Source organism: Atractosteus spatula, chromosome 3, assembly GCF_055471065.1.
Source record: "Atractosteus spatula isolate fAtrSpa1 chromosome 3, fAtrSpa1.hap1, whole genome shotgun sequence".
NCBI classification, from domain to species: Eukaryota; Metazoa; Chordata; class Actinopteri; order Semionotiformes; family Lepisosteidae; genus Atractosteus; species Atractosteus spatula.
The window spans coordinates 1511838-1651938 of record NC_142708.1 but is presented as its reverse complement, the minus strand read 5'-3'; the positions used below and the strand labels follow the sequence as shown (position 1 = coordinate 1651938).

Genomic DNA, 140101 nt, shown 5'->3' with positions numbered 1-140101 from the left:
GGTCAGGTAAAGTATCCCCTTATCGCATTCACATATCAATACTTTCAGCCTGGCAGATGCATTAAGTATCAAAGGGTGTGTTTGACAAGACGCGCATTCATCTTATTGCCATTACAGTTTAATAAAAAATAAAGTCTTAATGATTACTTAAAATCTATTCCAGCCCCTCAAAAATCATTACAGCGCAACAGTCACCATTCATATGGCGATCTTTCATACGTGTTTAAATCGCAGAAACGACGGAGAATTGGCGAAACCGAAACCGGGTAGCGTCTCTTCCCTTGACTGTTCGTGCCTGGGAAGTTTGAGAAATCGCCCGTGGCTGGCTTGGTATCACCGCGATGCCTGAGCTGTCGTGAAGGCTGGTGCGCGGAGACGCACGGAGACGCCGGCGAGGTGTTTCAGCACCGCGGAGGCGGACAGCTCCCGGGCGCGTCGCCTGCCCCGTTCGCGCCGGTCCCTCCACTGTGCTGCAGATAGCTTCTCTTTGACCGGCCTGCTCTATAACACAGCAGAAATCCGCCCATAGCCGCGCTTCCTCTCATCTCTAGAAAGCTCTACGGGAAATAACCCGGGAGAGTCGTACTCTTTGGTAGGGAATTTTATTAATACTCGAAACGCACGATTAAACATCAGATTTCTCTCCTCGTGACAAGGAAAGGGGAAACTCTTCATCCCCGAGCCTCTGTCTTGTTATTACGTAACAGAGAAAACATCAGGGATTACGCCCTCGGGAGTTCATGAACATTTATTGTGCTTTTAGAGGGAGATAAAAGTACGAGATAACGCAAGCTTGTATTAAAGCATTTGACAGACTTGCGTTTACTACAGCATTAGAGATACGTGTTTTTCACGGCTCAGTACATGGTGCTTAATGACATCGCTCAGCAGTGTAATATTCTCACGCTTCGATCTCTCAGGAACCACGTCATTGGTCACCCGAGACTGTGAAAACAGAATTATGTTCTCTCAGACAGACGTCTATGAGTATTCGTAATTCATTCGGACCTGTTCACATAACTAGTTTCACTAGTTATAATAATGCCAATGTTTTGTTTTTCTATTTCTGTCAAACTACCAGAACCCTTTGTTTAAAGAGCGTCTCCTGTTCTTTTAATAATAATCATAATAATACAATTCATGCCCCTTCAATGTTGAAAGTTGGTAACAAATACATCTGCAGTTTTGTTTCTCGGCTCTTCTCACTTGAAACAATGTACAGCACAACACAGAGCCCCGACCATAAGAAAAATGAAAGGGAAACACAAAAGGTATGGACATCCTCAAGCCAAGAGAAAGACTAGATTACAAACTAAAAAACGTTGCTACAACGACTTTGGGTGAATCTTAAAAAATGTGATTTTTACCGAGCTTTTAATTGATTTGAATGACAAAGCACAAAAGTTCTTTTTAACCTCAATGTTTGAGGTCTGGTCTTCAGCACAGTGAGAAGACTCTGTCTCCCAGTGTGTGGAGTCTGGTCTTCAGCAGAGTGAGAAGACTCTGTCTCCCAGTGTGTGGAGTCTGGTCTTCAGCACAGTGAGAAGACTCTGTCTCCCAGTGTGTGGAGTCTGGTCTTCAGCACAGTAAGAAGACTCTGTCTCCCAGTGTGTGGAGTCTGGTCTTCAGCAGAGTGAGAAGACTCTGTCTCCCAGTGTGTGGAGTCTGGTCCTCAATAGAGGGAGAATTGCCCATTGTGAAGAAACGTTTTTGGCACAGTGACAGAGCTTTGTCACTCGATGTGCAAAACCTTTTCTTTTGCTAAATAAGAAAACCAGAATGAGCTAAGGTGAAGCGTTGGACTGTAGTAATACAGTAAGAGTTTAAGGTAATCTGGGGTTAGACTATTCAGTGCCTTACAGTATATGGGAGCAGGAGAACTTTAAAGTCCACTTTGAATTTCACAGGAAGACAGTGCTGTGCACACAGCATGGGTTATGGAGCTGATGGAGAGCAGTTTCAGTACATAAGCCCCTGCATGTTGGACATACCTAAACCCCTTAGAAGACACCCCAGCAAGTAAAACATGGCATGTATCAATATTTCAGTAACAGACAGGAAGGTAAGGATCTTGGGCAAGCAGTGTTACAGAGATGTAAATTGATGTAGATGTATATTGGGAGCTAGCAAGCAGAACCTCAACTCTGGTCTCGTTGAAGCTGAGGGAAGTTCCCCTAGCAACTGACTGATAGATGAAAATGTATGTGGATCATTAATGATGAGCTAATTGGATCAATTAGCCAGGGTTCTGGGCTCAACCATATGGCTGGCCAGCTTGTTACAGACTCCCACAACCCTTAGAGTAAAGATGAACATTGTGTTCTCAGTTTTCAATCAAATTGTCCTTTGTTAGAAGTCATGTTGAAGAGGGACTAGCTGTACTGTGCCAGTCCTGAGTCAGAGCACAGAGAGAGTGGCAGGTTGCTCTCAAGTTTGCCTGATACTTTATTTTCCCACATTGTGTCTATGTGTGTGCAGTACTCTGGCAACATAGCTATGTAGTGCATTCACTCACCAAGGACAGGCAGTCACCTTGGCACTTTCCAGATAGGGGCCTGTAGCCTTGGCAACGTTTGTGCCTCCTTGTTGCCGCGGTGGTCCTTGGATCTCTGAAGAAAAGATGAATAAGTTTCTGTTCTCGAGGGGCCGCGCGCCTCCCGCCGCCTTCAGCAGGAGCAGATGCAGACCTGCCCCTCCTGTGGATGAGCATGAGTCAGAGCTGTGTTTTATAAGCCTGCACACTCCCCGCAGAAGCTCTCTGCAGTATCGGCTGATCTAAGACAACTCAAATCAGGCTTCACGAGAAAACGCATGCTTACAGTGCACAAGCATAACTCACGAGGCATAAAATCCGTGCTTCAAGACAATCACATATTACAAACCTTGGAGAAAAAACACAACGCATGATGGTGTTTCCGGTACGCATTTGTTGAATTTTAATGCCATTCAGTATGTCTCCTGAGACTTCATTGAGAAGGATCTATCTCAGACTGGCAAACAGACAGCCCTGTTCTCAGCAGCTAGAGGCCTTTCCTGCCTGCTCACACTCACACTGGAGCAAACAAGCACTGCGGTGTGGCTTGCACTGCCACTGCTGGGAGTGACACAAGTTAAACCCCTCCTGAGTGCTGGAGAAGGTCAGGCAAAGATCTTGATCAGGACTGGATATACCATTCATTTGCTTAAAGCGGTTCAAATTAATTGCTAACAATTGCACTCATGTCTGAAAATTATGTACAGCACCCCCTTCCTACAAAAGGCAATAGCAGACTGTAAAAGTTGATCAGGCTAAAACGACTTTGGATTGTGGACTGAGGTCCTTTTCATCTGAGTTGCAACAAAAGATTGAACTGTGATCCCTGACTGCGCTGAACCCTAGCAATGCTCCTGGGCTGACATGGGGATGTGCATTAGACTCCAGAATCATACACAGCCAGCAGCCTGCCAGCACCCCCACCCTTCAGACTGCAGGCAAAACCCCAGGACTGTGGACTGCCTGCACCAGTATCAGCTGCACTGGAGAGTTGTAGGGTACACTGTGGGGACTCTCTGGGGGAGAGTGGAAAGTTTCTGCACTGACTCCCTACAAAGCACCAGATTTCAACATAATTTAACAACCAACTCAACAGTTTTATGTTAAAGGACCTGATTCTAAAAAGTGAATATCAGGAGTGCTATTGGAGCCCTTCCCACAGTTGCAGGCTGGGTGTTCTATTCTCACATCATGGTTTAATGGGGAGAAGGATCCTGTCAGACTAAACCTCTGTGTCTCTGAATGCATAAGTCTTAACAAGAAAAATAGATAACCTGATAGTTCACGAACAGTGAAGTGCCGGTGAATAAAAAGAAAATCATGGAGACGCTTTTCCAGGACTTTCAGGTTTCAGCTGTCTCAGATTAGAGCACGGCTTTGTCTTTGCAAATCGCCGGTAATGTCTTTTACAGCTGTTCAAGCTCTTTCTTGGGTTCATGCGAATGGTGTTGCCCTTTCACAGAGCTTGCACTCCTCCAGCTCTTAGGTTTGCTTCAATTAGCCAGCAGAGCGTGAGCCCAGGTGTTTGTACTTAGACTCTCAATAACAATCATAAATCACTCCAGCATGAAAGCAGCTCCATATCCATTCTTACAGCCTGGTACCATATTTGGAAAGAACATGTTGATTTGATTGCCTTATTAGTCACCGTCTCGTTACCACGCATGTTACAGGCAGTCTGTTACATTTTGGGCAAGGGCTTATGTACAAATATATAGCAATTAAATGTGTCTAATAATATCTTAATCAACCAAGGACTGTCAGCCTGTGTACACAGCACCGATTGAGGAAATGGAATCATTCAGATTTTTCTTTTTCTAGCTAAGCTTAAGAAAAGGACTGTTATCTACTTCAAAATTTGTGTGATCTGTTGTAGTTAGCATTGGCTTTAGAAACTTTAGTCATGCATTTTGCAGAAATGTGTGGGCTGAAGGAGAAAAATTGACCATGCAACTTTCCCATTAACTTATTTTAAATTATTAAATTATTTTTGCATGCTTATATTGTTGTTTCTTTCTTGATTAAAATGACAGATTACTCAGAGTTCAACAGTTCAGTTGCGGTACCATGATGCACTGTTTAAGGTTGGTTACTCCAGTGAAGTAGCCAATCCAAATGGTTATCTGGTATAAACAGACACTAACCTGGCAAAACTACCAGCAGACAGCATGAACAACGACATTCTCAACAGAAGAACATCTCAGATGTAGGAAAACCTTAGGACACCTTCACACAGGGTACAACTGAGAGTCTGTGAGATGAAGCACAAAGAGGTTTGTACCTCTGAATGCTGCCCAGAATCATAAAAAAGATGACAAGACTGCCCTGCCTGAAGTCTCTGCTTCTTCTACAACATAACACAGGAGAGCTGAAAGACATCCAGTTACCGGATTCAGCTGTTTCTTGAAAGGACGCAGGGTATCGGCTTATCCCAGACACACTAGTTACAGTCATCCCAGGCTCGTCCACAAGTGCTGAAATGGTGGACAGGGAGCAACTGGGATATTCTGGCACAGGACAGTAAATACACGACAGAGATACAAGAACTGCATGTTCTAGTTCTTGACATGTTAAAAGTTTGCATTTCATTTAGACCTCATCTTAGCACTTTCATTCCATTCTCAGACAGCAAAGGCAAGGGACACTCCGTTTTCCGACAGTGACCTGCGTAGACCTTATAATGTCAATTCACATCACAATGAGACTTTCTACCTTACAAAGCACAGGAAGTCTCACTCCACAAATACACTGCATGAAAAAACAATAATAATCACACAATTAAACATGATAGCAGTGTGGATATTAAGCTCTGTTACAAACCAAATGCAAACAACATACAGCTGAAGGCAAAACTCCATTCTCCCTCTGCCTAGCAACCCGAGCAGGTCTGTTTACTGAGCGGTGCCCAGTCAGTAAGAGCAGGGCAGCGCACAGGAAAGCTTTGACTAAAACCCGCAAACACTGCTCAATGCGGAGCAGGTGGGACACAGCGGTCTTGGAGATCTGGAACAACTGGTGGCCATGGAGCCGAGACGGAATCCTCACATTATCGCACTGTGAATTCTGGAGCAAGGCACCATAAAGAGGTGTGTTTAAACACAAAATTGATGTTTAATTAGCATTTGTCTTGTTTTGAAGAACACCAGGGTCATTCAATGGATATTTTCAAGATATACCATTTTTTTCACCAAATTCAAAAGGCAAAAAACATGCGCCAGCAATGATAATATGTAATGAATGTAAAGAAAAATAAAGTATTGATACATTCAGACTCCAATGACTTTGCAGTGATGACATGGAATTCCATAACCAAGCCCTCCAAACGCTCTCTTTTTTCATCAGCAGAGGATACCCCACCCATGTTATTGACAGGGCCCTCTCCAGAGCCAAAAACAACCTTCAGATCATCAACTCAATTACTTACTCCCGGCCTCACAACTACATTCCATTGGTGCTGCCCTACCACCCTAACGCCCTTTCTATCCCCAGGATTAGAGCTCAGGATGCTGAGAGCTTCCTGACTCTGCCCTGTATACCTCACACACCTGCGGGCACTGCTGAGAGCTTCCTGACCCTGCCCTGTATACCTCACACACCTGCGGGCACTGCTGAGAGCTTCCTGACCCTGCCCTACACACCCCGCACACCTGCGGGCACTGCTGAGAGCTTCCTGACCCTGCCCTGTATACCTCACACACCTGCGGGCACTGCTGAGAGCTTCCTGACCCTGCCCTACACACCCCGCACACCTGCGGGCACTGCTGAGAGCTTCCTGACCCTGCCCTGTATACCTCACACACCTGCGGGCACTGCTGAGAGCTTCCTGACCCTGCCCTGTATACCTCACACACCTGCGGGCACTGCTGAGAGCTTCCTGACCCTGCCCTGTATACCTCACACACCTGCGGGCACTGCTGAGAGCTTCCTGACCCTGCCCTACACACCCCGCACACCTGCGGGCACTGCTGAGAGCTTCCTGACCCTGCCCTGTACAACCCAGACACAACCGCTGTCTTCTTAAACATGGTGAAACACTGCATTCACTCTGCCTGCAAACAGGAAAGAGCCAAGGATTTCATTGCCAGTGAAGGCATGGCTCATGAAAGGAAAACCATTAAAGTGAGTAATTGTGAATTCAAAATAGCTCGGGAGAGCACGAATGTGGTCGGTGCAGGCTGCTGTGCGTGGCCACTATGACTCACTCTGGGACAGGTCTCCTGATGGGCCACAGTGAGGGGAGTTGGGATATATATATGTTTACTCTGCCTGCTGGCTTTTTTCCCTGTTACAGATAAAAGCACGCTTATTATTGGAAGATCAGACGTTGAAATGATAGGTTTTCCTATTTTGAAAGAAATTTTGATTTCCTTTGAAATCAACGCTACTGGGTTGCCCAGAAATGTTTCCATGCTTTCACTTCAATTAGACAAATGCTGCCTTATAGTAACAGAACTGTGAAAGACTGGCGAAACACTCAACCTTTGACGTGCAACATTTCTTTCATCTCAATTAGTCCCTGGTTTCCTTGTTCTCTAACTGTCATTCCTGAGCCTGTTATTGAGATGAACAAATCTATTGGTTTAATTAGTGCAGATGAAGGCGATCATCAGCCGATGATGGAAGATGATAAACAGAAAATGTAGGCTTTTACACCCACATTAAAGAATTAAGTAAATTTGACCCCCCAGACAGTCTAAAGAAACAGACTGAAGCATCTGGTAAAATCTGAGAGATGGTGCTGTTTGCTCAGATGGGCCAGCAGAACAGCTGTGTTTCAGCAATGTCTGGTAATTGTTATAGTAAACAATTGATCCTTCTTGTATTTATAAAGCTATCCATGTGAAACACTTTTTTTGTCATTCTTCCTTTGTCTAAACAGAACAAGCACATCCGACATCCCTTCAGCCCCAAAATCAGTGACAAACCCCTCCAGGTTTCTGTGAACAATCAACCAAATGATGAAAGAACACCAGGACAGGAAATTATATCTGGTAACCAGTATAACTAATAGACACTCCTGGACCACAGTTTCCCCATTTACTGTACATCAGAGTATCGTATACCTTACACTGGGCACAAACACCCTCACAGCAAAGACACAATCATGCCGAAGACCCAGAGCCCTGAGGCAGACTCGTCTGGGGGGAGACTGGTCTGCCTCTCCCTCATCTTCCTCACACAATCTCCTGCTGCACTCTGCATGACGCAGCGGCCAGCTCTGGGGAGTCCTGTGTGAGCCCCCAGACTCCAAGCTGGGTATCCAGTTTAGTTCAATCAACTCCCAGGGCATCCATGTGAGCGTCACAGGAATCTTCTCATCCCACGTGTGGACAGCGCAGTGTGAGCAGCTTGTACTCCGCAAGCTCGTCTGTAGACACATCGCATTATGCACCTGTGGAGGGTTTCCATTAGCAAGTACAGGGCAAAGGAAGATGGGACAGTCACTCACATCGCACAGCAGTCTGGACCAGCGGTCTCCCAAGCAGCCGCAGTGCTTCACTGGGCAGCGCCACACTCATTAAAGGGGAGGAAATCCAGCTCAATAAAAAGTGTTTTCAGTGTCTCGTTTCAGAAGCCAGATGCTCGTCATGGTCTGACAGCTGATCTCAAAACAACTCTTTTATCTGACGGTATTTTCACTGTTCCTCATTATCAAACTATTCTGTAAAATCCCAGCACAAGATAGAGTTTGGGAGAAGCAGTATTCGGTACTTTTTAAACATGTGATTGCAATCTTAGAACATAATAGTGGTTAAAGTGGTCAGCATTGCTGCCGCAGGGGAGCCCTGTGTTCAGTTCCTGGGGTACTGTCTGTGTGGAGTTTGCATGTTCTCCTCCTGCTCATGTGGGTTTCCTCTGGGTGCCCCCGGCTTGCTTGCTGGAATAGGCCCCAGCTCCCCCACGACCCCAAACTGGTTAAAGCAATTAGAAAATGGAGGGATGGAAGGTCAAGGCAAGGAAAAACAACAGAAAGGGGCTACTGCCCTGTTCTACATTTATCACACGATCAGTTAAGAGCCATATTACTGTGCTGTTCACACAGTCTTGACCGTTAACGCTGATAGCGTGGCCATGTGCTGAAGAACAAAATTACCACTGTGGGATGTTTGCAGACATTCAGAAGTCCCTACTTCAAGAGGCGCTGGCACTTACCTGATAATTACTTTCCATACCAAGTAATTAGAGACTGTAGAAGACCTAATATATAAACAGCAACTAAATTATAATTATCTAATTATCTAATTCTAATGGTATAAACAGTAACTAAAACCACTTCATACATTCTGTTGCTGGGAACCTCTGGATGCCAGTGGAATTAAATGCCTGCACCTACGTGCTCATGCCGCATCTGTTTCCATGGTTTGTAAACACTGTTGCTGTGGTGCATCCTTCCTCAGTCCGGCAGCAACACCCGCTGCATGATCGCAGAGTTGTTCTGTAAGAATGAAACCAGCGCAGGCAGAGATCTACATGGATGTCAGCAGGGGTAGGTGCTGATCTTCATGCAGTCTAGCACAGGTTCGTGTGTGTGCATTTTGTGCTGACTTTGGAATTCCCCTTGAAACTGTAATAAAAAGAGAGAGATTATCTCCATAGGGATGGAGAAACATCTTTCATCGGGAGACTCTTTGATAGATAAGATGCTTAGTTCCTGTGAAAGGTGAGTCCAGGTAGTCTGTAAAATCCCTGGAATACAATGTACACAGTACTGGAACTGTACTGTACTGTATCCCAGGATACTAAGATAGTACAATCACCCACAGAGTACTGGAACTGCAAAATGCTGGTTCTTTATTCATTTTATTTGCTTGTCCTGTTACTAACTATACTACTTAATGGAATTCCATCTTGGAACATTTTTTTCTGGGCAGCTCAGGGAAAAGTAGATCTTAGCTGTCTTGTTGTTCTACACAAACACAGAAGAAAAGGTTGGTTGCTGTTAAAAAGGGTGATTCTGCCATTCAGCAGCCAAACACAGAGGCTAATAGCTACCCAAATGAAAAACAGTATCAGCACAATTAGAATTAACAACAGGTCTAGGAGGTAAAACAACCCATTCCTCACGTGTAGAATAGCTGCTACAGTATTAAACACTCGCAACTGGAAGTTATAACTCATATAGTGTGTGTAGCCTTTACTTATGTTCCAGGAATAAACCAGGGTGATAAACAGTGCAGAATTCACATTTTGTTTTCAAATAAGCCTATTTTGTGATCCCTCAATTGATCACACTGAGAAATACCAGTAGAAGCAATCAAATGCAAGGGGCCCACTGGACTAAGTGTCCATTTGTGGACAGAGGCTATTTGTGTGTGAGTGAAAATATTTGCTCTGCAGAATTGTTATTTCAGGCTAACACAAGTCACTCCACAGGCCAGCCGCAGGAATGAAACAAAGGCAGGGCAATCACAGGCAGATCATTAAGATGTTCTCGATTCCAGCTCCTCTTGTTATCTCTGACTCATTTATCATCCAGACCCTCTCGCTTGCCAAGGATGCGTGGTCGCCATGGCGACCCCCGCACTGATGCAGACATGAGGCAGAATTCCATTGATACCACCTAGAGACCAGCAGCAGAGCCTCTTTCTTCGGGCTCTGTCACGAAGGGTTAGAGGCAGATGAGCCCCACGGGTCAGAGCAGCCGGAGTGAGAAGGCGCCAGGGCCGATGACCCTGCAGGCGTGGGCAGAGGGCTTGGTCACTGCGGGCAGGGGGAACTTCATTCCCATTCCAGCGGAAGGCACCTCATCCTCCCTGCGCCAGGTGTCTGGTGGCCGGGACAGGGTGGCAGGCCGTCCCCTTGGCCTGGGCTCCGGGGAAGAGGAAACTCGGACTTGTTGCAGGAGGTGAAGGAAATACTGAAGAGCAGACTCTGGTCACAGAGCCCTGCACCACTGCACCACAGACAGGGATGAACCCCTCTTCAAACCGCCTGGCGATGCAGACAGCAGCACTAATACAACAGCATTGATCAGGCATTCTCTCTGGGACATACTGTAGGACACAGGTTCTCCCCTGAATCCTTAAACCAATGGAGTTAAAGAGCTAGGGGGTGGCTGTTCCAAATCAGCATTTCACTAAGCTGCTAACAAGCACCGATTACAGCATCAGGCACAGAATCTCTATATGATCACAGTCCCTTCACTGGCATGTTGCTCACTGGTTATTGCTTCAACAATTATTTCTACTGCATAGGTATTTGCAGCATTTTCTCCATGACTGTATGTCGACTATCCAAGCAGCACAGCAGGATGACATTTTTTTACTGCTTCATTTCCAAGTAACCAATGTGGATCCAGAAGAGGAAAGTACTGTTTCAATACTATTTCTGCTCTTTTTCTGTTGTTTTGCAACCACCTTCTGTGAGGTTAAACCCTGACACTCCTGTATCCTGTGCACTTGAGGAAACACTTGTCACTCTACATAGACATTATCATTTAATTCTCACTAGACACTATAGATTGTTCTTTGGCCTCATAAGTACAGCTTGGCAATGATATTCATGAAGTACCCCAAGATGTGGCACTCCTATTTGCCCACTTGCCATAATTGTAAACTCCTCTTTCTCGTCTCCACCTGGACAAAATAAATGGATTCATTTACATTATTGAAAATATATTTTCCATGGCAATGAAAATTTGCCTGTTCTTGGGCTTCCAGTCTCACTGCAAGCTGCTTTGCTCTTTTCTCTTTCTTTACAGAGATCTCTGTTCAGGAAAGTGTTTCTATGGCGCCCCCTGGGGGACAAGGCTGCCTACACACCACACGCCTGGTCTGCAGGGTGTCTGCTTCTGCTTACCTGGTTTATGTTTTCTGATAGAGGGTTTATGCAGACCTCTAGCAGCTGTTACTATTCAGGTTTTTGGAAATAAATTCTGTACATGAAGAAAATTTCTGGGACCATATAAATTCATCTTCCACAAATTCCACTTCATCACATGATTGACTGAAAGATTCTTCAGAGGGTGTACTTGGCCCCTTGTGGACTGGGTCCTGTTCTGTGGTAGTCTGGCACCTTACGTGTTTTAGGAGTGTTGAGGTGTAGTGACGTTTAGGAAAGAGGCCTCCTCTTGCTGTACAGTGTTTTTGACGCTGTACTGAACAAGGACATCCTGCACTCTGGCGAAACGAAGACTCCCATCATGGCAGCGGAAATAGATCCGTCCGGCCGGTCTGACAGAAAAGCTGCGGGTGCTACTGGCAGGAGGTCAGCTCTCCCTGCCCCTGCCAGGGCTCGGTCCCGGTCACTTGCGGGCACCATGCTCCAGACAGGATGGCTCCAGGCCCCTGAAGTCGAGATGGCGTCGCTGCCGGATCTGGCTCGGTGCGCCGAGCCCTGCGAGACTGCCACCCCTCCCCTGCCATCGCTGGATCCATGGGCCCGCGGGGCTGGTGTGGTCAAAGCCCGGTCCAGCAGAACTCAGCGGAGGGGCTCGGGAGGGGGTCCTGCTGACAGCAGAGGGGAGGTGGCATCGTCTTTTCACAGACAGAGCAATTTTAAATAATGCTTTGTGGACCAAACACGAAAACCAAAAGGGAACAAACCAAGCATATAACTTGATTTGTCAGATTGTAGAGATCCTGAAAAAAACTCATTTCTAATCCGGTCCAGGCAGATTTGTCGACTCCTCTCCTTCAGCACGTACCCCGGAGGGTCCCTGCTCACCACCGACTGCAGCCGAGCGACTGAAGTTTGATGACAAAAGCACAAACTGTCACGGTAACAAAAATGAGAAATACTGAGCAAGGTGGAGGCAGCCTAAAAGAGGAACATTGTTTCATTTTTCAGTTCATCTAAAACATTAAGACTTAGTCTAACAAAAGGCTGGGATAGATAATCAAACTGAATGCAAAGCTGAACCAGTACAATTCCCAGGTGTGGTGTTCTTTCCTAGTCTCAAGTGACTGGGGGAGAATAAAGCCCTATTTGATGAAATTGACAGTAACAAAAGATATCCAGTGAGGCTAATTAACTTTCTTTTGCCTTTCAATGAGTGTGCTTTCTCTGTGTAAGCGTGGCCCGGAGTCAACAGTGTTATCTTTGTTCCCACAGTCACAGATGAGTCAGGGCCTGGTGGATGTGTCACTGCGCCGGAGGAGCTGCTAACAGCTCCCTGCCGTACGAAATGTAATGTGGAAGTTGAGTATGGAGGGCATGGTGCCTCTCCAAACGCTGAAATATCTGATGCAGTTTCAAGTGCGTCTCTTTCCCGAGTCCCTTGTGTGCACATTGAGAGTCGCAGTCCTCCACAGAGAGCGTGAACTGTTTGGCAGGTGTATGCACACCAGTGTATTTAAAGCCCATCTCCTCCCACTGGCTGCGATACAGGACGTCCACACAAACCTCACAAGACGAAGGGAGAGCCGTGATGCTGCACTGCCGAGATCATGGCACCTGGGGGTCGGAAGGGTCTGCTCTCATCTTGCCTCATTTCGAGCTGCTTATCTCAAGGACCAAACGAGACCGATCCTTACAATCCTCCCGTCTCACAGGGAGAGCTGAAAAGCTGGATGAGGCAGCTGGGAACCAGCTCCAGTTTCCTTCATTTCTTCATTTCTTTAGGGGAAAAATGAACTAATTTTAAGAGGCAGACCTTGTTCGTCCACACCAATACCCAGTGGGACTCTGTGAAGTTTAACGGCAGCGTGAATATTTTTCAGTTTTATGAAGATATGTGTGGCAGGGGTGTCACAATGGGGGGTTGTGTGTAATATAGCCTGGGATGAACCTTCTTCCTGACTCAGCTGCACTGAGCCAGGAGAAGGAGGAGCACAGACTCTCTCTGCTGGCACAGCTCTTTCCTCTCTGTTGTCAGGGGTCGATACGAGCTGCTTCCGCAGAGCTTCATCAGAAGGTGCGCGAGGGCGATGTGTGTAAACCAGATGCTTCTTTCTCCTCGGCTCCGCCAGCATGTCCACCCCAGTTCACGCTGCCTGAAGTCCAGGCTGTGTTTAGCACAGGCTTGTGCTTTGTGTGTCACGGTCAGGCTGAGGCGCGTGTTTCCATGACTCCATGACTGTTGTCCCTCCCTGCATGGTGATCTCCATCCTGCAGAAGGGCTGTGATGGGGTGCGTTGGATTTACTGGCAGAATCAGGAATTGGAACAGGAAACTGCGAGAGAGAGCTTTTATGGCCACTCGGAAGTGGACAAAACAAGAAGCAATACTGGCACACAGACTCAAGCATGCAGTTGTATTAAGCAACCACAAACCAATACAAGCGTAAACGTATATATGAATCAATCTGCTGCAGTACGAATGGCTGCTTGCTCTCTCAGGGATTTATTCCATGCATGCATGCATGCTGAAAAGAAAACACAACTTTTCAGCCGTGGAGCCTTCTTCAGGTGTGAGCCAGCATGGAATAAACCTATTTCCTGTTCCTTTGTAGCCCACACATGCTAACACGGGTACCCCCTGAACTACTTCTGCTCATACTGTCCAAGACAAGTACACATTAACTGGTTTGAAATAAATATCATCAAAGAGTGTTTGGAATAATAGTTTATTTCTCAAGGTTTATGATCTGAATGTTGAGCTTCTAGCTGTCCAAAGCATCACGCAGGCCAGGCTGTTTCTGGACTCCTTGCCTCCGCCGCCGTCGAAGTCACACACAGGTCTGACTGGGGTCCGGCCCGGTGAAACCTCCGCCAGCTCGCTCGCCCTGGCTGGAGCTGCCGTCACGGGGCGCACGCCGATATTCCAGCATGTCGACAAAAGTCAGTTTCTCCTTGATCAGGAAAAATTACTGTCGGAGGAGCTTGGAGTCTCTTATTGCAGGGAAGTCAGGGGTATAATTCTGCTTCGCATGTGAACTCATTCTCCCAGCCTAGTGGTGTAAGGAGCCGGTCCAGGCTCCCGCGAGGTATAGTTCAGGACTCTATGCAGACGGTATAATCCGGAAGTAAGTGGAGAAGGACATCAGGGGAAGGTACAGCAGGATAGGACAGGCTGACAGACAGGGGGGCGTGATGACGGTGAGCCGGTGCTCGGGGGGCGTGGCGCAGGCAACCAAGGGGAAAATCCGGGACACAGTCCAAAGTCCAAAACCAGGGGATCCATCCAAGACGAAACAAACAAGGTTAAAATCCGGAACGGGATCCGGAACAGGGACAGGGAATAAAACCAGGGTAATGAGGCCAGGCACTCTGAGCCCCGGACTCAGACGGTCAGGATGCCGTGATGAAGCCTGGACTCGCTGGTCGGCGGGCTTCCGGGCGTCCATCTCCCACTGCTGAGCCAGGAATAGCGAGAGCACCAGGCTTAAACAAGGAGACAAAACTGGGGGCAGGTGCACACAATCAACTAAAATACGAAAGGGTCAGAGCGCCCTTAGGAGGAGGGATGACAGTCGTGACAGGTGGCTCTGGAGCTTGGACAGCAGTCACGGTCATGAAGTGGATTAGCTCGTCAGGTTTTCATGGTTGCGCAGGACCTCCCCAGTTACTGTCAGCAGGGGTGGCGTCCTGCCACCCATGAGCAGGATTCTCACTGGGTGGTCGTCTTTGACAGGCACCCTCCAGCAAGTGCCCTGAGCCCAGAGGTCTCTCTTTGAGCAGGAGCCCAGGGGACACCAGTGTCGGGCACTTTATCACCGGAGCTGATAAACATTCTGTTCATTTAATGCATTTAATGGATCACAACAACAAATCTTTCCCAAATCACCAAAGTCTATCTGAACTGTCGTACCCTTACAGACAAGGGGGTGAGTTATACATATGTTTGAGAACTCGTATGTGTCTGCAGATTTCAGATTGAAACTCTACCTGTATTCAGAGTGAACTGGTTTAGCAGCCTAAATTCCAAGTAATTTTTTTTCATTGCACTATGTATTTTATAGTCACCTGTGATTGACTCTGTCTTACAAGTGGAATGGAACCCAGGCCAAATTTCTCCCTAAGGCAAAGTCAAGCTGTCATTTTTATCCCTTTAAATAAATACATTTGAAATTGGGTGATTCCAATTTTGAAAAGACATTCTGCCAGTCCAAACATGCAGCAGTTTACCACTCCATGTTTCCAGAGGAGTCCCAACAGAAATTTGCCGTTACAAGTGCAGACGGTGGGACGCGGCCCCCTGTGATCACGAAGCCTCGCGGACCAGAGCGACTCGAGGGGAGTCTGGGCTTCACGTGCTGGGCCTGGCACCGGGCTTCGTTTAATCAGAGAGCTTCTCACAGGGGCCGTGGGAGATGAGCCGAGCTGCTGATTCATTCATACTTGCTGTCTTTTCTCGTTTATAAAGCTTAACGGCTTGGTTTTTTTTTAAACCTCTGTGCAAAAATAGCTCTGTGCTGCAGGTCTCGCCTGGAGTGTGTTGACAGTGAAGACGCTGGCAGCTGCAGGAGTCGTCAAGCGCTCCTGAACCCTCGGAGGTCTCAGGTGTGCTCTTCTAATCGCCTTTGTAGTTCCAATCAGTGAAATCTGGGATTGCGGAACACTAGCATGACGTCATCTGTGCCCTTTTGTATAAAAGTAAATAGAAAGCCAGGCACAGATATGTGAGTTTTTCCACTGTGATTAATTTCCTCTGTGTCCTTTGAAGGTGACGGTAAGATCCTAAGACAACGGCAGTCTTCCGATAAGCCCCTTTCCACTTTAATTTCTTTTGCACAATTTAGCAAGGTGAATCTGAAATTGCTAACAGTCCAGGCAGAGGGCAGACATCGGCAGTGAGAGATGTGGCCTCAGCAGTTCTCACAGTTAATGAAGTTAACACTTCAGAGTCCAGGGGCTGCTCTTACCACTCACACTGTTAATAATAGTCATTCAGTAAGAATAAAACAAAGGAATGCATTTTAATAATACCTCCCAGTTCCTGTAAGATTCCACTGAGTTCTGTTTGGCATTTTACAGCAGTTTCATGTCCATGATTACAGACTTAGCATTAATAAAGCATTGAATGTGCCGCACTCCTACAGCGACCGATCTCAGCGAGGGACACTCTGCAGTGAGAGCGGGGCGATCTGAGCACCACACCAGTAGCCACCATGGGGAATAAGAACATACAGTAAGCAAGGTTACAAAAGAGAGGGGGTTTAACATCCCGGCTGAGCAGCTTGTTCCACACTCCCACCACTCTGTGTGTGAAGAAGTGCCTCCTGTTCCCTGTTCCCCGTGGGACCTGCGTTGAAAAGACACACAGTCTGTCCACACTGAGAGGAGAGAAACTATTTTTTGTGCATCTCTTAATGATGATGCTCTGTATTCAGAGTGACTAGGGTGGTTTTCTAGAAGAACTGTTGCTCAGTTTATATTCACCGGTACATCTGCATGTTTAGGACCAGATTGGAACCTCCTCTGTCCCTTATCTTGTGGATTGTTTTCATAAAACGTTAGTGAGTTCAGAGACTGTTTTCCTGCCTTGTCCTACACCTGTATCACAGTTGGCAAATATTTCATACCTGAATGGTTGTATTTTCCCCGCAAAATAAATGTTATTATAATAAAATTACACATCCCTCTCAGTTTCAAAAGCTTTCATAGGGACAGGAGGTTGTGCTGCTGCTATAATAGTCCAACATCCTAACTGAAGTAGGACACACTTCCCCGTCGTAATCCAAGTGCCCTAGAAATATCTTAGCCACACCAGCTCCGCGCTGTTTACAGCAGGACTATTTTTTGCGGTCAGCCTTGAAAACCATACTATACAAAGATCAAATAAACTGTTCCCAAGGAAATCATTTTTAAACATATTGCTTCTGTACACCTGCATTCATCATGAAATGTTACCCAGCACATCTATCACACACGCAGAGCTCATTGTGAAGAAATGCTACCCCAAGCAAAAATCAACATTGATTGAACTGCACACCGCAGTCTGGCTGATTCCAGAATCCAGAAACCTGGTGCAGGTTTGTCCACAAGGGAAATGTAAGAGCCCTCCTGGAGTGTAGAGATTGTACACTCACTCCCCGACCCTGCACAGAGCTCAGAGCTGCTCAGCCATGTGACGGAGGGCAGTACTGCAAACCAGGTCTTGGGCTCTGCATGTAGGAAGGACACAAACTACAGACAGGACACACCGAGCTGGAAGAGACTACTGACAAGACCGGGTGTTGATGTGGACATCAGTCCCGTCTTCTACACAATGTGGGGAAGCAATGTAAAAGGTGAACAAAATGTTAGGATTCATACTGTATTTAAAAGCACATCATTAAACCAAGGGAAGCATGTAAAGAAATTGTATCTGTAAGATCTCCTTTAGAATACTGCGTATGATTCTGGCAATGGTATAGACAAGCTATTGGTGCTCAGGAATCAGTCCAGAGAAGAGCAACCAGATGCATTCAGGAGTGTCCCACACTGACAGGATTAAGCAGCCATAAAGAGTTTCAAAGGCATACTGTACAAATATTCACAATCCTTAAAGGCACTGACAGAGTCAACCCAGAAGGCGCAAGTGGAAACTCCATTAAAACCTGAAGACAGGGGGAGCGTTTTACACAGAGCACTGCTGGGGTACTGAATAAGCTGTCCAGCCATGTTGTTGAAGCCCATGCTTGGGCACCTTTCAAGAAAATTGACAAATGAAACGTTCAGATTAATTAGCTTCTAGCTATCAAATGAGGTAGTAATAACTTCTAATTGTCAGTCAATTTCAATAATTATCTGGCTTACACAGAAATAACCCGAGTGACAATTTAAAGACAAATCTAGTCTGTGTGTGTTGCAACACAGCACAGTCAGCTATTATTGCTTTCTGCTATGTTCATTCTCCTTGAAATGCGTCATCTAGGATCTGCATTATTTACAGTCTGTAATGAGGTATTGAGAATAATCATAACAGCACTTTCTGCTTGATTATTTTCTAGCTCCATAACAAAGCTTTTTCAGTAACTCTTACAGGTCTTTGTTTTACTGTACAAGGGTAATATTGATCGCATTAATCATAATAGCTTTCTCAGCAAACAGATGAAGTAATGTATGCTTACCAACTGCCCTTTAGGCACTGCAGTACAGAACATATCTGGCTTGATTCCAGGCTCACCATCCATTACCTTTATAAAGACACATTATAATACCATTAAACTACTCTTAGTGTAAAGCACATCACAAGTATAAATTATGTGTGTAGATGTGTGCTTACCATACTGAATGCAACTCTCAGACATTTCCCGTACTCTGGAGATTCAGCAACACAACAAAACGCCTACTTTCTTTCTGCCTTTACAGTATCCTGCGGCTCCTTCTGTTCAATGTTATCAACCACTCTTGTCAAGCACATTGCAGAACTATACAATGCAAGAAACAACAGGAGACCATTCCACCCATCGGGCCAGTTTGGTTGTTAGCAGCTAATCAAAGTCGCGATCTCATAGTCATTTCTTGAGAGAAGCCAGGGTATCGGCCTAAACAACATGGCAGGGTAACCTGTTCCACTCTCCCACCACCCTCTGTGTAAATGTGCCTCCTGTCCCCGGATTTAACCACCTCCATGTAGCTCCCCCTTGTGTCCTCCGGTTCCTGTTTCACTGTTCTTCCAATCCAGCGTGTTCAGGATGCACTGTTTCCAGCAGAACATCATTCAAGTTATTTTGTAAAGATTCACATCCAAATGTTATAATTACAAACAATGTGTTCAAAGTCAGCACTGCAGAATTTTAATAGAACTAGAGTCACTTTTAATGAATAATTTAATATGGTGCCTCTATGAGGCAATGAGATGCAAACTGAACTTGTCTGAAAAGAATCTTCAGCACCTAATTAGAAAAAAGTAGTTTTTCTAACTTTCCCCAAAGCAGAAGCTGCAGTGGTGGACATGGTTACTGACTCCTTTCCTCCCCAGTCTGTCAGAGCCCCTACAAGAGGAAAGATCTGGTACAGATCTCGTCTTTTCAAAGCGTTACAACACAGAGTGAGGCAGACAGAGGTGAGAGAGCCGTCAGGGAACTGTGACAGGTTTGGTTTTCATTACTTTGAAATGGCACAGGCAGATCCGAGAACAAAGACCTGAACTTCCAGGAGCACAAACTGCACAGGAGTGAGACAGAGCTCAGGAGACGCAGGCAAGGACAGGAGGAGGATGGACAGGGACAGGTTCGACAGAGTCTGCCCTGAAGACAAGAGCAAATCGAAGCCTAAAAGAGAGCGGCTGTTTTGTTTATGGTATAACAAAACGATTTTGACCATGGGAGGGAAAAGAAAGCACTTTTTAAAATAATATCCAGTTAAAGAAAACCAGAGTAATAAAGTGAAAGAGGATGTTAAAACAACTACAAACAAGACATGAATACTGCAGTGCAGGCTTAAGTGTATAACAAAAGATTCTTCCAGTCCTACTACAGCAAAGAACTGTAAAATATTAAATCAAAGGTATCCAGGATACATTTAGATAATGAACAGAAAATGGGTGATTTATTAAACAAGCATGTATTGTTAGAGTTCTTTGATCAAGTAACAACAGTAATGGACACTCAGAGCATACAGCATAGAACGATTTTCAGAAAAGATTAATTCTCAAATTACAGGAGGTAGACATTTGGATAAATGGAACAAGTAATACGTTTATTCCATTCCATGCTCTTTTCAAACTTGTTCCTTTGCAGCCTACGCATGCTGACGCAGCTCCCCACCTGAACTATTTGGATAAATGTATGTGTTTGGATTGAGAATTAGTTAGAAACAGAAAACTAAGAATTAATAAGGGGTAAATACTCAAATTGGGGTAATTGTTGGAGTACCACAGGGGTCTGTACTAGGACCACTACTCTTTCTAGATCAATGGTGTAGTTATAAACTATGGGATAGTTAATAAACTAGTCAAGTGTGCAGAAACAGGAAGATAATATTTATAGTACTTCTCAAAAAGGAAGATGTTCTGTAAAAGCAACAAATGAAACAAAAAATATTCAAACGGGATTGAACCTACTCAACCAAACGAATCTGGGCTCAGGCAGCCAAGCGCCAGACTGCAGATTCATCATGCAGCTGCCCTGGAGGTTGGGACAGCAGCCTTCCAACATTCATCCGTCCAAGTTCTATCCTATATGGGCTTTATCCGATACACGGCCGCAGGAGCTGGAGCCTGTCCCGGCAAGCAACAGGCACACGGCAGGACACCTCCTGGACAGGACGCCAAGTCATCACAGGGCGTGCACAGACAGGCACGCGGCAGGACACCTCCTGGACAGGACGCCAAGTCATCACAGGGCGTGCACAGACAGGCACGCGGCAGGACACCAAGTCATCGCAGGGCGTGCACAGACAGGCACAGACACACACACACTCACACCAGAGCCAGTTTTCTCAGCGGTCTAGGCTTCATGCTAATATTAATTAACATCAAAGTAACATTTCATCAGAGTCTTACAGGTCATGAAATAATACTTAAGGGAGGCTCCAGAGCTCACTGGGTAAAGCACTAACATGTACTGTAGCTGGATATATCCTGCAGATAGATCAAAATATTCCTTTATTCCAGGTTCCGATCCTGACTGGACACTTCCTGCGCTGTCATATTCCAGGGACACGCCACCACTGCACATCCACCTTAAATGTTAAATTGATCCTGTAAATTGCCTATTAACTAATCAAGCAGCAGGCTTGAATCAAAAGGACTGGACTGGAAGGTCCACCAGTTGAGTAACAACTATTGAAGTCAACTGGATTCAATACAACAGTTTACAAATGTACATGTAGAAATCAGGAAAGTCAAATTGCTTTTGATGAACCCAGAGGCTCGTTAAGTGAGGTTTACAATGAAACTCCGCAAGAGCAGCACGGCTGATTCCCATCTCCACTCAGTCCTGGACCTGCCCCAGAGAAAGTGGCGATGTGAGCTAACCGGTGTCATTTCTCAGGCGTGTGGGCGGATGTCAGCTCACGGCCAGAATGAGAGCATCACGCTGACTTCACTTGTGACGTCAGATCTGTTTTCACCCCATCTGTCAGGGGTAAGAGGCTATAAAGGCTAATTACCTTCCTGTGGTAGCTCCTCACCTCTCACGGTCTAATCATCACACACGGCATTCTCGCCCGATGAGCAGAGTGCAGATTCACAAGGGGCCAGAGAGCGAATTCACGGACTCACGCACACCGGAAAGATCAGCATCCTGCTGCTCGGAGTGAAACAGAATCCTCAGCACATGAGAGAAGAGTCACCATCATTAATTACTTAAAACCACGTTTCTTCATTTGCTACAGAAGTGTTCCTGCAAGGACCGAGACCTATCAGCAACATGATTTTACATAAGAAATATATATTCTGTATAGAGCCTGATGCACCTGGGTGCCCGGCTGGTACAGGTGTAGGACTGCTGAAGCAGAGCTCATGTGGACGAGTTTATCAGTCCACTCAGCTTCTCGAAATTCTAACTGGAAACACGTCTCTTGGCTCTTGGCTTATGGCTCTTCCTTTGGGGAGTACTGTAAGGAACTGGGAAAGATGGGGGTGTCCAGTATGAGCCCCGGAGTAACAGGAGGGCCAGGAGCAGGTCATGCTGCCCTGCTGCATTCTGGGGTACTTGTGTCTCCAGACGCCCCGTTTCCCCCGGAGTTTCCCAGCGCTCTGCTCCCTGACCCCGGGGAGGTGTGCAGCCAGGAGCGAGTCGATTTCAGACGGCCACGACGCTCTGCGCCCCTGCGCGGGGACTGGGGTGGGAAAGCACGCTCTCGCTCTCTGCTCCAAGTACTGGCGCCGATCTGGACGGCTGTTTCATATGCAGGGATTCATGAAAAACCACTCACCCCTGGAGCATGTCGTTGAGAAAGATCATCACTTCCTGCTGGAAGCTCACAATGCGCTCTTGTTCGCTGTGCTGTAAATGTTATCTCCACCACAGCATTCAGAGCTCAGCGCCGTCTCTCAATCTCCCATCTTTCAATTGCTTTTCCCTTGGCCGTTTAGAGGTCTGCGTGTAAATTGCTTTTTGCTTTCCTTCCAATAAAAGAGGGACAAGTATATTTTTTAACATATTATGGTACTATACTATACATTTTCGGGACCGAAATCTTAACACAAGCAAAATTGATTGACAAGAGCTTTAATTTAAATAACTAAGCCTTTTGACAATGAAGTACTAACAAGATTATAGTTAGTTCCAACTTCCTACTCATCAAGAACACACTTCAATCATGATAAGCCTATTCCAAATTACAGCAGTTACTTCCATCAATGCTGTGCTTATATTTCTTGCAGGACTGTAATATTGCACAAAACAACTTTAACTTAGTAACGGGTCCTTACATTCATACAGAGTTGTTGATTGCCCAGAGGATCCCAGATTACGACGTACTGTAGGTGCTGAGAAACCAGCTGAAATAGGTGATCATTTGAATGTAAACATAACATGGGGTAAACGGGGTAAGACAGAAAACCCTTCTCAGCACTACACAGCTGGAATTCTGGAATCACACATCTGTCTTATTCCTGCATCAAGACCAAACACTTCAACTCGTTTCCGAATTAAACCTTCACAGTCAAACAAACTTCTTAATTGCAAGCATCTTCCACATGCACAAGGAAAACCGCGGTGTGTAAATTATTTTGTTATTCAGGCACAGACCCATGAAAAGACACAGGCCGTGATTCATTAAAGACAATAAGAGGAGCCCCCAAAACTCACACTGCACCTCAAAAAAAGACATTTAACTCAAGAACCACTTCAAAATTAGTTTTAGAAACATTTGAGGACATTTGAAGAAAATATTTTTACATAGCAATTGAAAAAAAAGACTTCAACTTTTGCTTAAGTGTAGTAACAGCACCATCTACTGAACCTACCGAACAATTGGTTTTATAGTTTCCCCTCTGCTCAGACAACGCACTTACTTCCTCCTGTAATCCGAGAGGAGAGTGCACAGTATCTATACACCGATGAAAATCCGAAAGGCTTCTGTTCTGTGTTCTCACATACTGCAAACACTTCTACAGCAAATGGCTGAAACACCACCACCTGTAATTAACAGTGTCAACTCACCTCACCTCCCACCTGAAGGCCCTCGAGTGGCAGAACAGAAGTCCGTGCAGGAGGCAGCGATGTCAGGGCAAGATGATTAAAATGTCAAGGAAAGCACAGAAAACAAATACTCAAAAAGTTGAGGTACATGTGAGAAAAACAGACAAGAATATCACCATTTAAACAAAATCCACTCCACTCAGAAATATAACCTCTACTGCACTGGTCTCCAAATCCCAGTCCAGGCCATCTTACAGGTCTCCCTGAATCACCTGCTTCATTTAACTACTTCTGGGTTTTGCTCCAGCTGATTTCCTAATCATAGGCTACTTTATGTTAATTTGCAATGTGTTCACTTTTTAAAAGCTTGCTTTTAGTTCCGATAAAAGCTGGATGACATTGGTAAATGGCAGGAGTCCTGTAACCCCATGCTAGTGGGTGGGTTTCAGGTCTGCCCTCATACAGGTGTGCGAGCTGAGCTCCAGTATCACCAGCTGGACTAGAATAAACACTGACTCACAGCGGAAGGGTCTGATACAGGCCCATTCCCACCTGTGTCAGTTCACCGTCAATTCATAACCCGTTAAGAGCTGTTTAGGCCGAAGTAAATGAGACAATTCTTAATTAGCCAGTGAGGAGAGGCTGTAAAGTCCTAATTGTGAAGCTGTTGAAAATAATGCACTTTAACTGGGGCATTTTTTTAAACTAAGGTCTGAGTGCAGAAATCAAATTCTAATCCAATAAGCAAATCAGTTACTGGCCCCAATGAGGACCGGCGATTAAGGGTGCATTCAGAACTAAATACAGGAGACACAGGATTGAGAACCACTGATTTAAACTCATTACAGTAAATTTGGTTCTTTAGAAATGTGCAAATCCCTGCTGGATTTATAGGGACTCTCCAGGACCAGAGATTCTGATCCCAGCTACACAGGATTAACCAGGGGATCCTGGCTCAACTCCGCACTTGGCTTGTACAGTCTGACCTCCCTACAGTTTCCCCTTGATCCATCTGGTGCTGCAGCTTCTGTCTCCTCCTGATGTTTGTGCAGTGAGGCTGCTGGTGCAGAATGGCCGCTGTGCGTCTCCCAGGTGGGGCTGCTGGTGCAGAACGGCCTCTGTGTGTCTCCCAGGTGGGGCTGCTGGTGCAGAACGGCCTCTGTGTGTCTCCCAGGTGGGGCTGCTGGTGCAGAACGGCCGCTGTGCGTCTCCCAGGTGGGGCTGCTCGTGCAGAATGGCCACTGTGTGTCTCCCAGGTGGGGCTGCTGGTGCAGAATGCAGAAAAGTCTAATTTCCACAGCTTCCTTTTTATAATATGTCGAAAGGTCTACATAAGGTTGCTAAGGGACTGGTTTACTGGCCCGTCACAGAAATTGATTTTTGCATATTCTCCCTGCTCTTGCAAACCTGCCGTGCCCTGCCATATCTTGATAAACTTAGCTCCTGCTATCAATTTCTTTTGTCCGAATTAGCATATTGATTCACTGTGACATGTGTGACTCAGATCTGTTGCTATGCACTGATATGCCTTCAGGTATGCCTAGCTCGCCAGCCGGGCCGTGTCCCATCAGATGCAGCTTCCTGAATTCTAATTTCCTCCAGCCTATAAAGCAGTGCCTCTATTCCCACTCACTGCCTGACTGCACACTCCCCCTCCTTCTTCCTACATTCTTCCTAATGAGCCTGTCAGCGAGGACAGAGGTGTCACTTCTGATTGGTAATTAACCTTCAAAGCTGGTGTCAGCAGCACTGAAAGATTTATCACCGGAAAATAAAGTGGGTGCTGGCAGCAGATGGAGACTGATCAGTGTCGGCTCCACTTGAGAGTCCATCCCCACTGCAAGACCTCCCCCTTCCTGCTTCCCAGCACCCCGCTGTTGTCTGGCGTTTGTTCCAGCTGAGCTCCCAATTATCTAAATCAGCCCTTAATTGCACTAATTACATACTCAGCCTAGCATTTGTTCAGCAATTAACCAACTTGATCTAATTGCGTGGGCAAACAGAAATGCAGGTATGCTTTCCAGATCATTTGCTTTTAAATAGTTTCTAAAGATTTACTTGATTTAAGGAGCAGTCACCTCTAAAATGTCAAGGCCTGTCCCATCGATTCATTAATTACAGCAAAATGCTTAGGCCTGGGCCATGTTCTGTAATAGCTTAGGTTGCACACTAACTTTAACATTCAAGCTATGTCATGCCATCACCTTTAAGAAGAATAGAGGGGTGCTTCCCCTTTAATATCTCACACTGCGGCCAAACTTTATTTGGAGCAAAGACACACCCCCTGTGGTTATATAAAGGCCACTAGAGGATGAGGATTCAATCCATAACCATCTCAGGTGAGCAGATTGCTTACATGTAGTAATTGCTAATGGTTTATTGTAGTTATTGCTGCTGAGTGGTTTCATGTTACATTTAGTTTAAACTCCTGTCTTTTAACCTGGATTTCCTTTGCAGTTTGAGGGAAGAGGTGCCATGTTGTTTGACCTTTTCCTGAAAAGACTACTTCCAAGTGCAGGGAAAGAGGCAATATAATTCTGAACTGCAAGGCCCATTGAAGACTTGTAGAATGCTATCATGCATATATTTCAGCATCTTGCTGACCTTGATCTGTCCTAGGGCTCTTCTTCCTTCCTACTCCCTGGGTGTGTCTTGCTTAATCTTTGATCTTCTTTAAGGTGTGTCCACGAAGATCTGAGGAGCTGGCTGGAGATCCTCGAAGCCCCTGCCTGTAGCGATGGTAAGGGCTTGTGCTCCAGCTCTGGGCTATAGCTGCTCCCTGGGTAGGGGGAGCTCTGTCTGTATGTTCCATTGGTGGTTAATGCTTCACTTGTATAATAAACAGCAAATATTCCAATTATCCTGACCACTGCTTTAAATCAAATTGCACTGTACTGCTGGATGTGAAATGCTTAATTCCTTCTGTTGAATCATGCATTGAGGAAATGCACAGAATTTATGTAGGCTGTGTGTGGCTGAAGGTAAAACCAATGCTATTGTGATCAAAGAATGAGTGGGAACCCTGATGCATCTCTTCAATGATGCATTTCCCCCCCCTGCAGAGGGAGTGCATTTCTGTCCACATAGGCCAAGCGGGTGTGCAGATGGGAAATGCATGCTGGGAGCTCTACTGCCTGGAACATGGAATCACTCCTGATGGGACCATGTGCACTGTGAGCCAGGCTGATCTGGTGGACTCCTCCTTCGGGACCTTCTTCAGCGAGACGGGAGCTGGGAAGCACGTGCCCAGAGCCGCCTTCATTGACCTGGAGCCAACAGTTGTGGGTAATGTGGGGGGGGTTTGGTTGAACTGGGTTTTGCAAATCCAGGAAGAGCTCTCCTGAGAGAGCCCCCTCAGTTGGTTTACTTTCCTTATAAAAGTAAGGAAGGACTCGATCTTCTGAGCTCTTGCGTTCAGCTATGACTTTGAACTGCCCACAAGGAGTTTCCAACTCCAGTTTAAAAACTGGCTGGAGGGGCTGAAGATTGCAAACGGGTCACTGTTGATGCCTAAAAGCACTAAAGTTCTATGAATTTTAGAACAAATACGATGATGGATTCTCAAAACTCCCTATCCAGAATCCACAGTCTCAAATAGAATTTACAACTGATGCCAATTGCTTATCTGTAAAGCTTGACTGTTAAAGTGAGGTTATACAGTAAATACAGGATTTTTTTAAAAAGTTAAATTAATGTCTGCTGAAGGGACTCCATCAGGATATGTCTGATTACAATTTAAAATCTGTATGGTTAATTAGGCTCTAGTGGAGGCTCAGTAAGTGTTTTCAAAGGTGGGTAACAATGTTCCTTAAAAATCCAGATCCACAACGATGAGCAAACAGGTTGAAATAGTCTTTGGTGTTCAATGGTGGAATTGCGAGGAAGGAAAGGTCCGCCTGTTTAAACGACCTGGGCCCTGGTCCTCTCTTGGCAGATGAGATCCGAATAGGAAAGTACCGCCAGCTGTACCACCCTGAGCAGCTCATCAGTGGGAAGGAAGATGCTGCCAACAACTATGCCCGCGGCCACTACACCATCGGCAAGGAGATCATCGATTCAGTCCTGGACCGCATTCGGAAAATGGCAAGTGCTCTTTCCTGGGTGAAGATGAGATGTCACTTGGCTCCCAGCTTCCTATTTAATGCACTTGGTTAACCCAGTAAGTGAGCACCTTGGCTCAGTCTGAGGTGGATCCAAGTCGTGGTTAAATTTGGGTCTAGGTTCTGTGCATGTTATTGTAGTACAATGCTAGTGCCCCTCTTTGAAGAAACCTACTGAAATTCTGTCTTCTTTCCTAGGCTGACCAGTGCACAGGTCTGCAGGGCTTCCTGGTGTTCCACAGCTTTGGAGGTGGAACTGGCTCAGGATTCACATCCCTGCTGATGGAGCGCCTCTCTGTGGATTATGGCAAGAAATCCAAGCTGGAGTTCTCGGTTTACCCAGCTCCACGGGTCTCCACTGCTGTGGTGGAGCCGTACAACTCCATCCTGACCACCCACACCACCTTGGAGCACTCGGACTGCTCCTTCATGGTGGACAACGAGGCCATCTTTGACATCTGCAACCGCAATCTCGATGTGGAGCGTCCATCTTACACCAACTTGAATAGGCTAATTGCACAGATTGTCTCTTCCATTACTGCTTCTCTGCGCTTTGACGGGGCCTTGAATGTTGACCTCACGGAGTTCCAGACCAACTTGGTGCCATATCCCAGAATTCACTTCCCCCTGGTCACGTATGCTCCCATCATTTCTGCAGAGAAAGCCTACCATGAGCAGCTGTCTGTGTCGGAGATCACCAATGCCTGTTTTGATCCTGCCAACCAGATGGTGAAGTGTGATCCCAGGCGTGGAAAATACATGGCCTGCTGTCTGCTGTATCGTGGGGATGTGGTGCCCAAGGATGTGAATGCAGCCATTGCCAGTATTAAAACCAGGCGCTCGATCCAGTTTGTGGACTGGTGCCCTACTGGTTTCAAGGTTGGCATTAACTACCAGCCTCCTACTGTGGTGCCTGGAGGAGATCTGGCAAAACTTGCCCGGGCTGTGTGCATGCTGAGCAACACCACTGCCATCGCTGAAGCCTGGAGCCGCCTGGACCACAAGTTTGACCTGATGTATGCCAAGAGAGCCTTCGTCCACTGGTATGTGGGAGAGGGGATGGAGGAGGGCGAGTTCTCTGAAGCCAGAGAGGACTTGGCTGCCTTGGAGAAGGACTATGAGGAAGTAGGAGCTGATTCTCCAGAAGGCTTGTGTGAAGAAGATGAGGATGAGTACTAAACCCTGTCAGATTTCAGGAGTATGTAAATTTGTGCAGATCAGGCTGTTTTCAAATGCTTCTGCACGTGGAGCACTTTATTTGTACTTAATAAATGGATTCACAGCATAGATTCTCTCATTATTTTCTTGGAGATGGGGAGCTATAAGGATGATTTCAGATCTGGGTTTTAGGCCAAAGACAAACATCCAGACTGTGTCTAACTTACTCGGCTGGAAAGACTAAACTGATATTCCTTCATCTAGGTTATGAAGGTCTTTTTCTATAGCTCGATGAATAAGCTAATTTAAATTTTATTTGAAGTATTTTTTCCCCTCTACCCTAGCCCTGTACTTGAATATTTTAAGTTGAGGAAGCAATGAAGCTTGTTTTTTAGTTTTGAGCTGTGGTTAACATCTTCTCCTGCCACTGGAATATGGCAGCAATGTGAAGAACAGCGATGCTGTGGTCTCTTGGCACTCTTTCCCAGTGGGGCTAGATAACCAGTTTAGGCTGGGTGAACAGAGCCCTTGACAGCTTACTGCATCAACAGCCTTCAACCTGCTGTTCAAGGTCACTGTTCATCCACCAAATGGGGGTCTGTACTATTCAGAACTATACCTGACAACATTTCACCCAGTCTCTACCTTGTGATGCCATGCAGCACTTTAAAAGCTAGAATGCAGCTCAGTTTAGTGGTTAATTCAATTCCCTTCTCTCCCACTAAACTGGCAATTGGCCTTCTTGTATTTGAGTCATTTTTGTCTGACCAGAAATATTAGACAGTTGGACTAGTTCTTTTTGACAATTAATATCTGAGCAATTTCAGTACCCTACTCTAGCCAGGATGAACTAGGTTCCCCTTGGTCTACCTTGCAACTGGACCCTAAGAAAATAGATTGTGCATAGTAGTTCAGGTGGGTAGCTGCTACAATGGAACAGGTAAAAGGTTTATTCCATGCTGGGGGAAAAAAAAGAAGAAAGGAAATGGTTTCAGCTGTGGAACCTTCTTCGGGTGTGAGAGGTGCTCTCACTCTTGGACCTGGAGAAGGCTCCACAGCTGAAACGCGTTTCCTTTTTTTTTTTTCAGCCTGGAATATCCCTTTACTTGTTCCTTTACAGACTATGCATAGACTGGTTTTAAAGTGCAAAGATGAGCAAGAGAAACTTTGGCAGAGCTGCCTGCAGGCCAATGCAAGGCCCAACTCTGCTACTCCTCTCCCTGCAGCCAGAGCCCTCCGGGCACAGAACAGCTGCCAAGGACAGGCCAAGCTCCCTCTGGCCAGGGGGGAGTTTAACACCACAGTGGCGTCTGCCAAATGGGTCTTTGAGAATTATTCACATAATTCTCAAGAGGTAAACAATTATCCCCAACAAGGATGTGATGTTTAGTTCATGTTAGTGAATGCAGTACTGTGTTTACTTTTATCTGAGAATATTAATGATTTCATTATACAAGAGAACCTATGATCTTGACTCTACTACACATTTATTCAATGCATTTTAACTCTGAAGTTATGAGATCTGATATTTGTAAATACCTCATGATCATATTTTGTATCGCAGCAAATCTCTGACTGTTCCCATTGACAGCCAGGATCCTCGTGCTGCGATGGTCGAGTTCTTGGTGTGCGTCTGGAAAGGGATCTAGACTAGTACACGTGTGGATTGACCCACTGACCACTAGAGGCCGCTGTAGGATGTGATGGAGAGTACAAATGCAGTAGTGTGGGGAGCTGAACTGGATGTTTGGCGATTTTACAAAATAAAGCCCGATTTGTTTTTTCTTCACAACACAACTCCTAGTCTGAATACAAGTGCTGCCTGGCAGACAATGAGGCGTTGTGTACTGTAGCTTTCCAACCCTAATGTTGGACTGCCTCCTGCCCTACCTGTGACCGTACATACTTAATCCTATCTGTACGGAGGGGTGGATGTCACCTGTCCCTCTCTTACCCTGTTCTCTGCCTCACTCCCCCCTGCAATCAACAAGGTAAATAAACCCTAGTGAACCAACAGGTAATTCTCCTGTCTCTTCTTCCACTCTCTGCAGTACTGTAACCTTTTTATTTTATTTAATAATTCCTTACATTTATTTAGCTCTTTTCTGGACACTCTACTCAAAGCTCTTCACAGGTAATGGGGATCCCCTCCACCACCACCACCAGTCTGCAGCCCCACCTGGATCATGCACCGGTACACTCCCCACACACCAGCTCTCAGTGGGGAGGAGAGCAGAGTGATGAAGCCAGTTCAGAGATGGAATTATAAGGAGGCGAAGACTGGTAAAGGCCAGGGTGAAATTTGGCCTGGGTCACACCCCTACTCTTTTCGAGAAACGCCCTGGGACTGTTAATGACCGCACAGAGTCAGGACCTTGATTTTATGTCTCATCTGAAAGTCAGCGCCTTTCTACAGTATAGTGTCCCTGTCACAGATGGCAAGGTGAGCACCCCCTACTGCCCCCACTGACACCTCTTCCAGCAGCAGCCTCAGCTTTCCCAGGAGTCTCCCCTCCAGGTACTGGCCAGGCTCACACCTGCTGATTGTCAGTGGATTGCTAGCTGTGAGATGCAGGGTGATAGAGCTGCTATATCATTGTCTCTGAGGACCTTGTTCAAAGGCCCGACGATGCCTTTCCATCGCTGAAGTATTTGCCTGTAAATGTTGGGCGAAGTGTTACTGCTGAGGAAACACTGCTATTCATTGATCACATCAGTACAGCTGTCAATTTAAAAAACATTTTCTTTAAACTAGCAAAAGAGATTGCTTTGGATTCATGTTTGTTTAATAGTATTACTGTTTTAAGAAGCAAATTTGCTAAAAGCAAACTTTCTTTAGTGGTTTAAAATAGAATGGGATGGATTAATAGAGTGTGATTCCACTAGATGTTAGTTATCACATCCAAAATATGAAAATAAGACCATTCTAAAGAGTTTTCAGAGATATGTTGTTCACATTGTTGGTGTTACATTATCAAAATATTAAGCTGGGCAGAACATAAAGCACATTTCATATCATATTGGTAGGTTTATAATGTTTGTGTGTTTTGTCACTGTATTTAGACAAATACATAACTGCTAATTGATTTCACTCAAAAATTAAGTCAGGTTTGTATCTGTGATGTATCTGTTACTCCTGCACAGTTGCTTCCTGTGTTGTCCCCATGGCTCTGTATGTATAGTCAAAACCCACTGTTAAATTCCTTGTATTCATGAGTGAGCAGAAAAGGAAATATTCCACTGAACCCTTGACATCAATTCCTGAGCTGGCTAATAAGAAAACCCTACTGCTCTTCGCCACCCAGAATCTCACACACAGTCCTCTCAGTCTCGCTGGTCTGGTCAGGCTTGCTTCGCAGCTCACAATCTGGCTCGAACATTTTTGACATGCCTGCACAAACAAAATCACCACCCACCTGGCTAGCGAAAGCCTTAGAAATGAACATCAATCAACAAATTGGATCGTTATACAGCAACGCTCAATACAGAGCCTCCCCAAGGCACTTCACAGAGCTGCTGTCGTCTAGAGACAATCCCAGTGTGACAGCCTGGGATTGCGATCTGGGATATGAGCTATACACTACAGTACATATACTGAGCCCCAAAAGACGCTCATCACTATTCATGCATGCATTTTCATAGAAAAATACAGTATAAACGGTTTAACAAACTTTGCTTTAACAGACTTTGGATTTAATGGACAAAATCTGCTAGAGGGGAATTTTGTCTGTAAAAAACAAAAATACCAGACTTCCCCCCCAGTAACGGACGATGTACAAGGCAGTTGAAACAGGGGTAGGTAAGTTGCTTATGATGGGTGTTATGTTTGTTTTGTACAGTATGCTGTAACATTTTTTAAAAATTATATGAAGTTCAATAAAATGTAAAAAAAAAATCAGGGTAAAAATACACAGGTTTAAAGTCCAGGAATATCAAGGATGCCCTATAAGGGTAGGTCAGGTGCTGGTGCCGTCCACGTTTCATAAACCTACTGTATAAAATGTGCTAAAGCTTAAGACGCATGAAATGGAGAGCTTGTATATTTATTGAAGACATTTGAGGAGGGAGCCGTGGCAGCATAGGCTGCAAAGAAACAGGTCAAGGTTAAATCCTTGCTGAAAGGAAGAGAGACATTTCAGCTGCAGAGCCCATCTCCCAGCTTCATTTCCTTAAAATAAACTTCACTTCAACCGATTTTAAGTTTCCCCCAAGGGCAGCAGAACCATCGATCAGTGACTGTAGTTGTCGCATTAAAGGACTAGCAGCATGTCTGCTGAATCCTGGAGGATTCTAGCCATCGTGCTAATTCCTCACACTTAGACAGCACTTTTCTGGATGCTCCACTCAAAACACTTTACAGGTCATGGTGCAGCCCCACACCAGCTCTCAGTGGGGAGGAGAGCAGAGTGGAGCCAGTTCAGAGATGGGGTTATTAGGGGGCCATGATGGGTAGAAGACAATAGGAAATAGGACACCAGGGTAACACCCCTACTCTTTGAGAAACACTGAGATTTTTAATGACCACCCAGTCAGAACCTCAGTTTGTCTCATTTGAAAGATGGTGCCCCCCCCCCTTTTTTTTTTTAATAGTATAGTTTCCCCATTATACTATGGCATCAGGACCTACAGACTACTGTAGTGTGCTCCCTACTGATCCCACTAACACCTCTTTTGGCAGCAGCCTTGGCTTTTCCCCCAGGAGTCTCCCATCCAGGTACTGACCAGACTCCCACCTGCTGAGCTTCAGTGGGCTGCCAGTTGCCATTTTCTACATGATCTACAGGTACTGTAGGTATTGACCTAATGAGACCTTGATGCAGAAGATGCAGGGTGTCAGCAGCTGCTACTGCTTTGATTCAGTCTTGGAGACCAGCTCTGAACTTGGAAATGTTCAGATCAATGCCAGCAGTAGAGGGATTAGTGAACGGATGAATGCTGCATATGCAATGTCAAGAACACATATGACCTGAACACAGACCAACCCACAGCTTGCCTCCATCCCCATTTTAAAAGTTCAGGGAACTGCTGAACATCCAGCGATGGGTGTCAAGAGGTCTGCCTGAGCTCCAGTCATGAGCAGAAGAGCTCCTGCTTCTGGAGGGGAAAGACTGAACAGCCTGTCCATGGAGGTTTATGTAACTCTTAACCAAATCCCCCAGACTGGAATTTCAGGACTGGACACCAGGGTGATCTGTCAAATGTTGCTGCTACAGTAGTAGGTCAAGAATGACTTGCATAACCGATTTTAGGAATCACTTGTGTAACCAGCGATTAAGTGAACCAATTATAAAGGCTACAATACAAAATCATTTCGAAAGTAGATTGGAACATGTCATCTTTGATGGTGCTTATAAACAGAAGAAATCTTTCAAATTACACAAAGTAGTTATGCAGTGCCTTTTATTAGGAAAATAAGTGCCACTGTGTGCAAGGTCACATATCATTCAAGTATTTTATAAGAATTAACCTTTCCACACTTGAAAGATGAAGGGTCAGATTGGAGCAGTCTACTTGTCATACCATTATAAAAAAAGCTAATTATGGCATTAATGTAGGCGACAAACATGCACAAGATTTGAAACTCTCAAGATGCAAACCACAGCTAATGCATAATTTGACAAGATTCAATACTCGTCTTCCTCTTCAGACAAACCATCTTCAGAATTGGCACCAACCTCCTCGTAGTCCTTCTCCAAGGCAGCCATATCTTCTCTGGCTTCAGAGAACTCGCCCTCCTCCATCCCCTCTCCCACGTACCAGTGGACGAAGGCTCTCTTGGCGTACATCAGGTCAAACTTGTGGTCCAGGCGGCTCCAGGCTTCAGCGATGGCAGTGGTGTTGCTCAGCATGCACACAGCCCGGGCAACCTTTGCCAGATCTCCTCCAGGCACCACAGTAGGAGGCTGGTAGTTAATGCCAACCTTGAAACCAGTAGGGCACCAGTCCACAAACTGGATCGAGCGCCTGGTTTTAATACTGGCAATGGCTGCATTCACATCCTTGGGCACCACATCCCCACGATACAGCAGACAGCAGGCCATGTATTTTCCACGCCTGGGATCACACTTCACCATCTGGTTGGCAGGATCAAAACAGGCGTTGGTGATCTCTGGCACAGACAGCTGCTCATGGTAGGCTCTCTCTGCAGAAATGATGGGAGCGTACGTGACCAGGGGGAAGTGAATTCTGGGATATGGCACCAAGTTGGTCTGGAACTCCGTGAGGTCAACATTCATGGCCCCATCAAAGCGCAGAGAGGCTGTGGTCGAGGAGACAATCTGTGCAATTAGCCTATTCAAGTTGGTGTAAGATGGACGCTCCACACCTAGATTGCGGTTGCAGATGTCAAAGATGGCCTCGTTGTCCACCATGAAGGAGCAGTCCGAGTGCTCCAGGGTGGTGTGGGTGGTCAGGATGGAGTTGTACGGCTCCACCACAGCAGTGGAGACCCGTGGAGCAGGGTAGACCGAGAACTCCAGCTTGGACTTCTTGCCATAATCCACAGAGAGGCGCTCCATCAGCAGGGACGTGAATCCTGAGCCAGTTCCACCTCCAAAGCTGTGGAACACCAGGAAGCCCTGCAGACCTGTGCACTGGTCAGCCTAGGAAAGAAAATATTGCAAATATCGAATGCTTCACTGGAATAAGTAGTGTTGCAAGACCATGAAGTTGATACATATGGAGAACTTGATTGTTGTATCTAAATGAGCAAATAGGTACACATCCACCTATGGGAGTTACTCCTGGTACAAGTTCTCCAGGTTTCCATGAGCAACCTGGAAGCACAGGACACAAGGTGGAACTGCAGCCCAGACTAGACCAGTCCATTTTGGAGACTGGAGCTGAACTACCCTCTGGGGGGTACAGTAACACTGACGGCAGAGACAAGGAACCCCAGGACTGAACAATGATGCCACTGTAGTGACCCCCACACCAGCTGATGTGGCATCGTTTCCCCTTCACCAGTCCAAATCCCGATTTCAACCAAGAGACATGGAATGGAATTTGCATGATGGCCTTATAGCTACAACACTACAATGAAATTCTACCTTTGCCCATGTCATCTGTTCACAGCTCAACTTTCCACGCAAGAGGAGTTTGGTCAGAATTGCACTAACCAAACCAGAGCAGAAAACTGAGGTGATCCGACAACTTCCGTTAAGACTTCCAGTACCAGCTGCTTACCATTTTCCGGATTCTCTCCATGACGGGATCGATCATCTCCTTGCCGATGGTGTAGTGGCCGCGGGCGTAGTTGTTGGCAGCGTCTTCTTTCCCGCTGATGAGCTGCTCAGGGTGGTACAGCTGGCGGTACTGCCCATTTCTCACCTCATCTGTAAAGGACAGATCCAGCTCGGACAGACGCCAAGGAAACTGGCATTCAAGACAGTTTCACTTCATACATGGACTCGCATTGAAGAAAAGCAGCCATGAGCTTGGAAGAGCAACGACTCCAGTTAGTCATTTCCCTTTCAGCTCATGGGCTCTCCAAGCACTTCTATACACAGAGGTGCCTTTCAGCCACTGAGTAAAGTTCACTGCAACTTGATACTCCGCCTGAAGCTGCAGGTCTCCTTGTGACATCGCTATATGATCCAGTTTCAATGGCTACAGCCAACTGGGCCAACCTGTGGCTCCTTCCACCTCCTCCTGGCTTCACCTCAGCTAGGCTCTCACCTTGCTTGCCATTGCAGGTTAGTCTTTTTACAGGCATTTAAGCATGAAGGGCAAGTTCCTCACATTTACAGGGCTGTACAGTACAGCAGTCCAGGACCAAGAATGAGCACTGGCTATGAGCATTAAGGCAACAAGGGCTGTGCCAAAAACACTCCAGGGATAGTACAGTGATTGGTACCAGCAAGAAACCTACAAACAATAACGAGGACTGTGAATGAGCTCTTAATCTGAAATGCTTTCAGTCTGTTCCCCCCCTTTGACCGGCGTTAAAATAGACCTTTTTGTTCAGAAAGAAATTTAACAAATGCGAGAAACAGACCATTAACCTGGAACTTGTCATTGCACGAATTAACAGTTAAGAGGGACGCGTTTTACTAGCAGACTAAAAGATGCAAATCTATAAAAAAACGCAGAAAAGTACTAAAAAACACTCCCACCGTTCCGGAGTGCGTGGAGTCTGTTCCCCGGGATACATTACCAATGACTGTGGGCTCCAGGTCCACAAACACGGCCCGCGGGACCTGCTTCCCCGAGCCGGTCTCGCTGAAGAACGTGGAGAAGGACGAGTCCACGACGGAGGGGCTGTTCGGGTCCGAGACGGTGCCGTCGGGCCTGATCTCGTGCTCCAGGCAGAACAGCTCCCAGCAGCCATTGCCGATCTGCACCCCCGCCTGGCCGACATGGACCGAGATACACTCCCTCTGTGGGGATGAGCGAGCACACGCAGCGGGTCACGCAGCGGTACCGAACCGCGGCGCTGAGCCCACCCGAGACGGTCACATTCGTTATCGGAAGTGGATGAACTGGGGTATTCTTTGAAGGGGTTATTTCTTATTAGGAGATCAATATCAAACTCTGCGCCAAGAAACTGAAGTAATACAGCCACGCTGTAATAATAGGCATCTCGGTTTGATTTTGTGTATATTCGTGTCGCGATTCCCCCCCTTGCATAACACTTTTGTTTACCGTATACGAAATTTTAGAAAGCGTTTCATCGTTTATCGGGGCTCTTAAGGATACGCGGATAAACTAGAGGTTTGGCCCTTACCATCTTCCTCACTGCTGCGTCGATATTCCAAAACGACCGCCGTGCGCCTCCCTCTGATTTATACGTCTTTACACCTGCAGGTCGTTGGCGGTGCACCTGAGTGCCCAATCACGGGTACCGCGGGACATTAACCCCTCAGCCGCTTCTCTGCGGACAAACGTGCTCTTTTTTCAACTGTTAAGAGATTTCCGATACCGTTCGTATATGTACTGCTGTTTGTTTACTGTCGCTCTACAAGAGTCGTGTTAATCCGGGAAAGATACTGTACTACTGTTTTTATAAATGAGGAGAAAACGATTGTCTCCGAGTAGATATACTTTTTCTAGCATAGGTATTGGGGTTTAATTGTATATTTGAACAGATAAGTGAGGAAGTCTTCGATCTTTAACAGATGGAGTAATGAGTGAGTATTATACAAGTATTCATCCCAAAACTCGCTGACGGCATCAGCCTGGTGGATGAACGTGTGCACAGCAGCAAGCGAGCATCGGGACGTGACCAGGAGTTTAGAGGAACCGTGTTTAAGGCTGACACCCAGAGGTATGTGTTCACTCAAAGAGTAGTGGGAAACGAGAAAAAACTGTAAACCACACTTGTTTGACTTTCCGTACAACACTAAGAAACAAATGTGCAAGATGGGTCAATGAGCCCAATCTGGTTTGGCCTTCGATTTGCATGTTCTTGACTGTTTTATGATCATTGTAAAGGCATGTGCTTTGTTCTATATAAACAACACTACCAGTGACAAAAGGGGCTCCCAGCCCTGGTCCCGGGGCGCCCCTGTGTCTGCTTGTTTTTGTGCCACCAGATCTCTTGCTTATTTTGGACTGGGTGTTTCTGCACTCAGTCCTTGGTTTCAAACAAACTCCAGCTCAGCACACAGCGCTCAGTACAGTCTGTGCTCAGCTTGTTCAGTAAGAGTTTCCCCTCCTGCTTCTCTCTGCAGTACTCCCAGCAGGTGATCAATGTGTGAACAGACACAGGCACGAATTACACTGCATGAGACATGCCCCCAGGTCACACAGGTGAGTGAAGGCAGGTCTGAAACCCCCAAGTTGGTACGTTTGATACTGTTTACAAATCGCCTTTGTAAAACTCAGAAGTGAATGTAAAAATGTGCTGGGTAGAAAACTGAAATGTATTGGCCTGCAATTAAGATCTTGGCTGGAACAGAATAAAAACTATTATTAGTTCAAGTAATAGGTTTATTCCATGCTGAAAAGAGAAGAAAGAGAACACAACGTTACCTGTTCCTTTGCAGCCTGCTGACGCAGCTACACACCTGAACTATTATTAGTTCATTTGCCTGACAGTGTTTTCCAAAGCGACTTGCAGCTGTACCCCTTTAGACCGCTGGTCATCTTACTGCAGCAGTCTGAGGGCGCTGCCCAGGTCAGGGGTACTACTCAGAGTCCTGCTCAGGGTGTGAACCCACAACCTCCCAGTTCTAAGATCTGCACCTCTAAGGACAACTCCACACTAGAGAAGACACGCCCTCCCAGGGATTAGGTCATGGTGAACAGAATGTCTTGCATAAATATAACACCATGCTAACCTTTCTCCAAGAGTGTACCGTGGGTTTACCTAGCTTAGGTACAAACAGAAAGCCTCCTAAACTACATTATTAAAATTCTAACTTTTCATTCTTCTTTGATAGTCTGAACAATCGACTGCAAAAATTGAAAGGAATACAGGGGCCTGACTCATAAATCCAAGGTTGCAAAACAGTCCGTAGGACCCAAAAGAGAAGAAAGACTAACTATACTTGAGTCCAAAGGCATACCTAAGGAAAGTAGCTGGTTTAGCCACGCAGCTGGAACAATTCAGAAACTTTTAAACTTCAAAATGAAAATGACAATGTCTTCTGAATCCACTAGAGGGAGCACTAATTCCTCATAACACTGGAGACAATCCAGGGAGTAAGAATGCTTGGAATGAACGGGCTGGGCTGTGTTCATGTTGAGCATTGCAACAGAGCCGGGAGTCTGAACCAGTGAGCAGACTGCGCTTTGTTACAGCAGGGGGCGTGTGCTTGTCTGGATCCTCTCATATAGACATCTGAAACTGTCCCCTGGCCTGTCTTGAGTTGCCAATATGGACCCTTCACCTTTTTATTCATATGTGAAAGCCAGAAGCAGGTCACTGCGTTGTCATTAATCAGAAGCCCACTTAAGGCACAGGGGAGTTTGATATTCCTCTTTTAAAATATTTCACTTGGGCTATTTGTGTGGAAAGTGCCAGTAAGAGATTCTCTCAGATGCCCTTGGCTTTGTGATCAATTACTTCCATGACTCGTTCCTGTGTAAAGTTGACAGAGTTTTGAAAGACACTCGCGTTTGTTGCCTCATTCTGTCAAAGCTAACACTCCCTTTCTGCTTCTCCTGCCAAAGCAAGAGAGCACCACGCCTACCAGCCCCCGGTCACATCAAACAGAAACTGGCCTCTTGTTTTCCTGTGATTCTGAATCATGCTTTACCAGGCCTGGATTCACTACACTTAAGCACACTTGCCTTTACCATTAGTGCACTTATTTAAAATGAAAAGTGCTGAGTGCTCCAGCGTAGTTTCTGTCCACACTAACCAGGCCTGACGTATCCGCCCAGCCCTCAGTGGTCAGGCCAGAACAGAGCAGGCATGAAGCAAAACCACGATTCACACGGTGCGTTATCGGTCCGCCAGCGAAAGCACTGTTTGCACAGGCGTGCTAGGAAATGCCAAGGGAAGCCGAGCTCCTTGGGTGACGAATCTCAGGAAGTCCGAGTCACTTCTCCCACAGGCCTGCTGTGCTCCGAGCGCTGAGCCAGGCAGTCGGCTCCAGACTGCACACAGCAGCCACCGGACAGGCAGGAGCCTGTGAGCTGGAGTGGGGGCAAGTCAATCGATATGCTGCGTACTTGTGCAAATCCTTTGGTCTGATTTTTGACCTTTTCTTCAGTTCAGGGAGCATGAATGAATGAATGGTAGAGATACAATTATGTGTTTCCTGTATTTTAGTGTATGACATAAAAAAAGAAAAAAATACAGAAGAGGAGGAAAACTTTATTCACCTTGCAAAAACTGTAGAACTAGGAATCTTCACATTGATTCAGCTAATCACCCCCAAAACAAGGGAACCCCAATACACCCTCACATTTCCCCTGAGTGCTCAATCCACCCCAGCAGTCAGAACACACAGTAGCGCTGGGTTCGTCTTTTGGACACTAACTTACAATTGCTTTAAAAATGAGTTTGATCCAGTTTTTATCCTGTGTTACTCTACAGAATCTGCCTTTCATTTTTTAAATTAATATCCATCAACTTAAGAACACATGAGGAGGTTCCTGATTCAAACCTCAGCTGTGTCCCTGTCTCATGACTCTGCAGCAGCAGCTCATGAACGCGGTAGTTTTCCACCTAACTTCTGTAAGTCACTTTGGCTGAATGACTCTCCATAGAGCAGGCTCTGTGCTGCATAAACGTCTGTGGCATTCATTCTCTTAGATCACCACTGTCTGACCAACCAGGGATCTTTCCGAGGAAGAGCCACTTGTTGAGGGCATGTTATTCTTACATGGTACATTCAGAAGGATTTATTCCACAAGGCAGTGAGAGCTCACATTAGAATCAGAATTTACTTTCCAATAAAAAATGTGTATATACTGTACCGAATACATCAAACATTCAGTGGATTTTACAGATGTATACAATCAATGTACAATAAACATCAATACAATACAGCTCAAAACCATAAGATTCAGGTGTGAGCTGCATTTTTCTACACTATATGCTGTCAATGCAATGCTCTGAAGAGGCCCCTACATCAGAATTTAAAAGAGTAACAGCCTTCAGAATGACTGAAATACTTTTAAAAAATGTTTTTGTGTCCTTTGGTCCTCTGAAACGTCATTCAGATGGTAGTTTTTCACATCAGGAGTGAAATGGAGGTGAGGCAGCATTCACTATTGGCACTGCTGGTGTAGACGTGGGTCAGCCGGTTCTGCTTGTGGCCAGTCATTGTGCTGCCCGTGTTTGTAATCCATGAGAGCTCAGCTCTACTCCTGACACTACGATTCCCATTTCACCGAGCGGAATGTGTTTAAAGGAGCAAGAAAAGGTTTATTCCCTGCTGAAAAGAGAAGAAAGGAAACACACAGTGTTTAAAGGAGCTCACTCTCTGCCAGACGTGTGTAGGGCAGCTCTGGGGTGTGCTTCCTTGCATCAGAGCTGCTCAGCCTTCTCAAGAGTGATCATCTCTGCGTGGCTTTTAACAACATGTTCTGTGTTGTCTGAGAAGGATAGTTTGTTATCAGATATTTTAAAAAAGGAGCACCCTTCACAAGCTGCCTGCACTCCTCCAGGCTGAATCTCGACTGGTAGGATGTGGAGTCACAGATGACTGAACTCACTTCTCAGACCTGTCATGCTGAGGCTTGCCTGTGCACTGAAGTTCACACCCTAGTTCAGAGCTGTCTGGAGCGCTGATAAGGAGTTCTGACTTGTCACCTGTTCAAGTCAAACATTAAAGACTCTTGTTTGCCTGATATTCCTTGCACAAGCTTCATGTTCAAAAGGCAGCAGTGTATGTTACAGATACACAGAAAAGACACCCGATTTGAATTTCTAAAGGGCACTCCCTGTAGCAGAATTAGATTATATAAGGTTCGTGTCACGGATGTCATTCCATGCACAGAACACGACACGGCTTACTTATAGCGCAGTCCAGGACCAACAGGTCCCAGAACCCAGTGTCCCAGAGGAACAGTCCAATAGCATTATTCTCCAGAACCAGCTCCGCTCAGTAACCTGGTGTGCCTCCTGACACCAGAGCGGAGACACAGTGAAGTTCCAGGCACCCTCCTCAGCTCTGGGTGTCCTGGACTGTGTGTTCTGGTGTTTCCCTTCTGTCCTGTGTGTCTCCGAGTCCAGTTCCAGGTAGAGGAGACTCCCTGTCACTGGTGTGTGCTTGAGTCCTACTGAGTCTAATTGCTGCAGTCTCTCCTGCAGTCCTTCCTCCTTCCCAAAAGACCTCGGTTCTCTGCAGACTGAGGCTTTTCTCGTGCTGCCCAACAATGGCTGTAGACTCATCCAGAGAAGCTTTGGGTGTGGGCAGGGCTCCCAGCCCAGGGCGTGTTCAGGAAGTGGCTGTACTGTATACAGACGGCCAGGTGTATCAACAGTTTGTTCAAGCACACCCCGTGCCCGTTCTCGATCACAGGCACAGTCAAACCCCAACATGTTGCCCCCAAATGGTTGGTAATTACTTGGGATCTATGCTAAAAGGACCTTGTACTAGGAAACACAGAGGGTAAGGCGTGAAATTGCATCAACACCAGGGTGTTGCCTGCGATGGACTGGCGCCCTGTCCAGGGTGTACCCTGCCTTGCACTCGTTGCTTGCCAGGTAGGCTCCGGCTTCCTGCCACAACGTGTGGTATAAAGCGGTTTGGCAAATGACATGACTAGGGTGTCGCTGGCCCATCAGGGCAAATTGGCATCACACAGCCCTTGACAGCCGGTCCCTCCCCACACCCACGCCCTCTCTTCACTCTGCCATTCACTACAGAACAAGGTGAAGACTGCAACGGAGTTTTTTACAATGTAGTGGATTTCCCAGTGGAGCCGACTGGAGGACTGTACTGACTCAGGCACAGATGAAGGTGTAGTTGTGCACAGTGTGTGTAATTGAGTTTGAAGTGTAAATTGCACAGGTGTTAATTGTAATAGAATGTTTCAGTTCTCACTCGGGGTTTAAAGAATATTCTACCTGGCACAGGCTTCCACTGTGTCAGTGCTGGTGAGACACAGTGGTTGACAGACCAGCTAAGTGTGGCTGTTAATAATGATAACCTTCCTTTTATATAGCGTCTTTCATGCTACATCACTTCAATGTGCAGTAAAATAATCATTATCCCGGGATCTCTCAGTAGAAGGACAAGGGTTTGGAGTGCAGAAGGGGCAGACGGAGAACCGATTAAGTCCAATTCTTTTGGAAGGTGTGGAGTCTGGGCCTGGAAGCGATCAGGGAAGCTGACTGATACCCTTGATAGACTGATAGAATCCCAGAGCCTTGGGGGCATTAAAGTGTTTCATTCTATGACATTGTGCACTGCAGGAGCTGGTCATCGATTTTAGAAAGCAGGGTGGGGACCAAACCCCTGTTCACATCAATGGGGTGGCTGTAGAGATGGTCAGCAGCTTCGGGTTCCTGGGTACCTTCATCACTAGTGATTCAACGTGGTCCCAGCATGTAACTGGAGCTAAAACGAAGGCACAACTGCGCCTTTACTTCCTCAGCCAGCTGAATCAATGTGGTCTGTCTTCAGCGGTCCTGACCACATGTGACAGGTGCGCTGTGGAGAGTGGCTCACGTGTGGGAGGACAGTGTGGCGTTACAGGGGGCGATCAGGTCAGCCCAGTCCATCGTTGGGGTACAGCTCCCCTCTATTTCAGACATTTTCACTACTCGCAGCCTCAGGAAGGCTGGAAGTATCGTGAAGGACACCAGTCATCCTGGCTCCTCACTGTTCTCCCCCCTTCCCTCTGGTCAGCGTTGTAGGAGCAGAAAGGCACCAACTTCCAGATCCAGAGAGAGTTTCTTCCCACAAGCTGTCAGATTACTGAACTCTACCCCCACCACTGGCTCACACTCATGGGTTCGTTCTTTTCACTAAGATGTCTGTTATTTAACTTGTTGTTGCTGCCGCTGTTTCTGTCCGTGTATTGGAGCACACATGCAAATAAGCATTTCATTGCACGTGTGCGTGTGACAATGTACTGCACTGAGGGTCAGTAGCTGTGCAGCGCAGCTCAGCCCCGCGGTACTTCATCCCGAGAAGGCGCGCTGCTGCGCTCGTGGGCCCGGGCAGCTGGAGCAGCTGGAGCAGCTGGGATAGAGGCGGTACCGGAGCGCCGGCAGCAGGGAGCCTCCCTCGGAGTCAGAAACGTAAAGCGGAATAATTAGGTCTGAACCACTTCAACATGCGCCCCAGCATGACAGGCGCCCAGGGCGACGCTTGCACACGCCTCTCGGTAGCGATAGCCTGCCACAGGTCCGGCCTGTGAAGTAGATCTATCAAAACCCAGCGCTCGGTCTTACTTTGACAGCGGGAGGGGCGAATCCTGGTTAGAAAGTCAACTGTGTTTCAGGTTGGAAGTCTGTCTTCACGGGGCGAGTAGCTGTTGCTCAGCCGTGCGCACTTGCAGCGATGCCGAACAAAGGCAAACACAACCGTCCGAAGAAGTCGAGAGGGGTAAGTGATGTCGCAGAAGTTATTCTCTCCCCGCGAGTGCGTGGCGTGGTGTTAACGGCTCCTTCCTGCCGTGACGAGCCCGAATCTTATTGCGAGATTCCCGAACAACACGCCGGGGTCCGGCGCCCCTGGACGCGGCCGGACCTCTGGCAGAGGGGCGTCAGTCGGTTTTAGCAGGGTGGTCTGCGCAGCGCCCACGGACCGGCGGGGACTGTTTTTACACATGTTTACACAACTTCATTGTTACACAAGTTCATTAATGCGTAGCGACGCGGGGGGGGGAACTCGTGACAATAATACCTCCGCTAGTGTCTGTTGGAATCTTGCACAACAAGGTTAAAATTTGACTTTTTTTTTGGCAATTCGCCTCTGCCCGTGATAAGAACGTATTCCCAGACCGCCGGGTAATTATACACGTTGGGTGTAATTATTGTCGTTGAGTTTTATATGTGTGTCGGTAAGTATTGTCGTGTTCTTCTCCGCCCCGCCCCGCCTTGTTCGGTCAAAATGGGAGACTGATTTTGGAAAATGTAGGAATTTGGCAGCAGCGCCTGGAGGAGGGGCAGGGTGACGCGTGAAGAGGGCGAGGGTGCGGGGGGGCAGACGGGCACGGCCCGTGGGACTCGGGGAGCGCGGACAGGCTGGACGAGTGGGCTCACTCGAGGAAACCCGTCCGGTCTGTGCGCTTCCCGGTGCCCGAGGCGGCAGGTCGGAGACTCGGACTCGTCCCTTCACGCCAGCGCGCTGACGCACGGAGCTGCAGATGGCTTATGCGAAGTATTGGTCCATGACAGTAAGTGGCGTGAGGAATCGCAGCTCGGAGGCTTTCGTTTGGGGGCTTCGGGGTAAACGTGAGGACAAAAAAAAAGAGCAGAGTTTGTTTTCCCCCTCCGGGTCCGGGCAGGCTCGCTGTGACTGCGGGGGTTGGGTGCGGAGAGAGTGATGCCCGTGCGTGTGTGTGCAGGATGGCTGACTGACAGCGGTGCTAGCGCTGCCGTTCCTGCAGGCGATACGCGTTTTGTGCGCGGAGCCTTAAGCAAACAGTCCTCAGCAGCACCTGCTCCGCGTTCGCAGGAAACGCTTTTCCAGAGCAGCTCCAGCTCCGTGCGGGGAGCCGCCCGGGAGTCTTCAAACACTTCAGAGTGGAGTTGTCACGAGAGGCGTGTCTCGGGAATACGGACAGTTCGTGTCTTTGCCTTTGCCTTAGTCGCTTGCTGTACATGTTAAACGACCCTGGGTTAGAGCCGTGATTGGGAAAGTAACAGCCTTAGTCTGCTTCACTCTGTTTTAAGATTTAACAGCGGTGTAGAAGTTGCAGACTCGATACTTGGATTAAGTGCAGTGAATGAAGTGTGTTTGCGCATTGGTGCCTCTAGGGGCGCTAACAGCGTGTTTCAGCATTCAGTCTGCAGAGTGACACCCGAATGGACACACGAGTCTTGACACAGAGCTGCTAAGTTCAGACGGCTAGCAGGTCGCTTATTACTGCTTCAAGCAGCGTGTGTGAGAACACAGCGATACCCGGAGGATTGCAGCACAATACTCCACCTCGTCCATCTCATTTTAAGGAGATTGTGAATGATTTCTTAGCATCAGTATTACTACTGTATTTCTTTTGTACTCGTAATATCTTCAGGTAGCCTCATAAGGTAATGCATGCAGGGGATTAAGTTGAGATGATGCATCGTTTGGTTTACTGTATAAAACAAAGGCTGGGCTTATAACTGATGTTCCACTGGAGAAAAGCAGTAAAGCTATTCAGCGGTTTCACACTCTGCAATATGTAAAGTGCACTACAGATGACACTATCTAGTTTTTCCGCACTGCTTTCCCCACAGTACAAATTGGTTTTAATACTTAAGTGGAAAACATGGCTGGGAGGCTGCATGAAATGCAGTTTTTGCGTGTGACGTGCTGTGAAATCTTTGGTTATTCGCAGTGTCTTTCTGTAAAGTTAAATACTGTGGTTCCAGTATTATCTACTCACATAAAGAGTCAGAGAGGGAACAGCACGGGTTGCAGACCATTTGTTCCTTTACTGAACTGCAGCCGGGTCAAGGAGAAGTGCCGCATAAAGCAGTCCTTGGTTTTGGTGGTGCTGTGGTGGGTCGGAGCACTGCCCTGGTTACCTGCAGTGGGTCCAGTCTCTTCAGGGACCAGAGCTGCACTGCAAGCTCAGCCTGTACCACTGTGTTTCTTTCTTCCAGCTCAATCAGTTCAAAAAACCACAGGCGGAAACTGTTGGAAGTGCATTTAAAACCATGAACAGGAAACACTTCTTTACACAAAGGGTGGCGGGTGTGTGGAACAAGCCACCCAGCCATGTTGTTGAAATGGCTGAAAGTGATCACTGGATTAATTTACTCTCTGCCAAGCCGGCCACATGGGCCAAATGGCTCCCCTTGTTTGTTACTGTTTTTATGTTCTTGAAAATCTCACCAGTAAGTTTCAGGATTATTCTGATAGGCTCGGGCAATAAATTGCACTTTTCGAAAGGTGAGATCGGAAACAACTGCAATATTAAACTGTTGTTGTGACTCACCCCTGCTCATATTTCAAGTGTTGCTTGAGTATTGTACAATATTGATGTTGTCATTTCCAGATCTTTGCAATTACTTTGCTGGAAGTGCAAGTATTCATTTCTGCATTTGGGTCCACAGACAGTATCCAGTCTGCAGAGTGCAGTGTTAAGTATCCAGTGTGCTGTCTGTAGTGTGCAGTATTCAGTATCCAGTGTGCAGTGCACAGTCTGTAGTGCAGCATTCCTTGCATTGCTGTGCTCTTTACAGTAAGGCGTGGGTGCAGGGCTCACAGGTTATCTCTACAGAGTGAAAAGAAACCACTGAGTCAACATTCTCCCCAGGACAAGTGCAGAAGCAGTTAGTGTTGCAGGAATACCTCCAGAAACTTGTACAGTATCTTAGATAAGATAAGATCACTTTATTGGCCCTATACAATTTCTTGCATTAGGATTTTGTCTGTTTGCATACCCCAGCTTGCTCTCCATGAGACTCACAGGCACACAGACGGGGAGAGAGGGTGTTCACACAGACAAGTTAGGACCCATTTTGTGGCCATGGTTTGGTCGGGCTCTTCAGGAAATGTACTGCTTTGTGTTTCAGATTGACAAACTTGCTGTACTGTTGCAAATGACACAGTTTATAGTGATGTACTGGAGGGATATGTGTGTCTGCCTACAGGTTTAGGAAAGTGTAGCTCAGAAAGTGTTGCTGGTCAGTTTTTTTTTTAACATTGTAGTTTCTGGATAGCATTCCGTGTCCCTGTTTCGCATGATCACACGTTCCTGTTTCTTGTTCCCCTCACATCTGTCTTGCTTTCTCTTGATCTTAATCCTAACGATGTTGGTGGTCGGAGCTGTAGGAGTGCTGCTCCAGGCAGGGCTCCCTCTTGGAAAGAGCAGTTAGCAGAGCCAGTCAACCTGTCAGCTTGTCTTCGGGATGTGGAAGGACATTGCAGCACTTGGGGAAAACCCATGCAAACACAGGAGGACACATGCAAGCTCCACGCAGAAGGCTCTGCAGGCAAGAACCGAACCCGGGTGAGGTGGCAGCAGTGACGGCAGAGGTGTGCCTAACGCCAGCTGTTTGAAGACTCATTGTGCTTTCTCTGAAGGCCTTGAACAGAGGCCGCACTGATACAGCTATGCAAATCCGTTCCGCGCGAGCGACGTGACTGATCGCAGTGTCCTGCGCTCTGGCCCTGCCCTGCCGCAGGGGCCTGGCCGAGGTGCCGTGTGCCTGCCTGGCGCCTGACGTGACCAGCCTGCCAGCCCGCTCCTCAGGAGGCTCGCCCTCCTCCAGCAGCTCTGCTTCTTCCCAGCCGTGGGGCCGTTTGTCCAGCTGGGGGTGTTTGCTGCTTTCAGTGCGTCTGTCCTCTCTGCGCCTCTCCTGTCCTGGGACTCTGCGGGCAGAGGCTTTTAGCTCACTGTGAGAAGAACATCTGGATTCCTGGAGCACTGTGAGGCTCCAGCGGCCCTCTCTCAGGTCTTCGGCGTGAATGGAGAGATCAGACGGTGGGCTATTCTCATACCTGCTGCTCGTGTTCTGTAGATTGGAGAGCACCTGTGAGCTGAACCCGGGAACCCCAGTAACACAGCAGCCTGCTGCCTGCTCTCTTCCCTTGCTTTACCAAGGGGTGGAAGTCAAGGGGCAGAACGGCTGTACAAGTCCACTCTGCTCCTAAACCAACAACCTCATGTTCATATTGTTATCCAAGAAAGAGGAGGGTTTTGTTACATAATGAATGCCTTGTGAGTCTGTAGAGGTGACTTGAGGATCACATGGTTAGGACCAGGGAACACAGAGGATTTAGGATTGAGAATAGGAAGCATTTCTCTGCACTAGTAGTGGTGGGTGTCTGGAGCAAGAGGTGCAGCCATGTTATTTAAGCTGATTCTATCAGATCATTAAAGAAACCACAAAGTGACTTAACTACCAGCAACCTGCACTACTTGCAGTGACTATAAATGAGCTGGATGGGCATTGCAGGCCCCTCTCACTTGTAACCTTTCTTATGTTGCTGCATTTATCAAAGCAGAATCGCTGCAGCTGAAAAAGATTAATTTATGTGCATCAGTGGCTCCAAGGGTGTGTTTTGGCGATATTCAACTGGGCGATTCTGAAATAGCTGCCACTCAGTGCCTGCCCCCTGGGCCAGGAGATCACTCTGCTCGTGTTGGGCTTCGATGAGAGGCGATTGCAGAGACCTGCTGAGAGAGGAGGAACTCTAATTCCTGTGGTTGTGGGACTCAAGCCCTGGTGTTGAAGCCAACACCCTGAATCCGTTCAAGAAACGGCTGATACTCGGATCAATTAACTACTAATTACCAACTGGGTTAGGCGGGCCGAATGGCCTCCTGTCTTATGTGCTTCGATCGTGCAGCATTCTCCTTCCCATGATCTTACTCTTTTAGGAACAGTCTGTTCATTATTATTATTATTATTATTATTATTATTATTATTATTATTATTATTTATTTCTGTTGTAATTATTACTCGGCCAACCTGGCCCTCCTCGGGTGGCAGTGGGGCTGCCTGTGTTCCCAGCATGCCGGTGGGGGCAGGCCGGACTGACGCCTGTCCGTTCTCTCCCACAGCAGGCGGAGAAGAAGGCCCAGGCGGCGCCGGCGGGGTCGGGCAGAGACGGAGCGGCTGCTGCAGCACAGGTCAGAGGTCATGCCGGTGGCGGGTCATGAGGAATCGGTCCTTTCTTCAGAAGAAGCTCAGGAGATGCTTTATGAAAACAGGCTGTAGGCTCTCGCAGTGCTGGCAAGTCAGGCAGGCTTTAATTCAATGGAATAATTAACTGGGCTGTTTTCCTGCTCAAGGTCTGTGCATTCAACCTCCCATCCTTATTCAGTGGAGACAGATGCTAGAGACTGACACACATTTCTTTCAGAGTCATTCTGCTGTGTAAAGACTTTAAGAGGCTTATATAAAACCCATGAGCATGCATCTAATGACCGGGATGACAGCTAGTTTTCATACCTTTTACAGTTACTAGCACTACAGAATTGCCTTGAGTGTTTAATGATGAATGTTTCTGGAAACTCTCTGGAGAAAGTGTCCTGTGACACTTGCCTACACTGAAATGCAAGCTGTGGCCAACACTCTGCTCTTATTCCAGTATAATTTACCCTTGTTTTGTGACTGAGCTCTAGCAGTGTAGTTCCGGGACAGGGGCAGTACAGGGTCAGTGTAGTTCCGGGACAGGGGCAGTACAGGGTCAGTGTAGTTCCGGGACAGGGGCAGTACAGGGGCAGTGTAGTTCTGGGACAGGGGCAGTACAGGGGCAGTGTAGTTCTGGGACAGGGGTGGGACAGGGGCAGTGTAGGTCTGGGACAGGGGCAGTACAGGGGCAGTGTAGTTCTGGGACAGGGGCAGTACAGGGCTGTGTAATTCTGGGACAGGGGCGGTACAGGGCAGTGTAGTTCTGGGACAGGGGCAGTACAGGGCTGTGAGCTGTGAGTCACACTGTGCTCTCCTGTGCACAGAAAGGCCCCTCCCTGGCAGCACTGCTCCCGGTTTACATTATCACTAAATATTTTTTAAAGAAGAAAACCGACGTGTTTCTTTGTGTCCTACAGTGCTATGGAGTTGTGTTTCTGGGAAATATTTTAAAAGTGGTTTGACCAGACAGCACTTCAGTGTAGGCAAACTGTTGAGAGGATGTTTGACATGGAGAGATTTTCTGTATTGCTCATTTAACACTGAACTGAACTAGTTTGGTAGTTGGAAACCAGGGATATTCAGGTCAGATATTCAGGTATCCTGTTCAGCAGGTACTGTTTTATATTTGATCTAAGATTTATTCGATTTGACAAACTCCATGTAATGTGATGAGTGTGAAGGTTGTTGTTTTAAATAAAACTGAAAAGTAGGCTCTTGGGACATAATCGAGTTCATTTGGTTTGAGAATAGTGGCAGATATTTCTGTTTTACATATTATTCATTTGACTGATGCTGTTATCCAAGGTGACGCGCCTTTTTACCCATCTACATGCCAGAGCATTTTACTGGAGAGAACCGAGTGAGGTACTTTGCTCAGGGGCATGAGGGCTGTGCCTCACCTGGGATTTGAACCCGCAACCCTCCAGAGCCCTGAGCACTTGCTCCACACTGCTGCCGGCAGAGTGGTCGTGGGTGTGGAGTGGGCAGGCCAGGGGCTCCCCGCAGTGAAACCTGCACCTGCTCGTTTCAGGAGCTGGGGTGCTCGGTGTGTGCTGGGGCGTGCCCAGTATGAGGACATTTTTCTGAACCGGCGTCTCTTCATTTCACCTGCACGGCTTGGCGTGGCCTGCAGGTCTCCTCCCTATCGTGGAATGAAGCACCTGCGCCTGCTGGTGCCGAAGGAGGCCTGGGGCTCTGTCAGCGCTCCTGCCATTGCTCCTCCTCCTCAGCCCCAGTCCTCTGCTTGACACCCTTGGGACACTCCCAACACCCTGGGCTGCTTCTGGTCAGGACACGCCTTGTGGAAAGAGCCCAGGAAGAAGACTTCCTGCTCGGGTGCAATGTCGAACCTGAATACTAGAGTCCATATACTGTATTTTCTCCCCAGCAGATTAGATCTTCCATGATCACAAGTACAACAGCTGGGCCAAAATATTATCATCTCTACTGAGTCGTATCGTCAGGAGCCCTGGACTCCCCTCTCGTTACCCTACTTGGTAATTTAGCTGATGATTCTATCTAAGGAGACATTTATACAACAGAACAAGTAAAGGTTTATTCCAGAAAACACAACATTTCGGCTGTGGAGCATGGGTATACAACAGTACATTTCACTGGAGCAGTTCTCAGGGGTACAACAGCACCGTCTCAGCTGGGATCTGAGCTCACAGCCTCCCAGTTGTAAGTACAGAACCCTGACCACTGAGCCAGCCTGCCTCAGAACCGAAAGATTTAAAAAGGGTTAATGATGTGGAATAAAAATGAGTCACAGGGAAATGTACATCTACTAGTCCCACACTATTGTTTTGAAATGTACAATTAAAGTGACTGCTTCACCTTTGTTTCAAAGTGAGTGCATCACTTTTGCAAACAGTAACGTCTGTCACGTGTCAGGACGAGACGGTCCCGGCTCGGCCCGGGCTCAGCTCTGTGACGCAGCAGGAACACAGCCCTCAGCCCTCTTGATCTCCCTGCAGCAGACCTGTCTGTCCCTGGCAGAGAGGAGGCCTGCAGACCCTGCTGACTCTAAAATAAATCCCTTTCTAGTGCTGGGGCGGTTCGCAGAAAAGTGAGCACATTGAATAGTACTGCACATGCGCTAAGAATGCTCTTGTTTTGGTGATTTCTTGGTAATTCCTGTGGGGGTGTGCTGAGGTGTTTCAGGCTGTTTCTGGGCCAATGATGAGCCTCTCACACACATTTTAGGCCGTCTTTCAGTGCACTAGAGGAACCCAACTTTACCCACCTGCATTTGTGGGTCCTGGCGTCCCACATACAGGAGAGGGAGAACATATTTCTGCACCTGGCTGTGCTACAGTAGTATTGAAATAATTGCTCTCCTCAGAAAACTCTTCTTTTGCTCATGTTAATACCTGTTTAATCTCCAAGCTTATTTATGCGTGCATAGAATTTAGCACAGCCTAACGTCAGCACAGCTCGTTTGTTTAGGGCTAAGTCGAGGACAGGGGAGCTCTTATGCAGGTTGAGAAAGGGAAGACATTTTGTGGTAACTGCCTGCACCTGCTCCCTCAGTCCTTGTGGAAAACAAACGAGCAGCTTGGACAGTCTGTCAAAGGAACCACACTTTACTTTAATGGGCTCACTGCCCTCCTTTGCAAAGTTCAAAGCCCCTTCCTTACTATTTCTGTCGAACTGTGACTCATTGCTGTGGACGGATGAGAGGAATGTTTATTCCCAGTTGACTGCTGCCACCTGCTGTTAACGCAGGGTAGCACATGGTGATTTCCCTCACAGCCAGGCAAGGCATGGGCTCCCTGGGCTGGCTGGTACACTGCGTCCATATAGGCTTTGCAGCTGCTCAGCTTGACATCGGCCAGGTCTTTACTGATAGAACTAGGGCTTCTGCTTTAATTGGTGTTTTTCAGTGCAAAGAATGTTTTTGCACATTTGTAACATTCCTGTTAACTATTAACAGACTTTGCAGGTTTTTGGCCCTGTAAAGTTGTTGTTGATAGATACTTTATTGATCCCGTGAGGCAAACTGCAGTGCAACAGCAGCTTAGCAAGTCAACACAGCACAGTGTAACGAAACAATACAATACAGTCAGTCCAGTCAGTCAGAAGTGCAGTAAAAAGTAAAAAACGGATTATACAGAGTTGATCACAGTACAAAATATACAGAAACAGACCCGAAAGTACAGTACACAAAAAGTTGTATTGCACATTATAAATATATTGCACAAATCCCTAGCATATATTGCACAAAAAAGTCGTAAACAGGAAAAAAACAGAGGTAAGCAGAGAGTTTAATGTTTAGTCCAAAAACAGGTCAATGTTGCCCCTGCCCAGACACACAGTCTTATGGCAGACGGCAAGAATGACCTCCTGTAGCGCTCCCTGTTGCACCGTGGATGAATCAGCCTATTGCTGAACGTGCTCTTGGTTCTGACAAGCATGTCTCAGAGGGCATGAGAGACTTTGTCCACGATGGCAATTAATTTGGACACCATTCTCCTCTCAGCCACTACCTCCAGGGGTCCAGGTCAGACCCAGTGACAGAATGTGCTCTTTGACGAGCTTGTTCAGCCTGTTGGCATCCCCTGCTCTAATCCCAGAGCCCCAGCACACCACCACGTAGTACTGTATAGTTAAGAAGTTCTTCCTCTAAACACAACAGGGGTTTATGCTGCACACGGTGTTAGCTCTGTACTGATTGAAGAATGTAAAATGCAGTACAGCTCTCAAGCATGTGAAATCGTGCCGGTGTAGGCATGTTTCTCTGGTTGTGGATGTTTTACTGTGTACAGCCGAGCGCAAACTCCCAGAGTCTTGATTCAGATCCAGGTTTCAGGATGAGATGATTTGCACAGTAGTAATAATATCTCAGATGCTGATGGCCCTTCAATATTCAATTTCTAATCTCTCGTTCACCTGTGATACATTACATAGACAGCGTGTTCAATTAAGCATTTCAGAGATCATTTGGAACAAAAATCAGAATATCCCTCATGCCTTAATAATCAGCTTCCCTTTCTAGAAACATTACTAGCTTAATGGATTAATTTCTTAACCAAGGGACCCTAATATTTAAGTACAGGTGATTTAGGTTGACCTACAGTAAAAGAATAACTGGACTGGGGCTCCCCAGAACCAAGGTGGAGAATCATACGTCTGGCAAAATCATTTACCACTAGGACAAAATAGAACTATAACATAATAAGTAAAGCACTTTTCCCAGTTCCAGCTGCTGTTCCCAGTGTCTGGGTGAGCGAGGCAGCCGGACCAGCGCCCGGACTGCAGTCTGCAGGGGTGCTGGCGAGCGCCGTGATGCCGTCTGGAGAGAAGACGCAGTGGCTGTGCGCATACACGCAGTGAGGCAGTGCGGGCTGGTTGAGAGGGGGAGCCCAACACACTAGACTGCTCTTCTGCTCTCACACAGCAGCACCCCAGCGGAAAGGAAGCCATGCTGCTGTGTACTGTGTGACGGAGGCTGTGTGTCAAGAGCTCAGCTAGGTGGCACGCTTAGTTAGCGCAGCGCAGGGCTGTGGTTTCTGGGCCTGGCGTGCTAAGTTTGTTTTCAGGTTGCCACGGGAACCAGCTCTTTCCAGCAGCTCGGCCACCAGCACTTCCTGTGACAGAAATAAGTGCTGTGGCACTGCCTGGCCCTCGCGCCTCACCTGCTCTGCTGTCAGCACACAGGATCTTAGCTGATCAGCTACAAACCTGGCAGTCAAATTCAGAACTGAAAAGCACTGTGTGCCGTTTTAGTTAAGATTGTTTGTTTGCAACCGGAGTTCACAAACGCTCTTCATGAGCTAATTGAGCTGATCGTTATGGCGAATTCATTTAGCAGGCGCTTTTATCCAAAGCGACTTATGTGCCTTGTAAAAGACAGGAGCACTCTTTGCAAAATGCCTCATGCTTGTTTGCAGGTGAAATAAAGACTTGGGCAATTTGCAGAAAGGAAAATAACTCTGGAAGGACTGACAAGTCAGTCTGGAAGTGCGGAGACCTGCACGGTGATGTGGGCTGCCTGCAGCACGCCGCCCTGTGGTCTGGCGCTGGCGCTTGTCCTCTGCCCGTCACTGCTCTGACGAGTGCGGAGTTGCTTCCCCCACTGGAGAATGAAAGGGTTTCAAATCGAGACCAGCTGTGAGTGGGGGAGGAACTGCAGTGACTCATAGGGAAGAAAAAAAGCCGCCAGGGGCACTGGAGTGATCGTCAGGGCTCTGCCACACCCTCGGCTGTACTGGGTCAGAGTCAGGGCTGTACTGGGTCAGAGTCAGGGCTCTGCCACACCCTCGGCTGTACTGGGTCAGAGTCAGGGCTGTACTGGGTCAGAGTCAGAGCTGTACTGGGTCAGAGTCAGGGCTCTGCCACACCCTCGGCTGTACTGGGTCAGAGTCAGGGCTGTACTGGGTCAGAGTCAGGGCTCTGCCACACCCTCGGCTGTACTGGGTCAGAGTCAGGGCTGTACTGGGTCAGAGTCAGGGCTCTGCCACACCCTCGGCTGTACTGGGTCAGAGTCAGGGCTGTACTGGGTCAGAGTCAGAGCTGTACTGGGTCAGAGTCAGGGCTCTGCCACACCCTCGGCTGTACTGGGTCAGAGTCAGGGCTGTACTGGGTCAGAGTCAGGGCTCTGCCACACCCTCGGCTGTACTGGGTCAGAGTCAGGGCTGTACTGGGTCAGAGTCAAGGCTGTACTGGGTCAGAGTCAGGGCTCTGCCACACCCTCGGCTGTACTGGGTCAGAGTCAGGGCTGTACTGGGTCAGAGTCAGAGCTGTACTGGGTCAGAGTCAGGGCTGTACTGGGTCAGAGTCAGAGCTGTACTGGGTCAGAGTCAAGGCTGTACTGGGTCAGAGTCAGGGCTCTGCCACACCCTCGGCTGTACTGGGTCAGAGTCAGGGCTGTACTGGGTCAGAGTCAGAGCTGTACTGGGTCAGAGTCAGGGCTCTGCCACACCCTCGGCTGTACTGGGTCAGAGTCAGGGCTGTACTGGGTCAGAGTCAGGGCTCTGCCACACCCTCGGCTGTACTGGGTCAGAGTCAGGGCTGTACTGGGTCAGAGTCAGAGCTGTACTGGGTCAGAGTCAGGGCTCTGCCACACCCTCGGCTGTACTGGGTCAGAGTCAGGGCTGTACTGGGTCAGGGCTCTGCCACACCCTCGGCTGTACTGGGTCAGAGTCAGGGCTGTACTGGGTCAGAGTCAGGGCTCTGCCACACCCTCGGCTGTACTGGGTCAGAGTCAGGGCTGTACTGGGTCAGAGTCAGGGCTCTGCCACACCCTCGGCTGTACTGGGTCAGAGTCAGGGCTGTACTGGGTCAGAGTCAGGGCTCTGCCACACCCTCGGCTGTACTGGGTCAGAGTCAGGGCTCTGCCACACCCTCGGCTGTACTGGGTCAGAGTCAGGGCTGTACTGGGTCAGAGTCAGGGCTCTGCCACACCCTCGGCTGTACTGGGTCAGAGTCAGGGCTGTACTGGGTCAGAGTCAGGGCTCTGCCACACCCTCGGCTGTACTGGGTCAGAGTCAGGGCTGTACTGGGTCAGAGTCAGAGCTGTACTGGGTCAGAGTCAGGGCTCTGCCACACCCTCGGCTGTACTGGGTCAGAGTCAGGGCTGTACTGGGTCAGAGTCAGGGCTCTGCCACACCCTCGGCTGTACTGGGTCAGAGTCTGGGCTGTACTGGGTCAGAGTCAGAGCTGTACTGGGTCAGAGTCAGGGCTCTGCCACACCCTCGGCTGTACTGGGTCAGAGTCAGGGCTGTACTGGGTCAGAGTCAGGGCTCTGCCACACCCTCGGCTGTACTGGGTCAGAGTCAGGGCTGTACTGGGTCAGAGTCAGGGCTCTGCCACACCCTCGGCTGTACTGGGTCAGAGTCAGGGCTGTACTGGGTCAGAGTCAGGGCTCTGCCACACCCTCGGCTGTACTGGGTCAGAGTCAGGGCTGTACTGGGTCAGAGTCAGGGCTCTGCCACACCCTCGGCTGTACTGGGTCAGAGTCAGGGCTGTACTGGGTCAGGGCTCTGCCACACCCTCGGCTGTACTGGGTCAGAGTCAGGGCTGTACTGGGTCAGAGTCAGGGCTCTGCCACACCCTCGGCTCTGCTGGGTCAGGGCTCTGCTGGGTCAGAGTCAGAGCGGTACTGGGTCAGGGCTGTGCTGGGTCAGGGCTGTGCTGGGTCCGGGTTATGGTCAGAGTCGGGCTCTGCAATTCCCTCAGCTCTACTGGATAAAAAAACGTTATGTAAGAGGCCTCAGCTTGTAGTGAATGAATTTTAATACAGCCTGCGTGGGATACATTTAGCGTCATTGGACTGTACCCGAGGAGAGGCCTCGGATTCGCAGTAAGTCTGCTAGAGTGTTTCCCAGCCCTGCGTTCCAGTGGAGTGGCTGATGTGTCTAATAATAGTCCCAGCCCTCTGCGCTGCTCTGCGTGTGTGCTGCTGGCAGCACCAGACCCTGCCGCAGCCCCTCGGTCAGAGACGCTTCTTCACTGAAACACACTGACGCCCTGATGGCCAGAGCGCTTGAGCCATCCAGTCTCTTTCCTCAGCACAGGTTTGTCCCCCCCCCATGATTTTTGGTTCTTTGAGCCTCTTGGCACAGGTGGCACTCGATGAGTGGAGGGGGCGTGCCCCCGAGACCGCCGGAGCCGCTCTCGCCTGGCCGGTTCTCAGCTGACTGCACGCTGCCACGGACGGAACGCCAGTCACAGTCGCCTGGTGACGTGACCCAGGCTCGAACCCGAGACCGCTTTGCAGCCCCAGCACGTTTCAGCCCCGTGGTTTAGGTATCTGTGTAGAGTGGCACCCTGCCAGGCCCCGCCTTACAGATCAGCACCCAGTGAGGGTTCAGACTCGGGACAGGAAGTGAGCGCAACTCGGAGAAGTGCCTGCGCAAGAGGAGGAGGCCATTGTCACCCAGCTGTGCCCCTTCCTCTCTGACACAGCTCGGGGGCTCCCTCTGATCTGGGGAGAGAGACAACAGACCAGCAGAAGCTGTGGAAGTACAGTAAGCGCTCAGGACAGGTCTGGTCAGGAGAGGGTCTGCATGTTTCAACACATCATCCTTTTCTGAAGTTGCTGTCCTGTATGCTTGTATAATAATAAGAATCCACGAATCTCAGATTGAAACCTGGTGATAGCGAGCTGACATGGTAAGACTGTGCTTTACTCTGTCCTGAACAGAGCTGGCCTGCAGTTTTAGACAGCAGTAGTGGTGGGCTGCAGTTTGTTACCAGTTCTTTCAGAACAGCTCAGGTAAGGTTTGATTGTGTGAGACTGGAACAGTTTCTTAGTTAATGAGTGGAAGATGTTTCTGTAGGAAGGTGTTGTGCTGTACACCTGCTGTACACATTTGTCCAGTCGAGACAAATTCTTGAGCCTTTGCGTAAAGAAGTGCCCCCTGTGCTCCTTCCCATAGCCAGTGAGCTGGGTGTGTGAGTGTCTTTCAGGAAGGTGAATATCTGTATCAGGTCCCCACATAGTCTCCTCTGCTCAAGATTGAAGACGTTGATTTCCTTCAGCCTGGCCCCACTGGACACTCCCTTTAGACCCCGAATGTGTCTGGCTGCTCTTCTCTGGACTGATTCCAGCGTAGTGCTCTCTTTTCTACAATGTGGTGATCAAAAGTGTTGACAGAATTTTAAATTATGCCTTGCTAGCACATTACCTGTACAGCTGTAACGGAACCATCAAATTTTGCAGTTCAGTTTGGCCCTTTTAACAGTGTATCCTGACAGGGCCTCAGCCATTCCACAGTGAGCTCATCTGGCTGGAACGGTGTCCTGCTGCTATCCGGTGGTGCTGGGACACGATGTGAGAGTGTCCCCATGTGTGGCAGTGTGCCAACGGCCCCTCGTTAACCTCCAGCTGCCATTCAGACGAGCATCTGTTCACAGTGATGATGGTAGCTCTGTATGTGTGAACTGCCATACAGCAGTCAGAGCGCTGTTTATCAGTCTTGTTTATGACACTCTTTGGCATGAAGCAGTCTGTACAGCATCAGTCAGCCACGACACTGCCCCTGTGTGCCACCTCTGACAGGAGCTGCAGGTCTCGTGAGCCTGAGCTCGTCCGTGAACAGTCTGTCACCTCTGTTTCCAGTCTCCAGCTGCTGAGCGTGTAAGGTTAGAGGTTAAACCTGTGAGGCCCCAACTCCCTGATCGGGACATCAAACCCACACTGTCCCCCTGGGCCACTGCTGCTAAATACCAGGGGCTTGATTTAGGGAATTTCACTTTACCGTTTCCTCATGAGTTGGTGTGAATTAAGAGCGAAACACGACCGCGTCACCTGTGAAAGAGCTGAATGAAGTGTCTGATATTGATGGCACCCCTCTGGAAGTGTGTTTAGAAGTTTCTTTTGTAACATCAATGCAGCAGCTTTTAGAACAACCTGTAGAACAAGTTGTGGAGCAATTTTGAAGCGAGATGACCTTGTCTGAAAGGCCAGCAGGAATCCAGACCGATGCCATTCTCCAGTTATCAGTTCCATAAGCCTGTTCCTTTATTACTGTAGATCAGTCAGGGGACATGACTGCACAGCACGCCTATTGACAAACATGGAAATTTAACTAGGCAAAATGACTGTTAACCATTCTGACCATGTCCTAGTATAAGCATTAGAAATCCAGCACTTTCTGGGTGTCAGTAGTGAAGCTTTAAGTTGTTTTGTGCTGACGTGATATGTGAGTTGTTGTTCTGTTGTGAACCAGGGCATTCAGATTCAAATGTGAAAATAAACCAGCAGTCAGTGTGCAGGGTGAGCTGTAAGAGCCCGGTCATGAAAGGTGCTGACTGGCGAGTGTCTTGCTGTGTGGTGTCATGCAGATCTGTTTGCAGTGGTGTGATTGAGGCTCTGCTGGGAGGCTGTCTGTTTGAAACCTGCTTTCTCTCAAAGAACCCCCCCCCCCCACACACACACAATTTTTCCTTCTGAGAAATTCCAAGGGGGGGAGAGTTTTGCAGAGCTCTTTTTTTTCAAGAGCGTTATAATTGGTAGTTTTGAAGAAACGTGAGAGACTTGTCTCGGCCTCTCCTTGCCTCAGATAGGCAGCTGGTATTACAAGCCATGTGAGCTGGGGGTACTTGGGGGTTTCTTACTGCTGCCTTCGTGTGTGGGCATTGGGCATTGTTGTCTGTGGCCTGCTGTCTAATCCCAGTTCAGGTATTGCCAGCTGGGTCTAATAGGAAAACTAGATGGCAAATGAACCTATTTAGAGGAAACTCTGTGAAAGTAGATGTTAAAACATGAACAGAGGGACTGCTGTTCACAAAGGGTTTTGGGAGTAGGAAGCAAGCTTCTCAGGCACGTGGTTGTGGTTGTGGCTGTATCCTGGCTTCTTTCAAGAAACCGCTGGATGAGATCCTCAGATCAAGTAATTACTAACAGCCAAATGAGCCGAATGGACAGCTCCTATTGTTTGTAACCATTCTTGTGCTCCCCAAGATCTCTAAAGATCTCCCAGGAGCTGCACTACATCAGACAGGCGCTCAGAGTTGTGGCGGACTGCCAGCAGGCTCTGAGCCTGGGTTTAGGATTCTGTCTGGTGCTGCAAGAACATGCAGAATACTTTCATCTTGCACAGAGCACAGCTTCCGCAGGGGAGACCAGAGTGTCAGTCAGGCTGGGTGAGAGATTTATTTAAGGTGAGATGCAATAAAAGCCAGCTTGTCTGATTCTAATCAGCAGTTACTATTTGATTAGGCCGGCTGTAATGTGATTGTGACTTTTGTCTGGAGTTGTAAGTCACTGAGGATTTTGTTGAGCAATAAGGGTCACATCTTGGCATTCATTTACCAAACGATAAACATGTTCTTACACAACTTATCTCTCTCTCTCCCCTGCTCTCTGCTTTAAAACACATATCAGATTTGTTTCTGTCAGGCGGAATGACTTATGTGCTGCGCTGTTCCCTTAACTGCAGGGTTAGCCAACACCACCCAAGCCAGCTATTTCAGTAACGCCTGAGTGTTAGGACCTCCCCTAATATGCGATCAGAGGGCTCTGGTGCTCAGAAGGCAGTCAGTCTGCTGGAGACACAGAGGCTGCAGAGATGGGCCAGGTTCTGAGTTGGTTAAGGACCCCTAACGAGAATCAGATGATACAGGATGTGCCCCAAGAGCAGCAGGTAATGTTATTCTGACCAGACAGTTTGGACTGGAGGGGCTTCAGTCTACTGGCTCAACTTCCAAAACAGTGTCCTGGTTGGAATGTGGGAATTGTTTTTTCAGAGCACAGCAGGGTTCTTCTGCAGTGGATTGAAAATCTGGTGAATTTTAATGTGTGCAGTTTGACAGTTGTGCAGTATGTGTCAGTGCGAATGGCTGTTTGTTCTTCTCTGAGTAGTTTGCGATTTGAGCTTTTGGGGATTTTTCAGTTTGCAAAATCTGTGTATGTGCAGGTTTTCATACTTTGGCGTTGGCTGTTTCAGCTTAGAGTGTTTGTGATGTGAACTAAGTCTTTCTGGATACACATCCCCTAATAAGTCAGCTCAATGGATGTAAACAGGAAATTGCACGGGGACACATATTAGGGTTGTACCGTCACAACATTAATAGACCGAAATCTGACAGTTTGCCTCACCGTCCTTACTGGGATGGTTAATTAGCAAAGACGGTAACAGTACAAACACAGTGACCAATACAGGCATAACTCTTATAAGATTAGTGCAGCGTAACAAGAAATTTGAGAATTATTCCCTAGAAACATTTTAACTAGTAATATAACAACTTTCTAGCACTATCCAGTTGTGACTTAAACGTGAACATAAAAAGAGCAGAAGACTTTATTTTTCTTTCTTTAAGTCATAGTCTCTGAGCTGCTAGCTGTCAGAGGAACAGTGTATCACAGTCTACTGGATCAACAACCAATTTCCATGTGGTCTGCAGGGCAAAGTCTTCGGATATCGGAGAGCTCTAGAGTCTGCAGACTGTGTCTGGAGATACATTTTCCCTGGAAACCTCCGGCTTTCTGTGTCCATAGGGAAAAACTATTCTGAGTTACACAGCTACACCAAAATCAGATTTCAGTCTCTGTTTACACCTAACACAACGTTCTTAGGCTGTCAGTTTAGTCTGAACTGAATTCTGTTCGCAGTCTGGTAACAAAATGCAGCAACACAATGCTCACTGAGACGCAGCGAAGGACCTGTAGACAAAACCAAAGCAAATGATTCCTAAACTCAGACCCAGAACTGATCTCCTGGTTATCTGTGTGCATTCTAAAGACGTCAGATTTAAATAGTTTGAAAAACAACAGCATGATTACTTGCGCTTTGTCAGAGCGCAGGTGCAGAATGTTCTGTTGCACGCGTGGTCGGACTTCATGTGATTTTGATAGAACATGTCAGATTTAGTCTGCGGATCAGTTGGAGGGTGATGTGAGGGCAGGGAATAATCTGATCGAGTAATGACACGCTGATCTTGAGTAACAGAGGCTGTTCAACCCTGGGGACGCCTGAAGAGAAACCCGCTAGCAGCACAGTTCAGACCTCACTGTGACGGCTTTCTCTGACGAACTGTAGATGGGACACGAGCTGACAGAGAGTCCAGCCCCTCATGGCCAATGGTAGCAAGTGCTGGGATCCTGAAGGATAGCAATAGTGCAACAGGGAATGAATAGTCGATTTATTCTGACTTTATTCCGCCTGGTACATCAGAGGAGACCAGATTCTCGCTGACAGCGACAGCCTGCATCTCTGCACAGCTGGGCCTTTCCCTGGAGCTGTCCTGGCAGTGGCGACAGGTGGCCTGCTCTGCCCAGAGCCCCCTCTGCCTCAGCACCTGCCTGGGAGAAGGCAGCTCGATCTGCACGACAGTGCAGGACAGTCAGATTGGGCTGCACACCTGCTCTTCACGTAGTCATCACAGCTGTAAGAGTCTGAATGAGCTTTCTTTAATGATTTCATTGACGAAGGTGTGCCCGGCAGCACAGTGTGCTTTCTTAGAGGCTTAACAAATCCAGGCGATTGCTCACTCGGTTATCTCTGATTGTGTTGCTTAACAACAGGAGGTGCTGTACTACCTACTGAGACTACAGAGGCTGGTCTCACTGCAGTGTGCTACAGTATAAAAGGTGCTGCCAGAACTACGCCCTCTACTAAAGATACTGCAAGAAACAGGTGTGGCATTTCTAGAAACACCGCATTTCTCTAGGTACAGACATTGCAGCCTTTGCTTTGGCAAGGGTGGGATTCTGAGATTTTTAAAGAGTCCTTTTGTATCATTTCCCTCTTTGTCACAACATGATCCTGTTTGCAAGTGCGGTAGTGTCTGCCAGACAGCAGAGCCCTTCAGCATGTGAGGTTTCCAGGTGCTCGAGTTGTACTTTTGAAGTGTCACTGACTCGTCTTTCCTTCATCTGCTTAGTGTGTGGCCGACTACTTAGCTGACAGCAGCGTTTCCACCAGGATGCCACTGTAGGTGGCGCTGATGGACCAGTAGGTGGTGCTGTTCCCTCTGCACCGGAATTGTCTTATCAGAGCCCCAGTATTGTCGCTGGGCACACTGTGTTAAAGGACGTACAGATAAAAATAAGCTCCTAATTACTTGGTCATGAAAGATGACATGGCTGTTTGTAACAGTAGGCTTGTTAACCCTTGTGTCCTTACTAAACTCTGGTCTCTGATCTGGCCTCCCTTAATCCACCTGGTGAATCGGCTCTCTCTCCTCCCTCTGATGATCTGTGTGCAGTGGGGCAGCTGTGTGTCACACACAGGCGGGGCTGCACTTCAGAGGCTGATGAAAAGAGCTGTATCCATGCATTCATTTAATATTCCAATTAAACAGTAAGATTTCATTTACACGGGATTGTGTGTCCTATATTACAGTGATATATTGATATACAGTGATAGGGGCTCTCCGGTCCCTCCCCGCGCCCCACGCCCCGGCTCGTCGGGGGCTCTCCGGGGCTCTGGACCACCGCGTGGCGCCATCACCTCCTGGCTCACACCCCCACCAGCTGCGGGGAGACCGAGGAAGCGTGGGCCGACTCCTGCGAGCTGCTGGGGTTTGAGCAACAGCCCCGCGAGCCTGCAGCTGCCTGGGCAGCCACAGGGGGCGCTGCGCTTCTGAGAGAGAGCCCTGGCCGACTAGCCCCGCTCCCCTCGCCTTGGCCGAACTCGTCGTTTCCGGCGCCCTTCTGAGCCCTCGCCTGGTCACGGTCTGATGAAAAGCTCTCACGGGTGGCTGGTTGTTACTGTTGCCTGTCAGGACTCCCAGCATGCCTGTGCTGGGTGCACGCAACACGCGCCTCCAGCCCGTGCAGATATCTTGTTGAAACTGCTGGCAGGAATAAGCCAGCAGCCCGAGGGAGATCCACTGCGGGCCAAGCCGTGTGCCTGCGGGACGGGAATCAAGTTGAACAGGCTCTGGGATTAGTGCTCGTCGGGCAGGGTCGCCTGCTGCTCTGCTTGAGGGACGGATGAGGCTGAACGCTCTGCGGCTGTGATGTTGAGTGACGAGACGCTCGTTTTGATTTGTTATTAGCAGAACAGAGGAGAGTCCGCTCTTTCAGCCTGATTGGTAGTTGGTAGCTGATTGATCCAAGATCCATCCGGCTGTTTCTTGAAACTGAGAAGTTGGTTTCAGACTCCCACAACCCTTTGCGTAAAGACATGCCTCCTGTTCCCCATTTTCGCAGCACTTCCACATAATGTTGGCTTTCTAGCTGGGAAACAGGATCAGCACATGGGAAGTTGGCAGCGATGTCAGATAAGTGCCGATAACTGCTGGAAAGCAAGAGCTGTAGTGAGTCAACAGTGCTCGGCTGCATCACGTGACGGGAGAGCAGGGCCGATCCCTGCTGAGGCCTTCAATCTGCAGCAGCCTCAGCGTCACAGGGCCTGTTTTCACAACTGTCAGCCTTGTGCTTACAAGCGGTTTTTAGTTCCAAATATTTTCTGAACCCCACCCCCCTCAGAAGGAATACATAAGCAATCGGTATTTCTTATTTTAAAAACTGATGTGCATCCAGAAATAATAATGTGAAAGCTGTAGTCAAGCACAGTGAAATCGTGTAGGAAATCTAGTGAAGTATCTGGAGTTTGAGCAAAGCATGACAAGAATTGGCAGTCCCTGGCGCAGGAGAGTGAGACAGTGAATACCCCTGTCCTGGGCAGAGTGAGTCCCTGGTGCAGGAGAGTGAGACAGTGAATACCCCTGTCCTGGGCAGAGCGAGCCCCTGGCGCAGGAGAGTGAGACAGTGAATACCCCTGTCCCGGGCAGAGTGAGTCCCTGGTGCAGGAGAGTGAGACAGTGAATACCCCTGTCCCGGGCAGAGTGAGCCCCTGGCGCAGGAGAGTGAGACAGTGAATACCCCTGTCCTGGGCAGAGCGAGCCCCTGGTGCAGGAGAGTGAGACAGTGAATACCCCTGTCCTGGGCAGAGTGAATTTATGCATTTAAATTCCACAGATGTGCATCAGGGATTTTCTTTATGAATTTGTGGAAAGCACAAACACTAAATATACCGTATAGACAATAGTTTGTTTATTTGTCCTCTGCTGTGTCATGGCCAAGTGTCATGGCTTTCACAGATGGTTTGCTGAATATGTTTCTTTTTGAGAAGGCAACACGTCTCTGCTTGCAGATCGCAGCTCGCTTTGGGAAGGGTGGGGCGCAGAGGCTGGGCTGCTGGCAGTGTGGGGAGCTCAGCTCACATTCCTCTGGGGTGACTGTCCCTGCACCTACTGGAGACTCTGGGCTTTGCAGCCTGTTTCATCGTTTTCCACCAGGTGTCCTCCATGCAGGACCCTGCTGGTATTTGTCTAGAAACTAATACATTTAGTGCTGCAGGCTGTGCTCTGGAGAGCCTGTGCCTCTGCACTGCGCTGCTATTTACTGCCTCTGTCCAGGGGGCGGGACACAGGCCCTGTGAGCCAATGGCCTGGACTGCTGAACTGACTTCTGGGATACAGGGAGGAGCCTGTGAGGCAGAGTTCTGCTCAAGTTGTTATTATGGGTAACTCTGGATTGCACAGTGAAGTGTGAAAAGCTGGGAGTCAAGGTAGCCTTCTGCTTTGTCCAGTGCGGGGAGTATCTGTGGAAGTATACTGAGAGAGCCACTCACTGATGGTATGTACTGTGGGGCTGTCAGGTCTGCAGGCTGCTGATTGATCCTGTTCATGTAGCTGGCACAGAGCGTAGTGTTGAGGAAATGTGGCGTATCTGCTGTAGTGCAGAGCTGACTAGGCACAGGATGTGAGGCACTGAGAGCTGCTGCACATGACAGACTGAATTTATCTCCTAGAGTGCCAGAGAGGGTACAGCATGTTTCAGAAAGATGAGTGAGTCTGCATGACGGTGTCTTTCCAGCAAAGTGCGGGAGGAAGTTCAGATTCGCCCCGTCCTGTTCCACTGTGCCCACAAACCTTTCTGTTGCTGGATGTGAAAGAGTCTGGGCTGGATTTCAGCCCTAATCACTGCTGTTAGCTAAAAGTTCTTGGCAAAAGTTGCATTATAGCTTTTGGCCCTCCTTCTTGTTTCTAGATTCAGGTCGGCGAATGAAGGTGTTTTTGGTTAGTTACGTGTTAAAAACTGTCCCTGTTGCTCAGCCCCGCAGGGGAACGCGAGTCACAGTCTGAAATACAGCAGCCGCCCCAAAAAGGGAATTTGTAAGAAACTCTGTGAATCGCTTTTGCTATCAAAGCGCGTCTCCCCACTGCTGTTCGAGTGCAGAAAGCCGTCGCACTGTGTCCCTCTCTGCTTGTGCCCCTGGGGTGGAGGAGCCCGGTATCTTCATGTCTCCGTTCTGACGGAGGGTGGGGAGGGCGGGGAGGGCAGGTTTTCAGAGTTACTCATCGCTGCCGAAAAGAGCAGAAGTGCTTCAGTGCTTTTGTTTTCAGCCAGCATTCATCTCCAAACCCTTCAGATCAAAACAGGGCTGTGAGCCTTGATATTCTGTAAATACACAGCAGGCAACATCAAGTATTTCATCTCCCGTGCGAGCAGATCCTTTTTGTTGTGTTGTGGAGAAATGTGGGAGTGTGTGACCCTGCTGCCTGGGTGTGACTCTTCTCTTCTGTGGTTCACGTCAGCTGTTGTGTTTCATCTGAATGCAAAGAAAAGCTTCATTTTCCTGGTTTTAGTCTTTTTGTAATGATTCAGATATATTTTAATTTGTAGATTGTGGAGCTACCAGTACCTTTTGTTAGGCGCTGTTGCTGGTTGCTAGATATGATAAAGAGGCGGTAAGGGCTTGAGATAACACCATTATTGATGCTGTGATTGTCAGTACTGTGTGATAATATCGTTATTGATCATTCAATAGTCAGGGTTATTGGATAACACCATTATTGATGCTGTGGTTGTCAGCACTGTGTGATAATATCGTTATTGATCATTCAATAGTCAGGGTTATTGGATAACACCATTATTGATACTGTGATTGTCAGCACTGTGTGATAATATCGTTATTGATCATTCAATAGTCAGGGTTATGTGATAACACCATTATTGGTACTGTGGTTGTCAGCACTGTGTGATAATATTGTGATTGATATGGTGAGTAAGGTGATTACAAACTAATGTGCCAGCGTTTAGGTGATTTTATTCTGATTGCACGTTTTTGTTAAAATATGTCTCAGGATAGATTCTCTTCTCATATGTGTTTGACAATCGGAGCCCACGTATTCTCCGAGACATGCGGGATCCTGGGCAGGTGGTCTCCTCTCGGTCTCTCCGGGGTCAGTGGGCTCGTACCCACGATCCCCTGACGCGCGCGCCCACGGTCCTGGCACCACTCTCGGATCAGCTGAGTCTCCCGGCGCAGGGGGGACGTGCTTTCAATGAGCAGCTTTCTTAAGAACGAATGGGACTGGAGCCGTTTCCACAATAAGAAAAGAAAACAGACTGGAGTTCTGACCTTTTGCCTTGTTACCCACAGAGTGCGACAGGGGAGAGAGGAGTTTTATTGCTGCCAGTTCTTGAGACGTGCTCCACTGGTCATGGCTTTCTTTGTGCCCAGAGGCAGAGATTAGCGAGAGAATGGGCCACACGTCTGTTGGGGTAACCAAATACAGAGCTGTGCCCCAGCACACACTGGGGATGTGTTCAGCACAATTGTACCCCACTAGGACTGATGTAGAAGGGAGGTTTGGTTCTGGGTCTGGGAAATATAGTATGAGCAATCTCGAAAGAAGTATTCTGTGGCATTTGTTCTTTTTCTTGATAACACTGATAAAACTGCAGAAAATTAAATGAACTGCGTTCATGCAGTGTGAGAATGAAATGTTCAGACTAACGTAGTTTCACCCTTTTTTTACCAGTACTGTGTAGTACCACGCATGACTTTTTTTAAAGGTTTTTATTGTTTTTTGTTCTGTTTTCTGCTGAGATGATTTCCACTGTTGCTTTGCTCTGTTTAATGCTGTGTCAAAGGCATTCCACTCTAAATATCTTCTTGCACTGCTGCTTATGCTCTGCTTAGTAAAGGTCTTACTATAAGTGTAACGGCAACATATTTTCTGAATCAAAGGAGAATGAATCAATGTAAAGCAGGTATTACTGTACTGAAATTCAGTTGTTGTTCATTTGAAAGCACAGTTGATAAACCAGGAACATCGGGTACAAGTTTAGTTGATACAAAAAAACCTAGCAGACGTCCTCAGAATGAACACTGAAACACCAATCGGGGTGTATTTTTAAAGCTGAGAACAGGAGGCACTTCTTTACGCAAATGTAGTTGAAGCTGATTCCCTGCATTCTTTCACGAAACGGCCGGCTGGACCAATTGGACTGCTAACGACCACACAGACGAGATGGGCTGACTGGCTCCCCTGGCCTGTGGGTCAGGGTAGAGAGAGACCTTACTGTCCGCTGCTGTGGAAATTCGTCTTTGTCCACCCACAGAATTACAAAACACACAGGCGCAACATAAGATCACATGAAATCACAACAGCAGTGTGTGATACATAAATAGATGGGTAAATAAATAGGTAGAGAGGGGAACACGCCTTCATTGAGTAGTTTTATTGCAGAGGGGACAAAAGACTCCTTATAAATGTTTTTATTTGAATTTGGTCCCCTATACTGTCTCCCTGATGTGGGTATTGTGAATTGGATGGGAGTATTATGTACAGGACAGCCTGGACTGCTCTGCATGGGGCTGATGTTCCACATCGCTGGAATCTCTTGGTGAAGTGCGTCTTCTGTGCGTCAAGCTCTCCACAGCTGCCACAGGGACCTGACTTGTTCCGAATTCTGTCTTCTACTGAAGTGCTCTGATTGATGGCATCCTAGCGTATCTGTTAGTAAAACCGAGGTGTTTAGGCATAAGCAAGAGGAACCTCCTGTCTCTCTGGCTCTGCAGCAGAATGCAGTCTGTGCACCCTGAGGAGTGGGGTGGGCTCACACATCTCTCTCGGCGCCTGTGTCCTCTGTTGCTGTGCAGTTTAAAGGTTGAGGCTTTGCTCCGATTGTTGAGCATTTTCTGAATTGTGTGGCTTCTCTCATCTCTGCAGTAGAGTGACACTGCTCTAAACACGCCTTTGATCGAACTTGAAGAAAGCCCTCTCCCTGCAGATTCATGTAGCAGAGCTGCTAATTCCTCAGCCCAGTGCAAACACGCAGGCAGGCTGGGAGCTGCTCAGAGGGAGTGGAGAGGACTCTTCAGGGCAGGCAGGGCTGTAATGTTTGCACAAATGCCTTTTGCGCTACATGAGCTGCTGTTGACAGCAGCAGTGAGTTCTCATGCACACCTTTCGGCTGTGGGAAAGAAGGGATTTTGCTTCAGATTGTGTGTGAGAGGCTCGTGCAGCACTGCAGCCGCTGGTGGTAACACACACAGAGAAGGCAGTGTGTGGCCCACTGACCCCGTGTGGCTGATGATCAGTTACTGACATGCCGTTGGCTGTTCCTCGAGACCCAAGCGCTGGCAATCCAAGATTAGCACACAATGCTGCTGCCTGACCTTGCCCCCTCTCTTTCAAGGGCTCGGCCACAGTGTGCACCACCGAGAACCCAGGGCTGTAGAGTTTGTATGATACTTAGCGGCTAATTTAATCCCAGGATCTCCTCCAGCCGTTCCTTGAAAGAAGTCAAAGTATCAACTTCAACAACATGTCTGGGCAGCTTGTTCCATCCTGCCACAACCCTTGGTATAAAGCAGTCCCTCCTGTTCTCATTTGTATGTGCATTAACCTGTGGTTCCCACCCTTGCCCTCTGGGCCATGAGCTCCAGCCTCTTCTTTCAAAGCAGCTGTTGGGTTGTGGTGTAAACAGACCTGAGGCACAGAAGCCAAATGTCATGTAAATGTTAGAGTAGAGTTGTTTTTTATACCAGAGAAGCTCAATGGGCTTTCTCTTGCTTGTCGCCTTTATGTTCTTGTTAGAAGTCTTCCACAGCACAGGTAGTGCTGATCACTGTTCATTTTGAACTCTGTGTCCAATGAATTGTGTCAGTAGCATTACATTAGTGCTTTAGGTTGTGGCTTTCCGGATATTGTGCACACATTTCCCAGCTTATTTTGGAAGGAGGAAGATATTTAAGAGCATTTTCAGAATGAAAGCTGTACGTGACTGATGGCTGGTCCAGTTCCTGTATAAGAGACGACCTGCTCGAGTATTAGAAGATGTGGTTCCAACTTGCCTGACCATAGATCTACATGAAACACGCATTCAGACAGAGCAGTACACAAATGTAATATCGATACAACTTCGATAGAACATCATATGAAGATTATGGTGCATCTCATTTTGTGGAAGTCATATGAACAACACTGCTCAGGATTGTGTGAAATCTTGTGTAACATTGTCTTCAGGTGTGATCTTACTGAAAGCAATGAAAAGGAATTAAGATTCTTGCTGATGATTGCGAGGCGTTTGGTTAAATCTGGGTGTTTTACCCCACAGGTACGAGTCCCTCATCCCCTGAAGGTGAATGTCTCATCTCTCCACATCGCTTTAAATTCTAACATTGATGGGTGAAATGTGTCTTGTCAAAATCCTCTTCACCCCTCTTGTCTCTTTGGCTAAACTCTCTGCTCGCCTCTCAGGCCCTGGTGTCAGAGGAGTAAACTCTGTGTGCTGTCTGTCCTGCCCAATTCCTGTTGGTCAGCTCAGGTTGGTTACATGGATTGCGATGTAAGGCTGTATCTTTGTGCAGAGAAGACCCGCTGGAGGAATATACAGTAGGTGATGCAGGAGGCACAGGGGGTTGGTGTTAGGAATGACTTCAAAGCTGGTCAGACTGGCGTTTCTGCTTGCTGCTTCATGAGGTTTAGTTTTCCATTTCAGAAGGTCATTCTGGTTCACCTTTAATTTGTTTCATGCTCATAGTTAAGATTCCTGGGGTACAGACCGTAATTCAAGTTCCTCCTGATAGAGGTGTGAGCATTTTTGTAAAGTCTTGTTAGACAACAGTTTGTCTGTAGGGATTTTTTCCAGATTAACAAACACAAGGCTGAAGGAATGATGAGGTGAAAAGTGCTTTGTTATTTTATGCACTGTGGCCTGCAGCAGCCTCTCGCAGAGGGCAGTGTTGTTTCCTAGTTACACTCCTGTGAGAGGACATGCCTGAACACCAGCTTGTTGACTTCATGGGCTTAGAGAAACCTCAAAGCACCTCACGACCAGACATGAAGCTCAGACCATTCCTACCCACAGAACAGTGGATCTTTGTGTGCACGAGGTACAGGTTAAAGGAAGATGTTGACTGATGAACAGGAGCAGAAGTACTGTACACCCTGGCACTGGGCATGTTCTCTGAGCACTGGTGATAAAACAGACTCATTTACCAGTCTGTCTGTGGTCTGGCCCAGCCCCTCTCCACCCTGATATGTACCCATTGTGTGAGCAGGGGAGGGCCTGTGTGGTGGCTCTCTGATTAAGCTCCTGGGCGTGGTGGAACAGCACAATAAATCTTATCTTATCTTATCTTATCACTGGCTGCTCTGTTTGAAAGCCTGTTCCTGCCCTGGAGAGGCCCTAACTCAGAGCCGTGGTGGGGTCTCATGGCCCTCGGCACTCCCTGTGGGTCGGTGGATTTTACTGGTGACGGGTGTCGCCAGAGTGTTGAGCTCTTCAGAGATGGAGTCACAAAGCTGACAGCCGAATTCCAGTGACTGGAGTCAGTGAGCGGGCGTCTGTGATGGTGCAGCCGACGCTGGTATCTTTAAAAAAACGTCTGGGTAAGATCCTCCAATCGGCACCGGTGGTGGTACTTTACACAAAGGGCTGTGGGGGTGTGGAACAAGCTGCCCAGTCCTGTTGTCAAAACTAATATGATGTCTTAATAATAATATCCTTGGGTCGATTACCTACTGGAAATCAAGCAAGCTAAATGGGCTATTCAGCTTTTTTTTTAACTTTATATGATGGAAGAATTTGCAAAAGGATATTTGCAAAATATGCTTTACTTTCATCTTTCAAATATGTTTTCTCCATATAATTACTGACATCATAAATGGGAGGTTACACATGGAAATAAAGTTAGTAAAAACAAAACAAACGGGTAATAATCCCAACAAAAAGATTGCTTCATCTTCTTTCCCAAAATCAAATCTGATCTTAATGGAGTCAGAAATCGAGTCCATGTTGTCAGTATCTGACACACCTGTAGCCTGAGAGGAATGGTGATCTTTCTCATGATATAAGTCTCCTTCACAGCATTGATCCATTTGCTCAGATGTTGGAGGCTCTTAGTAAACCATTTTCTTGTGATAAATTTCTTACTGGCAGCTAAAAGAATTTCCAGTACACTGTATATCTATCCAGGCTCGACCAGGTGTATCCAGTCCTCCTCCTGGAAGCTCTTTAAAGCTGTTTACTGGTCCAGGTAAACCAGTGACCAGTTGGCTCTTGTCATCACGAGCAGAGCTGGAATGAAAATCCACAGGCACACCAGGACTGGACACCCCTGGGCTTGACTTTCTTTTACTTTTATGTACAGAGTGTTCTTGGGCATTCCGAGCACTGATGCTCTAACTGTACCTGTTTTAACTAAAAGCCAATAATAATTTAATTTGCATATTAATAGGAAATGGGGAGGTGTTGCTCCATATAGCATTTCTAGCATTTCCATTAAAATGATTAATTTTCCTCCAGTGGTTTTTGTCAGGCAACTGTAGTGCTGATCCTGCGTCCAGATCCGCAGCGCCAGGCCCGGTCAGTGCTGGGCTAGACCCTGCGTCCAGATCCGCAGTGCCAGGCCCGGTCAGTGCTGGGCTAGACCCTGCGTCCAGATCCGCAGTGCCAGGCCCGGTCAGTGCTGGGCTAGGCCCTGCGTCCAGATCCGCAGCGCCAGGCCCGGTCAGTGCTGGGCGAGACCCTGCTTCTAGATCCGCAGTGCCAGGCCCGGTCAGTGCTGGGCTAGGCCCTGCGTCCAGGTCCGCAGTGCCAGGCCCGATCAGTGCTGGGCGAGACCCTGCATCCAGATCCGCAGCGCCAGGCCCGGTCAGTGCTGGGCGAGACCCTGCATCCAGGTCCGCAGTGCCAGGCCCGGTCGGTGCTTAAGAGGAAGACCACTAAGAAAAATGGGGTTGCTGCTGTAGGTGGTGCTGGTGGACCAGTAGGGAGAACTCTTCCCTCTGGGCCAATGCCCCAGAATGGTGACCGGGAGCACCGTGCAGTAGGCAGTGCTGATCTTTGGCTGAGACACTAAGCTCCGGCCTGTGTGCTCAGTACAGATCCCACAGCAGTGTCTGGAAGAGTAGGGGTGTTATCTCAGATAGTCACGTACTGTAGCCATAGTGCACCAGTACACTCCTCACACACCAGATCTCAGTGGGCAGGAGAGCAGAGTGATGAAGCCAGTTCATTGGTAAAGGCCAGGAGGAATTTAGGATTTTGTGTCCAATGTCTGTTAATCAGAAGCATTTGCACTGTAGTATGATTTTAAGGTTAAGAGCTTAAAGTTTTATCTGCTCCTTCTGAAAGAATTGCCAACATATGACTCTACAAAGTTATGAAAGAGGCACTTCTGTACACTAAGGGCTGTAGGGGTCTGGAACAAGATGCTCAAGCATGTTGTTGAAGCTGATACACCAGCGTATTTCAAGACACACCTGGATGAGACGCTGAGATCGATTACAGTAGCTACAAGCAGCCAAACCAGCTAGATGAGGAAGAAGAGAAGCTGCATGAGGAAGGAAGGAATGAGAACGGCCCAGTTTGTTTCCATTGTGACATAAGATCTGTTGATCACCTGCATTCCTCCTCACCCACACGCTCCATCTGCCCTCGCTGAAGAGAGAGGGCTGGCCCATTGTCTGGTAGAAAGTCTGAAATTGCAGCTGGAGATTTGCATCTTCTGCAGTGCCAACACAGTGCTGCCATGCCCCTTGGACATGCACCTTCCTGGCTGCAGTATTTGCCCATGTACTGTATCAACCTGCAGATAGCTTAGCAGCCTGCCTGCAGACAGCGCTCCTTCACGGAGAGGCAGTTTTCCAGAAGGAAGCTCCGGCTCCGGCTGAACCACGTGCCGATCCAGCTGCCCTGTCGGGAAGTGTCGTGTAGTGTCGGGAATCGAACAGGGGCTGTTCGTTTTGGGAAGCTAGCACACACAGCGGCAGGCTGGGTGTTTTTGTACAGCACTTCCTATGTGCAAGTTCTGCACGCTGCTTGACTTCCTGAAAGCTGCCTCAGACGGCCCTGGAAGAGCTCCCTGCGATCAGTTCAGCGTCAGGCGCAGGACGGAGTTTAAACACTCTGCTCGGCCCCATTTCCTCTCTCTGAGAGCTGGGCGTGTCCCCGAGACAAGAATGTGAAGGCACTCCAAGTTTTTTTTCTGTTTTTCTGACTTCATCAGTCTCCTGTTGTGCCAATTGCTAGGCAACGCTTTTAATGCACACAATAATCTTTGATCGGGCTTATGGCCTTGCGGCACCTCAGAGGAGACTCAGTTTTTGGAGAGGTTTTCTGTGGGCTGTGTTTTCTATGTGCTGCATAATTAAAAGCTTTGAGCTTAAGACAGTATCACACATTGTTTAAGGGCTACATGTAGTTGTGCACTGTTAGCTTTTTCTACTTACCATGCTTTCAGGCTCATTCACTGCCACACTCTGCCAAGCTACTTCAGCATGTTAATACTTCACGGCTGCTGCCATCTGGGAAAGTAAGAGTGAATTTGCCTTAGATGACAAGCTGAACTACTGTCCTGTGTGCACAAGATTTAAAAATAAGAGAAGAACCCGTCTTCCTTGTGTGTTTTCTTCAAGTATCCTAAGAACGTACCATCTTGAGTTGTACTTTACTGACTCAGGGCTCTGTGCTTGTCCTCTCCCGTTGTGCCCTCTAGTCCTGGGACAAGAGCTCAGCTGCAGAGACGTAGTGCTGTCCTTTCTCCCACCCCTCATCATTCCTGCCCCAAATCACAGGGCTCAGGGCCAGGCTATCTGCGTGACCCTGCTCTGACTTGTCAGGGTGAAGCATGATAAAGCACAGTGATCTCATTGTAAGGCTTGTAGAGAATGCAGAGCACTGTGAGTTCTGAGGAAGCCCAGGTAAGGGCAGTGGAAACGTGCAGTCCAAGCACAGCACAGCCCTGGGGAACCTCACTTTGACCAGTGGGAGGGGCAATACACAGGTTTCGCCCAGTAAAGATAAATGCTGAAATAGCCTTTTCGGTTGCTCTGTGGTTTAACATGCATTCTCAAGGGCAGTTAGCGTTTTGTCACTCTGGGTTGCAAACAGACTAGTTGGACCAGGTAGCTGTGTACTGGAGCCGCAGGAGTGCGTGTCAGACAGCCACGCCCTGCGCCGCGCCCCTGTTGCCGCCGTGGAGGAGAAGAGGCCACGTCTCCAGCGAGCGTGTTCACACCCCTCTGTCCCGAGGGCCTAGCGAGGGGAGACGCGTGTGTGTGTTTGCATGTGAGTTGCTCCCGGGGTGAAAATGAGTTTGGTGAATTCCCGATTCACAGAAATCAGTTTTTTTTGCCGATTCACTGATGGCTTTTTTTCATTTGAACGGTTTCAGCAAAGGTTTAGTCATCTCTTACGCGGGCGCAGGAGTGATCTAGGATGTCCTTCGTGACAATGAAGGAAGGAGAAGGGACGTGACGTTCGAAGTCGCCGTAGCGCACTCCGCGTGCCGAGGCTGGGCAATTTGTGTTGCGGTTGCTGTGTTATTGTAGAGGTGGGGATTGTGAGTATCTGTGCTCCCTCTGACTGTGTATTCCAGTCTGCGCCCGGACGGCCCTCCCCTCACTGTACAGAACTTCCTCTTTTCGCCAGCGCGGCCTGGCGTGTCGGCACAGACCTCAGTGTTCGCTGCTCGCCAGGGACTTAGCGCCCTGTGCCAGGGGTCTAGTGCTGGACTAGCCTGGGTCCGCTGTGAGCCCGCTGGCTGTGGTAGCTCCAGGAGGATTCGGGCTCAGCCACTCGCGCCCTGCCCTCCCGCTGCAAGGATCCAGGGACAGACCTCACCGAGCATCGGCACAGCCCAGTGATTCTGGGATCCCGTTGCACACTGTGTCTGATGGACCGAACCCTGCAGAGTACAGATTGCTTTCTAGAATGATATGATATTGAGATCTACGCTTCTGTGCAGATATAAAGAGTGTCTTTTTTCAAATATAGAAGTGTGTGTTTTAATTTTGAGATTGTATAAAGTTTCTAGTCAAAGAGAGGGATTATAGTAAAATATTCATATTTATGGTAAATTTTTTAAATGTCCTTTCACTTGTAGTGAAGAAAACAATGACCACATACATTCAACTTCTCTCTTACTTTTTGTTACACTTTATCAAGGGTTACCAGCAAATTATTTTCAAATGTATGCTGCCGATGTGCACAGCCGTGCTCTTCTCGTAAGCATGAGACTGAGTTATTTGTGAATTACAGGCTCAGGGCTGCAGCAGACAGTTTCCAGGGCAGTGGTGACTCCAGACAGAGATTCCTCTGTGCCTGAAGCAGCTGTGTGTTCAACTGGCTTCACCACAGCACAGGAAAATTCTCATGTACACATCCCTACATTTGATCTCTTCTAACTGTGAGGGGTGCAGCCTTTGTGTCTGACTTGATAAGATATTGCGCTTATGTGCGAAACGTGGTGCCTCCAAACTCCCAGGAATTTTGGGGTGAACTGTGAGTTTTGTTCGAGGCCTCCGAGTGTGACGTGGGATAGGCAGTTTGTCACGGACACTCGAGGAACTGAAGGAAAGAGGCTCCTGTTGGCCTTGAAGGTCCTGTTCGTTCTTCCTGCCGCAGTGTCTCGCTTCACCTCCAAGCTGTTCATGTGTACCAGTGCAGAGCATTGTGGGATCGCAGCCTGGCCAGTGTACCATCAAGGATCCTGGCTATATCCGTAATCGCCCGCGGTTCTGTGCACCCAGCCGCCTGCTCTGGTGGGAATATGATGCCTCCATGGAAGTGGAGCTCCTCAGAAAGATTCACAGTATAAATAGCCACATGTCTCATCCTCACTCTGGCTAGAATACAGCATGTAAAAATAGCGCTCTGGTCACACTGCGCTTGTTGAGACCCTGTGAAATTCCTAAATTGCTGCCTCACGGGATTTTTATCTGCAGGCTCAGAAGCCTTCCTGACTGAAGGAATTAATTTTCATCCATCCATTTTCTAACTGCTTTATCCAGTACAGAGTCTCAGAGTCCACTGCTTGCCTATCCTATCCTGGCAAGCAGTGGGCTCAAGGCAGAGTGCACCCTGGACAGGACACCAGTCCCTTGCAGGACAGCCAGACACAAACTCACACCAGGGCCAATTTTCCCAGAAGCCAGTTAACCCACCAGTATGTCTTTCACTCTGGGAGATAACTGGAGCACCTGGAGTCAAACCCACACAAACGCATGCAAACTCTATGCAGATAGCACCCCAGGAATTGAACCCAGGACCCCAGCGCTGTGAGGCAGCAATGCTGACCACTGCACCACCCTGCCACCCTGATTCAAGGGAGGGAACAGGGAAAGAATCTTTCGATCATTCTACGATGAAGTGTTTCAAAGCCAGCTACAGAAGGATTCATGCGTTTTCTTTCACAAATAATAGTTTATGCTGAAATATATATTTATACTGTATATAAACATATTAATGTATGTGGTGTATTTATGTGGAGAATTTCACTTACACTCTTCAGTTTACCCACTTTCTACAAAGCAGGATGGGAAATCTCTGCTTTCTAACCTAGCTGCTGGTGCAAAGGAGCTCTGTGCAGTGAGAGGGGTCTCTGTGTGTTCTCTGTGCAGTGAGACGGGTCTCTCTGTGTGTTCTCTGTGCCGCGAGACGGGTATCTGTGTGTGTTCTCTGTGCAGTGAGACGGGTCTCTCTGTGTGTTCTCTGTGCCGCGAGACGGGTCTCTGTGTGTGTTCTCTGTGCCGCGAGACGGGTCTCTCTGTGCCGCAAGACGGGTCTCTGTGTGTGTTCTCTGACCGTGAGACGGGTCTCTCTGTGTGTTCTCTGTGCCGCGAGATGGGTCTCTCTGTGCCGTGAGACGGGTCTCTCTGTGTGTTCTCTGTGCCGTGAGACGGGTCTCTCTGTGTGTTCTCTGTGCAGTGAGACGGGTCTCTCTGTGTGTTCTCTGTGCCGTGAGGCGGGTCTCTCTGTGTGTTCTCTGTGCCGTGAGGCGGGTCTCTCTGTGTATTCTCTGTGCCGTGAGACGGGTCTCTCTGTGTGTTCTCTGTGCAGTGAGACGGGTCTCTCTGTGTGTTCTCTCCACAGTCGCAGTCCAAACCGGCATCGGCCACCCCTGCAGCCCAGACTGCCAGCATGAAGCCAGCAGATCCCAAGGTACGCAGTTCATTCTCCCTTCTTGACCACCAGGAGGTGCTCTCCAGAGCAGGTGAACTGGGGGTACTCCTGAAACCTGCAGGATCTACCAGAAAGGAAGCACTCCACTTGCACTTTTACTAACACCGGCAAAATTGTTTGTGATGACAAAAAATGAAATAAATGTGCTTTGATTTCTCTGACCTTAGATACGAAGTTGCAGATGTGCACATAAGTACATATAGGCACACGGTTTGTGATTCAAGGATCTTCACAGATAAGTTCAGAGCTGTAAAATTTGGCAAATTTGCCAAGTAGTGTTAGCAAGTACCTAATTCTAAGTTGTTCAGGGCAGTACTCAGGGGGGCAGGACTGAGGGGCAGTACTCATAGAGCAGGGCTTGTGCCTGTTGCCTTGCCCTGTATAAGAGCATTAAACCAACAGCACCAAGACGGACAACAGCAATAGAGCCTTAAATTAGTGTACTAGAGTGGCCAGTTGAAAAACCTCTGTTAGAAAGGTGTAATATCGCAGCGCTAACCTGAATGAGTGCAGCGGTCGGGGGCAGAGAGCTGAGTCCAGGTGAGGACTGGTGAGCAGGAAGGCGGGCCTGTGAGTCACACAAACAGAAGCACAATCTGAGCTCTCAATGGCAAGCAGAAGTCCAAGGCAAAGCGTGAAGGATAATCTGCAAGAGAGCTCGAGGGAGCAAGTCGAGTTTGTCACGCAGAAGCCAGTCCAAAGCAAACTGGAAGCAGGCCAGACTGGAAAACGGGAGAAGGCAGGCAGAGTCAGAGCGAGGTGTCATCAAAGTCAGCAAAGACATGCAAGCACACGGTAATTGAGCAGAGAGGTACTATCCGGGCTGGACTTCAGTACCCTGCTGGTTAAAGGTAAATGTTTGATTAATGCGCACATGTAGATTCGATCTCCGGCCTGATCTTGTTTCACGGCAGCCGGATGGTTGCTGTGGTGTTTCAAGTGCGCAGGTCCATGGGAGCGACGAGGACAAAAGCTTCGCCTCTGGGCTTCTTGCTGTTTGAGCTGGTGGCTGTTTGAAGAGGTGTTGTCAGGATTCGGAGTCAGTGGGCATTCTGTTCAGCAACAGCCTGCTGCTGCAGTCCCATTGTGTATCTGGGTGTGTGTCAGTCAGACCTGCAGCTTGTGCGCTGCCTTGCTGGCGCTGCTCTGTCCTCAGCTGTTAAAAGCGAGCTACTTACACAGTGATAGAAATTTATTACAGGTATTCTCTCTTAAATTTGCTTTGGTATTTTCCTACTGTTGACATCCTTTATAAAAGATAAAAGTATCTGTATCCACGGAGAGAGACTTGGCATGTTGACTCCTGTGTTTGAGGACAGAGGCTTGTGAATACACTTGGCTACAGCACGGTGGCTATAAATAATACAGCCTGGAGATATTGTTGCCAGTTTCACCCTGAGAGAAAACTAATCGTAAAACACCCCTGGAAACAATTGTGATCAGTGTTAACTGAAGAATGAAAGTTGGAGTCTTGTTTTCCAGAAACTCTATAGGTTTGTGTTTGCATAGCATTGTGATACAAAACAAGACTGGTAAACAGTGCTGCTGGATTTACTCTGGGACACTCTGAGTACAGTAAGTTGTTTGTGGAGAGAAAACAGCTCAGGCCCAAGGCAGAGTCCTCATGGCTCAGCTGTGCTTCCCAAATCAGCTGCTCGCTCTGCAGGCAGAAGCTCATCGCGAGCCCCTGCCTGAGCCCCAGCATGCAGCCTGTATCTCTCAGACTCTGCTGGAACCAAGGAGAGGATTGAAAAGGAAAACAGATCTGTGCAGAATTCGTAACTTCCAGAGGGATTTTCATAGCCCAGTTCTGAATGCGGCATCGTCTGCGAAGATACAGCCTGGTTTATGTTTTTGCTGGAATGCTGCGTTGTTCTTCTCGGTGTCGGATAAGCCACAAGGACTCTGTGTCGTCTAATTGATTGCTGCGATGTTTCTCGTTGGCTCCTCGCTGGGAGGTTGCAGGTTCAGCTCCCATGCGGGGCACAGCTCTCGTGTCCTAGAGCCAGGGTGCTTCGCTCAGCCTGCTCCGGTCAAACACATGGCTTCAGACAGCCGCGCTAGTCGGGTGAAGGGGTTAAGAGTGTCTGTCAGCAGAGGGAGAAGCTGGTGTGTGGGATTGGGGGGGGTGCATGTGTGTCAGGTGTTTGAAATGCCTTCTCCATCTCGTAGAAAGCACCGCCGTCGCCCACCAAATCGGCCACACCAGCCGCCGCCACGGCCAGCAAGGGCAAGCCGGAGGGCAAGCCGAAAGAGGCACCGCAGCAGGTCCCCAAGGAGGCGCCCAAGGTAGGTCTCCTCACCCCTGCGCACTGCAGTGACTCCAGCCCTGGTGCCCTCATGCTGAGGGAGACGGGCTCTTGGGTCCGACGTGTCTACTGAACCGCTTCACCGCTAAGCTCCGAAACAATCCCCTGTGTCGTCTTTTTTTTTTTGCACTTCGACCAGTTGAAGTTTCTGTCACAGAATCAAGTACGTCTTTCAGATCTTCATCTCAGAAAATTCTTCGGCCCGTCAGTGAAAATGTCTGTGGCTGGGTCAGGAGATGTGGCGTGCTGAGGGCCGGTTCAGTAGTCGATCCGTTTCTCCGAGTGCCGTGCGGAGTGTCGGCCTTGTGACGGGCTCCTCCGGCCGCTCGGACACAACTGACAGGTGGCGGCCATAACTCTTGGGCAGGCTGTCTGGAAACCAGTTGGAAGGGAGAAGTACTGGCAGTGAACCTGTTGGAGCTGCTCTCTCACAGCTCTCTCTGGTCTCAGAGGGGTGCAGAGCTCAGTCAGCGTCCTTGGTCAGGAACCCTGCGTCCAGCAGACAACATCTCTCATAACCACGGTCTGGAAAGTGATGGGGTTTCTCTGCAGGAACTGGAGCACATCTTTTTACCTTGCTGGATTTAAAATGGTATTACAGGCCAGTGAGGGCAAACATTGACAAAACTCAAAAACGTAACAATGGCACAAAAACTCTTTGCCATGGACAGACCGTATAGTGCATGTTAAGTCATTGTGGGGTCCTGATGATTAATTATTAGATTTAATACTACAGGGATTAGTCGACATAATGCTTCATAAATTCATAAATCTGATGCTTCATAAATTCCTTTTTTTGACGATTTATACTAGTAAGACCTAAATGTAAAATGTAACATTTAGCTGTACGGAGGACAAGATGTACATATTCCATGTGAAACATTGAGAGGACACCCTGCACGGTTCAATTACTGGCCAAGGGGCTCATGGGAAAGCCTTGGGAGTTTCGCTCCCTGTGTGGGACAGAGCTGTCTCCTCAGAGCAGTGGAGCTGATGAGGGACAGGGACAGAGGACAGTTTTGCTCCCTGTGTGGGACAGAGCTGTCTCCTCAGAGCAGCGGGGCTGATGAGGGACGGGGACAGTTTCGCTCCCTGTGTGGGACAGAGCTGTCTCCTCAGACCAGCGGAGCTGATGAGGGACAGGGACAGAGGACAGTTTCGCTCCCTGTGTGGGACAGAGCTGTCTCCTCAGAGCAGCGGAGCTGATGAGGGACAGGGACAGAGGACAGTTTCACTCCCTGTGTGGGACAGAGCTGTCTCCTCAGAGCAGCGGAGCTGATGAGGGACGGGGACAGAGGACAGTTTCACTCCCTGTGTGGGACAGAGCTGTCTCCTCAGAGCAGCGGAGCTGATGAGGGACGGGGACAGAGGACAGAGGACAGTTTCACTCCCTGTGTGGGACAGAGCTGTCTCCTCAGAGCAGCGGAGCTGATGAGGGACGGGGACAGACAGTTGCCCCAGGGGGTTAGCCCACACAGACTTTCCCACCTGTCAGCTCTGCCCTGCAGATGCAGCCGGTGTCCGTGAGCCGGTTTGCGTGGGCTGGGGCGTCTCGCTGGCCGGCGGGTTACGCGCCGCGCGAGTGAGTGAACCGCTCCTGTTTCTTGCAGCCCGCGGTGGAGAAGGCCGCAGTGAGCGCTGCCACGGCCGCCGCCAGCGCTGCCGGTGCAGGGAGTGCCGAGGTAGGTAACAGCAGCTTGGCTGCGGCCTGCTGGGAATCTGTCTGCGCGGGGGTGAGGCGGGGCTCAGAGGGCCTGGCTATGGCCTGCTGGGAATCTGTCTGCGCGGGGGTGAGGCGGGGCTCAGAGGGCCTGGCTATGGCCTGCTGGGAATCTGTCTGCGCGGGGGTCAGACTGGGGTGAGGTGGGGTGAGGCTAGGGAGAGGCGGTTGTGAGACTGGGGTGATTCAGGGGGAGACCAGGGTGAGGCAGGGGTGAATGAGACTCCTCGGGGGTGGGTTTGAAAACCTTCTCTTGCTTTAGCAGCTTGCTTGTTATGGTCTTCCACATGTATGACTTTTATCTGAGTGTGTTACACACTTCTAACAGTTGTTACTTTTGGTTCAAACATCTTTTCGATCTGGGCTGCATCCTGACCCTGGGGTGAGTTGTGCAACAGGATTGTGTGTTGTAATGGCTGTTGCACTTCAAGCACTGGGCTGTTGTGTCAGGGAGGTGCTTTCACGCTGACGTAGTGTCGCTACCGGTGAAATATCCTTCATGTTACTGCCTCTGCTGCACACAGCTGTCAAGGGTCCTGCAAGGGCACATTTTCAGGGGAGCTGAGCCTGTTCGGGTGTCGTGTGTCTCCTGGTGTCCTTTCAAAATCTTTCTCGTTCAGTGAGGGCTGTGTGAAACATACAACGCAGGCAAGTTAATTCCAGGAGCTTGGAAATGTTTTGAACAGCGATACGCCAGTTTGGAGCTTACCAGAAAACGTCTTTCAAGCTGAGCACTGATGGAGATTGTGGAACACGGTTTCCTACACAAGGACCGTCACCCGAGAGGCTTGTCCCTGGGTGTTCAGAGCTGGTGGGTGTTGTTCCGGGTTTGGATCCGGTTCCGGTGGCTCCGGGAATCTGATCCGGGTCTGGGCTTCCTTGCAGGCAAAAAAGCACGTGGCTGACCCCTTCGACGCGCTGGCGGGAACCCTCCCCCCTGCGGAGCCCCCAGCCCCTAAAGCCCCCAAGTTCACGGGCCCCGAGGTGCAGGAGGTAAGTGTCTGCGGCACGGGGGTGGCGCTCCGGCGTTTCGGAATTCCCTCCCACTGCTCGGTGGCCTGGGCTTGTCTCGTACTGTCCAGCAAGCTGTGTGTTTCTGTCTGGCCATGTTCAATCACTCAGTCAAACAATCAATCAGTCAATCAGTTAGATTAACCACCTGTTATCTGTAAGAGCTTCATTCTACAGAGGGACGTGCCAGCAGACTCCCTGGACACGACTCCAGAATTAAATAGACTGGATCAAGGGCTTCCTGATCTCTCTGATTTACACAAGGCTAAAAACAATGGAGCTTGCAAATTTCACCTGCAGTCTGCCTTTCCTAATTCATGATGTAGTAGTTTCACTATATTCTGGAGTATACTGTACTGTGCTCTGGAGTGCACTTCACTGTACTATGGGTTTATACTCCACTGCACTCTGGAGTACAGGTCTCTGGAGTATACTACACTGCATACTGTAGTGCAGTGCTCTGTATCTGGAGTGCAGCACTTGCATGACAGCTCTGAATGGAGAACTTATCCTCTTGCTCTTCTGCTGTTCCTGCAGAAAACAGTCACCTCAGAGAAAGGAGTCCGTGTCGGGGAGAGAGAAGACACACTCCCGCCGGGGTACAGGCTGAAGGAGGAGACAGTAAGAACGCCGTCCCTGCTCCTGTCTGACTGTCGCAGAGCCTGTCAGGGCAGAGGTCCTGCATGAACTAACCTGTGTTTCTTCGCCAGGGGAAAGACACGCCTGCACCCAAGAAGGAGGAGAAGCCAGAGGTGTGTGCAGCTCTCCTGGACTCGGGTCTCGTGTGAGATCGTTCAGCACAGACTAGATTTCCTCAGGACAGCTGAGATACTGAAACAGCAGCAGCAGCAAGTTCAGTTCTAGCATCTCGATGAGAGAAATGAGCTCCGTTGCAGAGCTGAGCAGTCTGCAGCTTTAGCAGGGAGCTCAGAGGCAGGGCAGTGACGGAGGAGCCCGGCAGCCTGTCCGGTGTGCGTTGTTGTGGTTGTGTGTGGAGCTGTGGGGGGTGAGGCTGCTGTGCTGCTCCAGTGAGAGACTCTGCCAGCCCCTCCTCACAGCTCAGCAGCTCTTCCTGCTCCCTGTGTGCAGAAGCCCATAGACGAGGCAGCAGCGCTGGACGCCCTGTCAGGAGACTTCGTCTCCCCTGCAGCTGCGCCCTCTGTCCAGGCCCCCGTGGTGAAGCCCCCACAGCCCCCCCTGCAGGTAGGCACTGAGCACAGCAGCTGTACGTCTGTCACAAGTCCAAATCTATTTAGGAGTCTCCTCTTAGGCTTTCAATCCAGCAGGTATTTGACAGTAGTGTTGCATCCTTGTACTCTGATATGGTCGGGTCTCAGGAGCTGAGTAAGAAGCCCTCCACAGAAAGCCAGGCTGTTTCTGTCTGTGGAGCTGCTGGACCAGTAGAAGGCGCTCTTCTCTCTGAACAGAGTCTTGAATCCAGCGCCCCAGGTTTGTGTCCTGCGACAGTGTGCTGTAGGAGGAAGCCATCCTTCAGATGAGATGTACGAGAGGGATCCTGCCCACGTGGTCATTACAGATCCCAGGGCACTCTTTGTGAGAGCAGGGGTGGCACTCTGAAGCTCCCTCTTCATGTGCCTGGTGAAGTCGTGTCTGGGGTCTCTGACAGGTCTGCAGTGCAGAGGGGCTGCAGTGTGTCCCCCGGGGGGGCTGCACTCACTGGGGGGTGAAGCGGCTCTTCTGCTTCATGGAAAGTGCTTTGGGATCCTTTCAGGTGAAGAGTGTTGTGTAAATATAAGGAATTATTCTCATTATTCGTCATTGTGACTGAGTGTAATTCTAATGCAGTGTGAGGTTTGCAGTCTGTGTTTTGAGCTGTTAGATGTTGGCTCTTGTATTCACACTGATAGATTTCACCTGCTGGTCTCTGCGTCAGCCAGGCTGGTCGTATCTTCGGTTTGAGCTCGCGACCTGAAATCGTCCGTCGGACTTCTTGAGCACAAGAGGCCTCCCGGGGCGGATAGGCGCTGCCTGTGGAGCGGCTGTGCGGTCCTGTCCGTGTGACTCACGCCTTCCCGTTTCCTCTCTCTGGGCAGAAGGCGAAGGAGGACACAGCAGCGCTGGACGCCCTGGCAGGAGACTTCGTCTCCCCTGCAGCTGCAGCCTCTGTCCAGGCCCCCGTGGTGAAGCTCCCACAGCCCCCCCTGCAGGTAGGCACTGAGCACAGCAGCCTGAGCTATTTTGTGAGTTCAGTCATTCTGGAGTATTTCATTTCTCTATGCGTTCTTTACTCTCTTCTAGAAATCAGACGGCAAGTCTGCAGCTGGCGCTGACCGCTCTCCAGCTCCCCCTGCTGACAAGAAGGCCAAAGCTGAGCAGGTAGGACACAGCTCTCCAGGGCCCCCCCTGCTGGTCATTCCTGGGCACTGGCCCACAGCAGTGGACCGATAATCCCCCAGTCAGAGGGGCCGCACAGGATACCGAGCCCCTGTCGTGTCTGAGCCACGGGAGTGTTACTTCGTGTTTCGCTGGTGTCGCTCTCTTCAATGGTTGCCCTGAAGGGAGAGCAGGAGAGTCCTGCGCTGTGAGATCTCATCGCTCTCTCCTCTGTGTGTTCAGAAAGGTGCCAGCGTGGCGTCGTCTCCGAAGCCCCCTGCTGACAAGAAGCCCAAGACGGAGGAGGTGAGCGCCGGGCCTGAGCGCCGCCGGGCCGGTCCAGCTGTGCAGCCAGGGGCCGACACTGGTGCTGCAGCAGTGTGTCCCTGGAGCCGCTCTGACCTTCTCCCTGTGCTGCCTTCTCAGGACCCCTCCATGTCCCTGGACGCTCTGAGTGCCCTGGGAGACACGCTGGCGGCTCCGGAGCCGACGCCAGAGCCCCCCCAGCCCCTCCCGAAGGACATCGTGACGGTAGGCAGAGCTGGAGCCGGCGCCGGCGTGCTTCCTGCTGGGCCAGATCCCGGGATCTCCTCTGGGCGCCGAGCTGGAGCAGGAAGCGAGAGTGGAAAAGCAGCGATCGCGCAGCGCTGTCATCTCTGAGCTGCGGGGCTGCGAGGGCTGTGATCTGACTGTGTGTCCTGTTCTGCTGGCAGGAAAAGATCAAGGCAGAGAAAGGAGTCCGTGTCGGGGAGAGAGAAGACACACTCCCGCCGGGGTACAGGCTGAAGGAGGAGACAGTAAGAACGCCGTCCCTGCTCCTGTCTGACTGTCGCAGAGCCTGTCAGGGCAGAGGTCCTGCATGAACTAACCTGTGTTTCTTCACCAGGGGAAAGACACGCCTGCACCCAAGAAGGAGGAGAAGCCAGAGGTGTGTGCAGCTCTCCTGGACTCGGGTCTCGTGTGAGATCGTTCAGCACAGACTAGATTTCCTCAGGACAGCTGAGATACTGAAACAGCAGCAGCAGCAAGTTCAGTTCTAGCATCTCGATGAGAGAAATAATGATAATAATAAACTTTATTTTATATAGCGCCTTTAAAGGTGGCTTCTCAAAGCGCTTTACAGAATGACAACAACAATAAATAAAAAGAATACACAAGATAAAACACAATTACAATATACAGAGGAGACCGTGGATGGTGGTACTAAGAAAAGCAGAGGGGTGAAGAATGGAACAGTTCAGTAAAGGCTTTTCTGAAGAAGAAGGTTTTGAGTCTGGATTTGAAGGAGTTTAGAGAAGGTGACTCTCTGATATCCTTGGGGAGAGAGCTCCAGAGCTTGGGGGCATCACAGGAGAAGGCCCTGTCGCCCATACAATGTAGACGGGCTTGGGGGACAGTAAGGAGGGCAGAATTTAAAGAGCGGAGGTTGCGAGGTGGGGAGTAGGGCGATAATAGTTCAGACAGGTACGGAGGTGCCAAGCCATGTAGAGCCTTGTAGGTGAGCATGAGGATTTTAAAGTCGACGCGAAACCTGACAGGAAGCCAGTGCAAGGACTCCAGGACAGGTGTAATGTGATCACTTGCATTAGACCTGGTCAGGATTCTGGCTGCTGAATTTTGGACAGACTGGAGTTTGCTCAGTGTGGATTTGGAAACACCAGCTAGAAGAGCATTACAGTAGTCAATTCGAGAGAACACAAATGTGTTGATCAGCTTTTCAGCCACAGTTAGTGATAGCATAGGGCGTAGTCTAGAGATATTTCTGAGATGAAAAAAATATGTTTTGACAATATGCTGCACATGTGGGTCGATTGTTAAGCCAGAGTCGAATATAACCACAAGGTTTTTCAATTTAGATTGAAGCTCAAGTACAGAACCATCCACAGATAGGGTTACAGGACTGGCTTTACAGAGGTGATGGGAGGTGCCAATAAGCATGACTTCAGTCTTGTCACAGTTCAGATTAAGGAAATTTTGAGTCATCCAAATTTTTATGTCAGAGAAGCAATTAGAATAGACAGCCACATCAGTGTCAGGTTTGGTATGGATGTATATTTGAGTATCGTCAGCGTAGAAATGGAAGCTGAGGCCATGTGATCTTAAAAGCTGACCAAGTGGAAACATGTAAATGCCGAAGAGCAAGGGGCCCAGTATTGAGCCCTGAGAAACACCAGACTTAACAAGACCAATTTCAGACCTGTACCCATTAAGAGAGACAAAGTGACAGCGATCAGTGAGGTAAGACCTGAACCATTTGAGAGCAGTGTCAGAAACTCCAAACACAGTGTCAGAGCTCCATTGCAGAGCTGTGGCAGAGCTGAGCAGTCTGCAGCTTTAGCAGGGAGCTCAGAGGCAGGGCAGTGACGGAGGAGCCCGGCAGCCTGTCCGGTGTGCGTTGTTGTGGTTGTGTGTGGAGCTGTGGGGGGTGAGGCTGCTGTGCTGCTCCAGTGAGAGACTCTGCCAGCCCCTCCTCACAGCTCAGCAGCTCTTCCTGCTCCCTGTGTGCAGAAGCCCATAGACGAGGCAGCAGCGCTGGACGCCCTGTCAGGAGACTTCTTCTCCCCTGCAGCTGCGCCCTCTGTCCAGGCCCCCGTGGTGAAGCCCCCACAGCCCCCCCTGCAGGTAGGCACTGAGCACAGCAGCTGTACGTCTGTCACAAGTCCAAATCTATTTAGGAGTCTCCTCTTAGGCTTTCAATCCAGCAGGTATTTGACAGTAGTGTTGCATCCTTGTACTCTGATATGGTCGGGTCTCAGGAGCTGAGTAAGAAGCCCTCCACAGAAAGCCAGGCTGTTTCTGTCTGTGGAGCTGCTGGACCAGTAGAAGGCGCTCTTCTCTCTGAACAGAGTCTTGAATCCAGCGCCCCAGGTTTGTGTCCTGCGACAGTGTGCTGTAGGAGGAAGCCATCCTTCAGATGAGATGTACGAGAGGGATCCTGCCCACGTGGTCATTACAGATCCCAGGGCACTCTTTGTGAGAGCAGGGGTGGCACTCTGAAGCTCCCTCTTCATGTGCCTGGTGAAGTCGTGTCTGGGGTCTCTGACAGGTCTGCAGTGCAGAGGGGCTGCAGTGTGTCCCCCGGGGGGGCTGCACTCACTGGGGGGTGAAGCGGCTCTTCTGCTTCATGGAAAGTGCTTTGGGATCCTTTCAGGTGAAGAGTGTTGTGTAAATATAAGGAATTATTCTCATTATTCGTCATTGTGACTGAGTGTAATTCTAATGCAGTGTGAGGTTTGCAGTCTGTGTTTTGAGCTGTTAGATGTTGGCTCTTGTATTCACACTGATAGATTTCACCTGCTGGTCTCTGCGTCAGCCAGGCTGGTCGTATCTTCGGTTTGAGCTCGCGACCTGAAATCGTCCGTCGGACTTCTTGAGCACAAGAGGCCTCCCGGGGCGGATAGGCGCTGCCTGTGGAGCGGCTGTGCGGTCCTGTCCGTGTGACTCACGCCTTCCCGTTTCCTCTCTCTGGGCAGAAGGCGAAGGAGGACACAGCAGCGCTGGACGCCCTGGCAGGAGACTTCGTCTCCCCTGCAGCTGCAGCCTCTGTCCAGGCCCCCGTGGTGAAGCTCCCACAGCCCCCCCTGCAGGTAGGCACTGAGCACAGCAGCCTGAGCTATTTTGTGAGTTCAGTCATTCTGGAGTATTTCATTTCTCTATGCGTTCTTTACTCTCTTCTAGAAATCAGACGGCAAGTCTGCAGCTGGCGCTGACCGCTCTCCAGCTCCCCCTGCTGACAAGAAGGCCAAAGCTGAGCAGGTAGGACACAGCTCTCCAGGCCCCCCCCTGCTGGTCATTCCTGGGCACTGGCCCACAGCAGTGGACCGATAATCCCCCAGTCAGAGGGGCCGCACAGGATACCGAGCCCCTGTCGTGTCTGAGCCACGGGAGTGTTACTTCGTGTTTCGCTGGTGTCTCTCTCTTCAATGGTTGCCCTGAAGGGAGAGCAGGAGAGTCCTGCGCTGTGAGATCTCATCGCTCTCTCCTCTGTGTGTTCAGAAAGGTGCCAGCGTGGCGTCGTCTCCGAAGCCCCCTGCTGACAAGAAGCCCAAGACGGAGGAGGTGAGCGCCGGGCCTGAGCGCCGCCGGGCCGGTCCAGCTGTGCAGCCAGGGGCCGACACTGGTGCTGCAGCAGTGTGTCCCTGGAGCCGCTCTGACCTTCTCCCTGTGCTGCCTTCTCAGGACCCCTCCATGTCCCTGGACGCTCTGAGTGCCCTGGGAGACACGCTGGCGGCTCCGGAGCCGACGCCAGAGCCCCCCCAGCCCCTCCCGAAGGACATCGTGACGGTAGGCAGAGCTGGAGCCGGCGCCGGCGTGCTTCCTGCTGGGCCAGATCCCGGGATCTCCTCTGGGCGCCGAGCAGGAGCAGCTGGAGCAGGAAGCGAGAGTGGAAAAGCAGCGATCGCGCAGCGCTGTCGTCTCTGAGCTGCGGGGCTGCGAGGGCTGTGATCTGACTGTGTGTCCTGTTCTGCTGGCAGGAAAAGATCAAGGCAGAGAAAGGAGTCCGTGTCGGGGAGAGAGAAGACACACTCCCGCCGGGGTACAGGCTGAAGGAGGAGACAGTAAGAACGCCGTCCCTGCTCCTGTCTGACTGTCGCAGAGCCTGTCAGGGCAGAGGTCCTGCATGAACTAACCTGTGTTTCTTCGCCAGGGGAAAGACACGCCTGCACCCAAGAAGGAGGAGAAGCCAGAGGTGTGTGCAGCTCTCCTGGACTCGGGTCTCGTGTGAGATCGTTCAGCACAGACTAGATTTCCTCAGGACAGCTGAGATACTGAAACAGCAGCAGCAGCAAGTTCAGTTCTAGCATCTCGATGAGAGAAATGAGCTCCGTTGCAGAGCTGAGCAGTCTGCAGCTTTAGCAGGGAGCTCAGAGGCAGGGCAGTGACGGAGGAGCCCGGCAGCCTGTCCGGTGTGCGTTGTTGTGGTTGTGTGTGGAGCTGTGGGGGGTGAGGCTGCTGTGCTGCTCCAGTGAGAGACTCTGCCAGCCCCTCCTCACAGCTCAGCAGCTCTTCCTGCTCCCTGTGTGCAGAAGCCCATAGACGAGGCAGCAGCGCTGGACGCCCTGTCAGGAGACTTCTTCTCCCCTGCAGCTGCGCCCTCTGTCCAGGCCCCCGTGGTGAAGCCCCCACAGCCCCCCCTGCAGGTAGGCACTGAGCACAGCAGCAGAATGTATTTTTGTGGTACAGTAATGTCCTTTATAGCATGCCGTGCTGAGGAGTTTAGTGAAAGACTTTGTGCACATTGACCCTCTGTGTACGTTGTTGCTGTCTCTGCAGAGCCCCCTGGACGACACAGCGGCTCTGGATGCCCTGGCAGGGGATTTCGTCTGCCCTGCAGCTGCGCCTTCTGTCCAGGCCTCTGCAGGCACACCTCCTCCCGCCTCCCGCCAGGTCAGTGTGCGCACCTCCTTCTGTTTTTGCATGGTCTCTGCCTGCTTCTTGCACAGTTTTCCAAACACTTCTTATTTTGGACTTGCTGAGCCCTTCGGGTGAAAAGGTCATTGTAGTTCGATGGAGTTACAGAAGTAAGCTACGTGTGCTGATCTCGCCCTGCAAACCCCACTGTATATCCATTCTCATGACTGACTAGCACTAACGGGTTCCCACTGTGGAACCTGTCCTGTATTCCTAACAGTCTTGCAGGATGAAGTGCCTCATCTCACCTCACCTTTTCGGTCTCATCCTGGCCACCTATGTAATCAGCCTAAAGTTCGTTTTCTGCCAAGAGTTCTTTCGGTTTGCTGGAGAGGCTTAGATGCTTCACCCTTTATTTTGCACTGTTGTATACTGTTAGTTATGCTCAGACAGCCCACCTTCCCAAGTGGCATTGCTGTAGCGCGCCTCGCGTCACCTCCGGTGTTGAGCGCTCCCGCCTTCTCGTCCCCAGATGTCTTCCGGAACAACTCAGGCTCTGGACGCGCTGTCAGATACGCTGCTGGCCGACACCCTCGCACCCGAGCCCCAGCCTGTCCCGCCTGGGCAAGTCGTGAAGGTGAGACGGGCATCGCTGAGCTAATGCAGCACCGCACCCGGGCTCACCCGGGCTCACAGCTCGCCAGCACCCCAGCCCGTAACCCCGCGTTCCCACAGCCACTCCTGTCACCGCCAGCGTGGAACCGGGGGATCGGCCAAGTAACACCCCAAACGTGTCATTCCAGGAGAAGACGATCGTCGAAGAGAGCGTGGCGAAGCTGGGAGAGAGGGACGACACTCTGCCGCCGGAATACCGCCTTGCAGCTCAGGTATCCGACTCGCGCGCCGGGAGGATGTAATTCCCTGTTGAAAAGCAGCAGGAATGTTTTCAATGGAATGGACTTCTTTTTCCAGGAAGGGAAAAGCGCTGGAGCCTCAGGTGCTGGAGAGAAACCCAAAGAGGTGAGAGAGCCGCCCGTCTCGACCTCCGCGGCGAACGGAGCAGTTGTTTTTATACCATCCGGGTGTTGTCAGCCTGAAGCGCCCACACGGGAGGGGACCCCTGCAGCCCCCAGTGACCCCGCCGCTCGCGTCTCGTCTTTGCAGAAACCGATGGGCGACACGGCGGCCATCGACGCTCTGGCCGGCGATTTCGTTCCCTCGGCAGACGCTGGCAAACCCGCTGTCGCGCCCAAAGACCAGCCTGCAGCGCCCCCCGCTGGCCAGACAGCTGCCTCTGCAGCACCAGTCCAGGCTGCCGCCTCCCCTGTGGTCCAGTCTGCTGCAGCTCCCTCTGCACCCAAGCCAGGAACCAAGGAGGTACTGGGAGGGCGTCCTGACGTCGCTGCTGGGGTGGGCTGTCGCACTGGGGCCAGGCTGGTGGCACGAGCAGGTTCTCGCAGGGGATTCTGGTCCTCCTGGCAGAGGCAGGATCAGGACTCTTACTGCAGCGCTGGGGAAAAGAGGCCCAGTCAGGTCAGAGGTGCGCCTGGGCTTTCGGAGATCAGCGAGCGAGGGCGTGCGATATGAGTCTCACAAGCAGGGAGCTGTGTCAGCAGGCGTAGGCTGCAAGGGAACCAGTAAGGGTTTATTCCAGGATGAAAAGAGAAGAAAAGAAACACAACATTTCAGCTGTGGAGCCTTCTTCAGGTGCCTTCTTCTTCTTCTCACCTCAAGAAGAAGAGGCCCCTGTGCACCTGTAATGGGAAATCCCAATGTTCTTCCTCTGCTTTCTGGTCAGGCGGACTGTGTGTATGGGGGTGGGTGAGGGCCGTGGGTCCTGGGCAGATCAACGGGGGTTTCGATATCCTTGTCCTGTCTGCTGTCTCAGGGGGTTAGTGAGGCTGGATGCGTTTTGGGGCAATAGAACTTACTTTCTGGAGATGTGTGGGATGCGAAATAGCCCAGGTGCTGGAGTAACTGATCCAGGTTCCTCTTGTTTCAGGACAAGTCAGGAAAACCAGAAGAGAAGCCAAAGGTAATTTTTGTCTTCTTAAAAATACCTGATCAGTGCAGATCTCCTCCGTACTCCCAGGAGTGAGGAGATCCTCATGTGACCGAACAGGAGACCTGCAAAGATCTCATCACCTGTTGATCTCTTTGAAGGTGTAGCTTTTTACTCCCTGAAGCGTCAGATGAAAACAAAGACTTCTAAATGAAAAGACGTCCTTAATTTCTGGCAGTGTCTTGTCCTCTGTACAGAAATGCGGTTTGACTCTTAAGGATGAAGCTACAATTAACTGTCAGTGCTGAGGCCAGAATTCCTAAGCGCCATTTAGGCGTAATGTTTCGAGCTCTGAGCAGTAGCTCTGCGGTCAGTAATGTGGGAGAAAGATACTTGAGGTCTGCTGGGCTGTGAGTCCCAGCGATTGACTGCCTGTCGCTTGCCTTGCAGAAGCCAGAGGATGCCGTCGCCGGCGCCGCCAACGTGGGGGTCAAAGGTCAGCCTGCAGCCCCGAAACCCCAGCCGCCTGCCGCCCCCGCAGACAAGGCCGCGCAGCCCGCGCAGGTAGGTGCAGCCCTGCGCAGTTCACCTCCCGGGCTCGTCAGCTGGAGTGTGATTAGTTTGTGCTCACTCGCCCTGCAGTCACACCATTTCAAGACCGTCTCCTTTCCACACTGCAAACCCCAAGAGCCCCCGCCGAGTCCCGCCTCTGATGGCTCTGCTCCACACAGAGCTGGGCAGATCTCGGAGCCGGAGTCCGCACCGCTTGCACATGCAAGAATCCAGCTCGCTGGCTCTCTGTGGAGAGAAATGTTCTTCTCTCGAAGGAAATGAACCTCATGTTGCTGTGGCTGGAAAAGTGGGTTGTTGTGCAGTATTGTGTGAATCAGAAGTCATTGCTGGGACACAGAATTTGCTCTGAATTTTTTTCCATTATTTATTTTATTTATTTTGTCCATCAAGAAACCGGCCTAACACTTCCTGTACCTGGGCTGCTCAGAAAAATTATATAGATATAGATGGTCTGTGACACAACCACACTCCTACTTATAGGCAACATTTGCATTAAACAGATATTGAGGGAACACACATGCTGAAGTGAAAGCAGGTTTAACCTCATGAAGAGGGGTCATAATTGTTTTTGTATGAACTTACAAGAAGAGGCAATTCAGCCCATCCAGAGATCATTGGATGCTACGAGCAGCTATGCAGCAAAGATCTCATCCAGCTGTTTCTTGAAAGAAACCAGGGTGTCGGCTTCAACTACATGGCTTTGTAGCTGTTCCACACTCCCACCACCCTTTGTGTGAAGAAGTGCCACCTGTTCCATATAGGTTCCACTTGTGCCCTCTGGTCCATGTTCGAGTGTTGATCCTGAAGACATCCAGTCAATACATTCCAGGATTTTGAAGGCTTGTATCAGGTTCCCTCATAGTCTTCTCTGTTCCTGACTAAAGAGGTTTAGTTCTTTCAGCCTGTCAGTGAAGGGGTATATCTGGTTGCTCTTTTTTCAACAGATACCAGAGCAGCAGTGTATTTTTTGTAGTTCAGTGACCAAAATTGTGCAAATATTCAACATGAGCTAGCTAAAGAAAGGCTACAGGGGTATATGATTTTAACTGGAATAACCTGATCATGTCATGACTGATAGCGGTCTTGAAAATCTCATTATTATGTAGGCTAGCTTTGATGATTTAATCTTTGGCATCTGCTTGTCACAAATTCTGTTTTTTCTTTAATAAAGTTAAGTAGGTATTAGTGCGATTTTAAAATTTTAGCTTCACAGTGTTGTTTTTGTTTTTCTGTAATATAGCTTGAACAGAGAGTAACACTTCTTCATGTTTTAATTACAAAAGTGTAACTAGTCAGCTGGTTTTATCTCAGTGTTTTTTGTAGGAAACAACTTGCCCATTTCATCTTGCCTTCATCTTATTAATTAGTAGACAGAGAGAGTTTTTATTATTCTTCCTGAAGCCTTTTTTCTCTACTGCTGACTTGCATTCTCTGAATTACTGCTGGAAGATGGAAGAGGAGCCATTAATTACTCTTCTCACACTCTGTGATGTCTTCCCCTGCTGCGCTGTAGGGCCATGTAACCCCTCCCTGATCAGTCCTTTTCTCCAGCAGGCAAAGGGCAAGCCGACAGCCAGCACTGATGCCAAGAAGACAAGTAAAAGCTAAGGGCTTGTGAGGTAGGACACGGACAAACACGTTTGCAGCATGGAGCTGTTTGATTTACAGGGCGAGGATACTCTGTAAAGACCCGAGCTCCTGTTTGGAGATTTTCTGAAATGAGAAGATTGTGCAGGCTGCTCATGTTCCTTATCCTCAGTGTCCCCTTTCCCCAAAGAAAATGTTGAATTTGCTTTCAACAGGTTTCGTTTTCCTTGTCTGATTGTGAGATTAAAATCAAAGCAGGTTGATCAGATCTGCGGTGCTCATCTCTTCCTGTCTTTGTTCTTCCAGGTGCAAAGGACATTTCTCCTCGTCTTCCTCTCGCTGGTGCTGGGAGTCCAGCTCCTGGCACAGACTTGCTGTACCAAATGGTTATTTAGGGTAACAAAACTGTGTTCTTTGCCTTTCCTGCACGTTTTCAAACATGAAAGATTGTATTAAATTTCTTGTGCCTTTACATGCAGTTGATCCAGCGGAATTGTTTGTTAAATGTTAAGAAGATGTGTGCTGTGTCCCCTTCTGCTCTGCTGCCAGCAGGAGTGCTGAGTGCTGCCCAGACGTACTGGCCATGCTTTCCTCTTGCGCTGTGCCAGATAGACGCACTGGCCATGCTTTCCTCTTGCACTGTGCCAGATAGACGCACTGGCCATGCTTTCCTCTTGCGCTGTGCCAGATAGACGCACTGGCCATGCTTTCCTCTTGCGCTGTGCCAGATAGACGCACGACATGAGAGCCACAAGTCCTCTTGGGATAGGCGCCCGTTGTGCTCATCACAATCCTCACTTCACATCCTAGTTGAACCTGAACTTTTCTGAGTTCTGCTGCTGTAAAGCGCAGGACTGAAAGAGAATGTAATTTTCAATACTGCATCGCCACTAGTCAGCACATGATTCATCTCGCCTGGTATCCAATAAACCTGCTGGACGTCATTCAGGTGTGAGCTATCGATTACTGCCTTGGGTTATTCTTGTACGCAGCACTTACTGAGGTCCTGTCCTGTCTCAGCCTGTCCGCTGGAGGGCAGTGCTGTCGAGCAGTTGCACCAGTGCCTCTGGACAGCACTGTCCAGTGTCCTCAGGGACTGTCAGGGTGACGCTGTAGCCAGCATCAGTTTTTCTTCCAGCAATAGTTCAGGGTTGAACTTGTCAGCCTGTACTGGCAAATGCAGCTGTCCAATCAAGACGTCAGGGCACTGATCTTCGATGTCCTGGCTCGGGGAGGGTTTGGATCAGACCCCGGTGTCCATCTGGGGACCCCCTCCTGTGGAGCAATGTGTCACACCCCCCTGTTTTTAAAAGAGAGGCTTATCCATGCACTCTGACTCCCAACTCTGCCCATGAACAGTCACTGGCGCGGGTGTTACTGTAGTGAGGTTTTACTTCCAGGAGGGTTTCTGAGGTGAACGTTGGGTTTTTAATCTTTAGACGTTCGATATCTATTCCAAAAACATCAGGAAGGCCTGCCCCCCACCCCCCATCGCCAGAATACTGAAACTAAAAAGCAGATTTTTCAGTCCTACATCAACAGTAAACAAAGACAGGCTGAGGGACTTTCCAGACTCTGGAAATTCACACATTAGACTCTGTGTTGTGAGTCCCGGTGAACAGGCGTCAGGGTGTTCCCAGTTCGACTCCAGTGGCACAGCAGAAGGGAGGTTCCCTTCACACGGAGCAGGTTGTGGCTCACCGTGGTGAGCAGCTGCACAGTGCCTGTATGTTTACAGTTGCAAACACTTTGCTCAGACCCCTGTGGGACGTTTTGTTAGACTTGTTTCAGTGAACTCTAGATCTTTGGGGAAAAATATCATTGGAAAAAACTGCACTACATTGTATAAAATATTATAGAAACTGCTTTCTGTTTTTATTTTATGGCTTTTGGGTACTTTAATAATTGACAAGAAAATTGTAAGTGTTGTAAGTGAGACAAAATAAAAGGAATAGAAATGTAATGTTGGTGCCATTTTCTTTTAAAAAACAAAAACGTTAGGTGATGAAGTCAAAGCGTCAGGCAATACCAGCAGTAGACTGCTGCCGATTCTGAGCACAAGGAGTTGTGAAAGTATACAAATTACACGCTTTGGGGAACAAATAGACTGAGCTACTTCAAAGAGAAAAGAGATCTGTGATGCTGTTGGTTTCCTGTGCACCTGTAGAAGCTGACACTAGCTCCACTGCCTTGGCTGTTTCAGCACCACTTCAGTTTAATAATGAAGTTATCACTGAAGTGTCCATTCCTAAACCATTTTAAGGTGAACAATCTGACCCATGGGGGCTCTGTGGCTGAGGATCAGTGTCTGTGGCTGGAAGGTTGCCGGTTTGTATCCTGCGGCCGGCAAAGGAATCCTACTCCGTTGGGCCCCTGAGCAAGGCCCTTAACCCCAGCTGCTCCAGGGGTGCTGTATAAATGGCTGACCCTGCACTCTGACCCCCAGCTTCTCTGTCTGTGTGTCTCATGGAGAGCAAGCTGGGGTATGTGAAAAGACAAATTCCTCATATGAGAATTGTATAGGGCTAATAAAGTGATCTAATTTACTTTATTCACAGATATAATTCACTTTAATTCACAGAGTGGGCAGGTGCCCAGAGTGTACAATTTATTGTATAACACTCAAAAAGAGTTTCAACATAAAAATCAAATGTGTCTGTACGATAAGATGAGCGGGTGGCACAGTGGTGCGGTGGTCAGCATTGCTGCCTTGCAGTCTGGATCCCTGGGTTCAATTCTGGACCTGGGATGCTGTCTGTGTGGAGTTTGCATGTTCCCCCTGCGTGCTCCCGGTTTCCTCCCACAGTCCAAAGCCTTGAAGGATAAAGACGAGCGAGATTGTTCTCTTGTCTTCTCACGCCATGCATCATGGGAATTCTGTTGCAAGACGAATGGCCGCTCTCCGCTCCACAACTTCTTTTCTATAAAACCGGTTCCCCGGGGCCACCTGGAAATATCCGAGCCCCTCCTCGTTGTTACTGTGACCTGGAAGCCCGACTGCCCCGGCCGGCTGCCCTACTCGGCCTCCGCCTGCACGAGTGGCGCGAAAGGGAGTGCCCACTGCCAGGTGATGTTCAGACACTTGGCCTGGGGGTGCCGCGCCTTCATCTGGTCAAACATGGCGAAGTCCTGGGCGTCCAGCAGCCAGCCGTACATGACGATGGTCCTCAGGGCGGGCAGCCTGGCCACGCACTGCACGAAGGCCCTGACCGTGGAGGCGTGGGGCTTCAGGCTGCTGCTGTAGAGCCGGGACACGTGGAGCGCCTTCAGTCTGGGTGCGCGGTCCAGCCCCAGGAAGAAGCCCCTCCAGCCCGCGTCCGTGACGTGGTGGTTGGCATTGAGATCCAGCGTCTCGATGGCTTGGAGGTGTCCTTCGCTTGCGCAGTTCGCTAAAATAAAAAAAAAACAGGATGTATTTATTCATAGTCCGTCGTTGAGAGCTCAGCTCTCGCCTGATACAAACTAGACCTCAGTTTTTGTAGTGAAAACGTGTCGGATTTGCAGAGGATACAGGAGTCTTTACAGTGCAGGACTTACACAGGTCTGCTCAGTCCTGGGATGGAGATTCAGAAAACGCAGGTAGCTGTCGTAAGTGGTGGTAGTGGACCAGTAGGCGGCGCGCTTCAGTCCGAACCACAGTTTACAAGCCAGTTTCCCCGTGTGGTGACAGGGAGACACTGGTGTAGGAAGTGCTGTTCTTCAGTCACTCTCCTGCTGACATTTTGTACAAGCTACTGAGGGGATTTCTCACAGTGTAAATTCTCACTGATACTATCTAATATGATTTTGATGTTCTGTATCTTAGTGCATCTTGACCCTATAGCTCAAGCCTTTGAACGAATCCCTGTCACCCGTGATCGCTGGCGCCTCCTCTGCGCACGAGACGAGTGCGTCTGTGGGGTTTGTGTGTCCTACAGCGCAAGACTCTCGTGGGCCCCCAGCCTCACCCTCCTCTGTAGCATCCTGGAAACTGTACCCCATTGTCATCCTTGCTTTTTTGGGGGTTCCATTTAGAGTTAAAAAAAAGCACTCCCCCTTCTCGTTATAAATAAAGACTCTCCTCATTGTCACACATACCCAAGCCTCTGAGACACCCCGCCCACGTCTGCAACCAGTTCACGCTGCTCGTATTTCCTGTCGCTCACTTTACCAATTCCCCCTCAGACAGCCCTTCAACTAAGCTGGTCCCAACTCCTTTCTTCTGTTTTCAGCCTCAGTTCTGCCTTGGTGTTTCAGGGTCCTGGCTGGATCTTTTGGGGGGTCCTAACTCCCTCGACTTACTGTACGGCCAAGCGGTTGCTCCTCAGCAAAGTGGGTGTAACTGGGCAGCCAGGATTCGATGGAAAGGGGGTGAGCCACCAGGGGGCAGTGATGAGAGGAGGGAATCTGGGAATCTGGCCTCTCCTATAAAAGCCATATGGACTGACTGGGGGGGGTGTCGGCTCAGACCCTCACGATTCATGGAAGAGCGAGTCAGGAAAATCTCAGGGTGCGATGATATAGAGCCAAAAACAAGGAACCTATTCCAGTTAAAGATGGGAGAATTGGCCCTGGTGTGAGTGTGTCTGTCTGCCCTGCGCTGGACTGGTGTCCTGCCCAGGGTGTATCCTGCCTTGCGCCCGCTGCTTGACGGAATCATCTCCAGCTCCCCCACGACCCCGTACTGCAGGGGTTCCCAGTCCTGGTCCTGGTGCCCCACCAACCTGCTGGTTGGTGTTCCAGCCGAGCCCTCAGTGACACAGTCAAACCCTTCATTGGATTAATAGGATTAATTTGAACTGTTAGAGCTCCTGGCTCTCAAACGTGTCGGAGATTCAACCATTGCATGTTGATCAGTGAAATAAAATCCCAACCTCGTGAGTTAGAAACTAATGCAAATTTCATCTGAAGCAACTTCTTAGCTCAAGTGAGGCTGGGCTGGAATGAGACCCAGCAGGACAGTGGGGCACCAGGATGGGGAACCCCTCCGCTGTACTGGACAGAGAGGTCAGAAAGAGATTTAGAGATCAAGATGGGTTCTCTGCGGGTCTGTCTGAGGGTCCCTCGGGCAGGCCTTACCCAGCTGCTGCAGGCTGCGGTCCTCCAGGAGCAGGGCAGCGGACAGGTGGGCGAGCCGGGGCAGGCGTGGCAGCTGTGCCAGCACCGTGGAGATCGCTGCCTTCATGCCCGTTCCCCCCGGGAGCTGCAGCCGCTCCAGGTGCGTCAGAGAGCCCAGGGCGCGAGCTGCGGGCACAGGAGACACCCTTCTCACACTGAGCCTCACACACACTCGCAACTGGCGAGAGGAACGTCCGAGCGGCGCGCCTCACCAAACTCGTGCGCTGCAGCCGGGTCCTCGATGTGCTGGCTGTGCAGGTCCAGGCCCTTCAGCTGCTGGAAGCAGGGCAGAGCAGCCACTGGTGAGACACAAACCGACCCCTGGGTGAGAACCGGGAGGCCAGCCGGACCCCTGAGACGCTGGCTTGTATTGAGGTCCAGGCTGCTGTGCAAGATGAGCAGCGCAGGACTTTGCTCTGGACTCGGGAAAAACTGCCTTGCCACTCTGAAGACAGTGACTCCCAGGGATAAACACATCCCTGCATGAATTAGCTTCTGGCCACAAGGTAAGAAAAGCCGGACCTGCTTGTGTTTGTAAAGTCTCTCTTCTGGGAGTTTTCGAAATCATATTACATAAGGAATTCAAACGAGCCCAGAGAGCTTTCAATGAAGATTGTAGCAGCTAAAAACCTCCTTAACTGATTTTAATTTTAATCCTCCTCCTATCACAACGGCTCACAGAGCCATGCTGCAGGCCCGGTCCTCATGCGAGCCTTGTGGGTAACAATGCAAGCAGCTGGACGGTCTGGACTCTAAACTCACTTGCTTCTAATACCGGCATCACACTACAGGACCCGACACGCCTTCTCATCAGAGAGCATGTCAAATTTAACGACTGCAGTTGCTGAATCTCACTGCCTTTTCTGTCCTAGAGGGTGTCAGATTATCCGACAAGGAATCGCAGGGGGTGACTAATCACATGATTCCCTCACGACTTTCATCACGGCTCCATATTCCTGGTCCTCGTATTGCGCCGTGAGAGCACTGCGAGGTCAACGTGGAGCACAAGAGGAGCGCCGCACGAAAGTCAACAAACCACATGGAGAGCAAGCAGGTGTTGCCGCCGGTGCTGTAGCCCGTGATCTCCTTTATGACGAGAAAAAAGAGGATACGCCGAAAAACTTGGGAATAGACCACATTTACTTGGTCGTGGACAACATGGTTTGACCTCCATTGCTCTTCGCTGTTTGTGGGCAGTGTATGCGCTCGCTGTCTGTGACTGTCGCAGTCACGAGAGCCCAACCCTACGACGTGCGGCTGGCTTCGAGAAAATCCAACCAGTTTGATATTATTGTAGCGAGACGCAGAGAGTCGTAGGGGCTGTTAAGCACGCTGGGGGTGTCACACTACACAACTGACGGTAACGGGGGTGCGCTGTGACTCTCTACAACTCGCTGTGATTTTCTCACCATTATGTAAATGAAGGCTTCGACTGAAAATCCTAGGAAAAGCTGTGTAGTGTGACGCCGGCCGAAGCGGCCGCACGGAAGGGAGATCCGAGTACTTACCGAAAGCTGAGGCACCGCAGTTAAACTCAGGGAAGCCCTCGAAGGAGATCTGTTCAAGTGTCTTGCAAGAGGCGATGGCTGTGACCAGCTCGGGGAAACACCGGCAGTGGGCTGACTTGAGCCCAAACACCTTCAGCCGGGGAAAGTGCTGGAGAAACCAGGCTGGAACAAGACAAATGAAACCCTCCTGAGCAGCAGTTCCTTCCTCACGAACTACAGACTCTTGTGACAGACCTGCTGTGTGATAAGGTTGCTCTAGAGATCTGCACACAGCTCACAACAACTGCATTTCAGAGAGTTTATTGTGGAGTTTTTGTAGGTCTAATAAACAAAAAGGCTCTCGGAGAAACCCCTTCAGAGTAATCTGACAACTTCCTGATCTCAAACACGATGCAAAATCATTTTTATACTTTAACACACCATCCATCAGTCCCCTGAGACATTGTACATTCTAACATCATACCCAATAATACAATAATTAACGTACAGGTGAGATCACTTACAAACGAAAAGTGGCTTTTAGTGACCTCTAGTGGGAAGTTTTTAAAGTGTCTCTATGTGGCTTGTAGACATGTTCGCCAGTTTGAATATAAACTGCTTGTGGAAAATCCTCTGTCATCTCAGTTCTTGGAAGACATTTAATGTTTAATGTTTCTTTATTAGCCCTATACAATTTCTTGCATTAGGAATTTGTCTTTTCGCATACCCCAGCTTTTCTCCATGAGACACACAGACAGGGAGAGAAGCTGGGGGTCAGAGCGCAGGGTCAGCCATTGTACAGCGCCCCTGGAGCAGTTGGGGTGAAGGGCCTTGCTCAGGGGCCCAACGGAGTAGGATTCCTCTGCCGGCTGCGGGATTTGAACCGGCAACCTTCCAGGCACAGGCGCAGATCCTCAGCCACAGAGCCTCCGCTCCGCCCGGATTTGGGCCTGGGTGTCTGCAAACTATTTAATAACTTGTAAAACAGAACCCCTTCCCTACAAGCGTCTAAAGAGTTTTAAACATATACCGCTTCAAAAGAACCTTGCTTTCTCCCAGGAAGACAGAGCTCAAGAATGAAGCACAGAAGGAAAGCAAAGGTACAGGGAAGGAACAGTACCCTGGCTGTGAGTTATTCCAGCTGGGCATGGTCAGGAATTAAATCCATGGGCAGTATCACCCACAAGAGTAAGGATGTACTGTTCCTGTGTTAGATGGCATGGGTGGGCAACAGCTTGTAAATTAATTAAATGTGTTTTACACCCGTTTTGAAATGAAATCCTCAACCACCCCAACTACCCCCAGATACTGACCTCCCAGTATTTGGAGAATCTATTAAAATTAATTTTGACAAAGACTGCAGGTACAGATAATGTTTGTAAAAAAGGACAACAGAGACTCTTTTTTCTAATAAAATTAAGCTATTTCAAGGTAGAACCATCCTAACACTTTTCCACAAGTCTTTGATTGAAAGTGTACTAACAAACTGTCTCACTTGCTGTTTTGGTAACATCGGTACCATTGATCACAACAGGCTGGTAAAATTAGTCAAAATAAGTAGCAAATTCAAATCAAATCACCTTAAATATCCTCTACAGACAAGGGTGACAAAGACAGCAGTGTGTATTGTGGATTGTGTCTCTCACCCCCTCCACTGCAAGCTCACACTTCTCCCGTCTGGGAGACGCCTCTGTGTCCCCAGGTGTGATACTAACAGACACAAGAAATCTTTCATCCCCACTGCAATATCGCTTTCAAACAATACATTGTAACTATCTTCTCCTTATCTATGTCCTCTTATCTTGCTTTAACCCTGTTACACTGACTTCTTGGTTGGTAAAATTTGAATAATTAATAATAATTATTCCTTACATTTGTACAGCTCTTTTCTGGACACTCCACTCAAAATGCTTTACAGGTAATGGGGATCCCCTCCACCAGCACCAGTGTGCAGCCCCACCTGGATGATACTCCAGTCCGCTCTCAGTGGGGAGGAGAGCAGAGTGATGAAGCCAGTTCAGAGATGGGGATTATTAGGAGGCCATGATTGGTAAAGGCCAGGACACTGGGGTAACAGCCCTACTCTTTTTGAGAAACACCCTGGGATTTTTAATTTTTAATGGCATTAGGACCTACACAGACTGCGGGGTGAGCACTCCCTGCTGGCTCCACTGACACCTCTTCCAGCAGCAACCTCAGTTTTTACCAGGAGTCTCCCATCCAGGTACTGGCCAGGCTCACAGCTGCTGAGCGTCAGTGGGCTGCCAGCTGTGAGCTGCAGGGTGATATAGCTGCTGGCTATAGCCCCAGGTGTGGTACTAATAGACACAGGAAATCTTTCATCTCCACCACAATATCTCTTTCAAACAAAGTGTTGTAACTAACTTCTCCCTTCTCTTGCTGTAACAATGTTGCACTGACTTCCTGTCTGTCATTGCGCTGTTGGGAGTGTGCTGTAAAATAAATTTCCCCAGATGGGACAATAAAGATTGAATTGAATCTAATGATTTAAAATCTTAGCTGCTTTTCTCTCTGTTCTAGAAATAATCACTTCTCGACAAAGTCCTCAAGCACTTTTGGACATAGGTCTCATCTATGGTAAAGTTATCCTGGCAGGAAACACAGCTGAGCAGAACCAGCCATCTGCCTCACTGTTTTTAAACTGTTCTGCAAACAGGTACATCTCTCCTGCACTCGGGCCCTGATGACACATCTGTCTTGCTGCTGTGCTCTATCTGGAGATGAGACACAGGATCCTCGCACCCTGATGGACACAGAGTCTTTTGTGGGTATTTGGTCACTTTGAGATGTAGCTCTCTGAGAACGCTGTCCGTTGTCTTTCCACTTGCGCTCGCGGACTCCCTTCCCTTTCTGTGTTCAAGTCTGGATTCCTGGCTCTTCCTGGGCTTTTCCTCAAATGGCCTGGGCTGGCTCTGTGCTCACCATATCTGCATGCGCAGAGATTTCTATGCACGGGAGTCATACATTTTCATTGTCTTGTAACATTTTTTTTCTGATGTTTCTGCCAGTTTGCAGTTTTTTTTATCTGCTTTTTATTTTTTTTCTTCTTTCTCTGTCACCCTCGTCTTTAATTATTTATTTTTGCAATCTACAAACGGGACTTCCCCATGACTGCTGCTGCTACTCCCGACTTCTCCCCGATGGAATTGTTCAACTGAGAACTTTTAACCACCTGCTACTGCCTGGATTCAGGATTTTTTTCCCAGGTTTTTGTCGCTTTATCGCAGATTCCATGAATGTGCTTCTAAGGTACTCCTCAGTGCAACTGAAATGGAATTATTTCCTGGAAAAAAACACGTATGATTATTGCCGTAATACTGGGATCCTGCGACAGATGTGTTACATTCACCACAGCCCAGGACGCCGTTTCTTTCCCTCGTCTGCCTGCGGAGTCTCTATCCCTGCCCCTCGGCGCAAGACTGCAGGTCCATCCAGCACCGGCACCAACCTCAAAAATCTGCTTCCCCCCAGCTCCCGAGACTGGCCAGATCAGCACTACTCAACACCCGCTCAGCGAACAATAAGGCTCTTCTGATATGTGACTTTATCACAGGAAAAAACGTGACTTTCTGTGCTTTACTGAAACCTGGCACAGACAAGACGGTGGTCTCACCCAGCTAGTCGCTCAGGGGTGCGGCTTGTTTGACCTCCTGCGTCTCTCAGGCAGAGACGGGGGCAACACTGTTATTTACAATCTTCTGAAGTCCTGTTACTGCACCTCTTCTCTCTTCTTTTGTCTTGTTTCAAATGTCTCTGTTCCCCACTCTCCCATCATTGCCACGGTTTATAGACCACCCAAACCCAATGGAGCCTTTTTCGGTGAATTTGCAGATTTATTTTAATTTGTATGCCTCAGATTTAAGAGGATCCTTATTCTTGGGGACTTTAATATACACATTGACCCAAGGTCTTCCAGTTTGGCTAAGGATTTTCATGCTCTGTTGTGACGCTTTGATTTAATCATAATAATAATAATAATAATAATAATAATAATTGCTTACACTTATATAGCGCTTTTTCTGGACACTCTACTCAAAGCGCTTTACAGGTAATGGGGATCCCCTCCACCACCACCAGTGTGCAGTCTCACCTGGATGATGCGACGGCAGCCATAGTGCACCAGTCCGCTCCCCACACACCAGCTATTAACCCAGTTTGTTCTGAGCCCTACACATAACAAAGGGCACCCCGGACTTAATCATTGCAAATTACTCTTTTGTCTCCCACTGCTCTCCCCTTGATCTAGGCCTCTCTGACCACTTAGCTGTTCTCTTCAAGCTGGAATTACCTGTTTCTAACACCTCCCCCTCACGCTCTGTAACTTTCCACAACTGGCGATCAATAGACCAGACCAGGTTCACTAATTCTGTTCTGTCCTCCTTATCTTGTTTCTCTTCCTCTGATCCTCTAGAGGACAAAATACAGGCGATTAATAGTGCTCTTTTATCTACCCTCGACACCTTTGTTCCTCTAAACCTCGAACCATCTCTTTTTCTCGCTCTGCCCCCTGGTACAGTACACCGACCATCTGTGATCGGTGAAGGCAGTCTCCTGGGTAACTTGAGCGTAGGTGGCGTCTTTCTGGTACATTATCAGGCTTGGAAAGATTACTTGTCTGAATAAGCTTGAGAAATATATGTTAGAGTCTACTAGATCCACCTACTTCTCTTACATCATTGAAAATAACCATAACAACCCCAGACATCTTTACTCCACCATCAACAGACTGCTCAAGTCAAACTGCCCCACCACACTGCCTGCCTCATCGCAACCTTGCAACACATTCTTAAATTTCTTTAGCTCCAGCATCACATTCTCTCCACTACGCATATCATGTCCATCCCTCCTCCCTCCTCATCCAACATTTCTGGTTCCCTTCTCTCCAGCTTCTCTCTTCTTGACTCAGTATCCCTCAGTAAACTAGTTTCACACATGAAACCCACCACATCTATTTTAGATCCCATTCCCACCACTTTATTTCAGTCCTGTTTCTCTTCTCTCTGCCCCATTGTCCTCAATATAATAAATGAATCCTTGAGCACTGGTGTTGTACCAACAGTCCCCAAAACTGCTGCCATTACCCCGTGCCAAAAAAGCCTAACATGGCTCTCGACAATCTCAACAATTTTCACCCCATCTCCAACTTACACTTTCTTGAAAAAACTCTAGAACGTGCTGTTTCAATTCAGTTAAATAACCACCTCATTGCAAATAACCTTTTCGAACCCCTCCAATCTGGCTTCCGTCAACTTCACAGCACAGAAACTGCCCTGGTCAAAGTCACTAACGATCTTCTAATAGCTTCTGATTCTGGTTCTCTTTCTATCCTTTCTTCTTGATCTCAGTGCTGCTTTTGACACCATTAACTATGATATCTTACTCTCTCATCTTTAGACTGTGTTTGGAGTTTCTGACACTGCTCTCAGATGGTTCAAGTCTTACCTCACTGATCGCTGTCACTTTGTCTCTCTTGGTGGATTTAGGTCTGAAATTGGACTCGTTAAGTCTGGTGTTCCTCAGGGCTCAATACTGGGCCCCTTGCTCTTCAGCATTTACATGTTTCCACTTGGTCAGAATTTAAGATCACATGGCCTCAACTTTTATCATTTCTACGCTGACGATACTCAAATCTACATCCATACCAAACCTGACACTGATGTGGCCGTCTCTATTTTATCGAATGGCATCTCTGACAAAAACATGGATGACTCAAAATGTCCTTAATCTGAACTGTGACAAGACTGAAGTCATGCTTATTGACACCCCCATCAACTCTGTAAAGCCAATTCTGTAACCCTATCTGTGGATGGTACTGCACTTGAGCTTCAGTCTAAATTGAAAAGTGATATTTGATTCAAGCTTCACATTCAACCCACATGTGCAACATATTGTCAAAACATCATTCTTTCACCTCAGAAACATCACTAGACTATGTCCTTTGTAATCACTAACTGTGGCTGAAAAGCTGACCAACATATTTGTCCTCGCCCGAATTGACTTGTGTCTGACTACTGTAATGCTCTACTTGCTGGGGTTTCTAAATCCACACTGAGCAAACTTCAGTATGTCCAAAATTTGGCAGCCAGACTCCTGACCAGGTCTAGTGCAAGTGATCACATTACACCTATCCTGGAGTCCTTGCACTGGCTTCCGGTCAAGTTTCAAGTCGACTTCAAAATCCTCATGCTCACCTACAAGGCTCTGCGTGGCTTGGCACCTCAGTACCTGTCTGAACTATTATCGCCCTACTCCCCACCTCACAACCTTCGCTCTTCTAATTCTGCTCTCCTTACTGTCCCCCAAGCCCGTCTACATTGTGTGGGTGACAGGGCCTTCTCCTGTGATGCCCCCAAGCTCTGGAACTCTCTCCCCAAGGATATCAGAGAGTCACCTTCTCTAAACTCCTTGACATCCAGACTCAAAACCTTCTTCTTTAGAAGAGCCTTTACTTAACTGGATCTGTTCTTTACCCCTCTGCTCCTGCTGTGTTCGGTACCCCATCTACTGTCTCCTCTTATTGTGTATTCTCACTGTGTATATCTTGTGTATTTTTTTATTGTTGCTGTTGTCGTTCTATAAAGTGCTTTGAGAAGTCACCTTTAAAGGTGCTATATAAAATAAAGTTTATTATTGTTATTTATTTTAATCTTTGTTTTGCTTTTATCCACTGTTACCATGCTGGGTTTCCTACATTCTTACATATTCTATATTGTGTTTGAATTGTTGGAAACTGAGTGTCAAATTAATATTAGCAGATGTAAAAGATTATTGGATTATATTGGAAAGTTATGTCTCTTTCCTGAAAATGTATCAGCATCACTGTGATTGATCTGAATATACCTCCTTAATCCACTCTGTAAAAGCTGTCAGTTTGAATTCTCACACTTTTGTTGTACATAATAGTTTGAGATCAATACAAACATCTTTACCGATTTTGTTGTCTTCTGTCAGGTCTGCAAGGCCAAGAGTAAGTTTTTCCATAGACTGAAGACTTCCAAATCCATCCGTTATCTTCTCAAAAACACCTGAAGTCTGACTTGCAATATTCAGTTCTGTGAGACAAGGTAACTTGTCCAAATTTGTCAACAGAGACTCTAGAGAAGAAGGAATAAAATGAGTGAGTGACCTTGCCGGACAGGTGAGCAGAGTTGAGAGGTTAATGTTTCTTCAAAACAGCAAGCAAACCTACAGCCTGTACAAAACAATGGCACAGGATACAGGCTTAATCAAAGAGCAGGCGACTCCAATTCATTAACATCTAGTTTTAGAAAGCTTATGACATTTACATTCGCCTGCCATTTGTATTTAAATACCTCAAGCGAATTTAGACCCACAGTGATAAAACAGGGCTGACAGCCTGACTGTCAGGAGGTGGCTGGACGAGATCCACAGGTCATTAGTTAACAGCAACCAAGCTAGTTGACAAGGCCAAACAGCACCATCTGGTTTGTCACCTTTCTAATACTCTTATCCTACACGAGGGAACATAAAAAATAGTATTTCATGAAATTAAACCTTGTTGGTCTCTCTTCAGAAAAAAAAACAGACTGGCAGTCTGCCTCCTGACATGACACCACAGCCCAAGGAGACAAGTGAAAATTAAGAGGGCGAACATTTAGGGCTGATAACAGAAGCACTTCTTTACACTAGCAGTTGTGGGGGTATGGAACAAACTGCCCATTCACATAGCTTATGCCGATCCCTTGAGATCCTTCAAGAAACAGCTGGATGAGACCCTCAGATCAATTAACTACTGACTATCAAACAGAGCAGATAGGTTTGAATGGCATGAAATGATATTTTTGAGGCAGGACAGAAAGAGGGACAACCTATTTCAGAGTTGTTCATTATTTTATTACTGAATATTAGAATAATGTTACAAAACAGCTGCGGCAGCCAAGGCTCTGATGTACAGTAGTCCCAGATTCTCACAGTACCTGGCGTGACCTTGAAAGTCAGATCCAGAGACTCCAGCGCAGACATCGACAGCACCAGGTCTTCCTCCACCTCGCTTAGCCGAGTCCCAGAATATCGGATCCCTCTAAAGACGGACCTGCTTTGTTGAAATACAGGCAGCAGACTCTCAACGAAACCATCTGAGTTTTTCACATCTAGGTCAACCTTGTTACAAACCGACAGGATGGCCTCCAGACTCCTCTGATCTTGGTCCTCCAGCCTCTCTAAGTTCAAGACACTGAGTTTTAGGAGCGGCAGGGCATGACTTTTCCCAGCTAGCAGTAAGGTACTGACTGTGGCTTCATTAAAATGCCGAAGAGTCTTCATGTGGAACTGGCTGATGTTCTCTACCTCTGCAGAGGTCTTCTTCTGAACATCGCTCAGCAGCTGGAACGCTGAGGCATACTCTTCCTCAACCACGGGCTGGCCGTGGAATTTAAGAGCCTCCCCTATTTTCGAGAAGTCCAGCTCCTGGTCTTTTCTACTGCCAACTACTGAGATCGTTATGCACTTCAGCAGCGACAGCGCCTGGGGATATAACTCAACAAAGTGATGCACAGAGGATTTTCCACCTCTGCTTTCGAAGCTCAGACATCTCCCCGAGAGGAAGGCGAGGATGAGGGGGGCGCAGGCCGGGACAGAGTGGCCGAGGAAGGCGGCCTGGATTGCCAGCTCCAGTAACTGCTGCAGCCAGATGTCCAGGCCCAGGTCCAGCTGCACCCACACTCGGAGCGCCTGCTCATTCATGAGCAGCTCTGGGTGGAGCTCTAGGAGCCTGCTGCTCTGCGACCGGGAGTGGAGGAACCCCTCCTGTCCCGCGATGTCGAACAAGTGGGCGATGATCGCCGCGGCCGCCGCCGCCGAGCAGCTGCAGGCGTAGAGGAGAAAGAAGCGATGGTCCAGCAGGACCCTGAAGCACGTGTCCACCTGCCGCAGGTAGCGGCGCCCCCTGTCCCTCAGCGCCTCCGAGTCCGACTCCAGGAGCGCGCTCAGCCGCTTGGCCGCCAGGAACTCCTGGAAGGAGAGGTGGAAGAAGCGGTAGACCGGGCGGAGCACCTGCGCGGTGAACTTGCTCAGCAGGCCCAGACTGAGCGCCGCCGGCCCGTCCACCCCGGCGGCCGCCAGCTCTGCGTCCGCGAACTCGAACTGCTCCTCGAACAGCCCGGCCAAGGCCAGCTCCCCGCACGACGCCACCGCGGCCGCCACCGCCTCCGGGCCGAGCCCGCGCCTCTGGATGACACAGTCCAGGTAGGCTCTGAAGACAGCGCTCCTCTCCAGGGGCGCCTCGGGGTCCCGGACCAGCGCCGAGCACAGAGCCACGGCAAACAGCGGGGTTTTGAAGAGGCCTCGCAGCTCTTCCGACAGGCCCAGCCGGAGGAAGACCTTCTCTACCAGTGTGAGGTTGTGGGAGAACAGGTGTTTCAGAAGGAAGGTGGTGCTGTATATAGGAAACTGCCGGATCTCGAGCACGGACGAGGCGAGCTGCCGCACGCGCGCAGTCCGGTTGGTCTGCAGTCCCATGACGATGCTTGTCTTGCTCAAGTGATTTTTGAAGATGAGCTCTTTGAGGCACGCTGGGAGTGTACCTGCGGCACTGTCGTCGTCGATCAGGAATAAGAGCTGCTCTCTCAGGGTGTAGACCATGCTCCTCACGGCTTCCTCATCCAGACGCCGGCCTGTGCCGCACAGCTGCTCCGAGATCACGTCAGCCAGACTCTGCTGCCCATCCACAGACTTGAGAGAGAGGAAGAACACCAGCCTGAACCTGTGCAGCACGGGGCAGTCCCCAGACGCCCACAGCAATGCAATCTTCTTGAGCAAGGCCGTCTTCCCGCTGCCCACCTCTCCCTCGATAACAGTGATGTGGCTCAGATGTCTGAGCAGGGCCGGCAGGCACATGTGCTGGACGGGCTCGTTCCTCGTGTTCTTGGACACCATTGGCAGCCAAGCAAAGGTGGACTGAAGGTCCAGTGCTGTGGGCACAGTCTCAGGAAAGGAAAAAATTCTCCTGAAGTCTAAGGAGCTGTAGGTCTCCTTCAGCCAAACTGACAGACGTCTTGCTGCTGCCAGCCAGTTATTTTCATCCAGGTTTAAATCTGCAATAGAAGAAGGAAAACTGGAGAAACTGAACAAGCTCTTCACTGTGTGTCTATAGTGCACAGTGAGACTGCACTCTGTCCCTCTAGCTCTTCACTGCGTGTCTATAGTGCACAGTGAGACTGCACTCTGTCCCTCTAGCTCTTCACTGCGTGTCTATAGTGCACAGTGAGACTGCACTCTGTCCCTCTAGCTCTTCACTGTGTGTCTATAGTGCACAGTGAGACTGCACTCTGTCCCTCTAGCTCTTCACTGCGTGTCTATAGTGCACAGTGTGAGACTGCACTCTGTCCCTTTAGCTCTTCACTGCGTGTCTAAAGTGCACAGTGTGAGACTGCACTCTGTCCCTCTAGCTCTTCATTGTGTGTCTATAGACCCTTGAACCTGGAATGACCACAGCACTGGCCAATCAGTGTTACTAACCCTTGAGCCTGAAGTGGTCACAGGTCTGGTCAGTCTGCATTACTGGCCCTTGAGCCTGGAATGACCACAGCACTGGTCAGCGACCTGGTTACTGACCTGGTCCATCAGGACTCTGCATTGTCTCTAAGTCTGTCCAGCCTTCTGAGCTGTAGTGCTGTGCCTGGTAAAGAAGAGAAAATATATATTTTTGATATGAAGTACATATTTAAGATTTGGTGAACTGATATAAAGTGATATATAAACTTCAGACAAACTATTAGCACAGATGAGGTCTTTTAAAACTAATTAGTTAAAAATTAGAATTTTATGTAGTTAAAATAATGCATATATATATATTACTTTTAAGTGAAAAAGAGGGCCACTAATTCTTCTGATCAAGTGAGGCATATTACATATTACTATGTTCCAAAGTAGAGACATGATTGTACAGTTTTAAAAAGTTACCGTGATACCACAGAATCCTTCATAACTCCTGATGTATTCAGAGATTTCTTGACTCGATTTCTTCTCATGTACAAATTCACAACTAAATCAGTAAAATAATGGATTAATGTCAGATTGCACTTTTATTTCTCATTTGAGATTTATTTCAGCTTGTATGATTAATTTTAACTTGCTCTCATGTCATGCTAACCCTGTATATAACCCTTAATAATAACAACAAAATCCTGACTTTTTCACTAAATTAATCTTATCAACAGTACAAACCAAATCTGACCCCTAACACTGTTCTATTCTCCTAAAAACTAACTGAAATGGTCAATTTAAACAGAAATCTGTCCTTAATCAGCTCAGGCACACACACAGCATACATGCGTACAGTGCACACCCAGCACACACACAGCTCTTCTGGAAAATTAATACAGTTAACACAAAAACACAGGTAAAACTAAAAAAAATAGCATGAAAAGATATGATGCTTCTATTTTAAGGCATTTAAAGAATTGTGTTAAAAGTTCTCTTGTTGTGCACATTCTCTCCAACGCTAATCATGACAATTAACACATTTCTCTCACTCTGGAAACCACTTGGCGTGTTCCTTCCACGGCTCGTCTCCCGTCTCCCAGTGTGCCAGGAGCCCGGCACAGCAGAAACACTGCACGACATCCGTCTGTCCTGCGGAGACAGGAGACGCCACTTCCAGAGCACATCGTCCCCGTGGACCTGCGGGGGCCTGAGGGCCTAACTGGGTTTACAAGGATAGGAGAGAATGGGAGCAGGCCCTCCCAGCCCTTTCAGTCACTTCTGCTTACTGCAGCTCACCCCAGGACCTCTCGAGAGAAACCCGGGGGATCGCCCTCAGCAACACGGCCAGGTAGCTGGGTTCTCCTACCACCCTTTGTGTAAAGAATCGTACATTTCTAAAAAGAAATTTCTCAGAGCATCATCTGAGAAAGGTATCTAAATCTTAAACATCCTGAGAACTCTCTGCAAACAGCAGATGCTACTTGCTGCAGAGCACCTGCTCTGAACTTTTTGTGAGCGTGAAAGTGAGTGTAAATGCTTCTGGATCAAAGCCTCTCACTGACTCCACTCTGTCCAGGGACTCCGTGTGGGAAGAGGAGCGGGTTCAAACCTGTGAAGAAGAAGCCGGCGCTGGCCAGGTCTTGTGGCGCCATGCTGGCATAGAAGGGCCAGTTCTGGAACGTCTCCAGCCGGCCGCTTTCCGACTCGTACTGCTCCGCGCCCCCCGGCGGAGCCGGTCCTTTCCCCCGGACCTTCACCTCGTACTGCGGGATGTTGCCGGCTTCCCCACTGCGGAGGAAGTCGCAGTCCGGGCTGAACTTCCGGTGGCTGTCAGAGGGACTTTCACTCAGGCTTTGTGTGCAAATCACCAGCCCGCAGCAGAAGCACTGCACGCTGTTCTTGAGACCCGTGTAGTAAAAGCCGCTCTGAGACATCTCCTCCGGCGACCAGGAGGAATAGGACTGTAAGGAGTCAAAGGTCTGCAACCTCTTCACCTCACTCCTCATCTCGGGAAAGTATCTTCTGGGACGCTGGGCGCGGATCTCGGCAAACTCCTTCTCCATCTCCGCCACGGCCTTCCACATGTTCATGTTGAACATTGACAGCTTAGCCTCCAGCTTGGAGGGGTTCAACTCCCAGCCTGCAGGAACAGAGCCTGAAGCCTTGCCCTCCTCCATCACCTGACACAGGAGCAAACACACGCTTCAGCACCTCGGCCTCCCCCTGCTCTCCCAGCAGCGCGGACGAGCCAGGAGGAGAGGGTGGGATGTGAACAGATGACACACAAGTGAGGCACAGGGATCTACTGTAGGTACGGAAACGGACAGGACTAGGCTTTGATCTCCTCCACAACTTGTGCATATGAAATGACTGCACAGGCTGCGTGCAGAAGGGGTTCCACCCCTTACTCTTAGTCTGGGCTGCACTGCCCATCCATCTCCAGAGCCTATCCCGGCAAGTAACAGGCACAAGGTTGGGTACATTCTGGATGGGACATCAGGGCTCACAGAGGCAAACGCACCAGGGCCTGTTTTCCCAGAAACACTAATTTTCCCAGAAGCCAGTTAACCTCCCAGCATGTCTTTGGGCTAAGGGAGAAACCCAGAGCACCCGGAGGAAACCCATGAGAATATGGGAAGAACATACAAACTCCACACAGATAGCACCCCAGGAATTGAGCTGCAGACCCAAGGGGTTGTGAGACTAGCAAGCCCAAACCAAACCTTGTGAACAATAAAAGGCACATTGTACCGCCTGTGACACGTGGAATGTGGTTTTGTCATTTTCTGGCAGTCCCAGTGGCAAATATATTAGTTCTAAAGGTGAAAAATGCTCACAGGCTGTACCTTATAGGTATTTCTTACAGCCTGGCTGAGTAACTTGTTCCAGGCACCCACAAACTTTGGTGTATAGAAGAACATCCTGTTCTCAGCATTAAAAACACTCCCATGGAGTTTCCACATGTGGCACCTGGTTCATGTTCCTATGGCGTCTTATTTGCATTTTCAGGTTGGGCTTGTGTTGTAAACAAACCGAAGCAAGATTCAACAAAAACATTAAATGTAAAGATATAAATATTGCTTTATGCTGAATTTAATTTATTTTTTTTTAGATTCCTTTGCACCTTCTGCAGTGCTGGCTAATCCTCCTTAATTAGTATAACTGATTTGGTCAAGATTTCAGGTAAGAGCAGTGGGCCCAGTACAGACCCCTGTGGTACTCCATTAATAATAATAATTGCTTATTGAAAATTGATCTGTAACAGTACGTGCGTCGAACGTAATTATAACTGAAAAAGACTTTCTGTTGAAATGACAAACTACTGTTTATTAGCTTGGGTAACGCTGAAGTGGAGAGATTTTGCATTTAAATGAGTAACGATTTATTAACCGTTTTCCGAGCCGCTGGGAAGCGCACTGAACACGGAGCGACAAAGATGCGCTCTTCTGCTACACAGCTTCTGTTCCTCAAAACACTGTGGCAACACAGCGCCGTGTTATCCGGAGTTTTATAAGAGCACCGATTACAGCTTTTCTGATTTTTTTTTCTTGTTGCTAATACTGTACTGTAACGCAACGGGGTTCAGGTGGCCCTTGCCGCATTAGGTCAGCCCCGCGCCGTCGGGGGCTCGAACCCGGGACTCCCGCATCGCTCAGCAGAGACCCAGCCCGGTGAGCCAAAGAGAGATCTCTCCACAGCCCACTAGCTGTAGTCCCGCGATCACAGGGAAGGGCGGTGACGTCACCTGCTCTGGTAAGCCGGCTCTTACACAGTGCCTGTCGGCCGTAAGCGTTACAATATGTTCCTTACTTAAACGGATTTACCAAAATGGCTAGTAACCGCGTTTACCCTTTGCCGGAACTTCTCTCCTCTGTGCGATTGCTGTGTTGGGTTTCACAGACGGGAGTTTGAGATGAGACCGGGTACATGCGGGAAATTGAGGGCTTGAAGCGACCAGATTGCAGGCTGCCTGAGCTCCGTGAAGTTGCCCCCCCCCCCCCAACAGACAACACAACGATTAAATCCACCTCATTCTTTGGTGCTGCGTTTGTGCTGCTTTCGTTTCCGAGATATAGCGCCTTGTTTTGTTTTGTTTTTTTTTTTTGGGGGGGGGGGGTCGTGATGGGTGGCGGCGGTGAATTTTGCTTTTAATATCAGTATCTTCTGTGCGTTTGTGTGAACAGGAAAATTAAAATTGTCACCAATATCGTACCCCAATCAGAAAGGGTGCGGATGTAGCCTTAAAAAGCGAACATTGGCAAACAACTGCATGTTCAACTGCGTGCTCGTTACAACTGCGTGCTCGTTAAAGCCTCTTCCTAAGAGCATGCAGTTGTTTGCCATTGTTCGCCTTTTAAGGCTACATCCGCAACCTTTCTGATTGGGGTACGATATTGGTGACAATTTTAATTTTCCTGTTCACACAAACGCACAGAAGATACGGATATTAAAAGCAAAATCCACCGCCGCCCCCCAGCTGGGCAAACAGAGAAACACAAGTGCAGAGCTGTTCCTCCCGCACCAGTGACAGACGCTTGAACTCGGCAGGCGGGGTCACTGGAGGGCAACATCACCGTGCGTGATCACCGGAAAAACAAGGCGCTATATCTCGGGAACGAAAGCAGCTGGGAAGTTACTTTCAACGGCACAAACCGGCACAAACGAATGAGGTGGGTTTCATCGTTTGTGCTGTCTGTAGGGTGGGGCAGTTGCGCTGGTTGCCTGCTGTTTATTGCCACAATTAACAGGACTACAAGGACTGCACTTTGCCCTATCGGTCTAACACTGTGATCAGGGAAGTCCGAAACTTCCCGAATTACACAAGACTGTCACGTGTTCTGCCTGCCAACAGGTTTTGTCTCCGTTGAAAGCAGGGTCTTGTGTAGATAGATAATTCAATAGATGAAGTAAAGATTGTAGGAGTCTTACCTTTTTTCACGGACACGTCAACGGACTAAATTGTAAGAAATGGACAGTTTGCTGGATGTGTTCTTGTGTGTTTCGTTACACAAGTATCTCGAACTGTAACCTAACCCTTATAATATTCATTGAAAAGGTCTGACTTTCAAACGGCAGAACGTGACATTCGTTTATCTTGTACGTGACAGAATTGTTCACCTGCAGTAACTTAAAGGCTCTTTTACTTACTGTAGCAGCAGCAGCAGTCAGGATCCGTCAGCTCGCTGTAATGCGCGCAAGGCGCAGCGCTCCGAGCGCTTCAGGGAAATATCTGAAGAAATGGGTACAAGCCTTGGTCACTTCGGATGAAAAGGCCAGTAAAAGAAATTAACATATATATATATAACTCCGGCACAGTTTGTTGAAGCAGACAGGAGAAACCGGCTCTGGTGGTCTAATGTTCTGGTGACAGGGTGTCCGGTTGTGTGGCTTTATGGATCTGCCACAAGCGCCGCCCACAGCGCAACGTAATCGCAGCTCCTTGACGTTGGCCCCCTACAGACAGCACACACGTTAGTGCTGCGTTTGTGCCGTTGAAAGTAACTTTCCAGCTGCTATCACTCCCGAGATATAGCGCCTTCTTTTTCCTGGAATCACGTGACCACGAGCCACACAACCGGTCCGGTTCCCCTACGACGTTGTAGGGGGGCTGAGTGACGTCACGACCCCGAAAAAACAGGGCGCTATACCTCGGAAACGAAAGCAGCACAAACTGAGCTGGGTTTCATCATTTGTGCTGTTTGTAGGGGGGCAACTTCACGGAGCTCAGTATCGCAGCAGGACGCCGGTCCTTCCGGGAGCCAAGAGGAGCACCCAGATTGCTCCAGCACTGCCGAGCGGCACACGGGACTCGCGATCACGTGGACCGGAGGACACGAGTGGAAAGCCAAGGGGACATGCATTTTAAACGGAGAATAGAGCCTCTTCTTTACACAAAGGGTTGTGGGGGTTTGGAACACGCTTCTCTCAGTCAGCAACTGCCAAAAACTCTAGATGGGCTGATTGGTCTCCTCTCATGGGTCCCATCCTCATTTTCTTCCATGGAGACCGGCAGTTGTCCATCACTTCCGGGCCATAATGTCTTGAACGTGTTAGGCGTGTGTGCAGGACATTAGGACGACAGATCTGCAGTCATTACTCCTTGGTAGCAACCACAATAAGCAATCAAGCTGTCTAATCTGAAAAACAGAATATAGAAAATATCCACAAGAGATACACACACAAATACAAATTAGCGCAATAATCCCCACTCGCCACAAAACACAAGTCCCCAGGCTACCCCCAACCTGCCACACAGCCCTGCTCTCCCCATAAAACACCCCAACACCCCAACATCCCCCCCCTTTCCCGGCAAGTCTCACACCTGCGCTGTGTCTGTCTGCGCTGTCCTCTTCAGTCCCGACTGTCCTGCTCAGATCTCCTCCCCTCCCCTCCTCGCCTGGAGCGAGACAGCGCCCTCCCCTGGCCGAGTCCCATGTCGCCCCCTTCCAGTGTGAACCCCAGCACTGGGTGCGGGGGCAGTAATATCTGTGGGATCAGGGGGGTAGACAGACCTAGTCAAGGGGGGGGGGCAACTTCTGGCTGTTCCTGTTTGTTATGTGTGTAGCGTGTGTGGAGCTGTCTGTCGTGCAGCGCCTGTCCCGAGAGATCAGCACAAATAACAACTCCAGTGTACACGTGCACATGGCAACAGACTGCCCTACCTCTCTGCCCCTGCTTACGGGCTGCATGCGGATGCCCGGGTGCCTCTCCCCTCTGTCCCTCTGTTCCAGCTCTGGTCTCAGGCGGCTCCTCAGTGTCGCCCCTGACCGCGGGGTCACTGACGGGCGTCCCGGCTCACAGAGCCCTGTGGTTCTTCAGCAGCGGAGCAGGAGCTGGCCTGAACTGAGCCGAGCACAGCAGCACAGAGAGACGGCCCCGGTTTCCGGTCCTTTTTATACAGCACAGCTCACGACCGCCTGGTCCGCTGCAGGCTCTGCTTTCGTCCTGTTCTTTAAAGACACTCGCTCGCTCGCTCTCTTGCCAACCTTGTGAGGAGCAGTCTGGTGGCTCTGTGGCTCTGTGGCTCAGGATCTGCGCCTGTGGCTGGAAGGTTGCTGGTTCAAATCCTGCGGCCAGCAGAGGAATCCTACTCCGTTGGGCCCCTGAGCAAGGCCCTTCACCCCAGCTGCTCCAGGGGTGCTGTACAATGACTGACCCTGGGCTCTGACCCCCAGCTTCTCTCCCTGTCTGTGTGTCTCATGGAGAGCAAGCTGGGGTATGTGAAAAGATTAATTCCTCATACGAGAAACTGTATATGGCCAATAAAGTGATCTCTGAGTGACACAGGACAAAGCACCAGGATTGGAGCTGTGGATAAAAGTCGATATATCTGGCCCTCTTTGGCATTGTTCAGTCTCTGGACTCTCGTCTGTCATTCTGTATGACCCCCTGGCGTTCGTACACACAGCACCTGCACTCCTGAGCTCGGGTGAAGACTGAGGGGACGTGTCTGCTTCTAGAATAGGTAATCTTACAGGTAGCGCCAGGTGTGGCCGTGGAGATTCAGCAGGCTGAGGTTATGATGTCGTCTTCCCGCTACTCTGAATGGGGTGGCGCCAGTCTCTGAAAAGTACAAAGACAAACTAGTCCCACCCGCGTGGCGCGAGTTTGGTGACAGATCCGCGAACTCGTCCTTGACGTCAGCTCTCGTGCGGTTTGTGAGCGCTGTGTGAACTGTGGTGAGGCAGGGTGCCGTACCGCACCGGTGGTGTGTTCTTCTGCTCAAGGCGAGAGGAGCCGTGAGCTCACTCGCGACTTGCCTGTGGTTGTTAACGACCCCTAAACAACACCCCTAAAACAAGATTTATGAACTGCCTGGTGTCACAACCCCAAGACATTGCTACGCCTTACCGCACACGTGGTGTCCTGGGACACTTCACTGCAGCGGTTACCCGCCGGCCTTGTGACAATTACCCTGCGGGGGCGTTTCCCTCTTACAGAAACGACCACGCGTGGTGATGTACCAGGACCAGCGCTCTTCATAAGGGTGGTTTCCATTTCCTGCGCACCCGTCCTCACGAGCCTTGGGACGGGGGACAGGCGAGCTCGCACCCGGGGCCGGAGTCTCTCACAGAGGGAGCTGCAGGGTGCAGAGTCTCCGGGCCCGGTTCTGTGGCGCTCAGCGGTTTCGCAGGGGAAGCGGGACGACTCCCCCGCACTCGGCGGGAGCGGTCAGCGGGGACAAGGTCGTGGGAGAGCGAGAGGACGCGGGTCACGAGTTTTCCGGCAGCGTGGAATTTACGCGCACGCGGCACCGCCCGGAGAGACGCGGCTCGGTGACGTCACGCCGACGGCACGTGTCGCTGTCCGGCCCAGAGGGCAGGTCCTCGCGCAGAACACAGCCGGTACAGAAGCACAAGACACGGACACGAGTGGGGTTGTGCAAAACATCGCTTTATTTCTCGCCCGGCATACTTCTGCGACATTAACATTTCTTGTCACGCTAAAATAAACTCTAGGCTGCATTTTCAATCTGTTCAGCCACCGCTGGGCAAGCCTGTCCATATATTAACAAACTAAAGAGAACATGCGTAAAATGATTATCAGTTAAGTTTATTTTAATTCAAACAATCTATTATCATTACACCTGCAGATCTCAATATCTCAATTCAATCTCAATTCAGTAAACTGAAAGTCTTGGATGCACAGTTATATGGGACGTGTGTTTGATATACACATAGATGCATTGTATTAAAAAAATAAACTTGAGAAAATGCGACTGCATTAAACGCAATGGTTAACATATACAGGCATGGATTCAGAAAGCCGTAGTCTTCAATTACAGTTTCTCAGGACTCTGAACAACCTTTATACAGCACAAACATACAGTAGGGCAAGAATTAACATTTTATAAGATAGGAACAAGTAATAGGTTTATTCCATGCTGAAAAAAAGAAGAAAGAGAACACAACGTTTCGGCCGTGGAGCCTTCTTCAGGTGACAAATGTGTAATTTATAAGATACACATTTTGCCATGAATCCTGCCGATTGCTGGTTTTCTGAAGTCATAACCATGCGGCATCAAAGCCTGCTGTACAGCTTTAGTGTAGAGAAACGAGACGCTGAACTCCACAGCGCGGCCTGGAGGCTCGGGACACTAGCGGACAGACAGACGGACAGCGCTGTTAGTCTTACAGCTACCCTGGGCCTTCAGAAGCAGTGGCTATAAATGGTGTATTACTATCTTGTTGTAGCCGATTCGGTCTCTAGGGCTCCCGCCCCAGTTCGTCCCTCACCACCTGGGCTCGAACCCGGTTCTCCAGTGTTGCTCAACAGGGGTCTTGGCGACTGAGCTAAAGAAGACCTTCCCCAACCCGGCGGCCAAGACTTACAGCTTACAGACAATTTACAGACTGTAAGACTAGTTGTCCCTTTCATACAGCTTTACCTGTTTCTGCTTAAACATATCTGTCCGGAACCGATGGTCTTCCGTTTACTTCCTTCTTTGGTCTACAAGAGAAAACACGAAGAGGACAACTAGACACGTCTTACAACTCCACGTGCCGCGCTCAGAGCGCTCCGCATCGCTGTACCCCGAGTTCGGGACACTACCTCCCAGCTCAACCCGCTGTACCCCGAGTTCGGGACAGCACCGCCCCTCTCAGCCCGCTGTACCCCGAGTTCGGGACACTACCGCCCCGCTCAGCCTGCTGTACCCCGAGTTCGGGACAGTACCGCCCCGCTCAGCCCGCTGTACCCCGAGTTCGGGACACTACCTCCCAGCTCAGCCCGCTGTACCCCGAGTTCGGGACAGTACCGCCCCGCTCAGCCCGCTGTACCCCGAGTTCGGGACAGTACCGTCCCTCTCAGCCCGCTGTACCCCGAGTTCGGGACACTACCGCCCCGCTCAGCCTGCTGTACCCCGAGTTCGGGACAGTACCGCCCCGCTCAGCCCGCTGTACCCCGAGTTCGGGACACTACCTCCCAGCTCAGCCCGCTGTACCCCGAGTTCGGGACAGTACCGCCCCGCTCAGCCCGCTGTATCCCGAGTTCGGGACAGTACCGTCCCTCTCAGCCCGCTGTACCCCGAGTTCGGGACACTACCGCCCCGCTCAGCCCGCTGTACCCCGAGTTCGGGACAGTACCGCCCCGCTCAGCCCGCTGTACCCCGAGTTCGGGACACTACCTCCCAGCTCAGCCCGCTGTACCCCGAGTTCGGGACAGTACCGCCCCGCTCAGCCCGCTGTACCCCGAGTTCGGGACACTACCTCCCAGCTCAGCCCGCTGTACCCCGAGTTCGGGACAGTACCGCCCCGCTCAGCCCGCTGTACCCCGAGTTCGGGACAGTACCGTCCCTCTCAGCCCGCTGTACCCCGAGTTCGGGACAGTACCGCCCCGCTCAGCCCGCTGTACCCCGAGTTCGGGACAGTACCGTCCCTCTCAGCCCGCTGTACCCCGAGTTCGGGACACTACCGCCCCGCTCAGCCCGCTGTACCCCGAGTTCGGGACACTACCGCCCCGCTCAGCCCGCTGTACCCCGAGTTCGGGACACTACCTCCCAGCTCAGCCCGCTGTACCCCGAGTTCGGGACACTACCGCCCCGCTCAGCCCGCTGTACCCCGAGTTCGGGACACTACCTCCCAGCTCAGCCCGCTGTACCCCGAGTTCGGGACAGTACCGCCCCGCTCAGCCCGCTGTACCCCGAGTTCGGGACACTACCTCCCAGCTCAGCCCGCTGTACCCCGAGTTCGGGACAGTACCGCCCCGCTCAGCCCGCTGTACCCCGAGTTCGGGACACTACCTCCCAGCTCAGCCCGCTGTACCCCGAGTTCGGGACAGTACCGCCCCGCTCAGCCCGCTGTACCCCGAGTTCGGGACAGTACCGTCCCTCTCAGCCCGCTGTACCCCGAGTTCGGGACAGTACCGCCCCGCTCAGCCCGCTGTACCCCGAGTTCGGGACAGTACCGTCCCTCTCAGCCCGCTGTACCCCGAGTTCGGGACACTACCGCCCCGCTCAGCCCGCTGTACCCCGAGTTCGGGACACTACCGCCCCGCTCAGCCCGCTGTACCCCGAGTTCGGGACACTACCTCCCAGCTCAGCCCGCTGTACCCCGAGTTCGGGACACTACCGCCCCGCTCAGCCCGCTGTACCCCGAGTTCGGGACACTACCTCCCAGCTCAGCCCGCTGTACCCCGAGTTCGGGACAGTACCGCCCCTCTCAGCCCGCTGTACCCCGAGTTCGGGACAGTACCGCCCCGAGACCCCAGAGCAAACTGTACCTCGGTCATTCCGCCTGACTTTGGAAAAGAGCACGTGACGTACACTAGCTGATTTATGTGGAACCATAAAACAGGAATTATTTTTCTCCCGCCAACGTTTATAAAACATCTAAATGCAAATGAGTAACTTATAACGATTAACTAGGCCAATAAACAAACATGATTGTTGACTATATTCCAATATTTCGTTTGGGTTGACCAATCAGTGGTCGTCAGATATTTCGCAGACTCAGGGGACAGTGTGGGGTTTGTCCAGAGCGGAGCGGACTGGCGCGCGCGGTACTGCCCACGGACCGCAGGACGTTCGTGGGAGAATCCGAGGAACCGGCGAGCGTGACAGCCCAGGGCAGTGGCGAGATCTGCGAATTTCAGCAGTTTCCGTACCCTTCGACGGAATATTATTTATTGTGAAAACACTTCTGATGCGCGTTTTGACAGTAAATAGTCTAATACGGCTCCCTCTATTAATGCTTTTCAAGTACAATTCCTTTTTTACTTAAATTCTATTAGAAATTTAAAGAATCAAAAGGCAAGACATATCATGGAAATATGTAAAAAGCTTAATTTTCAGCTTTTATAATTGTGAATTCCTCTGGCTGTGAAGTGTCTATATCTGTATCTTTTTAATGTTTTGTCTGCTTTTTTGTATTTCTGATTTTTAAATAAAAACTTTAAAAAGTGTAATTGTTTTATTTTTGGCTGAAAAACGGGCTGAGTTTATCTTTTTTTGTGGTAGTAATTCTTGAGACTAACAGCTTGATTCAGCATTTTCTGAAACATTTTTCACTTCCCTGTGAGCATATTTTCTCAGATATCCGGTTAGGTAATCCGGGTTTGTACATAAGTAATAATTTGCAATATTTCTCGCTTAACCGTAAGACATCAGCTATTTTGTAACGGGAACCGCCATGTGTATTTCAAAATCCTGAAAAGAACAAGATGTTTAGTTTGTAAAAAAAAAAACATATCATCTGACCTTCTCTTGTAGTGGTGAGGACAGCGTCTCGTTCGGACCTCTGAAAAATGAAAAGAAAACATTTCGTTCTTCAGCTTGCCGGCGCGTTATCAAAGCCAAGGTGGAGAGAAAGATGATTATAAACCCTCGTCTGGGCCGTTCTCTGCGATTCCTGAATATGTCTGTACAGGTCTGCGTGCCCCTTATGAAGACAAGCTGGGAACCACGGCTGACGTGACATTTATATATCATTATTTTATAAACCAGCGGACTGACGGCTCCTCCAGGGGCGCGCAGACAGGACGCACACACCAGTGGGAAAGCTGAGAGCCGGACCTCCCGCGAGGGGGTCACAAGCCTTAAGTTCTCTTGAAGCAGCTGACAGACTCCGAGCGGCCGCGTTAGGAAACCGTCTGTTTCTGGTTCGGGGACGTGCTGGGACACTCCAGCTCCATGCAGCAGGTGGGCAAAGCTCTTGAGAAACAGCAGTTTAACAAGAACTGCAGAGCAGCCTCGGCTCTGCTTGAAAGGACACCATCCCTCATCTCCACAGCAGGGAAAAAGCTCACCTCTGCTTTGAAATACTGACAAATGTGGATTTAGTTGTCACAGAGTAGTTAACAGTGTCCCTTCTGAAGTCCCCTGCCAGAGGACAGTGCAGGTTTTGCTGACACTTATGTCCTTTCATACCTAGAAGTCTTCGGTTTCAGAATTAATTCTGGATTGAAAACGTTCACTTTAAAGATGTGCACAAATTATTTGTAATGAAACAAAATGGGATATCGTTTGAATGGGGTGAATAATTTAGCAAAGCATCATATGTGAGAGTGCATTTCAAGGGCACCCCTTTACCCAAAGAGTTGTGGGAGTGTGGAACAGGCTGCCCAGCCCTGCTGTTGAAGCAGATACACTCAAGACACAGCTGGATGAGATCCTGGGTTCAATTAGCTACTAACTACCAAACAGGCCAGAAGGGCTGAATGGCTCCTCTTATGTGTAGCTGTTCTTCTGACAACACGTCGGACCTGAGACCTGGCTCACACTGGAATAGTAATCAATGTGATTGGGTGCTATCAGCAGACAGGAGAAGGCAGAGTCGATTAGCTTTTCACACACGTTTCCACCTGAGAGCTTAGTTCAGAGGGGGGCTTGGGAGCAGTGCTTACTGTTGCAGTAGGTAATGGTGATGATGAGGATGAGGAAGAGCAGCCCACAGCCCGCAGACAGTGGGGCCCACACGATGATATCACAGCTCAGCGCAGGGTTGTGCTGCACGGCCTTTGGCACTGCAGAGAAGAAAGAACGCAAGTGATTCACGTGTCTAAAACACAGGCTCACCTACTGCTGCTTTGTGACATCCTGACAATCTTAGAGCACAAGAGTAACACGAAGCCCAGAGCGAGGAAATCCATCATCCTGCTCATCCCTGGGCAAGCTGCTGGAGGAGTGACCAGCGTGCAGGAAACCCTCACTGCCGGGACAGATGTACTCAGGGAAGCTCAGCTCTGGTGAAAGCGTTATGACACGATATGTTATGATATTGTGAGTGGAGGACATTGTACAATGAAAACAAGACTGAAATGAGAATCACATCCTGAGACCAGCTTGCCAAACAAGCAAATGATGAAGAAAAGTAGTTCCACCTCCTAAAGGCAGGGGTCACCAAGCGTCACATGACCACTGGGTCTTTCATCCTGCTGTAGAGCTTGATAACAGAGTAATTCATACAAGACAGACAAATATTTAATAACACAACTACACAATTCACAATAATTACCCCAGGAACAGGTATGCACATTTCTGTGAGTCTCAGAGCCCTGCCTCCTACAGGCACTGAAAACTCAGAATTCTCTCTCTTATAATCTGAATGCAAAAACTCTTAAAAGAGAGAGGATCTGCATCCTTACCAACAGAGTGGATACTAACAGGAGCTACACCTCTCTCCGAATGGATGCATGCCGATGACTGGGAACCAGTTTCCCTGTGCTAACAAAGGCATCGCTGAAATAAGAGAGGTGTTCATTGCCTGAGGACTCCAAAATCTAGAAAATCACAACTCCCACAGATACGACAGGCAATCCCTTTCTGATAAGGCCCAGGCTCGGGTATTCTTTCAGCGCTCAGGAGACCAGCGCCGAATCTGGTTTCAAGTCTGAACAAGAGGCACAGCTTCTGGTGATGATGATGAGGTCTAGGTGTCTATTCTTCTTCTTCCCTGCTCTTGCTTTCTCTTTCCGCTTGTCAGTTCCTGTCTCTGAGCTGTGGTTCATTACTCTTGCGCTGACCTCAGGCCCCGCAGCGTCAGTCTTCACCCAGCGGCTCAGTCCTGCATGGCCCGCCACTCAGTGTGTATAGAGGCAGGCTCACTAGGAATGGCCCAGTTACTGTTAAATATTAAATATTATTATAGTAAAACCGACTTCGTGATTCACAGTGAAGATAACTGACCTGAATAAATGATCACTCTTTGTCTCACCAGTACCTTTTTTGTGATGACTTGTCTCAAGACACAAACTAAGACATGTTTAAATACAGGTGAACCATATACATTATTCTAAATGTTCAGAATAAGGCAATTGAAAGGAGAAGTACAGCTATCCCCCTAACCACACATGTTTGAAAAATTGATTTGTGTCACTGTTTCTGCAATACTCTGTTGTTTTGTATTTATTGAGGAGAGGAAAGGAAAGAACTTCCCTCTCTAGAAAAGCTAGAATTTAGCTGGTCTGAGTCTGTATCATTGAAATGACTTCTTCCCATTCACAGATACTGTATTAAAATATGTTGCATATAGTTTAAGAGAAGTTGTGTAGGGCTTGAGATATTGAATGGAGTAACATTCTCTTCATAATCAATAAAAATACTGTCTTTTGTGTCTCTTCTGTCGACACACTGAGTGCAGGACCATGTACCTGTGAGACTGACTTACACTGCAGGGCCAGGAGTCAGCTGCTCTGCACACCTTCAGAGAAATTCAGTTTACACACATCTCTCACACCTGCCCCTGTTCCTCCAGCAGCTGGGAGAGTTTGCTACAATGGGTTGCCGAAAGCACTGAAAACACGTAGCCCCATTTTTACTCAGGGGCTGTCAGTGCACCTGTCATGACCCCGAGCAGACAAGCGCAGGCAAGCACAGGCATCTCAGAGCCTGTGGAGGCACCTGGGGGCAGATCTTGGCACTGGAGACGTCTGCAAGCAGACAGAGCTGGTGTCTGCAGACTGTATACATGGGACATACGCAGTGAAATTACAAACTTTCATCAAACAGTGGAATTCGTCTGAGTAACGGTGTAGAGCTCGCTCCCCGCCATATGTCTTATAGATTCATTCTATGTGCAAGCTTGTGAAGCAGTTCATGTTTTTATTGTAAGTAAGAGCCAGATATTGTGTCAAGATTATATCAGGTGGGCAGGTAACTGGTATGCACAATTACCATGCCTGCTGAAAGACATGGCGCCCCCCTGCTGAGGAGGGGGGTACTGCAGCACAGCACCAGGAGGGACCTCCAGCCACAACCTTCCCACAGGGACAATACAGGCTCTTGCTATCCCAGCATGCTCCACTAAGGCTAGTAGTTTCCCTCATGGGACCCTCAACAGTGACCCCTGGGCCTCCCTGCACACAGCTACTGGGGAATCTCAGCCACGAGCCCCGCGCTCAATGCTGCCCCAGCTGCGAGCACCCCAGAGGACGCCTGGATGCTCCTTACTCCTCGTGTCCCGGGACAGGCGTCTCGGTGCTTCCTGGCTGATAGACAAGAGTGGATTCTCCATCTCTCCGGAAACAGAAAATAAACAACATGGCCAACAATTCTACAGCACTGCCTTGAACATCTTACAGAATATACCATTGTTTCCCTTCGCCTCCACCTGCCAAATCTCAGGTTTTCCACACAGATACAGTAATCAATAGGTTTGAAAGCCCCAGTGATCACAGTGATCTTGTCCTGCTCACAAACAGGCAGCCGACCAACACTGGACTTGTCATCTAACGAACACTGTGCATCAACCTAGATGGAGGCAGGATCTGCAGCCTCAAAAACACAAAACTTTCTCACTCATCATCTCGGAAGCCACTACACTGCTCCAGATCAAGCTTGACGAAGGTCACCAACAACCTTCACCTCGAGCTTCGGGTTTGTTAAAGCACAGGTTGCTGCACCAATCTTGAAATTAAAAATTCCTGCTGCCTGCTGCCAGCTCCACACCTGGCAAGTACTGTCCAAGGCTGTCAGGGCGCCTATGGAAATTAAGATGGCTGCCTGGTCGCCATTTTGTCCTCAAGTTTTTAACAGAGGCAGCTAGAAAACTATGTAAGTAGCAAACTCTGCATTCAGCATCTACTGTACACGAGGACAGGAAATAACTGCAGTGCTTCATAAAACTACAATGCCTTGCAAAAACATCCAGAGCCTTCTTAAGGGGTCATATTTTGCTAAATTAAAAAAGGATACATACACTTTTGAAAGTAAACTTAACTTACTCATAACTAGAATGTTCAAACTGAAGACTAGGAGAGATACATTGCAGTAAATGTCAACAAAAACTAGAAAACAAGACTGAAGAATGTTGATAGCATTCAGAGGCATGAACAATATTTAGTGGAAAGTACCTTTGACAGCAGTTATAGCTCTAACTCTCTACTAACCTTGTACACTGGCTGGCTACAGTATTCGTCCATTTGTCTTGGCAGATTTATCTCAGGTTGCTCGGGGATTAACTTAATGACAGCAACAGTTTTCAAATCTCTTTCCATAGATTCTCAACAGGACTCGAGTCTGGGCTCTGACTGGGCCTCTCATGAGCTCTCTTATTCTGAAGGCGCTCCAGCGTAGCTCAGGTCTTGTGCTTTTACATCATTATCCTGCTGAGCGGGGAGTTTTCACCACAGTTTGAAGTCTTCAGGAGACTGAAACAGGTTTTCCTCTAGTATTGACCTTACTCTGCTCCAGCCCTATGAAGCGTGACTGTACCAGCACCAGGAGATTGGCCTAACCCCAACACAGCAGAAGGGAACACTTGGGATTCAGACCACAAAGCTGCAGTTTGCTCTCATCAGACCAGAACACCTTGGGCCAAGCTGTTTTCAGGTGCAGGTGCACTGTTGCAAACTCCGTGCAGGATTCCTCAGTGCTGGTGTCCTCCAGCTGCTGTGCCGTACAGCCCAGATACGACTCCCAGCTCGGACTCTGAAGCTCTCCCAAAGCCGTGTCCGAGCTCTGCAGCCCCGCCAGGCCAGCGGCTCGGTGAGGAGGGACAGTCGGAGTGAGGCTTCAGTGCCTGGTGGGACGAAGACACCGTCGCCTTCGCCCAGGGCGAGTACTCTGGGCTCACTGAGATGTCCGGAGACTCCAGGATTTTCCTACCCTTCTCCTGACCTGCCCTTTCCAGCAAGCTTGCTTCTGACCTGCTTTGAAACCTCCTGGGTCTTCAGGGCTGAATCTTCAATCTTCGCTTGACGTTACCTGAAATTCTCCACCTGACGGGTGTATTTGTTCTGAGACCACGTGAAGCCGTACACCTCCACAACTGTGTGGCTCATTAAGGTAATTGTGCACCTAAATAAATTCACATTTGCCACAACCAACCAATGATGACGTTTTTTTTTTATCTGCTTACTTTTCTTTATTTGTTTTGAACGAGTGGAGAAGGCTGAGTATGTACAGTAACGAATATTAAGTGCCGTCATGAGAATTGTGAAGTAGTCAGCTTTAAAACAAAACAAGAAGTGAAAACTGTACAGGGCGCTGCACGCTTCTGCAAGGCTGTGTAACAGTCATCAGAATAGACCCAGTACCGAGGACGACCTCACCTGAGGCCGACGTGTTACACGGCTTGTTCGTGATCAGCGAGCGCGTCGTCTTCTCTGTGGGCTTCGCCTTAGTGGTGGTAGGCGTTTGTTCTAAAAATACAAACGAGTGAAAGAATAAGCCATTTATTATTATTATTTATAATTTAGTCATTCTATGATGTTTAATTTATTCTTCGGTATTGCCTTAGAAAAAGGGTACAGTTAAAAGCGCGCCGTGTGAGCAGACCTGGGTGGCAGCTAAACTGATCTGAACTCATCTAATTCCTGTGGAATGTCTTCATCGCTGCGAAATCATTTTGCTCTTTATCTACAGCCGTAGCGCGTTACAGTCTCTCACAGCCGTCTGAAAGGGGAACATTAGAAAATAGAGTTGGCAGGAACAAATCCCGTTGTTCAGAAAAAGCAGCTTTCTCTTTTGATTCGAGCTAATTAAAGCATTATACTGCACGCGATTCAATGAACACAAAGCACAAGAATTTGTGGCGAGCGCTTACCTTTTGCTGAAACTTTCGTCAGAGCCCCTAAAATCATTTTATTATTGACGAGCGTGGCGCAGCTGTACAATCCGCGGTCTTCTGCCGACCTGAACTGCGTGATTTTCAGCATGTACGTCCCCGAGCTTTTGCTGGGTGTGAACCTGCTGTTGGCAACTTCAAACTTTTGTTTCCCCAGACTGTTCACGGCAACCAAGGTGTCGGTGGTCTTGTCTTTGACTCGGAACCAGTACACTGTGGACTCCGAGCCGCCAGTGTTCAGTTTGCAGTTGATGTTCACCGAACCCCCCTCTGTCCCAGTTAAGGGTTCTTGCATACAAGTCGCTTTAAAAGAGAAAATAAATTTTAAATTTTATACATCGATTCGTACTAAAATAACGGTTTGCTACTCATAACATTTTTTTAAAGCACGAACAAGTGGAACAGGATTAAATACTAAACTGCAGAAAACGAAATAAAAAGGTTGCTGTGGGGGGGGGGATATTTTAAAAATATTATTAACTTGTTTCTAATCGCGTACAATCTAACAAAAAAACACACACATAAAACAGAAACGGGAGAAAGTCGTGTTAAATTAATAACACGACCCTGTTTTCAATCTAGTTGGGTGCTTACCTCGCCGTGGAGATGCAGGAATTTTTTTAATGTAGGTCACTGTGTGTTTTTATAAATGTTTTCCTAAAACAGACATACTGTCAAAACGCGGCTCTCCCGTCCGCTGTTTTTAACGAAAATAAAATGACCTCGTTTCGGCTTAAATTTGACAGATTCCGTTCTTTACGGATTTTTTCTGTTTTGAAATGTCACCGCTGCAGCAGCCCGTGGGCTCTGTGAAGACCTGTCTAACGAGCCCAACCCGTCGAGATGCGGCGGCAGCGGGAGAAACTGTGCAGCGGTGACGATGTGACCCGTCAGATCCCATTTAAAAACGCACCGTCTCGCTTAAGTGTTTATCTGGATTTTCCTGTGTGTCTTTTTTTTTAAATTGTATCCTCACTTAAGGATAGATTGTCTTAACTGGTCAAAGAAAAAATTTCCCAACAAACTGGGGATGGAGCTCAAAATGACCGAGAGACGCGCTCGTCCTCTGTTGTTTGAACACCTTTATGGTCCGCGGAGCCGCCCCAGCTCCCAGCTCCGAATGGGCCGTAGGCGCCTCCATCCCGTGGGATTTCAGGATACAGGAATCCCCCCCAACCCCAGGGGGACGTGAAAACTTTCCCCATAAAAGCGCACAGAGTCAGCTCTTCTAACATCTCCATTAACACCACTAAATAAGAATGGCAAACGTCTGAGGTTGTAGCTGCAGGACACTGTAAATGTGTAGTATCGTGGATGGCATGAGGTGTAAACCCGGCTCTGCGCACATGGAGGTTATTACTCACGCTGAGGCTGGAGCAGGAGGCTGCACAGCGCCACGAGTCCGGCCGCCCTCAACATCGCGACGCCCCGACAGCTCCGCTGGCTCTGAGGCTCGGTCCTGGGCGCCTCGGTGAAGGGGCTGGGGGGGTTACTTCTCAGGAAGTGACTCTCGCCCAAGTGTCATCTGGGCGTATACAGTATTTCACTTCTCTACGACCTCTATAATTCACAAAAAAAAACAAAATTCACTGCTCACCGCAATGTTTGCAGCTAACTAAAAAAACGGTACAACTGTGCTGATGTACAGCACCTATCCCTTAAGACGATTTTAGAGGAAAGGTTTTAACATAAACAGGCGAGCTTACCGGCTCCCTATGGGCTCACTGCCGCCTTAAATCCTTTTTGGGGGAAATCCAGTGTCTGAAGGTCACGTGTAGCCTTTCCTTTTTTCAAGCAGTGTCTAAATTACTTCGTTGAAACAATTCGTTAATGAACCACCCGAGATGATATAAAAACTGGATAAAAAAGCAACTTTCTTTTTTAAAAGAAATAACTTCAGCTTTTAGTTTTGTTTGTCTGGGTCCTTGATTCATTGGTGATGCTGAAATAATCCATTTGCCTGACATTGTCCAGGCCCTCTGACACCTGGAAGAGATGAAGCACATTCCCTGTTACTGCTCCTGACCAAGCCTGATCCTGCCCGATTCTGCCTGTCGCCTGGATAATGACTTTGAATCGAGAAACTGCTTTGGTCAGTTTTCCCTGATCTGCATCCTTGAGTTTGGAAAGGTGCTTTGTAAATGAAAGCTTATTATTAAGCTCTTATTGATGATCTGACACCGATCCCTCTCACAGGCAATTCTCATACACTGACCGATGTCCCCGAAATCAAGAATGACCAACATGGGTTCAGAACAGGCAGGTCTAGCTGAACTAACATTGGTAGAGTTTTTTGAACAAGCAGGAATAGTAATGGACACACACAGCATGCGATAGATTTACAGAAGATTTTTGATAAAGTTCCTCATGAAAGATTCAAATTAAAGGCAGTAGGCAGCTGGGGGACTGAGTCTGTTTAGATTGAGAATTGGTCAAAAGAATACAGTAGAAGTCAGAGGTGAAAGTTCAAACTGCTGTGATGCAATGGGTGGAGTACCACAGGGATCTGTACTAGGGCCACTGTTCTTACTGATTTATATCTGCGATCTAGGTTCGGGAATCGTTAGTACACTAGTCAAGTTAGCAGTTACCAAGATGGAGTTTATAACAAAAGTTTGGGAGGGATGACAACAACCAAACTTAATCAGCCTCAGCTGTCAGTAATTATCAATCGCTCCTGACAATCCATTCCTCTCCCAAACGCTATAAATACCTACGAGATCCCTCCCTCCCTCTTTCTCTCTTTCATGTCTCTAGCATCCCCCCTCCACCCCATCTCCCCCTCTGCAGCTGCCCCTGGGTCACCCTGCAGGGGGTCCTGACCTCCTTGTCCTCTGGCCGGGAGGCCAGCCCTCAGCCAAGCGGGTTAAGCCACAAATTCGCTCCATGACACTTTCGTCTTGGGTGTTGTCATTCCTAGTGAAATAGGATTAGAAAGCACTGTAGTAAATTCAAAGCCAGACAAACACCAGCCAGGTGATGTTTAAGGTAGGCACGTTCAGAGCATTACACTACATGTGGGTAGCAGAGGTATAGGCTATCAATACAAAATGTGAAACTTAGCCGGAAGAGGCTTCTTATGAAAACTATGGTGTTGATGTTGACATATCATTTACATCTTCTAGACAATGTGGAGAATCGAAAAGGCTGAAAGAATGTTAGGATATAGAGTGAAAGTGTAGAATTTAAATCAAGGGATGTAGTAATGTTGAAAGAATACAATGCATTAGTAAGATCTCATTTAGAATATGGTTATATTTTAGTCTCCACTGATATTATTGCCCATGTGACTCTGGTGCACCATTAAGAACAGCACCTGGCATTTACAGTTCATTAAAAACAAGCATCTGTCTGCTCTTGGGCAAGTGGTCCCGCGTCCCCCCGCACAGCTGGGCACATCTGCTGGAAGTGACCCCACCAGGTCTTCCACTGGGAATTGCTGTTGGAGGTGGACCGACCCACTTCAGTGATGAACAAAGTTACAAAGACATTAAAATCCCAGCCTCGGGTTCTTCACTGCGTCATTTATTTCAGCAATACAGCCTTGATGAAAAAGTTTCTTGTTGCATGTTTTGCAAACCTGTCTCTGCAGACACGGTGGTCTGCAAGCCTCTCAGAGCTGGGTCCCACCAATCAGCTCAGTGCCCTGGTTTCCACACAAACCACAGGCCCGCTTGCAGCCTGCGGCACGAGCGCAGAGCACACGACTGCCGGCTGCCTGGGACCCTGCAGACACCCAGCGCAGCAGAGCGAGAAGTCAGACACCACCGAGAAGGTGTCAATTGTTTCAAAACAACCTTAAAAAAAGGGTCACGCAGAAAGGCATAAGCTGCCACAGAGCTTGCTGTTCTTTCACTGAAAAAATAGATTATATTTTAATTCATAGTGCATATTTTGCCATAATGTTTCTAAATGACTATTACTTAGCCCATCACAGCTTACAGACGCTGCCTTTCAAAAAGCACCTCCATTCGACAGAAGAAAGACCAGAGACTAGAAGTACGAGAAATAACGACGACATCCCTGAAGTGCTGGGTGCGACTATCAACTAGATTGTGTTAGGTAAGCTGTCGATGGTAAAATAACAAATGACAACAGCGGTTGTTGTTTTCACCACGCTAATGATGTATAAAGCTGGGATTCTGTTTCCTGCGGGGATGCCCTGGGGTCTTCAGAAGGTCGGGAAGGAGAGGAGGACATTCATTCCTCCGAACCTGCGTGATCCATAGTTGCCGAATGATCGAAGGATGAAAGAGCCGTCTCCAGCAGCATGTTCCCAGCTCCCACAGCTGCGGCCATCTTCAGTGTGCCGTTCCTGAGGCATGGAGGAGAGCAGAGTCTGTGTGCACCCCTCCGTCACAGACTGTACCCCCAGAAGTGTGTTAACAGGGAGAGAGGAGTGCTGAGAGTCTGTGTGCACCCCTCTGACTCAGACTGTACCCCCAGAAGTGTGTTAAGAGGGAGAGAGGAGTGCTGAGAGTCTGTGTGCACCCCTCTGACTCAGACTGTCCCAGAAAGAGGGCAGAGGGGAGCTGGAGCCCGCAGTCACAGTCTCCCACAGTCGTCTTGTCCGAGGGTCTGGCGAGGATGAGGTTTGGGCTCATGTCTCCAGATGGAACGGGGGTCCTGGGCTGTGGACTCTGTCCTCGAGCCGTTTTCCCCCACTGGCCAGATTAGAAGTGCTGGGATTCTTCCAGCAGTCTTCTCCTCCACATGGGGGCCAGAGATGTGGCCCTTGCTTGTGTTGGCTTGGAAACATCCCCTCCCTCAGAGAGAACAGGAGTTGCTCTGTGGGATGACTCGCAGAGCTCTGGGCGCATGCTCACCATCTCAGCGCTCCTGGTGTGCAGGAGACGGAGCAGGTTGGATATGTTTGCGTTCCCCCCACATGAAGCCCAGCTCCGTCCCACGAGAATGAAGGGTCCGACAGCTTGTTCTTCCCTGGTGCTCTAGGTTGATGAAAACTCAGTTCCGGGAGGTGAGGGGTGATAAATGTATCTTTTGAAAGCAGTAAGATGGGTCTAGACTGGATTGTGGGTTTCTGGTCAGCAAACAGAAAGAGCAACATGCAGCCACTTGTAGGAGCGACCCAGGCTTCACGGCAAGGACACCCTGAGCCAGACTCTCCACTATGACCCCCTGTAGGAGTGGCAGTAATCTCTGCCCAGATAGAGCAGTAGCCAGCGACCTCTGTTCCGGTCGTCAGCAGCGTGTCCTCAGAGCCAGTGCCCACTATAGCTACCTGTGTAAAGTATAGCTTCTGTCTGAGACAGGATGTGGTCTGATATGAAATTTCACTTTATGTATCCCTACTACTGCACACAATGATTAAATAAACACCACGGTATACATGAAGAGATGGCAAAGTTTTCGCATTTAGGTGCCAAGCAAAAAAACACCTGATATAGTGTTCAGAATCTCCATCCAGGTGTTCGCAGTTTGTGTACTTGTGAAGCTCAAGTCGTTTGCTTTCACCAATGACCCCTTCTATCAGGTCTGATGAAAGAGCTCCTCCACCAGGAGGTCTGAGTAGAAATGAGCAGAACTGAAAACACCTGCAAACACGTCAAGCGCCGTCCCTTGTGTCAGGGTCTGTCGCTCACTGTCATCACTGTCAAACGACAAAACACCCGTCACTTTCAGCCCAGCGAGTCGGCCGGAAGCCGGGATAGAGCGCACTTCCACGCCTTCTTTCTCAAGTAACAAGTGACAAGTATTAAATATCTCTTTCAGTCATATTTACAGACTCCGAATCGTTGGCGAGGAATAAAGTCAGCTGGTGCTCTTGTGCTGTTCGGGTATAACGTTTTTCCGGCAGGTTTACTCTAGCTGCGCTTGACAATACTTACCACGCAAGATCACCTGATTGCTATTTGTATTTTAAATTACTAAAAACTACTCTACGTCATAATTAATTATTATTATGCAAAGGAACAAGTAACAGGTTTATTCCTGCTGAAAAGAGAAGAGAGAAAACAAAGTTTCAGCTGTGAAGCCTTCAGCCGAAAAGAGAAGAGAGAAAACACAAAGTTTCAGCTGTGGTGCCACAGCCGAAACGTTGTGGTTTCTTTCTTCTCTTTTCAGCGGGAATAAACCTTTACTTGTTCCTTTGCAGACTACGCCTGCTGACGCAGCTACCCACCTGAACTACTTATTATTATGCGGTTTGTGCAGCAGGGGGCAGGGTCGCCCTCCTGGGGCGGTGGGAGCAGCAGTCGGGCTGTGGCCGCGGTGTTGTTGCGCACAGGAGTGACGGCGCCACAGCGCCTCCACGAGGAAACCCGGCCCACGGCCGCCCGCTGTCCCACAGAGCGAGTGTCCCCGCACCGGGACTGGCCGGTGTGCAGATACCGCTGCTTCCGTCACACGCCGCTATATCAGCTGTAGCTCCTGCAGTCCGAGCCTGACTCGACCCACTGCTGTGCCGCTCCTGAAACTGGAAGGGTTGCGGGTTCGGACTCCAGGCGCGAATGTGCTTCATCCGACACCGGTCCCACTAAATCCCCGCCAGTGCAAATGAGAGCAGGTTTCTGTGCCTGTGATCATCAATGGAATAAATCAGCCATGAACGGAATTCTGACCCGAGTACTCTGGGTGTATAATTAGTCTGAAGACGAAACGAGCGGCTCTTCAATCGACCGCAGATCACAGACAGAAAGACGCGGCATGCATCCGCCATTCACGTTGATCTATGTTTCTGCTGCAATTAAATTTGCGAACGGTTATGATCACGTAAAAACTTAATTCCGTTTTTCTTTAATGTTATCAGTGTTTGAAAATAAAACATTTATTTTGGCGGCTCCCAGTCCCGGCTTCACTCCAGCCGAGCAGAAATATCTCAATGGACGTGTATAAACTGAGTCGGTTGGAAAAAAAAGTAATATTTTTAGTAAAGGAAATAAAGTGAGTAAAGTATTTACTGAGTGCAACAAAAGCCCCCCACGCCGGGGTTGTATTCCGCCGGTGAAATGCCGATAGTGACCAGCCGAGCTGAAACGGGCGGGACACGGGAATCCTGCTACCGAGACCCAGGACCGGCACACGAACACAACCTCCTGCGATAGTCAATTCACGGATTCCTTTTTCATTACAGACATCCTGAAAGTGCAGCTCCCCGGTCCGAGTCTTCACTGCGCCCACAGGGCTCGGCGGCGGACTCGTCCGGATCTCCTCACGGACAACAGGGCGACCCGCGCCGGCCAGCCCGGCCGCCCGTCCAGGCGTTCATCACCGCTTTCTGTGGAGCGGTCCTAACGTACCAGCCAACCACTCTTCTGCACAGAGAGGACAACAGCTGAGAACAGAACAACCTTCTCGAGAATACCGCCCTCACGTAAAGTCAAAACAATAGCAAATCCGAGCTGTTCTTTCCTAATGGAGTTCGTAACAGGAGTTCGGGAGGGTAGACAGCAATAAGTTCAATCAGACTCAGCTGTCAGTAATGAGCAATTATGCCTGAGGTTATTTCCTCTCCTTAAACCGTGCGTGATCCCTTTCTCTCTCCTGTATGTCTTACTGCATCCCTCCTCCACCCATCTCCCCTCTACAGCTGCTCCTGGCTCACTCCTCGTCCTCTGGCCAGGAGGTCAGCCCTCAGCCAGGCGGGTGAAGCCAAATTTTCACTTTCAGTATGCCTTATTCTTGGGCATAATAATAATAATAAATAATTGCTTACACTTATACAGATCATATCTGGACACTCCACTCAAAGTGCTTTACAGCTAATGGGGATCCCCTCCACCACCACCAGTGTGCAGCCCCACCTGGATGATGTGACGGCAGCCATAGTGCACCAGAACACCAGCCATCAGTGGGGAGGAGAGCAGAGTAATGAAGCCAATTCATAGATGGGGATTATTAGGAGGCCATGATTGGTAAGGGCCAATGGGAAATATGGCCGGGGTTACACCCCTACTCTTTTTGAGAAACGCCCTGGGATTTTTAATGAACACAGAGCGTCAGGACCTCGGTTTTACATCTCTTCTGAAGGACGGTGCCTTTTTACAGTATAGTGTCCCCCTCACTATACTGGGGCATTAGGACCCACATGGACCGCAGGGTGAGCACCCCCTACTGGCCCAACTAACACCTCTTCCAGCGGCAACCTTAGTTTTTCCCAGGAGTCTCCCATCCAGGTACTGACCAGGCTCACACCTGCTGGGCTCCAGTGGTGAGCTGGGTGTAGTTATTCCCAGTGAACTGAATTCACCCAGGAAGAGCGGACTCCGCTGTCTGGTCTCGGCCGCACAGTGGCTGTGTGCGTGTGTCTTTCCAGCAACCAGACAGTCGGATAAAGAGACTCTGCTGTGGAAGAGCCGTGGGGCAGCTACCCCCGAGAGTAACCCTGTTTCACCGCGATATTCATGTTCCACACCCGTGACTGCAAAATCCGTAGAGCCGCGTGTTAATTCTAACCCCCTGCTAACTCAGTCCTGGTAAATGATCATAAAATTCGAAGGAAGCGCTACAATTCTCTTCCAATAGCGTTTATCGATACCAGGAGGACGGGAAATATATGTTGTTGTCATCGTAGTATATTCAAATAAAAAAAACAATACCAATAAATATTTTTTTTCCACATGGGGTATTAAGACACCAGTCAGGAAACCTCCACACCTGTGAGGAGCGGGCGTACAGTAAGTACTGGGCGAGCCAGACCGATCGGC

At 49.0% G+C, this 140101-nt stretch overlaps 5 protein-coding genes across 15 annotated transcripts; 2 read left to right on the top strand and 3 right to left on the bottom strand.

Moving 5' to 3' along the window:
- Positions 1-21919: 21919 nt before the first annotated feature.
- Positions 21920-28711, top strand: LOC148837257 (tubulin alpha chain-like). The gene is made up of 4 exons (XM_088910179.1): positions 21920-22162; positions 26495-26717; positions 27367-27515; positions 27731-28711. The coding sequence occupies exons 1-4, from the start codon at positions 21920-21922 to the stop codon at positions 28709-28711; spliced, it is 1596 nt and encodes a 531-aa protein (XP_088766305.1).
- Positions 28712-34314: 5603 nt separating this feature from the next.
- On the bottom strand, positions 34315-37077 carry LOC148837256 (tubulin alpha-1C chain-like; the record flags this gene model as incomplete). Its single annotated transcript, XM_088910735.1, has 3 exons — positions 34315-35292; positions 35876-36024; positions 36846-37077. Coding segments are annotated over 3 exons (1359 nt in total), but the record flags the coding sequence as incomplete, so codon positions are not given.
- Positions 37078-44320: 7243 nt separating this feature from the next.
- cast (calpastatin) lies at positions 44321-97847 on the top strand. Of its 9 annotated transcripts, none has more exons than XM_088911528.1 (32): positions 44321-44643; positions 49760-49828; positions 78907-78975; positions 81169-81285; positions 82916-82987; positions 83911-84018; positions 84574-84657; positions 84747-84788; positions 85126-85239; positions 86091-86204; positions 86296-86373; positions 86614-86676; positions 86797-86901; positions 87084-87167; positions 87257-87298; positions 88879-88992; positions 89844-89957; positions 90049-90126; positions 90367-90429; positions 90550-90654; positions 90846-90929; positions 91019-91060; positions 91398-91511; positions 91645-91758; positions 92255-92359; positions 92526-92609; positions 92695-92742; positions 92887-93099; positions 93725-93757; positions 94175-94288; positions 95852-95916; positions 96191-97847. In XM_088911528.1, exons 1-31 carry the CDS (start codon positions 44599-44601, stop codon positions 95903-95905), a joined length of 2685 nt encoding a protein of 894 aa, XP_088767654.1. In that variant the 5' UTR covers positions 44321-44598; the 3' UTR covers positions 95906-95916; positions 96191-97847. The 9 variants fall into 9 exon arrangements, with proteins under 9 accessions (XP_088767654.1, XP_088767653.1, XP_088767658.1 ...); XM_088911527.1 differs by having other exon boundaries at positions 95849-95916; XM_088911529.1 differs by lacking the exon at positions 44321-44643 and adding an exon at positions 45231-45436 and having other exon boundaries at positions 95849-95916.
- A 559-nt stretch (positions 97848-98406) lies between these two features.
- LOC148837254 (baculoviral IAP repeat-containing protein 1-like) lies at positions 98407-118295 on the bottom strand. 2 transcript variants are annotated; one of them, XM_088911525.1, is made up of 11 exons: positions 118081-118295; positions 114542-115112; positions 113982-114081; positions 113410-113491; positions 113062-113125; positions 110427-112541; positions 109419-109583; positions 102490-102651; positions 101194-101280; positions 100943-101107; positions 98407-99273 (listed from the first exon to the last, which is right to left on the bottom strand). In XM_088911525.1, exons 2-11 carry the CDS (start codon positions 115107-115109, stop codon positions 98900-98902), a joined length of 3882 nt encoding a protein of 1293 aa, XP_088767651.1. In that variant the 5' UTR covers positions 115110-115112; positions 118081-118295; the 3' UTR covers positions 98407-98899. The 2 variants fall into 2 exon arrangements, with proteins under 2 accessions (XP_088767651.1, XP_088767652.1); XM_088911526.1 differs by having other exon boundaries at positions 101194-101257.
- Positions 118296-121305: 3010 nt separating this feature from the next.
- Positions 121306-132915, bottom strand: cd8a (CD8 subunit alpha). 2 transcript variants are annotated; one of them, XM_088911523.1, is made up of 7 exons: positions 132800-132914; positions 131415-131738; positions 130921-131010; positions 126274-126393; positions 125129-125168; positions 122321-122382; positions 121306-122029 (listed from the first exon to the last, which is right to left on the bottom strand). In XM_088911523.1, exons 1-6 carry the CDS (start codon positions 132852-132854, stop codon positions 122331-122333), a joined length of 681 nt encoding a protein of 226 aa, XP_088767649.1. In that variant the 5' UTR covers positions 132855-132914; the 3' UTR covers positions 121306-122029; positions 122321-122330. The 2 variants fall into 2 exon arrangements, with proteins under 2 accessions (XP_088767649.1, XP_088767648.1); XM_088911522.1 differs by lacking the exons at positions 121306-122029; positions 122321-122382 and having other exon boundaries at positions 123810-125168; positions 132800-132915.
- Between the last annotated feature and the right edge of the window lie 7186 nt (positions 132916-140101).

What these genes read in the sequence shown, in the direction of transcription:
- cd8a (XM_088911522.1), bottom strand. Translation starts at nt 132,854, where the DNA reads ATGTTGAGGGCGGCCGGACTCGTGGCGCTGTGCAGCCTCCTGCTCCAG. An exon ending in CCTCCTGCTCCAGCCTCAGC is followed by an intron (nt 131,739 to 132,799) that starts GTGAGTAATAAC and finishes TCTCTTTTAAAG; the next exon opens with CGACTTGTATGCAAGAACCC. An exon ending in GACGAAAGTTTCAGCAAAAG is followed by an intron (nt 131,011 to 131,414) that starts GTAAGCGCTCGC and finishes TTGTATTTTTAG; the next exon opens with AACAAACGCCTACCACCACT.
- LOC148837254 (XM_088911525.1), bottom strand. Translation starts at nt 115,109, where the DNA reads ATGGAGGAGGGCAAGGCTTCAGGCTCTGTTCCTGCAGGCTGGGAGTTG. An exon ending in AAGGATTCTGTGGTATCACG is followed by an intron (nt 113,126 to 113,409) that starts GTAACTTTTTAA and finishes CTTCTTTACCAG; the next exon opens with GCACAGCACTACAGCTCAGA. An exon ending in CTGCGGTGCCTCAGCTTTCG is followed by an intron (nt 101,281 to 102,489) that starts GTAAGTACTCGG and finishes GTGTCTCACCAG; the next exon opens with TGGCTGCTCTGCCCTGCTTC.
- cast (XM_088911527.1), top strand. Translation starts at nt 44,599, where the DNA reads ATGCCGAACAAAGGCAAACACAACCGTCCGAAGAAGTCGAGAGGG. An exon ending in GAGCGGCTGCTGCAGCACAG is followed by an intron (nt 49,829 to 78,906) that starts GTCAGAGGTCAT and finishes TTCTCTCCACAG; the next exon opens with TCGCAGTCCAAACCGGCATC. An exon ending in AGAAGGCCAAAGCTGAGCAG is followed by an intron (nt 90,127 to 90,366) that starts GTAGGACACAGC and finishes CTGTGTGTTCAG; the next exon opens with AAAGGTGCCAGCGTGGCGTC.
- LOC148837257 (XM_088910179.1), top strand. Translation starts at nt 21,920, where the DNA reads ATGGGGGTGTCCAGTATGAGCCCCGGAGTAACAGGAGGGCCAGGAGCA. An exon ending in GCTCTCGCTCTCTGCTCCAA is followed by an intron (nt 22,163 to 26,494) that starts GTACTGGCGCCG and finishes CCCCCCCTGCAG; the next exon opens with AGGGAGTGCATTTCTGTCCA. An exon ending in TGGACCGCATTCGGAAAATG is followed by an intron (nt 27,516 to 27,730) that starts GCAAGTGCTCTT and finishes CTTCTTTCCTAG; the next exon opens with GCTGACCAGTGCACAGGTCT.